At 44.8% G+C, this 144,179-nt stretch overlaps 1 protein-coding gene and 1 long non-coding RNA gene across 2 annotated transcripts; one reads left to right on the top strand and one right to left on the bottom strand.

Annotated features, from left to right (window-relative positions):
* The first annotated feature begins 45,927 nt into the window (after positions 1-45,927).
* Positions 45,928-91,702, top strand: LOC143776810 (uncharacterized). The gene is made up of 3 exons (XR_013215913.1): positions 45,928-45,946; positions 89,638-89,749; positions 90,938-91,702. It is a non-coding gene; the product is annotated as an uncharacterized LOC143776810 (long non-coding RNA).
* A 1,460-nt stretch (positions 91,703-93,162) lies between these two features.
* On the bottom strand, positions 93,163-117,461 carry TMEM179 (transmembrane protein 179). The gene is made up of 4 exons (XM_077266557.1): positions 116,785-117,461; positions 101,603-101,740; positions 100,170-100,248; positions 93,163-99,221 (listed from the first exon to the last, which is right to left on the bottom strand). Exons 1-4 carry the CDS (start codon positions 117,171-117,173, stop codon positions 99,042-99,044), a joined length of 786 nt encoding a protein of 261 aa, XP_077122672.1. The 5' UTR covers positions 117,174-117,461; the 3' UTR covers positions 93,163-99,041.
* Positions 117,462-144,179: the final 26,718 nt, after the last annotated feature.

Genomic DNA, 144,179 nt, shown 5'->3' with positions numbered 1-144,179 from the left:
CTTGCTGAGTTGTCTGTGTCTTCATTGACAGCTTGGCTGTCCAATCCTGTGATGGGCTTGCTGGACTGTCAGTGCTTTAATTGACAGCTCAGCTGTCCAATCTGTGACTGGGAGGTGCGGGACTTTCCCCAGGTGTTCAGTGTTCTCAGTTTGGATGGTAGCATCTTGACACCGTCCAGGTTGAAAACTGTTCATCCCCAGACATGGATTATGGCGTGGGACAGAACGATAGACAGGTGAGGGATATGGTTGTTTTTTTATTTTTTGATTTATTACAGTAGACGATGGGTTCAATGGAATGGTCAATGATGGAAGTATGGTTTAATTTAGAATCATCAAAGGAGTCTGTGTCATTCTTTCAATTAAAGGACTTTATTCTGGCTGTGTGTTTATTTTTCTTATAGATGACTCTCCATTGCTGAGACGTGGTGACATTAACCCCACATATATGAACCCCACTTTCCACCACTACGGCGGCTGAGGTTTGCTCTTTTCAGGCTAGGGGCAATAAAAATGCCCCTTTACACCACCCAAAGAATATCATCCCCCTGCTGTCTGCTTTAGTACGACTGGTTGTCAAAAATGGGGGGGACCGCACGATGTTGTTTTTTTATTATTTACTTAAAAAAAATTTTAAAATGGTGTGGGGACCCCTCTATTTTGTTACCTAACCTTGCTAATGCTGAGAGCAGAGGGTTGATGCCCCACCTGCCAGTTTTGCCTGACTGTTTCTCAAAAGAACAGGGAACCCACACTTTTTTTTGTTTTATTATTTATTTAGAGCACAGGCACTGGCTGATGAATACTCCTATCAGCTGCTCCCACTCTCGCTGATATTAGCGGCAGCAGGATTAGGCTGATTGGAGCAGTAGTCTCATCAGCCCACGCCAGTGACAGGAGGTAAACTTGATACCTCCGATCACAGCTGCGGGCTCACACTGTAATCTGACAGTGTGGGAACCGCGGCTGTCTGACTGGCGGTAATTATTTTGCCGCCTATCAGAAGCAGTGTTTTCTGCACTGTCACACACATGACAGAGTGACAAATACCTGGTGTTTGGGGGGCTGAACCTGAACAGTAATATGGACTTCCCGGTGAAGTGTGTGTTCGTTGTCCATGTTCGGTACTGACGCCGAACTTTACTGCTTGGGTTCGCCCATCTTTAGTGGTAATATGTAGTCTGGTGATGGTGTGGTGGTACTTGTTCCTTGTATGTGGTATTATTTGGTCACTGTGTGGTGGTAATATGTGGTCTGGTCATGGTGTGAAGGTATTTGTTCCTTGTTTGTGGTATTATTCGGTCACTCTGTGGTGGTAATATGTGGTCTGGTCATGGTGTGAAGGTATTTGTTCCTTGTTTGTGGTATTATTTGGTCACTATATGGTGGTAATATGTGGTCTGGTCATGGTGTGAAGGTATTTGTGCCTTGTATGTGGTATTATTGTTCATTTTAAAAAATTTATGTGACACATTCCCTTAAGAGACAAAAATAAAAATATACCTAAAAAGAGTACAGGATATTTTAACAATAGGCTAGAGTAGAGTAGGGCCCGACCAAAAGAGTCTACCTTGTCATGGTGATGGCTTAAAAAAATCATTTTGCCAAAACAAAAGCTGATGGCAATTTACGTGATCTGGTGACTTATCCATTACTGTCAGTGGGATGGAAGGGAAAATGTGCTATTGTTAAATATCTGATACCATTCCAGGCTGTTACTCCGAATGCTGACAAGCTCTATGAATAACCAACAAAAAATTAGAGACACAAGCGTGACATCAGCATTCCTACATCTTTCGATCCTCGTGTACATTGAGGCTGTTGGAGTCTCAAGAGGAGTACCAGACGAGTTCAAAGCCAGAGATCAAGTAGCAGCAGGATTAGAATCACTATTCCCCATCGTTACAGTGAATAAATATGTAGACTGGATAAATTATATCTACTATGGCCAACTGGTGGATGCTAACTCTGATCAGTACAAAAATGTGGCACCCGTATAGCTTGGTTGCTTGCTGTCGCTTGTGTGTGTGTTGGTGTCCATCCAATGGTGTGACAGGCAGACCGATCCAGAGAATCCAGTGAAGCTGTGTAGGAAGACTGTCTTCTTCTATTAGGGGAGAAGATGTATCTGAGGAGTCTGTAGAGGGGCACTTTGGCTGGAACAGCCTCCCACTGCCACAAGAGAATGGAATTGTGAGAGCAGGAGTTATTTATATATCCTGACTCAGTTTTTGTTATATTAAGTGCATCTCCTTGCTTGTAAGATAAGGGGGTCTCAGGAATTTCTTTGTGTTAGTGACTTAGAGCTAACGGTGAATTGAAAGTAAAGAAGTGGAGCCACAACTAGACCCTAAAGCTGGGAGTCGATACTGTTAACTTTAGCTAATTAGATGTATGTATGTGTAAGGAGGTTGACCAGACCACGGGTACCTGCATGCCGAGTCCAGAACTAAAAGGGCCGCATCCTCTGTTCCCGCTGGAAAGCTTTGAGGAGGCGGACCTTCCCCTGCAGCCTTGGGTAAGCTCTAGTGAGACGGGGTTTCCTGCTGTCTCAGGAGGGTGGGGAGAACCTGAAAGGGACACGAAGCGGCGGAAAGCAGTGCAGAGAGCAGCGCGCAGAACAGTGAGCGGTGCGCCCTGCTTCCCCCACCAGAGGGTACCGGTGTTTCGACGGGCCATCTAGGAGCCCCCGTCGCCTGTGGAGCAGAGCCATGCAGAACAGAGTCATGTGGAGCCGAGCCGTACCAACAGCAGAGCCAAGCCGGGTGCTGCAGCAGCCAAAGAGAGGAGTGCTCCGTCCAGGGAGCAAAAGCTCACTGACACAAAAAGAGGACTTAGAAATTCTCCAAAAAATTGAAAAAAGTCACAGAGAAAAATGCAGAGATGTTTACCTGCTGAAGCCTCCAACCCAATGCACTAGCAGGGTGCGGCGGACACGATTAATGATGGCAAAAACACAGGTGCAAAAAATACCGATGAAACAACCAATTTCAATCCAGTGTTGGCTGTTTGGCATTAGTGCACAAAAAGATAAGCGATAATAGTCTGTATGTGGCATTGTTCACACAGGCAATGCAAAGCATCTGGTTTACAGCTTATTACTGACGCACATATATGCGGGCCACCCAGTGCTACAAAATGCATGCTGTGTGAATAGAGGCCTACAGTTTACAGAGCCATCTTGGTCCGACCGCACCCTGCAAGATAAAGTGCGCGGCCCGCATATATGTGCGTCAGTAGGGGGAACGTGTCCACTTTCAGGATGGCCGGCAGTTTGGACGGAGCGGCAAACCCGCTCCGCCCTAAGCTCCGCCCCTTCTGTGACGCGATGATGCCGAATGTGTTCATTGCACACATCCGGCATCATCGCACCCTACACATAGGGCCCTGTGATTTACCTTTGCGGCGGCGCAGCGTCGCAGCAAGGTACACGGACATGCTGCGATCTTAAAAGACGCGCCGCATGTCCGTAATTGCAGGGCCGCCGTGTGCGTGTTACCACGCATAGTGGAGACGGGATTTCATAAAATCCCCTCCACTATGCTGTAACATCTGGACGCTTGGTGTTTGACGCTGCGGCTCTGCACAGCGTCAAACACGCAGCATTTCCTGAACGTGGAAAGATACCCTAATAGGCTGTAAACCAGATGCTTTGCATTGCCTGTGTGAACAATGCCACATACAGACTATTATCACATCTTTTTGTGCACTAATGCCAAACAGCCAACACTGGATTGAAAGTGGTTGTTTCATCGGTATTTTTTGCACCTGTGTTTTTGCCATCATTAATCGTGTCCGCCGCACCCTGCTAGTGCATTTGGTTGGAGGCTTCAGCAGGTAAACATCTCTGCATTTTTCTCTGTGACTTTCCGTCCAGGGAGCACCAGCGCCACACAGATTAGCGACCGCTGTCGCACGTCGTCAACAGTCGCTTCAGGATTGTGAGTATCGCGCGCGTGCCGCCTGAAAGAGACCGAGAGAGTGACCGTTATTTACATCCTGACGGATCTAGTGAATATCGGCCCAGACACTTGTGACCTAACCTTGCCAGCGATGTTAGCAGAGCCACACTGGGTTTGTATAGGACTGTGGCCCTCACCATTAATTAGCCACCACAGAATATGGACTAGGGGCAGTGGAAAGTACCGGAGACTGACCACTATCACCAGAAGATGAGGTATTGTTGTGTGCTGAACCCCATTAGTAAGGACACCGCGCCCGCCAGAGCTGCAGTGTTTGGACTTCCTGTAACCCTTGGTACCGTATTGTTGTTATTTGTACCGTTGTACTTCAGTTTTGCCACTTACACTGTTTAACACTTTACCTCCCTGTGTGGAGTGTTTCCCCTGCAAATAAACCTGTTAACCTTGCTCTGCATCCCACGTCCCTGCTAGAACCTTACATATGCTAATCCCGGCACATATGTAGAGATAAGCTACTACCAGGGCCAGACTGGCCATCGGGCAGTTCTGGCAAATGCCAGAACGGCCGGTGCTAGTAGTGGGCCGCTGCACACTGACTCACCCTTCCCTCCCCCAGCGCCGCCGCTGCCGCATTCAACTATACTGGCATCTATGACTCCAGTACAGTTGAATGCAATGATGGAGGAGAGAGCATCACCTGATGCTCCCTCTCCCATCATTCCCCGCTCTGCCTCTGACACTGCGGGTGCGCGCGCACTCACTGTGTCCAAGGCAGTGTAGCGGCAGCCGCCAAGACAGGAGCAGGGAGCACCGCAGGCACGAGGTGAGGTGAGGAGTGTTTTTTTTTACTGGACTGTGGGGCCATTCTAGGGGAGGAGAGATGTGGGCTCTGCGGTATACTACTATGTGGGCTGTGCTGTATACTACTGTGTGGACTATGCTATATGCTACTATGTGGGCTGTGCTATACACACTACTATGTGGGCTCTGCTGTATACTACTATGTGGGCTGTGCTATACACTACTATGTGGGCTCTGCTGTATACTACTATGTGGGCAGTGCTGTATACTACTATGTGGGCAGTGCTGTATGCTACTGTGTGGGCTGTGCTTTATACTACTGTGTGGGCTGTGCTGTATACTACTGTGTGGGCTGTGCTATATACTACTATGTGGGCTGTGCTATATACTACTGTGTGGGCTCTGCTGTATACTACTATGTGGGCAGTGCTATACACTACTATGTGGGCTCTGCTGTATACTACTATGTGGGCAGTGCTATACACTACTATGTGGGCTGTGCTATACACTACCATGTGGGCTCTGCTGTATACTATGTGGGCAGTTCTGTATACTACTATGTGGGCTGTGCTGTATACTACTATGTGGGCTGTTATATACTACTGTGTGGGCTCTGCTATGTACTACTCTGTGGGCTGTGCGATATACTACTATGTGGGCTCTGCTGTATACTACTACGTGGGCTCTGCTGTATACTACTATGTGGGCTGTGCTGTATACTACTGTGGGCTCTGCTGTATACTACTATGTGGCTGTGCTGTATACTACTACGTGGGCTGTGCTATATACTACTGTGTGGGCTCTGCTGTATACTACTATGTGGGCTGTGCTATACACTACTATGTGGGCTCTGCTGTATACTACTATGTGGGCAGTGCTGTATACTAATATGTGGGCAGTGCGGTATACTACTATGTGGGCTGTGCTGTATACTACTATGTGGGCTGTGCTATATACTACTATATACTAGTACTAGTAGTATGTGCTATATACTACTCACTGTGTCCAAGGCAGTGTAGCGGCAGCCGCCAAGACAGAAGCAGGGAGCACCGCAGGCACGAGGTGAGGTGAGGAGTGTTTTTTTTTTTACTGGACTGTGGGGCCATTCTAGGGGAGGAGAGATGTGGGCTCTGCGGTATACTACTATGTGGGCTGTGCTGTATACTACTGTGTGGACTATGCTATATGCTACTATGTGGGCTGTGCTATACACACTACTATGTGGGCTCTGCTGTATACTACTATGTGGGCTGTGCTATACACTACTATGTGGGCTCTGCGGTATACTACTATGTGGGCTGTGCTGTATACTACTATGTGGGCTATGCTATATACTACTTTGTGGGCTCTGCTGTATACTACTATGTGGGCTGTGCTATATACTACTGTGTGGGCAGTGCTGTATACTACTATGTGGGCTGTGCTGTATACTACTATGTGGGCTCTGCTGTATACTACTATGTGGGCAGTGCTGTATGCTACTGTGTGGGCTGTGCTGTATACTACTATGTGGGCTGTGCTGTATACTACTATGTGGGCTGTGTTATATACTACTGTGTGGGCTCTGCTATGTACTACTGTGTGGGCTGTGCTATATACTACTATGTGGGCTGTGCTATATACTACTGTGTGGGCTCTGCTGTATACTACTATGTGGGCAGTGCTATACACTACTATGTGGGCTCTGCTGTATACTACTATGTGGGCAGTGCTATACACTACTATGTGGGCTGTGCTATACACTACCATGTGGGCTCTGCTGTATACTATGTGGGCAGTGCTGTATACTACTATGTGGGCTGTGCTGTATACTACTATGTGGGCTGTGTTATATACTACTGTGTGGGCTCTGCTATGTACTTTTGTGTGGGCTGTGCGATATACTACTATGTGGGCTCTGCTGTATACTACTACGTGGGCTCTGCTGTATACTACTATGTGGGCTGTGCTGTATACTACTGTGGGCTCTGCTGTATACTACTATGTGGCTGTGCTGTATACTACTACGTGGGCTGTGCTATATACTACTGTGTGGGCTCTGCTGTATACTACTATGTGGGCTGTGCTATACACTACTATGTGGGCTCTGCTGTATACTACTATGTGGGCAGTGCTGTATACTAATATGTGGGCAGTGCGGTATACTACTATGTGGGCTGTGCTGTATACTACTATGTGGGCTGTGCTATATACTACTTTGTGGGCTCTGCTGTATACTACTATGTGGGCTGTGCTATATACTACTGTGTGGGCAGTGCTGTATACTACTATGTGGGCTGTGCTGTATACTACTATGTGGGCTCTGCTGTATACTACTATGTGGGCAGTGCTGTATACTACTATGTGGGCAGTGCTGTATACTACTATGTGGGCTGTGCTGTATACTGCTACATGGGCTGTGCTGTATACTGCTACAAGGGCTGTGTTATCTGCTATGCGGGTTGTGCTATATACTATGGGGGGTATATTATATTCTATGGGGGAGGCCGTGTTATATACTATGTGGCTGTTATATACTATTGTGGGGGTATATTATATTCTATGGGGGAGGCTGTGTTATACTATAGGGGGCTGCATTATATTCTATGGGGGCTACATTATATATTATGGGGAGGTGGGCTGTATTATATTCTATGGGGTGGCTGCATTATATTCTGGGGTGGCTGCATTATACTCTGGGGTGGCTGCATTATATTCTGTAGGGTGGTGGCTGCATTATACTATATGTGGGCTGCATTATACTGTATCGAGGATTATGGGGAATACGTTATACTATATGAAGAACCATGGGGTGCATTATACTATCGTAAGTGAATTGTACTACATGGATGACTATGGCGGTGCATTATACTATATGGAGCACTATGAGGAGTGTATTATGCTATATGGAGGACTGAGCAGTGTATTTTAATATATGGAGGACTATAGGGAGTGTATTATATTATATGGAGGACTGTGGTGTACATTATAATATATGGAGGACTATGGGGTGTATTTTACTAAACAAGTAAAATGCTGCATGTTCAGATTGTTTTTGCTGGAACAAAAATCCTTGTTCTCAGTAGCACATCGCCGGTATAAACTGTAGATGTGCTGCTGATAACATGATACTGTATGGGGATCTGTTAGTGATCTATTAGTGATCATTCTGTCCCATCATTATTCCTCAGCTGATGGAAAGAGGCCGGGAAACAAGTGTTGAACAACTTCAGTATTGTCGATCAAACTCATTTAGCGGCCTGAACTCAGCGCTTGTAAATACAACCGAAATGCTTTTGTGTGATGTGCAATATGTCAGCATTTGGGGCCCCATTTTAAACTTTGCCTAGGTGTAGGGCCCCACTTTGCCTAAAACCGGCCCTGCCTACAAGTGTACAAAGATATTATACAGTCACCATGTGACAAGTGGGCCTGTGTAACTTCAAATACCAGGGCTGAATTTTAGTCCAAGTTCGGCCCTGGCTACTATTACCAATACTACTCTATTTTTTCCTACCTCCTGTAGTCCCCCCACCTAGTAAGAAACTAGTAATTTTCCCCTCCATCCTCCCCAGCCATCTCACCTCCTCCTCACAACTGTTCCTCCACATACAATCCTTTTTCTCCAGACACACACGGCCACATCATGTCCTATCCTGCTCCTACCTTCTAACCCTCTCTCTGCTACTCCTAATTGCTGGCTACGTATCCCCAAATCCTGGCCCTCCTCAACACATCCCCACACTCATTTCGAACATCCTACCACGATCCTCTACACTTTTTCACAATGATGATAACCTCATACCCATTCATCCAGCCCCCACTCTCCCGGTCCCTTTACCTGGAGCACTATGGAACGCATGCTCTGTGTGCAATAAACTGTCATTTATCCATGACCACTTTATCACCAACAAGCTCTCCTTCCTTGCCATCACTGAAACCTGGCTCACCCCCTCTGACTTAGCCTCTCCAGCTGCACTTTCCTACGGTGGATTTCATCTCTCTCACACCCCTAGCTCCACCAACAAACGTGGTGGAGGAGTTGGCTTGCTCCTGTCCGATACCTGCTCCTTTACCCCAATTCCGCTACCACCCTCCGCTACTCTTCCCTCGTTTGAGGTGCACTCCGTCCACATCTACTCCCCTTTCAACCTCCAGCTGGCTGTCATCTACCGCCCCCCAGAACTAGTAATCTCCACCTTTCTCAACCACTTCACCATCTGGCTACTTTACTTCCTTTCTGTTAAAATCCCCACTATCATCATTGATGCTTCCACCCCCAGCTGCCTCTAAACTTCTATCACCCACTCCCTCCTTTGCCCTCACTCAATGGTCCTCCATGTCCACTCACACAGATGGACACACGCTGGACCTTATCTTCACCCGCCTCTGTTCCCTTGCTAATCTCACTAACTCACACCTCCCCCCGTATGACCACAACCTACTGACATTCTCTTCTCTCTCCTCTCCTAGCGCTCAACACCCACTCCACAAACTCACTCACCCTCACAGAAATCTCAAATACCTCAATATACAATCGCTCTCTGAGTCCCTTTACAGATATAGCTTCCCTTCATGACACAGATGCTGCTGCCACTTTTTATAACACTACAATAACAGCAACACTTGAGTCGGCCGCCCCCCTCACGCATAGCAAAACTCATGCAATCAACAGGCAGCCCTGGCTGACTAGCCTGACCAAAGAACTGAGACGGGCTTCCAGGGTCGCTGAGCTGAGATGGAAGCGATCCCACTCTTCATCGCATACAAGCAGTCCCTCGCCAGCTTCAAGTCCATGCTCACTGCCGCAAAACAAACTTACTTCTCATCTCTCATATCCTCCATGTCTCACGACCCTAAACAGCTTTTCAACACTTTCAATTCTCTACTCCATGCCCCAGCACCTCCCCCCTCTCCTCTCATTTCTGCTAAAGACTTTGCCTCTTTCTTTAAGCAGAAGATTGATGCGATCAGAGAAAGTTTGGCCCGCAGCCCCAATGCCCCTCTTAGCTGCTCAACTCTGTTCCGCCAAAACCAGCTTCTCCACCATGACAGAAGATGAGCTCTCCACCCTCCTGTCAAGATCACATCTCACCACCTGCACACTTGACCTGCTCCCGTCCCACCTCATCCCTAACCTCGCCACAGTCTTCATCCCAACCCTAACACACCTCTTCAACCTCTCACTCACAACTGCTGTCTTCCCATCATCCTTCAAGCATGCTTCGATCACACCCATCCTCAAAAAGCCCTTCCTCGATCCATCCTCTGTGTCTAGCTATCGCCCAATATCTCTTCTCCCTTATGCCTCAAAACTACTGGAACAGCATGTCCATCTTGAATTGTCTTCCTTACTCTCCTCCTGCTCCCTCTTTGACCGATTACAATCTGGCTTCCGACAGCATCACTCAACTGAAACTGCCCTACCTAAAGTCACCAACGACCTACTTACTGCCAAGAGCAAGCGACACTACTCTGTCCTCCTTCTCCTGGACCTGTCTACTGCTTTTGACACTGTTGGCCATTCCCTCCTGCTACAGATTCTCTCATCTCTTGGCATCACAGACTTGGCCCTATCCTGGATCTCATCATAGCTAACAGACCGAACATTCAGTGTCTCCATCTCCCTCACCACCTCCTCACCTCACCCCCGTCTGTCAGTGTTCCCCAAGGCTCAGTCCTAGGGCCCCTGCTCTTCTCCATCAACACCTTCGGCCTGGGACAGCTCATAGAATCCCACAGTTTGCAGTATCATCTCTATGCCGATGACCCGCAGATCTACCTATTTAGACCTTACCTCACGTTCTTACAGACCAAAATCCCACAATGTCTGTCTGCTATTTCAGCTTTCTTTTCTGCTCACTTTCTAAAACTGAACATGGACAAAACAGAATTCATCTTCCCCATTTCACTCTGCCCCTCCACAAGACCTATCCATCAATGTCATGGGTTGCTCACTTTCCCCAGTCCCGCATGCTCGGCTTCTCGGGGTGATCCTCGACTCTGCCTTCTCTTTCAAGTCTCATATCCAAGCTCTTGCCTCCGCATGCCGACTCATACTCAAAAATATTTCCCGGATCCGTGCATTCCTTGACCATGAAACCACAAAAACACTAGTGCACGCCCTTATCTCCTGCCTTGATTACTGCAACCTCCTACTCTCTTGGCTCCCCTCTAGGACTCTGGCACAACTCCAATCCATCCTACACTCTGCTGCCCGACTAACCCAACTGTCTCCCCGTTATTGCCCAGCCTCTCCTCTCTGCCAAGCCCTTCACTGGCTTCCCATTGTCTTGAGGCTCCTTTTCAAAACCCTAACTATGACATACAAAGCCATCCACAACCTGTCTCCTCCATACATCTGTGACATGGTCTCCCGATTGGATTTTATAATTTAATTTGGAGCAGACACAACATCTCAGAGCGTCCCACAATACGTGCCAATGACAGCACCCTCCAAATGAATGGAAACCGCAAAAAAAGTGTTACAAGCTCCTAAGTGGTATGTGGGCCATCAAGTGCACACATTATTTACCAACCAAACAAATTGGAACATTTAATTACTGGGAATGCCCATCACAATCCGCATAAAACACAGGCACATTTCACCCAAAAGTGGACATTCCTAAGCACTCTTCTTATATGCTCAAGTTCCCAAGACTGTCACGGCTGTTGCTGTGTGGCATATTGGGACCAATGATTACAGTAACTTGGTGGTCACTAGGACTCATGGATGTGGACAGTGTTTCCCTTCAAAGTGATTGGTGCAGGTTGGCGAGATGGCTATAAGGCATTGCAGGTTGTCGCAAAGGGTAGACCCCCAGAAACAGACAGCTGAATGGTAAGGCAAGCAGTGTAGCCTTAGGGGCAACATGACCGTATAATGTGTTCATAGGCTTGAATGATCCTCTGGACATGAGGCTTGACACCAAGACAATGGCAAGTATTTGGGAAATGCTGCTTTTTAGATGTTTTCAGGAGGCTTCTGTGATATTTTCCAGCTCTTCTAGAAGTTCAGGTGTCCCGAGACCAGGGGCTCCTTCTCTGTCCCTAATGCTATGGGGCGCCCTAGCTCGCCCTGTTCCCCAGGTTACTTCTGATGGGGAAGATGCCGTCGCCACGTACCTTGCCTTAGCTCTCAAATCTGCCCTCAGTCTGTACCCTTCCCTCACCAAGGGAAAAGGGGAGTAGTAGTGTACCGTAATACACCAACTAGACTAACAAAGTAATACGAATAGGGGTACTGAAAAATACCAAACATAGGGCAGTGGATAATGTGATAAAACCAAAGTAGGTGATGAAAGGGAATTGTCACGCACTCAAAACCTAGCAACAGTCACAGATACATTCACCAAACACCTTTCTCGAATAACCACCAACAACCTCCAGCCATGCAGCATAAGCCAGCTCTGACAACGAGTGCGAACTAGGACACAGATTATATAGGATATGGTATTGGCTAACAGTGAACAGCTGAGAGCCTTTGCTCCAGGAGCTCTTAACAGAGCAGATTAACCCCTCCACTGCCCAAAAAAATGTATACAGTTTAATAAGAAGGTGAAGTGCTTCTAATCCATGCAGGAGTAAGATAAATCAGATGCTGCAGTCTTCTGGCTCCTCTCGTCACAGTAAACCAGTGACATTGATTTTTTTACCCTAGAAGCCTTGAAGGAAGGGCCAGGAGGTGTTAAAGTGATCGTCATGGCCGACAGTAATCCTTGTATGGTTCCCTGGCCCCTTCCCTAAAAAAGTTCACATTTCTCCGCTGCGTTACCTCTGTGCTGGCTTTATGCATATCTGGACTTGCCCGGTATGGGGATGGTTTCCTTACAGATGGCTCTGGAATAAATGAGACACACTCTGGGTTAACTTCAATGACAACTTCTTTACTTAGCACTAGTGAGGAGCGAACGTGCTCGCCACTGCTCGTTACTCACCCAAGTATCACTATGCTCGGTGTACTGGGCGAGCATCGAGCATTTCCAGGATTATTTGGCGGTAACTGGTGTCTCCACCCAGCATTTTTGGCAGACTTTAGAGACTCACTCACGTTGCAGGGATTGTCTGCCAGGCCATGGAACGCCGCAGCCATTTTTGTTGTGGTCGTGCAGTGATTGGATTGGCCACACAGCATCATCCCGAGTATAAGAGACCTGGCGCCGCCCTGCTCGCCGCATTCTGCTCCGGATTCAGCGAGAGTAGGGAGAGCTGCTGCCGAGATAGGGTCAGAATCATGGTTTTTATCGTTAGTGTAGGTCTGCAACTCTTAAATCCACAACTCCTGAGGAACCAACAGTCTTTTTTAGGGCTAATTCGTGGGTCCCGATATTGCAGCGCTAGGTAGGCAGGGCACAGCATATCCACATCAGTGCAAGACCTGCAGTCACTGTATGTGTGTACACTGCTCCCACTGCATCCCTCCCAAAGCTCCATAACTGTCTGCTGCAGCTTCTTTACTATATACCTAGTTCCTTTTTTTTCCAAAAAATTCACTCCCCCCAAAAAAATATACAGTGTGTTCTGTCAGACTGAGGCCCTGTTTAAAATTCATAGTTTGTCAGGCATACGTAGCATAGTTGTGTGTGCTAGCCTTGTGCCACTTTTTTTTTTTTGCTGTTTTAAATTCACCAAAAAAGGCCTCATATATCTGCGTGCTCCAAGTTTTTGCATTTTAGATTTCCGTGATAGCCCTCATATATCTGCGTGGTCCAAGTTTGGGCATTGCAGGCCGTGTTTTGCCACTGTTTTTGCTGTCTGTTACTCTAATTATATACAGCACTATTTGGCATTTTAGAAAAAACAGGCCACATATTTCCCAGTGTGGTATTTCCGTGACAGCCCTCATATATCTGCATGCTCCAAGTTTGGGCATTGTAGGCCGGTGTACCACTTTTTTTGCTGTCTGTTACTCTAATTATATACAGCACTATTTAGCATAAAAAATATAAAAAGGCCACATATTTGCCAGTGTGGTATTTCTGTGAGAGCCTTCATATATCTGCGTGCTCCAAGTTTGGGCATTGTAGGCCGGTGTACCACTTTTTTTGCTGTCTGATACACTAATTATATACAGCACTATTTAGCAGAAAAAAATATAAAAAGGCCACATATTTGCCAGTGTGGTATTTCCGTGACAGCCCTCATATATTTGCGTGCTCCAAGTTTGGGCATCAAGTTGATGGGGTGATGATGGTGCATGCAGAGGACGAGGCCGTGGCCTAGGTGAAAGTGGACAACAACAAAGACCCACATCTTCTCGCTCGACCTTCCTGTCCCAGTTTCTAGGGGACCGCAGCACACCACTATTGAAGCTAGAGCAGTGTGAAATGGTTGTTGGTTGGATAGCGGATAATGCTTCCAGTCACTTAGCTACCACAACCACCACCATATCTTCCACACGGTCAAGTCTGAGTAGCCTTGAGTGTGGCCAGGATATTCCTCACCCTGATCCTCCTTCCTCCCACCATGACGAGTGTCCTGAGTCAACTAATCCCACACTTGGACATTCTGAGGAGCTGTTCAGTTTTCCATTTCAAGATTCAGAACTCTCGGCCGGTCAACTTGAAGTGGGGACAGATAAGATCATATGTAGAGATGCCCAAAGCTTTGACCAGCCCCAGTCACGCGAAGGCGATGGTGGGAAAGTGTCAGAAGAGGTGGACGATGATGAGACACAATTGCCACAAAGTCAAGAGGAGGAGCAGGGTGCGCATGTGGAAGACAAGGTGGTGGATGACTATGTGACTGACCCAACCTGGCAGGAGGACATGCAGAGCGAGGGCAGCAGCACATATGGGGAAGGAGGCATATCACCCCAACAGGCAGGAAGAAGCAGTGTGGTGGCCATAGACAGAAGGCGTGCATCCGTTCCCCATAACACCAACATGAGTGAAGTTTCCATTCCAACTGTTAGATATTCCAGAGTCTGGTTATTTTCTAAAGACTCTGCCGATAAACCAAAACAGGTCATTTGCAGCACCTGCCATGCCTGCATCAGCAGGGGTAGCAAAACAACCAGCCTGACCACCACCAGCATGATCAGGCACATGGCAGCAAAGCACCCGACTTTGTGGGCCAAACCCCAGGTTCCAGGACCACTGCCTGCAGGTCACACCACTGCTTCTTCCACTGTTTTGCGTAGGAGCCAATCCCCAGTACATCGTGCATGTGAAGATGCCTCTAGCCCTGCACCTGTTGTGGCCCACAGTCAAGCAGCACCATCATCAATCCCGTCCACTTCCTTGTCCCAGCACAACCTTCAGTTGTCTATAACCCCAGTCTTTAGAACGCAATACCCATCCAATGCCCCACAGGCCACAGTCCTAAATTCTAATATTTCTCTTCTGATTGCGCTAGAAATTCTGCCTTCTAGGCTCATTGAGACAGAACTTTTCGCAACCTGATAGCGGCGGCCGTCCCAAGGTACTCGGTCCCCAGTCGCCACTATTTCTCCCGGTGTGCCATACTGGCATTACACCAGCATGTGTCCCACAACATTACCTGTGCCCTCAACAATGCTGTTACAGGGAAAGTCCACCTAACCACGGACACATGGACAAGTGCTTGTGGGCAGGGACGGTACATCTCACTGATGGCACACTCGGTTAACATAGTGGAAGCCGGGACCCAGTCGGACTTTGGGATGGAACACATCCTCCCCATGCCGAGGATTGCTGGCCCTATATCAATCAGGGTTGCCCCCACAGTCTACAGCTCCTGCACCTCCTCCTCATCCTCCATCTCTGAAATCAACACATCAGTCAAAAGCTGGAAGCACTGCAGCACTGCCTCAGCCAAGCGGCAACAGGCTGTGCTGAAGCTAATCTGCATAGGTGACAAACCGCACAATGCAGAAGAGTTGTGGACAGCGCTGAAAGAGCAGTCAGATGTTTGGATGAGACTGCTGAACCTACAGCCAGGCATGGTCATGTGTGACAATGGCCATAACCTGGTGGCGGCTCTGAGGCAAGGTGAGCTCACACACGTACCTTGATTGGCCCATGTGCTTAACCTCATGATTCAAAGTTTTCTGAAAAGCTACCCGGAGCTGCCGGATCTGCTAGTGAAAGTACGCCGTCTGTCTGCCCATTTTAGAAAGTCAGCTACAGCTTCAGCCGCCCTTGCCATGCTTCAGCATCGTTTGCAGCTTCCAGCTCATCGGCTGGTGTGTGATGTCCCCACGTGCTGGAACTCTACGCTGCATATGTTGGAAAGGATTTGTGAGCAGAAGAGGGCAGTTGTTGAACTACCAACATCAACAAGGCCGTCGATATTCAGTTCAGACTCCACACATAAGACCTCAGGAGTGGACATGGATGTATGTACCATATGTACCATCCTCCAAAACTTTGAGGACTGCACCAAGATGGTGAGCGGCGATGACGCCATAATTATCATCACCATCCCGTTTCTCAGCATTCTGAAAACCTCTCTGCTCACAATTAAAGAGGATGCATTGCAGGCAGAGCACAAGGACATGGAGCAAGGAACCATACAGGGGGATTATACTCAGCCTAGCCTCATGTCTTCTCAACGTGGATTGGTAGGCAATGAGGAGGAAGAACAGGAGCCACTTTCGTGCGCTATAGACGGTATTACAAACAGCTGTCATACTGTCTGTTCAGCAGGAATGGCCTAAGGACAGGGAGGATGAGGAGGAAGAGGAGGAGGACAGCATGGTCAGTCGTCCTGTTGGTGAGGACACAGAAGTCTTGCCTGTTAGCAGTCTGGCACGCATGGCTGACTTTATGTTATGCTGCGTTTCACGTGACCCTCGCATTATAAAAATTTTGGGTGACACTCATTACTGGTTGGTGATACTTCTAGACCCACGCTACAACGCTACAAGGAGAACTTTCAATCTCTTCTACCAGAGGCAGAGAGGTGTACTAAAATGTTGCAGTACCAGAGGGCCCATGTAGCGGAATTACTTAGAAAATTCCCATGTGAGAGCGCTGGCAGCAGACGTCAGAGTTTGTTATACAACCAAGGAGTCCAAGCGAGAGAGACAGAAGTACAATCCAGCTCAGGCAGGGGAACAATGGCAAAGTTCTGGGACAGTTTTCTCAGACCCTCTCATCGTGACAGCACAGAGGCAAGGGGTGCTGTCACAAAAAGTGCAATGTTTGGGAAGATGGTGAGGGAGTACCTTGCAGATTGTACACACGTTCTCCGTGATTCCTCTGCCTTTTTATTATTTATTATTGGGTATCCAAGCTGGACACGTGGCATGAACTACGCCTTCAAGGTCCTGTCCTGACCTGCTGCTAGCGTTCTGTCAGCAGGGTTTTAGTGCCGCTGGTGGAATTATAACAGATAAGTGCATCCGCCTGTCAACTGAAAATGCTGACAGGCTGACTCTTATAAAAATGAACAAGGGCTGGATTGGGAAAGACTTCTGTACACCACCAAGTGAAAACAGCGAAACATAACCTCAAATACATTCTCTCTTTTGGGGAGGTGTATTCTCATGCACCTCTTCACAACCACACATGGGTATACGCTTCCAGATTTGGTCTGTTTGTTGTCATCCTCCTCCTTAATCTCATCCTCATCATCCAGGACCACTAGATGACCAGGGTGAACATGCTCTGTACTGTTATAGGCCGGTGCATTTTGGGGAAGGGGGCTGTGATGGCACTATTTTATTTAGTAAAAAAAGGACCCCACATTGGGGAATTGGCATTACATTACATTGGGCCTACTTCTTAACTCTGTCTCCTAAATGTGTCCTTTACCTGCCATTAGATCACCAGGGTGAACGTGCTCTGTACGGTGAATTTTGGGCAAGGGGGCTGTGATGGCACTATTTTATTTAGTAAAAAAAAGGACCCCACATTGGGGAATTGGACATTACATTACATTGGGCCTACTTGTTAATTCTGTCTCCTGCAATGTGTCCTTTAACTGACACTAGATCACCAGGGTGAACGTGCTCTGTACAGTGAATTTTGGGCAAAGGGGCTGTGATGGCACTATTTTATTCAGTAAAAACAGGACCCTCACATTGGGGAATTGGACACACCTTCTCATTTAAAGATTTTTCTGTATTTTCATGACCCCATAATAATCAATTGCCCTCTGCTTCTGTTTGCCTAAAGGTTCGTTCACATGTCCGATTTTCACATATGAGTGCTATCTGTGGCTTCTCAGATAGCAGTCGTAGCCATGATATTCTATGGGGCTGTGCACCTGTCTGATTTTTTTCCATGGAAATTATCGGAGACATGTCCAATTTTGATTCGAGGGTTGGCTCAAAATCGGCAATGCAATTCATTGGGTGGGTCCGGGAAAAAAATCAGACCGCACTCGAATGACATTTGTGTGCTGTCCGATGTTTACGGACTGTCAAAATGGAGAAAGTGGAGAGACTTTTACTATTTTACAGTTTTCCACATATGAGAAGAACGGATGACACTCGGAACACGCTCTGATCAAACTCTGATCTGAATAATAGGTTAGTTTTTATGGTACGTGGAAATATTGGACATCTGAATGAGGCCTAACTAATGCAACGGATTACTTAAATGGACCCAAAAATTGGACATGTGAACAGAGCCTTAGCTCAGCTGACACTTAGTCCCAGGATACTGTGGGAACATCAGCTCTGGAGTACACTCCACTGCTCTAATAAATGCAATCCAAAGCAGACTAGGTGGAGAGAAGCCGGAGCGGGCGGCTATTTCCAATAATGTTGTTTGCAGAACTGAATTGGAAAATGTCTTTTACAGCAGTAAAAAAGATAAAAGTCGCCTGGTGAAGCTGTAACAGAAAAAAAAACAAATGTAATTACGGTATTATATTTTTAATATGTAAGGTGATTGTTTGTTTACTCGTAGGTTATTATGGCAGCCATTAGTTTTCTTATTACTGAGACCAAGGTGTTATATGCATGTGTGCAGTAACTGCAGCGTGCAGCCCATTATACTGAGTAACGCGCTAGTGTCTATTTCCGGCACTTAATATTCTTAAGAGTCGCAATCATCTCCAGCTTGGAGCTGGCCGACCGACTACATCGGGAAAGAGCAAGGCTGCCCCCTCTAGTAACCAAGAGGATACTGGACCTTGTGCAGCGTTCACACGATCCTTATCCTCTAGTTTTTTCCCTATGAATACAATAGACATAATAGGCCTCATTTATCAATCCCGTCTAAAAGAAAATTGCCTTAGTTGCCCATATCAACTAATCACAACTTTAATTTTTTTAAACCACTCTGGTAAAATGAAAGCTGCACTGTGATTCGTCGCTATGAACAACCAGGACAAATTTTCTTCTAAACAGTTTTGAGAAATCTGCCCCATATAATTGGAGATAGGAAAAAAAATCATATTTCATTTTATGTATGTGTAGCGCCCCCACTGCCGCAGGGCCGAGGGGTACCCGGTACCGGGCCTCTGAGTCTCTGCTCTGGGGTTGTCACGGTGGATAGGCCCCGTCCGTGACCCTGCTGAGGGGCGTACAGTGAAAGATATGATGGATGATGATGGTGATGGTGACGCTGTAGTGGTGCGGTGCAGTAAATAACGAGGACACCAGGTTGCAGTCTCTTTACCTCTTTACTGAAGATCTCTGGGTCCTCAGTCCAGAATACGGTTCACCAGGCTGCGCAAGTCCGGCCGGTCCAATGGCACCTCCAGAGTTCTCTTAGCAGGTGGAAATCTGTGCCTTCCTTCTAGCGCTATGTGTTGCGGTCCTTCCCTGCTGTGCTTACGGAAAGTCCCCACAACTGTTGTGTCCGTTTCTTAAGTTCCCTCACAACTCAATTAGATGATGTTCTGCTAATTCTCCGTTCCTCCCTGATGTTGCGGTTAGAACGGCACCCGTTTGACATGTAGGCTCGGAGCTCTTCCGGGACCCTAGAGTCGCCCCTCTCCACAAGTTGCCCCCCAAGACTGCATAGGTGATTTAAGTGAGACAGCCCGCCTTAGACTGACTGTCCTGCCGCTGTTTAGAGTATTGCTTGAAGCTGAATATTGTAATACTCCCTCGGCGTTCCGGCCGCCGGTTGTGCGCCTCAGTAGAATGTTGCCTCGATCTTACAGCACGACCCCTACTGGTATTCTCCTTGTCGCTTTGATCTCGTTTCTCACTCAGCACAATCTATCTCGCTTCCAATCCCTTCTTGGGCACCGCCGCTATACTGAGCAGGCACGGACCCTTTACGTTCTCTCTAGTTGCCAAATCTCTGTCAGGATCCCACCCCTGACAGAGACCCTACCGAATCTTCTCCCGCAACACCCTTTGCCACAAGGTGTTGCTTGGCTCCAACCCAGTCAGCTTTCTGTCTAACTTCCTGCCTGACCCCCAGTTTTACCAGTGTGTGAGGAGTGGCCTAATGAATAGAACCCTTAGCTCCCCCTGGAGGCCCGGCGGTGAAATGTATTGGTGTCTGTGATACCTGATCAGATGAACTCCTTCAGTGCCATCAGACATACCATAGCTCCCCTTAGTGGCGGAGCCACAGTACTGCAACGACCAGGACTCTGGGGCGCTGCACTCCCCCCTGGTTAAATCCAGTACTCCGGGACTGGGAAGAAAACAACAATACAAGTTAGCAAAAAGACATACAATTTTGTTGAGTGCAATAACAATAAGTATATTTGAACAGAGCTTCCCTTTATGGGAGGTGAGGACACTTGAACGTTACAAACATAGTTAAATATCATAGCAACATGCTATAAATAACTTTTCTTACCCAACCGGGTATTCTACTTAGTACAAATTCTTGAACAATAATTTAACATTGCCTTTAAGGACGTACACTCTGAATCCGCTAAAGACCTTCCTATAATCACATTATAAGGCAATTTAACTTTTACATTCTTCTTCTTTAAATCTGCAGGACCACCTGTCCTAATGGCACCAGACCTACTGCCTCTCCTTTCTTACAGGACCGCTCCTTTCAGCCCGAGCCTTCTGTCTTTTCAACTACTATACATAGTATAGACCATAACATTACTTTCAGTTTAAGAGCACTGAGCCATCTCTATATGGCTCCTAGGAGGACTCAGGGTTCACCTTCTGTCCTCGTTGTCTATCAACATTATCAAACATTTTCTATAGAACATTAAACCTTCTCATTATTTTCTTACTGACATGTATGCTGGACACTACGTCTACCCCTACGGGCCCACTGCATCCTTCTTCTAGCTTTCACTTTCTTTCAGGGAACATTATCAGCATTTCTTTACAATTAACTAGTTGGATACATATAACTTTCTCATGCAAACATTATCATCACTTTCTCTTTATCAAGACATTATTGCTATCTCTCAGTCTTAAAGCAATACCATTCTTTAAGTGCAACAAATGAACATCCCCTTTAAGAGGGGACCAAGTCTTTATGAGGTAGCATATCTTCTCAAGCTACCAGTCCATACTCAGCAAAGGTTCCAGTGTGGTATCTTCACAAAGAGTCCTTTTTGAAGAAAAACCAGTAGGGAGCACCTTTAATAAGGTGCAAACTATTTACAGAGAGTTCGTATCATGCACTGTTCATGATTGCGGCAGTTCTGGAAACTTGTGCAAAACTTAGAAAAACAAACAAAACAATAGGGATCCCGGGTCAACAAAGGGATCCCTTTAAAAGTTAACCCTGAACGGGTTTAGCAGCAAAACAGAAGAACAGTAACTATATACATACTCATGGTATCAAGGTTTATCTTCATAGTAAATCACAAGACATCAGCCGAAAGTGGGCACCTTCCGACTGTGCAGACTTTGATCCTAGGTCAGCAGCTGATGCCGCACCAGTATCACTGGCGGATTTCCCTGGTGCAGTCAGACCACCCGATGTCTGGACCCGAAGGCGGACTCTAGCCGCCAACTCAGTTGCTGCAATGAGACGTACGGTGGCAATATTGGTAAGATCCGTCACGTCTGGTTCCATCATGGTTGAGGTAGCAAATGACGTTCCCCCAAGCTCACAGCGGCGCACGTCCCGGGCATACCACCCGTATGCATTCCGATGACGGGTGTAAGTCACCGGATCCCCCCTTTGCAATGGATCACCACTTCGGCCGCAGCAGGGAGTCTTCACGTTGCAACTGGCAACGAAGATGTCAGTTAGCAGCCCCGGTTCCTGTATGGAGCCCCATCCCCTCTTCGGGTGGAAGGCCAACACAGTGCCTCGCCTCACCATGTCCCTGTCATCACATGCAAGAGGTGGTTGTTGCACCCTCGGTGGGCCAGTCAGCTCTGCCTCTTTTTGCCGTTTCCAATGTAGGATCAAGCATTGTTTGTATTGTTCCCAGGTAAGTACAGCAAGGGTGAATCCTTCTTCCCGAACTCCATCTGGCCCAACCCAGGGGGTATCCCACTGGAGGGTCACCCCGTCTGGGCCCACGTCTACGGGTTCCCCCATCCTAGTCGGCAGCGGTGGTACTAACTTCCCCATTGCATCGGGGGGTAACACCACGAGCTCCGCCGAGAGGAGACGGCTTTTACTGGGGTGAGGGCCGGTCGCGGGAGCGGGATCGAGCAGGGGAGCAGGGGCGTCTTCCATACCTGCGCCCGACGTGATTCCACCGATGTCGATCCGGTCCGTTGACGGGGACACTGGAATCGGCTGCAGCCCGGACCGCGGCTCTTCCACGGTGGTCCCCGGATGCGGCTCCGCCCACCATGGTTCCTCCTCCTCTGGCTTCGATGACGGGATGGATAGGCTCAGTTCCGCGGCCGGCTCCAAGGAATTCAGATCCTTCCGCTGCAGCGGACGTAGGCCCACCTCTGGTGGAGGAGGGCAAGCCGGGATCGCTCCTTCCTCGTTCAGGCACTTGCTGTTCGTCATCGCTGTCCGATAGTCGGTGGCAGTGCATGCACCTGGCTCCGCCATTTCTCCAGGGTCGGGCTCCTTCTTCACCTCGTTCCCGCCGTTGCAAATCGGGGCGGTTCTCCTCTGCTGCTGGGTAGGTCGTCCTCTCGCAGCAGGAGTCGGAGGGGGCGGTCGCTACTACTGGCGCCGCTTTGGTAGTCTCCTCCCATGGCACGCCCTTCTTCTCCCTCTGCGCTCCCCGTGGCGCTGCAATGGCGGCGACTTTTTGGCGGGAGTTTTTGGCGGTAACTGGCGCAGCACAGTCTTCACAATAAAGTACAGTTCAAGCACAACAAATCACAGTTCCAAGGCACACATGACCCGATTCCTCAGGCTTAAGTAGATCCTGTTCGTGACGCCAAGTTGTAGTGCCCCCACTGCTGCAGGGCCGAGGGGTACCCAGTACCGGGCCTCTGAGTCTCTGCTCTGGGGTTGTCACGGTGGCTAGGCCCGGTCCGTGACCCTGCTGAGGGGCGTACAGTGAAAGATATGATGGATGATGATGGTGATGGTGACGCTGTAGTGGTGCGGTGCAGTAAATAACGAGGACACCAGGTTGCAGTCTCTTTACCTCTTTACTGAAGATCTCTGGGTCCTCAGTCCGGAGTCCAGATAGCCAGGCTGCGCAAGTCCGGCCGGTCCAATGGCACCTCCAGAGTTCTCTTAGCAGGTGGAAATCTGTGCCTTCCTTCTAGCGCTATGTGTTGCGGTCCTTCCCTGCTGTGCTTACGGAAAGTCCCCACAACTGTTGTGTCCGTTTCTTAAGTTCCCTCACAACTCAATTAGATGATGTTCTGCTAATTCTCCGTTCCTCCCTGATGTTGCGGTTAGAACGGCACCCGTTTGACGGGTAGGCTCGGAGCTCTTCCGGGACCCTAGAGTCGCCCCTCTCCACAAGTTGCCCCCCAAGACTGCATAGGTGATTTAAGTGAGACAGCCCGCCTTAGACTGACTGTCCTGCCGCTGTTTAGAGTATTGCTTGAAGCTGAATATTGTAATACTCCCTCAGCGTTCCGGCCGCCGGTTGTGCGCCTCAGTAGAATGTTGCCTCGATCTTACAGCACGACCCCTACTGGTATTCTCCTTGTCGCTTTGATCTCGTTTCTCACTCAGCACAATCTATCTCGCTTCCAATCCCTTCTTGGGCACCGCCGCTATACTGAGCAGGCACGGTCCCTTTACGTTCTCTCTAGTTGCCAAGTCTCTGTCAGGATCCCACCCCTGACAGAGACCCTACCGAATCTTCTCCCGCAACACCCTCTGCCACAAGGTGTTGCTTGGCTCCAACCCAGTCAGCTTTCTGTCTAACTTCCTGCCTGACCCCCAGTTTTACCAGTGTGTGAGGAGTGGCCTAATGAATAGAACCCTTAGCTCCCCCTGGAGGCCCGGCTGTGAAATGTATTGGTGTCTGTGATACCTGATCAGATGAACTCCTTCAGTGCCATCAGACGTACCATAGCTCCCCTTAGTGGCGGAGCCACAGTACTGCAACGACCAGGACTCTGGGGCGCTGCATATGCTTTTACAACTTTTTTTTTTAACATCCCAAAGCATTAAAAGATGTTGTCATCAGCGCTTGCCACTTGGCAGCTTGCTTGGGTATCATGCCCAGTGCTTCTCTGTTATTGTTATATCCTTAGTAAATGTAACTACAGAGAGGACCGAAGAAAAGAGTGATCCGAATGAAGCGGAGGACCCGGCAGGGAGGTGGCAGGACACATGAGGGATGAAGCAAAGGACCCAGTGGGGAAGTGACGGGACACGTGAGGGATGAAGCGAATGATCTGGCTGGGAGGGAGCAGGACAGGTGAGAAATGAAGCGAAGGACCTGGCTGGAAGTTGGCAAGACAGGTGAAGGCTGAAACGGGGGACCCGGAGGGGACGTGGCATAACAGGTGAGGTATGAAGCGGACCTGGCAGGGAGCTGGCAGGACAGGTGAGGGATGAAGTGGAGGACCCGTCGGGGATGTGGCAGGACAGGTGAGGGATGAAGTAAAGAACCCGGCGAGGAGGTGGCAGGACAAGGGAGTCATGGATTTAAGACAGATAAGTATAATTTTTGTTAATTTTTACCTTCTTTCCAGCTCTATAAAGAGTCCAGTAAAATGGCAGCCGGCATCACCATTTTGCTGGATTTGGGCAAATCTGAATTTTTGGAGAATGCAGTTACGATTTTCTAATCTCTAATCAGGACCCTTTGGAGATGGTGACGTGTGATAAAAAGGGCACAAAGAATCTTGTAGCATGGGAACTAAATGGAAAGCTAAAAGTCATTAGGCAACATGTTTAACAGTATTAGGGGCACTAGAACATTGCAGTAGGCACTGTACTAGAGGTCACCTATAAGGCACTAAGCAAAGCAAACACATTATTTGGGAGAGTATAGTAGGAAGAATACAAGAGGGCACAAAGCAGCATGGATCGCACAGCAATGGCAGACACTGAAGAATAAAGAAAGCACAGTAATATCAAATTCACATTTTTTTGTAGTCTGTTACCATAGGCAGGCATTATTTTTGAGCTGTATGCCTGAAATGGTCAATTAATTCACTTTGAAATATATATTACATAATCTAAATGTTGTTTTGTTTTGTTTGTTTTTTTCCTGATGCACCTAAGGACCCAGTGCATTAGCATTCACCCCCGATGCCACAAGCCCCACCATCCCTTTGTTCATCCTTTAAATAAAGTCTTACGCTGCGTTTTGGTAGCGACGGTGCTTTGTCCGTAACCAGTAAATGTTAACACCAGTTCACAGCTCTATTATAAAACCCCTTGAGGTTAGTTTGCACTTTCTTGTCATCTGTCGGGAAAATTGATGACTGAAAATGCTAGAATTCTTTCCGATATAAAACAAGAAAACAAGATTTATAAGGTAAACGTAAAAGCCAGGCAGAGCATTCAGGGGTGCAGAATTAATTTCACAAGAAGTGGAAGGTTTAATCCACAGCAGAATGGCTCTTGACTCTTTGGGCACATAAATGTCACAATGTGCGGGTAATCCATCATCGTCTCGTGTACACAGCCTTGTGCTTGATAAGGCCAAATGTTCTGGGAATGATTAGAAGAAAAAAAAACAACACAACGTGACATTATAAAAAAGTAGTGGTGGCACAATCCCCGCGGACGAGATGACTTACCCCCTCATCTCCGCAATTTAGGGCATGAATATTTATCACTTTAAAGCCCATGCAAATCAGATCAGCCATTATGACGGGATGACAATGGCACGCAGCGGCAATGATGTTTCTGATTCATTAACCTCTCGGCTGATGGTATTTGTGTACCGCTGGGTAGGACTTAATGTTTTGTAGATTGATGGTAATCAGGTGCTAGACTTATAGAAGGCTCAACTGAAGTAATGTCCTGTGACTGATATGATTAACAGAACGGTCGTGCGTTAGTCAGCTGTGATCGGATTAACGTAATGGGCGCTAAACTTTGCTCAACTTTGCAGTCCACTTCTCTTCAACCAGATTAATGCTACCAAAAGAGATGGAAACCCATCTCTGAGCAAGGCTTGAATACTCCGGTTTTGTTGTAGAGATCCCCGTCTTCTTGGGCACCAATAGAAAAGGTCACAATGTCCATGCTGATCTGTACAGAACAGGTGCAAATCTATTTATAATTCCATTATAACCTTTGTTACAAATCATAACTAAATCTATGTGTAAATCATCCAGTAAGAAAGAGACCCTAATGATAAATGGTGGCATTCAAAGTCACCTCCAAATGGAGTTTTCTGATGCTTGGCCTTTATGTTGGAACCAAGGAATATCCTGTGATCCCATAATACTTGCCAACTCTCAAAACTTCTCAAGGAGTTCCCGAATGTGCTCTGAACCAGGCCAAAATATGCCCCTAAGCCAACTGTTTTCGTAGGTTTCTCCCTTGAATGGGCATTTGAAGAAATATGGAAGAGCTGTAGAAGGGGCAAGGTCTGAACAGACATGGCCACTGTGAAAATAAATTCACAACTTCATTCAGAATATTCTCCCTGATCGCCATTCATCGAAGTTGGCAAGTGTACCTGAAACACTCTTGGGCCAAAATGACCCTTCCTCTGTGACACGGTGTAAATAAGGAGGTATCTGGTAATTTCCTTTCCTAATCTACCAGTATACAATATGCCTTTGTAGCATAAGGGTTACTTTTATCTATCTGCAACTAAAGATCCAGCACTGCGGAGGAGCTAGCATCAGAAAATGACCTGTGGTTTAAATCAGAAATTTTTGTTAAATGTAATTTTAAACATATCTAATTTTTATTTTATTTTATGTGTCACCTATATTAAAAATAAAGGAAAAAATCAGTATACACACTGTCATTATTCTCCGCCATCTGGAGCAACAGGAGCGTGACTGCAAGTATGTGATTTGCATCAATGCGGTCACGTGCCGACTAGACATGTTCGGGGTCACTCAAAACAAGTGAATTGAGTGAGGTTGAACACATCTAGTCGGAAAATGGCCGGGATTATGCAAATCGCATAAGTCACATGACCACACAGGGGAGAGTGCAGTGTGTGTAATGTGAGGATTCACAAGCCTGTAGACTTGTGCATTAAGGATAGACAATCCGTTTAACCCCTTCGTGACATGCGCTATACTAGTACTGCTCTACGGGAGGTATGTTCGCGCAAATAGCAGTACTAGTATGGCGCCGCGATTGCACAGCCTCATGCTGAGCGACATGGTGAACGCGTGTGAGTGTCAGCTACATGTGACAGCTGACACCCCGCAGCAATGCCCACGATCAGTGCTAACACTGATTGTGGGCATTTAACCTCTCTGATGAGGCATAAAGAAGCATCGCGCAGGGAGGAGGCTCCCTGCCGCTTCCATCAGAACAACGCAATGCGATCGCGTTGTATTGATGATCTCCATGGAGACCCCCAGCACTAAGATGGCCGTTGGGTCCTGTAGGGAAGGTGGCTTGTGATAATGCCTCATTTCCTGCCTGTCAGACTGCGGATCTGATACTCTGCAGTGTAGAGTGTCAGATCAGCGATCTGCTGTAAAATAATAATGTCCCAGGATGGGACAATGTAATAAAGTTTAAAAAATATATATATATATATATATATATATATATATATATATATATATATAGCGGCCCCCAAACGCAGGACGGCGGGGTACTCGGTACCGGGTCTATCGGTTCTGAGGATGTCACGGTGGCCTGACCCGGTCCGTGGTCCTGCTAAGGGGCGCCCAATAAAAGGTGTTAGGTGGTGGTGTAGATCGCAGTAAATAATGAAGACACAGGGTTGCAGTCTCTTTACCTCTTTACTGAAGGCTTCGGCATCCGCAATCCAGAGCACTGTTAACTGGGCTGGCTGAGACCGGCCGGTCCGAAGGTACATCCAGAGTTCCCTTTGCAGGTGGAAATCAGTGCCTACCTACTAGCACCTGGGTGTTGTAGTACTTCCCTGCTGAGCACCACGGGATAGTCCTCACAACTGTCGTGTATGTTTCTGTTCTTTCTCTCCGTCCCCCAGATGATATGGATAGGACGCACCCGTATGACGGAGTAGGCCTGGAGTTATTTTATAGGGACCCTAGAGACGCCGGTCTCCCACAATTGCCTCCGTTGTCTTCATTAGGTGATTTAGGTGAGGCAGCCAACCTATAATTAACTGCCCTGCCGTTGGTTTGAAGTAATGCGTGGAGCCCAATACTTCCTCAGCGTTCCGGCCACCGGCTACATGCCTCAGTAGGATGTTGCCGATCTCGGGGCACAACTCCTACTGGTTCTATCGCCTTTGTGCTGTGATCTCGTTTCTCACTTCTCCACAATATACCTCGCTTCGTGTCCTTTCTTAAGATGCCGCCGCAATGAAGTGCAGGCGCGGCTCCGTAACGATCTGTCCTTTTCGCTAGGCCTCTGCCAGGATCCCACCCCTGACAGGGACCCCCCTGAATCTTCCCAAGCAACGCTCTTCTCTCACTAGATGTTACCTGGGGGGCAAAACCCAGTCAGCTTCTTTCTAACTTCCTATCCAACCCCCAGTTTTACCAAAGTGTGAGGAGTGGCCTAATACATAGAACCCTTTGCTCCCCCTGGTGGCCGGAGTGTGAAGTGTAATGTGTGACTGTGATACCTGGTCAGGTGAACTCCTTTAGTGCCATCAGACGTACCATCACTCCCCTTAGTGGCAGAGCATCAGTACTGCAACGACCATCATTATACAATGACTAGATTGTGGCCCGATTCTAATGCATCGGGTATTCTAGAATATGCATGTCCCCGTAGTATATGGACAATGATGTGCCCGTCGCTGATTGGTCGAGGCAACCTGTTGTGAATTTGCTTTTTGCTCCCTCTAGTGGTTACTAGTTTTTTGACTCTGGTTTTTCTGTCATTCCTTTTATCCGCACCTGGGTCGTTAGTTAGGGGTGTTGCTATATAAGCTCCCTGGACCTTCAGTTCTATGCCTGGCAACGTAGTTATCAGAGCTAGTCTGCTGTGCTCTTGTCTACTGATCCTGGTTCCAGTTATATCAGCTAAGTCTGCCTTTTGCTTTTTGCTATTTGTTTTGGTTTTGTATTTTTGTCCAGCTTGTTCCTAATCTATATCCTGACCTTTGCTGGAAGCTCTAGGGGGGCTGGTGTTCTCCCCCCGGACCGTTAGACGGTTCGGGGGTTCTTGAATTTCCAGTGTGGATTTTGATAGGGTTTTTGTTGACCATATAAGTTACCTTTCTTTATTCTGCTATTAGTAAGCGGGCCTCTCTGTGCTAAACCTGGTTCATTTCTGTGTTTGTAATTTCCTCTTACCTCACCGTCATTATTTGTGGGGGGCTTCTATCCAGCTTTGGGGTCCCCATCTCTGGAGGCAAGAAAGGTCTTTGTTTTCCTCTACTAGGGGTAGCTAGATTCTCCGGCTGGCGCGTGTCATCTAGAATCAACGTAGGAATGATCCCCGGCTACTTCTAGTGTTGGCGTTAGGAGTAGATATATGGTCAACCCAGTTACCACTGCCCTATGAGCTGGATTTTTGTATTCTGCAGACTTCCACGTTCCTCTGAGACCCTCGCCATTGGGGTCATAACAGCAACCTTTTTGACATCATCGTCGCCATGGCAACCATTATGACATCTACATAGATACTGCCCGTCGCTGATTGGTCGAGGCCTGGCGGCCTCGACCAATCAGAGACGCGGGATTTCCATTATGACATCATCGTCGCCATGCTATGCCCGTCGCTGATTGGTCGAGGCCCAGGCGGCCTCGACCAATCAGCGAATGAATAAACGGGACAGACAGACAGACAGACGGAAAAACCCTTAGACAATTATATATATAGATGTGTAAAAATATATTTTTTTAAAAATCCCCAAATAAAAAAAATAAAATAAATATTTACCAATAAATACATTTATGTAAATAAAAAAAGCAATAAAAGTACACATATTTGGCATCGCCGCGTCCATAACGACCCACTCTATAAAACTGTCCCTCTAGTTAACCCCTTCAGTGAACACCGTAAAAAATAAAAAAAATAGGCAAAAAACATTGCTTTATCATCACACTGCTGAACAAAAAGTGCAATAAAACGCGATCAAAAAGACAGATGTAAGTAAAAATAGTAACGCTGAGTAAAGGTACCTTCACACTGACCAACTTTCCAACGATAACGATAGCGATCCGTGACGTTGCAGCGTCCTGGATAGCGATATCGTTATGTTTGACACGCAGCAGCGATCTGGATCCTGCTGTGATATCGCTGGTCGGAGCTAGAAGGCCAGAACTTTATTTGGTCGTCAGATCGGCGTGTATCGTCGTGTTTGACAGCAAAAGCAACGATGCCAGCAATGTTTTACAATGGTAACCAGGGTAAATATCGGGTTACTAAGCGCAGGGCCGTGCTTAGTAACCCAATATTTACCCTGGTTACCATTGTAAAAGTAAAAAAAAAAACAGTACATACTCACCTTCTGATGTCTGTCACGTCCCCCGGCGTCCGCGCTGCTGCTCAGAGCTTCCTGCACTGGATGTGTCAGTGCCGGCCGTAAAGCAAAGCACAGCGGTGACGTCACCGCTGTGCTTTAGGGCCGGCGCTTACACAGTGCAGGGAAGCGGACGCCGGGGGACGCGACAGGCACCGAACTGTAAGTATGTACTGTTTGGTTTTTTTTACATTTACACTGGTAACCAGGGTAAACATCGGGTTACTAAGCGCGGCCCTGCGCTTAGTAACCCGATGTTTACCCTGGTTACCTGGGGACTTCGGCATCGTTGGTCGCTGGAGAGCTGTCTGTGTGACAGCTCTCCAGCGACCACACAACAATGAAACAGCGACACTGCAGCGATCGGCATCGTTGTCTATATCGCTGCAACGTCGCTTAATGTGACGGTACCTTAAGTCATCTTGTTCCGCAAAAAACAAGCCACCATACAGCTCCATCAGCAGAAAAATAAAACAGTTATAACTCTCAGGATAAAGAGATGCAAAAATAATTATTTTTTCTATAAAATAGTTTTTATTGTGTAAAAAAATAAAAAATATATAAATGAGGTATCGCTGTAATTGTAATCACCCAAAGAATAAAGCTGCCTTACCAATTTTACTACATGCGGAATGGTGCCGTATATTTTGAAGTATAAGACGACTGGGTGTATAAGACGACCCCCAACTTTTCGGGGGTCATCTTATACACCGGGTGTCGTCTTATACGGCGTGTGCAGGGAGTGGTCCCGGATGATTCCCAGGATCTGGAGGAGAGGAGACTCTCCTTCAGGCCCTGGGATCCATACTCATGTCACAAATGCAATGCATCCCTGAGAACGGAAGCCGCCGCATGCACCGCTGAGAACCGGGAGAACTCTGGGGGCTGTCGGAAGGTAACTATATATCCATATTTTTTATTTTTATTCTTTTTTTTTTTACACGAATATGGATCCCAGGGCCTGAAGGAGAGTCTTCTTTCCTCCAGACACTGGGAACCATCCGGGATCACTCCCTGCACCATATGTGGCAACCTCAGAGCTCCGAACATGCCATACCCGGCGTATAAGATGACCCCCGACTTTTGAGAAGATTTTCAGGGGTTAAAAAGTTGCCTTATACGCCGGAAAATACGGTATATATACTGTATTATAAAAAACACAATTCCTGAATCGCTGGTTTTTGATCATTCTGTCTCCCAAAAATCGGAATAGAAAGCGATAAAAAAAGTCATGTGCCCAAAAATAGTACCAATAGAAACGTCAGCTTGTCTTGCAAAAAACAAGCCCTCACATGACTCTGTTGGCCGAAATATGAAAAAATTATAGCTCTCAAAATATGCTGATGCAAAAACTTGTTTTCACAATAAAAAGTGTCTTTTAGTGTGTGACAGCAGCCAAACATTAAAACCCACTATAAATCTGGTATCGCTGTAATCGCATCGACCCGAAGAATAAAGTCGACTAGTAATCACTTATACCGCACGAGGAACGGCATAAAAAATAAATAAAACCAATTCTTCACATGCTGTTGATTTTTGGTTCTGCCTCCCAAAGATCACAGTAAGGCTCGGCACACATTTATCCTGCGCTCTGCACTGAGCGCTTACACCGGGGTTTCCGTGTAAATCTCTGAAATACGTTATTCAGACAGAACCTCTGGCAGAACATTCCCTATAATGAGGCAGATGGAGGCACTGTGGATGCCATCTGACCTGTGATCCGGCGGTGTCCGTCCTTTTAGGATTCCATAAAAGTGCCGTCGGTCACAGTTTTGTGCACTTCTGAAAAGAAAGAAACCACAGAACAGAAGCAAGATGGAATCCAGAGTAACTCTGCTGCCTCACAATGGATCCATCGGGGCTTTATCTGAATCACGTCACTCAGAGATTTAGATAGAAACCCCAAAGTATGTGGTCAGCGCTGGATAAATGTGATCCCAAACGCTATGTAAAATGTTCCCAATAAAAGCTTCCACCCAATCCACAAAAAAAAAGCAAGTCCCCACTCAGATCTGTCATCTGTTAACAGAAATATAGGGGGCTTACACGTTACTGGTAGCACTACGGCTCTGGAAAAGCTAAATGACTCCTCGCTCCCCAAAAGAAATTCAGCAAATTCTCTGCTTCCAAATCCAAATGCCCCCCTTCCTTCTGAGCCCAAAGTGCCTAAACCAGAGGTGTCAAACTGCATTCCTCGAGGGCCGCCAACAGGTCATGTTTTCAGGATTTCCTTAGCATTCCACAAGGTGCTGGAATCATTCTGTGAAGGTGATTAAATTATCACCTGTGCAATACAAGGAAATCCTGAAAACATGAACTGTTGGCGGCCCTCCAGGAATGCAGTTTGACACCTCTGGCCTAAACCACATTAAGTGCCAACATGTTTGGCATTTCTGTAGTGATGAGAGCCCACCTAATTTATACAGCGCTGGCAAAAATTAAGAGACCACCACATCAAAACCCTGTCATAGGCAGCCCAATCTCCAGACCTGAACCCCATTGAAAACCTCTGGAATGTAATCAAGAGGATGATGGATAGTCACAAGCCATCACACAAAGAAGAACCGCTTAAATTTTTGCACCAGAAGCAGTATGAAAGAATGGTGGAAAGCATGCCAAGACACATGAAAGTTGTGATTAAAAATTATGGTTATTCCACAAAATATTGATTTCTGAACTCTTCCTGAGTTAAAACATTAGTATTGTTGTTTCTAAATGATTATAAACTTGTTTTCTTTGCATTATTTGACGTCTGAAAGCACTGGATTTTTTTTTTAATTTTGACCATTTTTCTTTTTCAGAATAAAAATACAAAATGTATTGCTTGGAAATTCAGAGACATGTTGTCACAAGCTTATAGAATAAACAAACAATTTACATTTTACTTAAAACTATACCTATAAAGGGAAAAATCAGACAAACTGAACATTTTGCAGTGGTCTCTTAATTTTTGACAGAGCTGTAGGTGAGTGTCTCCAGAAGCACGAGCTGGGCATAATGTACTGGTAACTGCAGCCTACTGGTCACTACAATGTACTGGTCACTACAACGGCAGTTTCCAATTTTCACTCAGCGACATCCACTGCTGCCTGTTTCTGGAAAACACCCATGGAGTCAAGATCATCACTACATCTGTAGATAAATTTCCAAAGGGCTATAATTTCCAAAATGGGGTCACTTGAGGGGGGATTCTGCTTTTCCAGCACTTAGGGGTTGTTTATATGGAATCCACAAACTAGTCTAAGAAAATCTGCGCTCTAGGAGGCAAATAGCACTCTGTCCCTCCCGAGTCACTCCGTATGGCAAAGCATATGGGATACTTCTACATTCAGCAGAAATTGTGGGACAAATTTTGGCACTATTTTTACCTATTTCCCAGTATGAAAATGTAAAACATGGGGCTAATACACAATCTTGATGGTAAAAATGTAAATTATTTTTTCTTCACTGTCCAATGGTATAAAAGTTTGTGACACACCTGTGGTGTCCATATAATCACTGCTCCCCTAGATGAATTCATTGAGAGGTTTTTAGAAAAATGGGGTCACTTATGGGGGATTCGGCTGTGCTGGCACCTCAGGGGCTCTGCCAATGTAACATGGCACCCTCAAACAAGTGCAGCAAAATCTGCACAGTAATATGGCGCTACTTCCCTTCTGAGCTTTGCACTGTGCCTCAAAAGTAGTTTTTGACCACATATGGGGTATCGGTGAACTCAGGAGAAATTGCACAACAAACTTTGTGCATTTTCTCCTTTTGCCCTTGTGAAAATACAAAATTTATAGCTAAAAAAATTTTGGTGGGCAAAATGTGATTTTTTTTATTTTCACGGCTTAACGTTATAAACTTCTGTGAAGCACCTGTGGATTCGAGGTGCTCAATACACATCTAGATAAGCTTCATAAGGGGTCTAGTTTAAAAAATGGTGTCACTTCTGGGGGGTTTACACACATCAGGGGATCTTCAACTGCGACATGGCATCCGCTAATTATTCCATCAAACTTTGCATTCAAAAAGTCAAATGGCGCGCCTTCCCTTCAAAGCCCTGCCATGCACCCAAACAGTAGATTTCCCCCACATATGGGGTATCGGCATGCTCAGGAGAATTTGCACAACAAAATGTATGGTCCAATTTCTCCTGTTACCCTTGCAAAAGTAAAAAAAAAATTAGGTCTAAAGGAAAATTTTTGTGAAAGAAAAGTAAATGTTTTTTTTCCCTTCCACATTCCAAAAATTATTGTGAAGCACCCGAAGGGTTCATAAACTTCTTGAATGTGGTTTTGAGTACCTTAAGGGGTGCAGTTTTTAGAATGGTGTCATTTTGGGGTATTTTCGGTCATATAGGCCCCTCAAAGTCACTTCAAGCGTGAGATGGTCACAAAAAAAATGGTTTTGCAAATTTTGTTGTAAAAATGAGAAATCGCTTGTCAACTTTTAACTTCCTAACAAAAAAAATTGTGCTTCCAAAATTGTGGTGATGTAAAGTAGACATGTGGGAAATGTTATTTTTTAACTGTTTATAGGCATAAAAATTTAAAGTTTGAAAATTGAAAAATTTTCAAAGTTATCGCCAAATTTCCATTTTTTTTCACAAATAAAAGCAAGTTGTATCAAAACAATTTTACCACGATCATAAAGTACCATATGTCATGAGAAAACAGTCTTAGAATCACTAGGATCTGTTCAGAGTTATGACCTCATAAATTGACACTGGTCAGAATTGACTGAATTAAACATTGGTGTGTGTATAGATATTTGGGCTATCATAAAACTACAGTGCCTTGCGAAAGTATTCGGCCCCCTGGAACGTTTCAACCTTTTTCCCACATATCATGCTTCAAACAAAGATAACAAATGTAAATTTTTGGTGAAGATGTTTAAAGTTTTGGAAATCATTTTGTATCCAAATCCGGCTTTAAACTTCTCCACAACAGTATCACGGACCTGCCTGTTGTGTTCCTTGGTCTTCATGATGCTCTCTGTGCTTCAAACCGAACCCTGAGACTATCACAGAGCAGGTGCATTGATACAGAGACTTGATTACACACAGGTGGATTATATTTATCACCATTAGGCATTTAGGACAACATTGGATCATTCAGAGATCCACAAAAAAACTTCTGGAGTGAGTTTGCTGCACTGAAAGTAAAGGGGCCGAATAATATTGCACTCCCCACTTTTCCATTTTTGAATTTCCACAAAAATTAAAAATAACCAATAAATTTCATTCAACTTAACAACTGTGTTCCACTTGTTGCTGATTCTTCACCAAAAATGTACATTTGTTATCTTTATGTTTGAAGCATGATATGTGGGAAAAGGTTGAAAAGTTCCAGGGAGCCGAATACTTTTGCAAGGCACTGTAAGAAAGCAGGTAAGGAGAACCCTCAAAATCTCCTTACTAGAAAGTCATTAGATTATGGAGCAGTTGTGTTTAGGAATTTTAGTTGGAAATTAATGGCGCTATAAAAACAAGTAAAATAAATGTATTATTCTATAAAAAAAAAAAGACAACCCAGATGAAGAGACAAGATTTTCTCCTCGTTGGACCCCATGTGCAAATTTTTGGAGAGGGTCAACCTAAACTTGAGCAAAAAAACAGATTTAATTTTAAATTATTATTTTTTTAACCAAAAATCTTGGGTTGCACAGGAGCCACCATTGTCTAAGGTGGGAGATGTAATACCACATAGGACCTATGGACAGGTGCAGCACTGTGTTTTTGCAATATGTTAAGCCTTGAACAGATTCTTATCCGGAGACTTTTTCAATATCCTTGAGAATGTCGGAGAGGATGTTAGAACATGAAGAAGTTAAAGATTGAGATGTGATGTTTGGCTGTTGTTTTAACAAGACAAGTGAAGCATTAATCTTAAATTGTATATTTCATGGACCATTTATAATGAAAAACAGGAATTGGCGGATGTTCTTCCAAACTGTATTATGTACAATGATGGAGCAGCCAAAGGTCAAGCTTGAAAATATAGACTTGAGTTTTACAAGCTTATATTCAATTACTACAGCTTACTATAGCCTTGAACAGTAAGTTAGTGCAGTGGAGAAGAGGGCTGTAAATCTCGCAGTGGCTATATACTAGTGTCACTGGTACAAATCCCCTTCAGCTACTGATTTATTGAGCAGAAGATTAGATTCTACAACTTTTTGGTGGAGGATGAGTATGAATATAATGCATAATGATTGGAGATAGAACGGTGCGGCTGATGTCATGTATTAAAACCAACATCCAGACCTATCTGTCAGGATACAAAAGGGGCAAGTGATTTGTAAAATATTATTTTTCCAGTGCCCATTATTTTTGCAATGTGCTTATCCCCATAACAAAACCTTGAAGGTGGACACTAGAAAAGTTACAATAGGCAGACACTTCTTTATTTTTTCTGTATCTCATTTGTCAGCTTTGCTGTGTAGGCTTGGACGGGGTAAGCAGAGTTACCATTATTGTGAAAAAATATTTTTAAAATATTTATAAGTTGGTCTGGAAGCGCATTGAGAGGACCAATGTGTGGCTATTGACATGTTGTGCGTACACTATTTATAACCTGCGAATGTGCATATGGAACATGTGAGCAGCACATGTGCGGTACATCAGCAATGCTTAAGCCCACAGAAAGAGAGGACGGCTCATGTGATGTTACTGCTGCTCAGGGCATTAAAAAAAACCACTAACCTGGAAAATTTTCTTGCACCAAAAGTGATGTAACATAGCAGAGAAAATCTAGTTTGAAACCATATGTAAATTAGGGGTCACAGATATGTCTGGCTGAGCTCACTGAAAGGTTAACCCCTTTCTTACATCTAACGTACTAACCTCCTCCTCCCTGCAGGCCTGGATCCAAAATGGCCATGGGGGGCCTTCTGAATCGTGCAGGGAGGTGACTTGCAAGCGCCTGCTCAGAGCAGGCACCGGCAAGCCTCCTGCAGTGCCCGTGTGATCGCTGATCTGACACAGTGCACTGCAAAGTGTCAGATAAGCGATCTGACACTATAGCACAATGCCCCCCCCCTGCGCAATGTAAAGAAGTTTAAAAAAAAAATATTTCCATGTGTAAAAAAAATTTCTTAATAAAGAAAAGTATATGTATTGTTCCAATAAATACATTTCATTATCTAAATAAAAAAAAAACATTAGGGCTAGGGTTGGGGCTACAGTTAGGGTTAGGCTTAGGGTTGGGGCTAAAGTTAGGGTTAGGGTTGGGGCTAAAGTTAGGGTTGGGGCTAAAGTCAGGGTTGGGGCTAAAGTTAGGGTTGGGATTACATTTACCCGTGGGATTTGGGTTGGGATTAGGGTTAGGGGTGTGGTTAGGGTTATGGTTGGGATTAGGGTTAGGGGTGTGTTTGGGTTAGGGTTTCAGTTAGAATTGGGGGGTTTTCACTATTTAGGCACATCAGGGGCTCTCCAAATGCGACATGGTGTTCGATCTCAATTCCAGCCAATTCTGTGTTGAAAAAGTAAAACAGTGCTTCTTCACTTCCAAGCTCTCCCGTTCGTCCAAACAGAGGTTTACCCCAACATATGGGATATCACCACGCTCAGGACAAATTGGACATCTTTTGGGGTCCAATTTCTCCTGTTACCCTTGAGAAAATAAAAACCAGGGGCTAAAAAATAATTTTTGTGGAAAGAAAAAAGATTTTTTATTTTCACGGCTCTGTGTTATAAACTGTAGTGAAACACTTGGGGGTTCAAAGCTCTCGCAACACATCTAGATAAGTTCCTTGGGGGGGTCTAGTTTCTAGTTCAATTTTTACCACTATCATGAAGTACAATATGTCACGAGAAAACAATGTCACAATCATCAGGATCCGTTGAAGCGTTCCAGAGTTATAAGCTCATAAAGGGACAGTGGTCAGAATTGCAAAAATTGGCCTGGTCATTAACGTGCAAACCACCCTTGGGGGTAAAGGGGTTAAAGGATGCATTAGTGGAGGGGCCCCCAAGCGCAGGGCAGCGGGGTACTCGGTACCGGGTCTCTCGGTTCTGGGGGATGTCACGGTGGCCTGACCCGGTCCGTGGCCCTGCTAAAGGGCGCCCAATTAAAAATGTAGGTGACGGTGTAGGTCGCCTTAAATGACGAGGACACAGGGTTGCAGTCTCTTTACCTCTTTACTGAAGGCTTCGGCATCCACAATCCAGAGCACTGCTAACAGGGCTGGCTGAGACCAGCCGGTCCGAAGGCACATCCAGAGTTCCCTTTGCAGTTGGAAATCAGTAGCCTACCTACTAGCGCCTGGATGTTGTAGTACTTCCCTGCAGAGCACCACGGGATAGTCCTCACAACTGTCGTGTATGTTTCTGTTCTTTCTCTCTCCGTCCCCCAGATGATATGGATAGGACGCACCATATGACGGGGTAGGCCTGAAGTTATTTTATAGGGACCCTAGAGATGCCCCTCTCCCACAATTGCCTCCGTTGTCTTCATTAGGTGTAAAAGGTGAGACAGCCAACCTAAAGTTAACTGCCCTGCCGTTGGTTCAAAGTAATGCGTAGAGTCTATTACTTCCTCGGCGTTCCGGCCGCCGGCTATGCGCCTCAGTAGGATGTTGCCGATCTCGGGCCACGACTCCTACTGGTTCTATCGCCTTCGTGCTGTGATCTCGTTTCTCACTTCTCCACAATATACTTAGCTTCGTGTCCTTTCTTAAGATGCCGCCGCAATGAGGTGCAGGCATGGCTCCGTAACGATTTGTCCTTTGCTAGGCCTCTGTCAGGATCCCACCCCTGACAGGGACCCCCCTGAATCTTCCCAAGTAACGCTCTCCTCTCACTAGATGTTACCTGGGCAAAACTCAGTCAGCTTCTCCCTAACTTCGTATCCAACCCCCAGTTTTACCAGAGTGTGAGGAGTGGCCTAATACATAGAACCTTTTGCTCCCCCTGGTGGCCAGAGTGTGAAGTGTAATGTGTGACTGTGATACCTGGTCAGGTGAACTCTTTTAGTGCTATCAGACGTACCATCACTCCCCTTAGCGGCAGAGCGACGTTACTGCAACGACCAGGTCTCTAGGGCGCTGCACTCCCCCCATTAAATCCAGTACTCCTGGACTGGGAAAAGAAGAACAACAATACGTGTTAGCAAAAGACATACAAAATTTTGAAATTCTGTAAACAAGTAAATTTTAACAGTGCTTCACTTTATGGGAGGTGAGGACACTTGAACATTACAAACAGAAACATATTTACATTGTGCTTAAGATTTTAAATAACACTTATTAAATAACTGACTATAAATAACTATCATTACCCAGCCGGGCATTCTATCTACTAAGTGCAAATTCAGAACAATAATTTAACTCTTCCTTTAAGGGCGTAAGGGCAGGTACCCACTAAAGGCATACTATAAAACACTATAGTACAAATTAACTTCTCTTTATCTTCCTAAGTACAGATTCACCAACCATCTTCTTATGGCTTTCCGGAGGACTCACTAACCCCTACAGGTTCACTTTATTGGAACTCCGTTTTCAGCTTTCCTTTGTCCTCAATCTCTAAAGTACGTCATTAAACATTTTCCTATTACTAACTAACTACATACTATTGCTATGTAAACATTATTACCATTTAACTTTCTTAAGGCAACATTATATTTTGGCTAAGTGCAACAATGAACATTCCCTTTAAGAGGGACATCTCAAATCTCTTTGAGGTAGTGCAAACTATCAATTTGCAAGTCTGCAGTAAACAAGAACTTCTGCGCTGTATCCAGGAACAGTCTCTTCAAAAAGCTCTTTTCTTTGTAAAATCAGTAGGGGGCACCTTTAAGAAGGTGCGAACTATATACAGCGACAGTTTGTGAATCATTCACCGTCCATGATTCAGCAGTCTTTTAGAACACTGATGAACTTGTGCAAAATCAAACATAAAACAATAGGGATCCCGGGTAAAGGGATCCCTTTAAGAACTAACCCTGGTTGGGTTTTAACAGCAAAAACAGGAAAAGCAGTTTTAAGGAACTATATACAGTTTCATGGCTCCGAGGTTTACTCTTGCTCTGGCGGCCGTAGCTCCACAGGTAGCAATGGGCGAGGCCATCCGCCCGGATACCTGCGGCTACCAGGTGTTGTACCAGGAGCTCCCTCACTCCAGACAGGGGTCTGGGTACCCACAGTTTTGGATCCTGAGGTGGCCTGGGCACTGGCCATCACTGCGGTCAACTCTTTAGCCACAACAGTGGTGGTGGTTGCAACGGTGCAGGTCGTAGTTTTGACGATGGTGCACGTCGGGGTAGCCACGGTGGTCTTGGTAGTAACCATAGCCTGACCACGAGAGGGCACCACGGCCACGGGAGACACTTTCCTTGGCGCTTCGGGTGAAGGTGCTACTAGGTCTTGCTTTTTGTGCACGTTCAGCGTGAACAAGCCCTTCTCCCCGAAATGCCTGGTATAGGTGACAATGTCTCCCGGGTAATGATCCCGGTCCGGGTGGCCTTCTCTGAGGTGGGACTCCACATCTCATCAGTTTACAAAGACCTCGGCACACAGGTCTGGTTCTTTAACGAAACCCCAACCCCCACAGAGTCTAAAGGCTATGACGGTGCCCTGCCTGCGTGGGGCCTGGTGGGTGGTGCGGTCCTTGCGGGCCCGGTCCTTCACCGCTAGGTCCCGCTGGTGATGGGCCTCCCACCGGGCCTGGTACTCCTTCTCCTTCTCCCACCGTTGATCTAGCTGGGCCTGGTATTCCTCCCAGCTAAGGGTCTCCACCATCTCCCCTTCATGCGTCTTCACCCCGGGGAACCCCATGAAGTCTGACCCTGGGATCACCCAGCGGCATACAGTCCGCTCCGCATAGACCTCACCCGACACGGTGATGGGTGAAATCAGGGCCTTGAGGAACTGCTCCATACCCGTGGCCTGATCCCAGGGTGCAAGGCGCTGGAGTCTATGGGTCCCAGGGGAAGGTGGTGCTGCGACGGGGCCTATCAGCAGGTCCTCGGCTGGCGGGGCAGTGTCAGCCTGCTTCCCGGCCGGCGCGGTGTCCTCCATCGCGGCTGGCTCCGCTGGCGGTGACGTCGGTGGAGACATCGGCAGCAGCTCTGGCAGCGGTACAGGAACCGATGTTGGGAAATCCTCCGCTGGCGTCTCCTGGTATGAGGCCTTAGTTTCCTCCCGTAGTTGGAGGAGCTGCTCAATCAATTCCTCTATCTCGATCTGCAGTAGGCCGGTTCCAATCGTGGAGATCTGGCTGCTGTGCTCTTCCGGGTAGCTGGAGGAGTCCTCTGCTTCAACCCCGCATTCTGGGTCTGAGCGACTGGCCATGGCGTCCTCCACATGGCTCGCTTCCTGGTCTTTTTCCCGCTCTCTCCTTCGTGGGTGGTTTTGCTTTCTTTGTCTCCGCCCTCCATTGAGAATCAGGAGGCGGATCTCGGCTGCTGACGGACACGTCCTCAAGGTACAGAAATACTTAGACTGGGCGGCCATTGTTCTTCGCGCTCTTCAGTCTGTCCACGCCCACAAATCCATGCCCTTCTTCTTCTCCTGCGCTCCTCGTGGCGCTGTAATGGCGGCGGTTTTGGCGGGAATTTCTGGCGGCAAATAGCAATACACAGTCTTTGCAATAAATCACGATTCAAGCACAATTCAGTCACAGTTCCAAGGCACACATGACCTGATTTTCAGGCTTAAGTAGATCCTGTTCGTGACGCCAAGTTTGGAGCGGCCCCCAAGCGCAGGGCAGCGGGGTACTCAGTACCGGGTCTCTCGGTTCTGGGGGATGTCATGGTGGCCTGACCCGGTCCGTGGCCCTGCTAAAGGACGCACCCATATGATGGGGTAGGCCTGGAGTTATTTTATAGGGACCCTAGAGAAACCCCTCTCCCATAATTGCCTCCGTTGTCTTCATTAGGTGAAAAAGGTGAGACAGCCAACCTAGAGTTAACTGTCCTGCCGTTGATTTAAAGTAATGCGTAGAGCCCAATACTTCCTTGGCGTTCCGGCCGCCGGCTACGCGCCTCAGTAGGATGTTGCCGATCTCGGGGCACGACTCCTACTGGTTCTATCGCCTTCGTGCTGTGATCTAGTTTCTCACTTCTCCACAATATACTTCACTTCGTGTCCCTTCTTAAAATGCCGCCGCAAGAGGTGCAGGCGCGGCTCCGTAACGATCTGTCCTTTGCTAGGCCTCTGTCAGGATCCCACCCCTGACAGGGACCCCCCTGAATCTTCCCAAGTAATGCTCTCCTCTCACTAGATGTTACCTGGGCAAAACCCAGTCAGCTTCTCCCTAACTTCCTATCCAACCCCCAGTTTTACCAGAGTGTGAGGAGTGGCCTAATACATAGAACCCCTTTGCTCCCCCTGGTGGCCAGAGTGTGAAGTGTAATGTGTGACTGTGATACCTGGTCAGGTGAACTCTTTTAGTGCAATCAGACGTACCATCACTCCCCTTAGCGGCTGTTGTGAATTCTGCTCTTGGGCTCCCTCCGGTGGTTGTTGGTGGTAGTGCAGTTGTCTTGGGGTTGTAATCCGGGCAGGTGTTTCTGCTGATTGCTGCTCTATTAGGTATTTAGGTGTGCGTGATCCATGAGTCCATGCCAGTTGTCCATTGTACTTGGAGGGATTGCATCTCTCTCTGGCTCCTCATGCCCTGCTGCCAATTCAGCTAAGATAAGTGTCTGTTTTTTTGTCTCTGTGCACACATGCAGTGTGCTTTGCAATTCAGTGCAATTCATTGTGTTTTTGTCCAGCTTAGACTTTGTTTGGATTTTTCAGTCATGCTGGATTCTCAGGAGATGCAGATATACTTTCTATGTCTTTAGTTAGATGTAGAATATTTGTATTATCTGCTGTGGATATTTTTAGGATTTTAATACTGACCGCTTAGAATTCTGTCGTATCCTTTTCTATTTAGCTAGAAGTGCCTCTTTTGCTAAATCCTGTTTTTCTGCCTGCGTGTGTTTTTCCTCTTATACTCACAGTCAATATTTGTGGGGGGCTGCCTATCCTTTGGGGTTCTGCTCTGAGGAAAGATAGAATTCCCATTTCCATCTATAGGGGTATTTAGTCCTCCGGCTGTGTCGAGGTGTCTAGGACGTGTTAGGTACATCCCACGGCTACTTCTAGTTGCGGTGTTAGTTTAGGGTTTGCGGTCAGTACAGGTACCACCTACTCCTGAGAAAGTCTCTCATGCGGCTCCAAGGTCACCGGATCATAACAGCGGCAGAGCGACGTTACTGCAACGACCAGGTCTCTGGGGCGCTGCACTAGCAGTGGATGAAACCCCAGTGTCTTTGGAGGCTGCCATGTCCTTGGCTATTTGGGTGGATAGACGCCTGTGGGACAGATGAGTAAGACCATCTGCTTCTTAGCCATCTTTCCGGGACAATACCCAGGTGCCAGGGGGAATGATCAGGGGTGAACCTATACTTGCGAAGTTTTAGAAACCCATGCAGTTGGGAGGTCCATTTATGTTGCATGTTTCTCCTGACATTTGCAAGAAAAAGGGTGTATGTTTTTTTTTTTGTGGGAGGAAGGGACATTTTATTGGGGCATGTCCTGCAATTCCAAAGCAAAAAGAGACTCGATTAACCCTTAGGAGCCTTAAGCTTGATAATCAAGGAATGTATTCGCCTTCAACCTGCAATTCTCATTTTGTCCTGACAGCAGAGGTGGTGCTAGAGAGCAGGTCTGAAAACATTTCTGTGTTTGTAGGCAGTGGAGCTGGAGTCAGTATGGTGGATACTGAGTTTGCTAGAACTCATGGTTTTGTCTGCTCTAACTTGGCCAAACCTATTTCTATTTGTGCCATCAACTCAGCTCCACTTGTCCAGAGAACAGTTATGCAAATTGTTCATAACATAAGACTGAAGGTGGGGTCTTCGCATTATGAAGTAATCCCTTGTTATGTCCTGAAGGGTCCCCACACTCCAATGGTTTTGGGTTTGCCCTAGTTGTGAAGCATAATCCAACTGCGGATTGGCAATCCAAAGAGTTTGTAAAGTGGGGAGATTACGGTCATGGTAACTGCATAAACATTTCCTCTTCTGCTGCATCTACAGGGTCATTACCGGCATCTTGGCCTCGTACACTGACCTGGAGGGTAAGGAGTTGGAGGCTCAGGGGGATGCCCTTGTGCCGTCGAAATTGCGCTGCAAGATAACTAGAGAATTTCTTAACTCTGTACTTGCTGGCCACCCAGGTGGTAAGGCAACCACGGACCTCCTTTCTCGGCTTTGCAAACAGCAAAATCAGATTTCATGCTTTGCACTGAGGAGTGTTACCCTGAAACACATGTCGGCAAATTGAGACCCTGGTTTGGCTTTTATTTTGAGTCATCTGCCAAGGCTCGTTAAATGGTCAATATTGACTTTTAGGATTGATACTTCCAGTAGGCGCTACTAGAGTTCAAGTCCTCTTCTTCTCTGAAAAGAAAATTTGTATATTTAATTTCCTAGAGGAGCATTGCAGGGCTTATAAGTCCCCTAACACTAGCCTGTCAGTCATGTTACCCTTCACAAGAAGAAACATTACCCCTTAGACCCCAGTCAGAGGCCTCTCTCACAGCAAAATCAGATCTGATGCTTTACACTAATGAGGGACAACACCCCAAAACACATGTCTGCAAGCTGAGATTCTTACTGGGATCTAAGGGGTAACGTTTCTCTTTATGAGAGTGACATGCTTTAGTTACCCCTTAGATCCCAGTCAAAAGCCTCTCACCTAGCCAAATCAGATCTTCTGCTTTGCGCTGACGAGGGGCCACAATCCGAAACACGTGTCTGCAAGCTGAGATTCCGGTTGGCCTTTTATCCGGAGTCATGTCGCAAGGCTCGTTAAAGGGTTGATACTAACTTGTTAAGATTACTACTTCCAATAAGAGGCACTAGATTTCACGCCCTTTTCCTCTCTGAAGAGATTATTTGCATATCCCTTGTTTCTAGCATTATACGTGCTGTTTGATATTGCTCTGGATAGTGTACGTCTGTTTCTTACCCTGTCTCACTGGTGCATTCCCTCCCATCCGCCGCCTAAAACTTTTTTTTATTATTTTAGAAACAGCTATCTAAACAAAACTGGAGCCATTATAAATATAACTTGCTTAGTCCCAGAAGTCAAACATGTCAGAGTTATCCACAAATTGGGGTAAATGTGCTGGGCAGCCCCGACGATCATTAAAATACATGGTCTATCAATGTCAAAAGCGAGTATAAACACACTTTACATTAGTAATAATCCACACTGTACGTCCTGGGCCACAAGCGGGAGTTCATGACATTTTTTACTACGTGATAAATATTTGGCGCACTGTTTAATATTTCACGAGCAGAAGAACAAGGAGCTCATTCCCATCTCGTGCCGGAATGCAGCGCACACTTCCAAAATCCAAAGTGACTTTTATTTCCCTATCTTGATAATTACCAACTTTTAAGACCTTTTGGGCCCCTTTTTTATTGGATCCATCCTTACTCTGGTGCCGGGAGGCTCGTAAGGACAAAGGAATGACGTCAGCAAAGTGTTCTTCAAAAGTAAGTTTCTTCTTCTGTTCCTGTAGAGATTAGTAAACTTTTTATCTCAGGACGATTCTTTAAAAAAAGTGTTCCCACGTAGCAAAAATGCATATGCATAATGAATTGTGGAAGGTCCAGAGAGGAGATGCTAGGGAAGAACACATCCTTAGACACTCCACGGCTCTGATAGGGGTGCATATTATTTTAAGATCTTGAAAGGAAAAATATGTCTGCATAATTTTTGAGCCGCAACGTTGGAAAATGTTCCCAAAAATTCAGTCTATGGTGTCTAAAGACACAGAGGTGTATGATCATTCACTGTGCATGGACTCCACCAGCAGAATAGTGAGTGCAGCTCTTGAGTATAATACAGGTGGTAACGCAGGATCAGTACAGGATCAGTAATGTAATGTATGTTCACAGTGACTGCACCAGCAGAATAGTGAGTGCAGCTCTGGAGTATAATACAGGAGGTAACGCAGGATTAGTACAGGATCAGTAATGTAATGTATGTACACAGTGACTGCACCAGCAGAATAGTGAGTGCAGCTCTGGAGTATAATACAGGAGGTAACGCAGGATCAGTACAGGATCAGTAATGTAATGTATGTACACAGTGACTGCACCAGCAAAATAGTGAGCGCAGCTCTGGAGTATAATACAGGATGTAACTCAGGATCAGTAATGTAATGTATGTACACAGTGACTGCACCAGCAGAATAGCGAGTGCAGCTCTGGAGTATAATACAGGATGTAACTCAGGATCAGTAATGTAATGTATGTACCCAATGACTGCACCAACAGAAATGTGGGTGCAGCTCTGGAGTATAATACAGGAGGTAATGCAGGATCAGTACAGGATCAGTAATGTAATGTATGTACACAGTGACTGCACCAGCAGAATAGTGAGTGCAGCTCTGGAGTATAATACAGGAGGTAACGCAGGATCAGTACAGGATCAGTTATGTAATGTATGTACACAGTGACTGCACCAGCAGAATAGTGAGTGCAGCTCTGAAGTATAATACAGAAGGTAACGCAGGATCAGTACAGGATCAGTAATGTAATGTATGTACACAGTGACTGCACCAGCAGAGCAGTGAGTGCAGCTCTGGAGTATAATACAGGATGTAACTCAGGATCAGTAATGTAATGTATGTACACAGTGACTGCACCAGCAGAACTGTGAGTGCAGCTCTGGGGTATAATACAGGATGTAACTCAGGATCATTACAGGATCAGTAATGTATGTACACAGTGACTGCACCAGCAGAACAGTGAGTGCAGCTGTGGAGTATAATACAGGTTTCAACTCGGGATCAGTACAAAATACAGTAGGTGTACTATATCTACACTAAGGCTGGATTCAAACATCTGTATATCATGGTCAAGGGATGGACTGTGACTTCAAAACTGGCTGCCAGAAGTGTGGGGGTGCTGAAGGCGGGACATGAAAAGCAATATTCTCAATGCTGAATCCTGGTTACCTTACAGTATTATGATTCTATGTTTAGCTAAATTCCAGTTAGTTAAAGAATATGTTTTGCTTTTTTATATTCTTTTTTTTTATTATGAACAGTTCTTTTCTGTAGTTAATTGTCTGTAGTCTCGTACTGTAATTAGGGTTTACTATTGTTTCTGGCCATTTCTGGAGTCTATTTTCTATGCCCTCCCTAATATAATCATTACTACACAATTTCAATATTTTATCACCCTCCACACATTAAGGTGACCATAACACAAGCCTAATTCTAAGATGCGTATAAAAAATTCATTTGGCAGTGAACCCCTGTGGCTGCTCGCCATTCATTTTTCTTAAGTGGCCCGACATAGCAGTTGAGGTCCAGTCACATTTTACACACAGGTGCTGGCATATATGTATACACAGTAGATTAAAGGACTCCTATACGTGGCTTCTCTGCTCCTTGCTTTCATATAAGTAGACATAGACCGGGCTTTTTTTATGTTATGTCCATTTATATTGCCGCTTTATGATGACAAAAAACAGCCTTGACGTCCAGAGGACATTATATTTCTGGCAGCAGCAATGTAGTCCATTAAATATTCATGGTTCTATTAGAATATGTGGTTATTAAACTTGTCATTTTTAACAGCAAGTTACGTTCTCAGTTCAGTAGTAGAATAGAGACCGGCATGTGTCCAACAATTGACATGTTCTTAAAGGGGTACTGTGGTCTCAGGAAAATAAAGTTTATTTCATATGTGACGAAAAAGTATACAATTTTCTAATATTCTTTGTATTTCAATTTCTTACGGTTTTCAAGCTCTCTCCTTGTTATCATTGAATAGAGGCATTTATTTGTTTACATCCAGATATTACAAATCTGTCCTAATCATGCGATGATCACAGAATCTTAGAATATTAGAGTTGGAAGGGACCGTCATCGTGTCCAATCCCCTGCTCAATGCAGGATTCACTAAACCATCTCTGACAGATGTCTGTCCAGCCTCTGTTTGAAGACTTCCATTGAAGGAGAACTCACCACCTCTAGTGGCAGACACTCATTGATCATCCTCACTGTCAAAAAGTGTTTTCTAATGTCTAATCTGTATCTTCACCCTTTCAATTTTATTCCATTGCTTCTCGTGTTTCCTTGTGCAAATGAGAATAATGATGATCCCTCTACATTGTGATATCCCTTTAGATATTTGTAGACAGCTATTACAGTGCCTTGCGAAAGTATTCGGCCCCCTGGAACTTTTCAACCTTTTCCCACATATCATGCTTCAAACATAAAGATACCAAATGTAAATTTTGGGTGAAGAATCAACAACAAGTGGAACACAATTGTGAAGTTGAACAAAATTTTTATTTTAAATTTTTGTGGAAATTCAAAAACTGAAAAGTGGGGCGTGCAATATTATTCGGCCCCTTTACTTTCAGTGCAGCAAACTCACTCCAGAAGTTCATTGTGGATCTCTGAATGATCTAATCTTGTCCTAAATGCCTAATGATGATAAATGTAATCCACCTGTATGTAATCAAGTCTCCGTATAAATGCACCTGCTCTGTGATTGTCTCAGGGTTCGGTTTGAAGCACAGAGAGCATCATGAAGACCAAGGAACACAACAGGCAGGTCCGTGATACTGTTGTGGAGAAGTTTAAAGCCAGATTTGGATACAAAATGATTTCCAAAACTTTAAACATCCCAAGGAGCACTGTGCAAGTGATCATATTGAAATGGAAGGAATATCATACCACTGCAAATCTACCAAGACCCGGCCATCCCTCTAAACTTTCATCTCAAACAAGGAGAAGACTGATCAGAGATGCAGCCAAGAGGCCCATGATCACTCTGGATGAACTGCAGAGATTTACAGCTGAGGTGGGACAGTCTGTCCATAGGACAGCAGTCAGTTGTACACTGCACAAATCTGGCCTTTATGGAAGAGTGGCAAGAAGAAAGCCATTTCTCAAAGTTATCCATAAAAAATATTGTTTAAAGTTTGCAACAAGTTACCTGGGAGACACACCAAACATGTGAAAGAAGGTGCTCTGGTCAGATGAAACCAAAATTGAACTTTTTGGCAACAATGGCAAGTGATATGTTTGACGTAAAGGCAACGCAGCTCATCACCCTGAACACACCATCCCCACTGTCAAACATGGTGGTGGCAGCATCATGGTTTGGGCCTGCTTTTCTTCAGCAGGGACAGGGAAGTTGGTTAAAATTGATGGGATGATGGATGGAGCCAAATACAGGACCATTCTTGAAGAAAATCTGTTGGAGTCTGCAAAATACCTGAGACTGGGACGGAGATTTGTCTTCCAACAAGACAATGATCCCAAACATAATGCAAATTCTACAATGGAATGGTTCACAAATAAACGTATCCAGGTGTTATAATGGCCAAGTCAAAGTTCAGACCTCAATCCAATCAAGAATCTGTAGAAAGAGCTGAAAACTGCTGTTCACAAACAATCTCCATCAAACCTCACTGAGCTCGAGCTGTTTGCCAGGGAAGAATGGGCAAGAATTTCAGTCTCTCGATGTACAAAACTGATAGAAACATACCCCAAGCGACTTGTAGCTGTAATCGCAGCAAAAGGTGGCGCGACAAAGTATTAAGTTAAAGGGGCTGAATAATATTGCACGCCCCACTTTTCAGTTTTTGACTTTCCCAAAAAATTTAAAATAACCAAAAAATGGCGTTTAACTTCACAATTGTGTTCCACTTGTTTTTGATTCTTCACCAAAAATTTACATTGGGTATCTTTATGTTTGAAGCATGATATGTGGGAAAAGTTTGAAAAGTTCCAGGGGGCTGAATATTTTCACAAGGCACTGTAAGTCTCCTCTTAAACTTCTTTCTTGCAAGCTAAACATTCCCAGTGTGACGCTAGTCACTTTTCACCGCCAAACTGTCAGAATAGTCAAGAAGTCCAAGGTCAGAAGCCAGGAGGGTATGTTATAAACAGAAGGAAGATACAAAAAGTGTAGTCAGGTAATGTTCTGAGGTCCAGGATACCAGGATAGTGGATCAAAGCAGAAGGTGTTAAACAGATGGATGGTAAGAACGAGGTCCAAGGTAAGGCAATGAAAGATAAACATACAAAACTCAAGGTACAGAGGAAACCAACCACACTTAGCAGAATGTACTTTTGGCCGAGGTCTGGAAGAAACAGCTCAGTTAAGTAGCATGGCAATCACCTGGGATAATAAACATCTTGGATAATCGAGCTGTCAATCAACACACTAACAGCTCAGCATTCTACTGTACCAGATTGGGTGGCTGAGTTGTCAAAGTACTGACAGCTTCAGCAAGCCCCCATACCAGATTGGACGGCTGAGTTGTCCATAACTGCATCGCAGACACACTGAGGGGTTGTACAGTGACAGCAACTCCTCTTCTAGGGGGGGTCATTGGATCCCCAGGCATCCCAGGAAATTTTATATGGAAGGCCCTGACTAACCGATCAGGCCTTCACATCTCGACCCTGGATCTCTCCTCTGGTCCGTATCCCAACCAGAGGATGAGGTACCATCTGAACCTCATACTCCAGGCCACCATATACTAAAAGTGGAGTAGGCGGGGATGAAGGAGACAATGCAGAAGGGACAAACTCCTTTAATAGGGATCTATGGAACACATTAGGAATGCGAATGGATGGAGGAAGCTTCAATCTAAATGTCGCAGGATTGACCACCTCTAGGATCTCATATGGGCCAATAAACTTTGGACCCAACTTTGCCTATGGCACTTTAAGTTTAATGTTCCTAGATGACAAACAAACATTATACCCAATCTTAAAAACAGGACCAAGCGAATGTATTCATTTTTGGCGAATCTGAGAAGTCCTAATATCCTTTTGAACCTCCCTTCGGACATCCCCCAAGTCTCGGTACGGCGACCTCCACTCCAGGGCATTCAGAACTAAACCTAGAAAGTTCACCAAAATGGGGATGAAAACCATAATTACAGAAGAACGGTGAGGTTCCAGTAGATTGAGGTACTCGACTGTTAAAAGCAAACTCAGCAAGAGGTAAAAACAAAGACCAGTCCTCCTGTCGAGCTGCCACAAAGCACCTTAAAATTTGTTCAAATATTGGTTTGCTCTCTCAGTCTGACCATTAGTTTCATGGTGATAAGCAGATGAAAATGACAAGTCAATCCCAAGTTTTTGACAAAAAACTCTCCAGAATTTAGAGACAAATTGTACTCCCATATCAGACACAATGTTCAGAGGGATCCTGTTTTGAACTGGTGGTTTAGGAGCAACATGGGACGTGCTCTGGAGGAGGTGGTACCTGTACTGACCGCAGTTCCTGAGCTCAACACAACACTAGAAGTAGCCGTGGGATGTTCCTGTCACTCCCTAGACACCTCATCACAGCCGGAGAACTAACTACCCCTAAAGATAGAAACAGGAAAGCTATCTTGCCTCAGAGAAAATTCCCAAAGGACAGACAGCCCCCCACAAATATTGACTGTGAGTAGAGAGGGAAATGACATACACAGAATGAAACTAGGATGTAGCAAAGGAGGCCAATCTAGCTAGATACATAGAACAGGACAGAATACTGTGCGGTCAGTATTAAAAACTAGAAAAATCCACCACAGAGTTTACAAAAATCTCCACACCTGACTAAAGGTGCGGAGGGTAAATCTGCTTCCCAGAGCTTCCAGCTTAACTGAATAAATCCATACTGACAAGCTGGACAAGAAAAAACATAGAATGTGCTGAACATTTAAGTCCACAACAAGTGGAAAGCAAAAGAACAAAGCAAGGACTTATCTTTGCTGAACTGGTCAGAATATCAGGGAAATCCAAGAGAGATGTGAATCCAAGCAGGAACCATTGACAACTGGCACTAGCTGAAGGATAGAGCCAGGATAAATAGCCGAGCCAGAATAGACGATCAGTGGAAGCAGCTGCTGACTGCTAAATCCAAGGAGCAGCAGTTCCACTTAAATCCACCGGAGGGAGCCCAAGAGCAGAACTCACAAAAGTGCCACTTACATCCACCAGAGGGAGCCCAAGAGCGGAATTCACAACAGGATCCTATGCAACCTTACAATATGAGAAATGAACAACCTGGAGAGTGTCTCGGCATTAGATAATACTGACAAAGGAACAAAATGAGTTTGTTTGCTGAATCAATCAGCTACCACCCAGATAGCAGTTTTCCCATCAGACAAACAAATTCGTAATTAAATTGAAGGACAAATGAGTCCATGGTCTTTCTGGAATTGGCAATGGAGCCAGATGACCAGCCGGACGACTATGACTGACTTTAGAGCATGTGCAGATTTTAATCTTAATTAAAATCTTTAATATTATTATGCATGGATAGCCACCAAAAAAGTTTAGCAAGGGCATTCCATGTAGCAGTAACCCCAGGATGACCACTTAAGACAGAATCATGAAATTCCTGTGACACTCGCAATTTTAGGTACACAGACACAAATAATTTGGACCCTGGGGAAGCGGAAGGAGCCAACGACTAAACTTTACGAATCTGCTCTTCCAATTCCGAGGTTAACATAGAAACCACAATACCCTGAGGAGTAATGGAGGATGGAGGTTCTGGAGGAGAAATTGAGTCTAGACTACGAGATAATGCATCAGCTTTCACATCCCTAGACCCTGGCCTGAATGAAATAGAAAAATTAAACTGAAAGAAAAACAAGGACCTCCTGGCCTGTCTAGGAGTTAACCTTTTAGCTGATTCAATGTAAGCTAAACTCTTGTGATCAGTGATCACCGTGATTGGATGAACCGCTCCTCCAAAAATTGCCTCCATTCTTCAAAGGCCAGTTTGACAGCACGTAACTCCAGTTTCCCAACATCAATTTCTCTCCGCAGACTAACGTTTTTTTTTTTTTAAATAAAAGCATATTGACACAGGTTAGTCAGAGTTTTCGGTCCCTATGATAAAACTGCCACCACTCCGATCTCCGCAGCATCCACTTCCACAATGAACGGTTCTTGGAGATCAGGTTGGATCAGAATGGGTGCAGACATAAAACAATGTTTTAATCTTTTGAAAGCCCTGATAGCACCTGGTGACCAAAACGTCAAATTCTCCCTTTTGTAAGGTCTCCCACTTGTAATGTCAGTAAGTGGTTTACCAATCTGAGAAAACCCCTTAATAAATTTCCTATAATAGTTGGCAAATCTCAGAAAACTCTGCAAAGCCTTAAGATCACGAGGGTGAACCCAATCAATTATGGCCTGCACATTCCCAGGGTCGATCTTAAACCCTTCTGCTGACAAAATAAATCAATAAATCAATCAGCAATAGTGTAGTTGTACTCACTAGTAAACATACTCTCAGTGATTGCAGTAAGGCAGCAAGGAGAGATTCCTAATATATATAAAAAGTAACTTTCATTCCAAATAACTAAAAAACACTCTGGACATCCAGAAAAGTGACACAAAAAGTAAACAAGGTGATAAAGTGCTAGTGCTTGAATCAGTGCTCAATAGTAAATGGTTTGGTCTCACCAATTAATTCAGTTTTCGTCATTAGCAGGTTTAAGACACGCAGGAACAGATGAGATTACATGTAGGGGGAAGATGAGAGACTGGGAACGATAAAAGCACAATAGGGTCTTATCCGATAACAGTAGGGTGCAGGGCCGGACTGGCCATTTGGCAATTCTGGTTGTGGGCTGCCTTGTCTGCAATGTTGTTAACAGAATCAGTGTTCTCAAGATACCCATAATGTTAAGAATTGTGATGGAGCACAAAGTCACTAACTCCATCACTTACACCAGCAGGCCACAGGTATCATTAGTATATTGGTCTTTTAGTAAATCTTACTTTCCTCTATCCAGGGAAAGATTAGTAATATATTCCATCCGGTGCTTGGGGACGGGAACAGCATGGGCCTGTGTGATTTCAAATGCCAGGACGGAATTTCAGCCCCAGTCCGTACCTGGTAGGGTGTCAAAGAAAATGAATCCACTCACCTGGTTTAGTTGCTCACAAGTAACGTGTAATGGGCTGTAGTGTGGCTAATGGTCGTATAGTCAATGGAAGTATGAGTCACAGAGATGGCTTGTCTCTGTGATGTGACCCAGAGTATTTCCTCTAGTGCTTGAAGGCATTAAGAGGTTAATTTTTTGCACCTGGGACCGGGTTGTGGGTAGTTATGAGAGATGAGTGGATCTGGCTACCCACATACCTCACCTCTGGGTGTGGTTACAGCCTATATAATGGAGGCTGGTGTTTGGAACATGGTCTGTGTATCGGGAGGCCTCAAGGCCTCCTGTGTGTTTGGCTCCAGACGGAGCCTGAGGACTGAACACTACCCCAGCCTGTGTGCCCACAGGCCTGACAGAGCAGAGTCCTGCTATGGACATTTTGTGTTTTGTTTACCTGATCTAAAGGCTGTTTATTTTCTGTTTGTGCTTCTGGGGTTTATGAAGCAATAAACCCATATGAACTTTTAAAGGAACGAGCCTGCTGTTTTCCTCCCATCGCACCCAAGTGAGTAAAACCCCTACAAGTGGTGTTAGACGTGCGGGCAGTGTTCCAGCAGAGACGTGTGACTGCTACAGGAAGGACTGTATGTACAGAGTTAAAGGGAACCTGTCACCTGAATTTGGCGGGACCAGTTTTGGGTCATATGGGCGGGGGTTTCGGGTGTTTGATTCACCCTTTCCTTACCCGCTGGCTTCATGCTGGCTGCAATATTGGATTGAAGTTTATTCTCTGTCCTCCGTAGTACATGCATGCACAAGGCAATCTTGCCTTGCGCAGGCGTGTACTATGGAGGACAGAGAATGAACTTCAATCCAATATTGCAGCCAGCATGCAGCCAGCGGGTAAGGAAAGGGTGAATCAAACACCCAAAAACCCCGCCCATATGACTGAAAACTGGTCCCGCCAAATTCAGGTGACAGGTTCCCTTTAAGTCTGTCGCAAGCCAGCAAGCATCGCCAGACAAAATGGAGGACCTGCTGACACACCTGGTCCAGTCGCAGCAGCAACAGCAAGAGACCAACAGGCTATTGTTACAGCAGAACCAGCAGCACCAGCAGGACTAACGGCAGCAGATGCAGGTTCTGGCAACCGCCATCCAGGGCAGGACAAGTGCCCCAACCCCTTGTCCGGCTGATGACACCCACGTCCAGAAGGCGGTAAGATGGGCTTTGCAGAAAATGACTCCCAGGGATGATTTTGAGGCCTTCCTGATAGTGTTTGAAAGGGTTGCCGAGAGGGAGAAACTCCCGCCAGAGAAGCGGGCAGAGGTACTGGCCATACGTGATGGGAGAACTCCAGAAAGCGTACTATGATTTTGCTTTGTAGGACGTCAAAGAGTATGGCAAGCTATAAACTGAGATTCTTGCACGCTTGGGGGTGACAATGACTCTCAGGGCGCAGCTGGTTCACTGTTATGACCCCAATGGCGAGGGTCTCAGAGGAACGTGGAAGTCTGCAGAATACAAAAATCCAGCTCATAGGGCAGTGGTAACTGGGTTGACCATATATCTACTCCTAACGCCAACACTAGAAGTAGCCGGGGATCATTCCTACGTTGATTCTAGATGACACGCGCCAGCCGGAGAATCTAGCTACCCCTAGTAGAGGAAAACAAAGACCTTTCTTGCCTCCAGAGAAGGGGACCCCAAAGCTGGATAGAAGCCCCCCACAAATAATGACGGTGAGGTAAGAGGAAATGACAAACACAGAAATGAACCAGGTTTAGCACAGAGAGGCCCGCTTACTGATAGCAGAATAAAGAAAGGTAACTTATATGGTCAACAAAAACCCTATCAAAATCCACACTGGAAATTCAAGAACCCCCGAACCGTCTAACGGTCCGGGGGGAGAACACCAGCCCCCCTAGAGCTTCCAGCAAAGGTCAGGATATAGATTTGGAACAAGCTGGACAAAAATACAAAACCAAAACAAATAGCAAAAAGCAAAAGGCAGACTTAGCTGATATAACTGGAACCAGGATCAGTAGACAAGAGCACAGCAGACTAGCTCTGATAACTACGTTGCCAGGCATTGAACTGAAGGTCCAGGGAGCTTATATAGCAACACCCCTAACTAACGACCCAGGTGCGGATAAAAGGAATGACAGAAAAACCAGAGTCAAAAAACTAGTAACCACTAGAGGGAGCAAAAAGCAAATTCACAACAGTACCCCCCCCTTAGTGAGGGGTCACCGAACCCTCACCACGACCACCAGGGCGATCAGGATGAGCGGCATGAAAGGCACGAACTAAATCGGCCGCATGAACATCAGAGGCGACCACCCAGGAATTATCCTCTTGACCACAGCCCTTCCACTTGACCAGGTACTGAAGCCTCCGCCTGGAGAGGCGAGAATCCAAGATCTTCTCCACCACGTACTCCAACTCGCCCTCAACCAACACCGGAGCAGGAGGCTCAGCAGAAGGAACTACAGGCACAATGTACCCCCGCAACAAGGACCTATGAAATACATTGTGAATAGCAAATGACACAGGAAGATCCAGACGAAAAGATACAGGATTAAGGATTTCCAATATCTTGTAAGGCCCAATAAAACGAGGTTTAAATTTGGGAGAGGAGACCTTCATAGGAACAAAGCGGGAAGAAAGCCACACCAAATCCCCAACGCGTAGTCGGGGACCCACACCGCGGCGGCGGTTGGCAAAGCGCTGAGCCTTCTCCTGTGACAACTTCAAGTTGTCCACCACATGATTCCAGATCTGCTGCAACCTATCCACCACAGAATCCACCCCAGGACAGTCAGAAGGCTCCACATGACCCGAAGAAAAGCGAGGATGGAAACCAGAGTTGCAGAAAAAAGGCGAAACCAAGGTGGCGGAACTAGCCCGATTATTAAGGGCAAACTCAGCCAACGGCAAGAATGTCACCCAATCGTCCTGATCAGCAGAGACAAAACACCTCAAATAAGCCTCCAAAGTCTGATTGGTTCGCTCCGTCTGTCCATTAGTCTGAGGATGGAAAGCAGACGAAAACGACAAATCAATGCCCATCCTACTACAAAAGGATCACCAGAACCTGGAAACGAACTGGGATCCTCTGTCTGACACAATATTCTCAGGGATGCCGTGCAAACGAACCACGTTCTGGAAAAACACAGGAACCAGATCGGAAGAGGAAGGCAGCTTAGGCAAAGGAACCAAATGGACCATCTTGGAGAAGCGATCACATATCACCCAGATAACGGACATGCCCTGAGATAGCGGAAGATCAGAAATGAAATCCATGGAGATATGTGTCCAAGGTCTCTTCGGGACAGGCAAGGGCAAGAGCAAACCGCTGGCACGAGAACAGCAAGGCTTAGCTCGAGCACAAGTCCCACAGGACTGCACAAATGACCGCACATCCCTTGACAAGGAAGGCCACCAAAAGGACCTGGCCACCAGATCTCTGGTGCCAAAAATTCCCGGGTGACCTGCCAACACCGAGGAATGAACCTCGGAAATGACTCTGCTGGTCCACTTATCCGGGACAAACAGTCTGTCAGGTGGACAAGACTCAGGCCTATCAGCCTGAAATCTCTGCAACACACGTCGCAGATCCGGAGAAATAGCTGACAAGATAACTCCATCTTTAAGAATACCAACAGGATCAGCGACTCCAGGAGCATCAGGCACAAAGCTCCTAGAAAGAGCATCGGCCTTCACATTCTTTGAACCAGGTAAATACGAGACAACAAAATCAAAGCGGGAGAAAAACAATGACCAGCGGGCCTGTCTCGGATTAAGGCGTTTAGCAGACTCGAGATACATCAGATTTTTGTGATCAGTCAAGACCACCACACGATGCTTAGCACCCTCGAGCCAATGACGCCACTCCTCAAATGCCCATTTCATGGCCAACAACTCCCGATTGCCCACATCATAATTTCGCTCGGCAGGCGAAAACTTCCTAGAGAAAAAGGCACAAGGTTTCATAACAGAGCAACCAGGGCCTCTCTGCGACAAAACGGCCCCTGCCCCAATCTCCGAAGCATCCACCTCAACCTGAAAGGGAAGTGAGACGTCAGGCTGGCACAAAACAGGCGCCGAAGTAAACCGGCGTTTCAACTCCTGGAAAGCCTCCACGGCAGCAGGAGCCCAGTTAGCTACATCGGAGCCCTTCTTGGTCATATCCGTCAAAGGTTTCACAATGCTAGAAAAATTAGCGATAAAACGACGGTAGAAGTTAGCGAAGCCCAAGAACTTCTGAAGACTCTTAACTGACGAGGGCTGAGTCCAATCAAGAATAGCTCGGACCTTGACTGGGTCCATCTCCACAGCAGAAGGGGAAAAAATGAACCCCAAAAAGGGAACCTTCTGTACACCAAAGAGACACTTTGAGCCCTTGACAAACAAAGAATTTTCACGCAAAATTTTAAAGACCAACCTGACCTGCTCCACATGCGAATCCCAATAATCAGAAAAAAACCAAAATATCATCCAGATAAACAATCAAAAATTTATCCAGATACTTCCGGAAAATGTCATGCATAAAGGACTGAAAAACTGAAGGCGCATTGGAGAGCCCAAAAGGCATCACCAAGTACTCAAAATGACCTTCGGGCGTATTGAATGCGGTTTTCCATTCATCACCTTGCTTAATGCGCACAAGGTTGTACGCACCACGAAGGTCTATCTTGGTGAACCACTTGGCACCCTTAATCCGGGCAAACAAGTCAGACAACAGCGGTAAAGGATACTGAAATTTGACAGTGATCTTATTTAAAAGCCGATAATCAATACAAGGTCTCAAAGATCCGTCCTTTTTTGCCACAAAAAAGAATCCCGCACCAAGAGGGGAAGAAGACGGACGAATATGTCCTTTTTCCAGAGACTCCTTGATATATGAACGCATAGCGGTATGTTCAGGTACCGACAGATTAAACAGTCTTCCCTTAGGAAATTTACTGCCTGGGATCAAATCTATAGCACAGTCACAGTCCCTATGAGGAGGCAGTGCACTGGACTCAGACTCACTGAAGACATCCTGATAATCAGACAAATACTCCGGAACTTCCGAAGGCGTAGAAGAAGCAATAGACACAGGCAGGGAATCCTCATGAATACCACGACAGCCCCAACTTGAGACTGACATAGCCTTCCAGTCCAGGACTGGATTATGGGTCTGTAACCATGGCAGCCCTAAAACGACCAAATCATGCATTTTATGTAAAACCAGGAAACGTATCACCTCGCGGTGTTCAGGAGTCATGCACATGGTAACCTGAGTCCAATACTGCGGTTTATTTGCTGCCAATGGTGTAGCATCAATACCCCTAAGAGGAATAGGATTTTCTAATGGTTCAAGAGTAAATCCACAGCGCTTAGCAAATGAGAGATCCATGAGACTCAGGGCAGCACCTGAATCTACAAACGCCATGACAGGATAAGATGACAGTGAGCAAATCAAAGTTACAGACAGAATAAATTTAGGTTGCAAATTACCAACGGTGACAGGACTAACAACCTTAGCTATACGTTTAGAGCATGCTGAGATAACATGTGTAGAATCACCACAGTAGTAGCACAAGCCATTCCGGCGTCTATGAATTTTCCGCTCATTTCTAGTCAGGATTCTATCACATTGCATTAAATCAGGTGTCTGTTCAGACAACACCATGAGGGAATTTGCGGTTTTCCTATCACATTGCACCGAATTAGGTGTCTGTTCAGACAACACCATGAGGGAATTTGCGGTTTTGCGCTCCCGCAACCGCCGGTCAATTTGAATAGCCAGTGCCATAGTATCATTCAGACCTGTGGGAATGGGAAAACCCACCATAACATTTTTAATGGCTTCAGAAAGGCCATTTCTAAAATTAGCGGCCAGTGCACACTCGTTCCAATGTGTCAGCACGGACCATTTCCGAAATTTTTGGCAATACACTTCAGCCTCGTCCTGCCCCTGAGACATAGACAGCAAGGCCTTTTCTGCCTGAATCTCAAGATTGGGTTCCTCATAAAGTAAACCGAGCGCCAGAAAAAACGCATCAAGATCAGCCAATGCCGGATCTCCTGGCGCCAGCGAAAAAGCCCAATCCTGAGGGTCGCCCCGTAAGAACGAAATAACAATTTTTACTTGCTGAGCAGAATCTCCTGATGAACAGGGTCTCAGGGACAAAAACAATTTACAATTATTCACGAAATTCCTAAACTTAAACCTGTCTCCGGAAAACAGTTCAGGAATCGGTATTTTAGGTTCTGACCTAGGATTTCTGATAACATAGTCTTGTATGCCCTGCACACGAGTAGCCAGCTGGTCCACACTTGTAATCAAGGTCTGGACATTCATGTCTGCAGCAAGCATAGCCACTCTGAGGTAAAGGGGAAGGAGAAAAAAAAAAAAAAAAAAAACTCAGAATCTTCTTTCTTATAATCCCGCTTCTGCAATGCATTAAACATTTAATACGGGCCTGGCAAACTGTTATGACCCCAATGGCGAGGGTCTCAGAGGAACGTGGAAGTCTGCAGAATACAAAAATCCAGCTCATAGGGCAGTGGTAACTGGGTTGACCATATATCTACTCCTAACGCCAACACTAGAAGTAGCCGGGGATCATTCCTACGTTGATTCTAGATGACACGCGCCAGCCGGAGAATCTAGCTACCCCTAGTAGAGGAAAACAAAGACCTTTCTTGCCTCCAGAGAAGGGGACCCCAAAGCTGGATAGAAGCCCCCCACAAATAATGACGGTGAGGTAAGAGGAAATGACAAACACAGAAATGAACCAGGTTTAGCACAGAGAGGCCCGCTTACTGATAGCAGAATAAAGAAAGGTAACTTATATGGTCAACAAAAACCCTATCAAAATCCACACTGGAAATTCAAGAACCCCCGAACCGTCTAACGGTCCGGGGGGAGAACACCAGCCCCCCTAGAGCTTCCAGCAAAGGTCAGGATATAGATTTGGAACAAGCTGGACAAAAATACAAAACCAAAACAAATAGCAAAAAGCAAAAGGCAGACTTAGCTGATATAACTGGAACCAGGATCAGTAGACAAGAGCACAGCAGACTAGCTCTGATAACTACGTTGCCAGGCATTGAACTGAAGGTCCAGGGAGCTTATATAGCAACACCCCTAACTAACGACCCAGGTGCGGATAAAAGGAATGACAGAAAAACCAGAGTCAAAAAACTAGTAACCACTAGAGGGAGCAAAAAGCAAATTCACAACAGTTCACTGTTGGGCGTATCACCGGGACAAACCACTGTCCTCCCAAATGTTTGAACTGTTGCATCTGGTCTAGAAGTGGCTGCAGCCAGAGTCCTGTATGCCTGCGCAGATGGTAGAACGGGTGGTGATGGACCGGTTTGTGCACTCCCTGCCGAGGCCAGTATAGACTTGGGTTGCCCAGGGTGATCCCCAGCATGTCGATGAACTGGTCGGACTAATTGAGAGATACCAGCGGGTTGAAGGTTCCGTGGCAAGGCAGCCCACTCCATACTGGGAGTCACAACAGGGGCGGAAGCCCAAAAGGGGGTGGGGCATCCAAGGTCCTAAGGGGCAGGGGAGGTGGTGCCCAAGGTCCCTACAGGTGATATTGTTTGCTGGAGGTGCCACGGCCCAGGCCATATAGCCGCCCATTGTCCCCTGACCCCTAAGCAGATAGACTGCAGCATAGGACGCCGATGTTCATATTATGTGTATCCGGCCTGTAGTGTGAACTGTCCACCCAGCGAGGGTCCTCAAGCGTGTCCCGTGAAGGTGAACGGGTGAGAGGTAACGGCACTACTAGACTTTGGAAGTCTAGTGACTATTGTGAGGGCCACCCTTCCGCTCCAACTGATCCCGGCATGTGGCATGCGGTGCATTCATGGTGATGCTAAGGACTACCCTGTGGCCAGAGTGGACATTGAAATAGCCCATGGTACCGAGTCATATGAGGTCGACATCATTCGGGACTTGTTACACCCTATAATTATAGCTCGGGACTTTTGTTTATTTTGGGATCTGTGGGAGAAGGGTTCCGGGTTTGCTGGCGCAAATAGGGAACCAGTGAACCCTCATAAGGTATCACCACACCCAGAGGCAGACGGGTTTCCCTTTTGTGTCCTTGTGGGGGATGAGGAGGAAATGTCCCCTGAGTCTGACATTCCGGAGTTAGGTGTGACCAGTGAGAATTTTGGGACTTCCCAACATAGGGTTACAACTCTGAAAGAAGCCTTCAATAATGCCAGTTATTAATGGGGTTGCACAGGAGCCGAGGGTTGACACAATGTTTCCCTATTTTATGATGAGTGGGGAGTTGTTGTATCAGGTCACGAAAGTGAGAGAGGAGCTGGTGGAACAGCTAATTATTATTATTATTTATGTATATAGCACCATTAATTCCATGGTGCTGTACATGAGAAAGGGGTTACGTACAGAGTTATACATATCGTTTACAGTAAACAAATTTACAATAACAGACTGGTACAGAGAGGAGAGGACCCTGTCCTTGCGAACTTACATTCTACATCCATGAAAGCTAATAGTGCCGGGGCCCTATAGACGGAAGGTGTTGGAAATGGCCCATTCACATATCTTGGGGGGACATCTGGGAGTGGAAAAAATGAGAGAACGGATCGTGCAGAGGTTCTATTGACTTGGGCATCACCAGGAAATTGTAAATTATTGCAGGTTCTGCCCTACGTGTCAGTTAATGGCCCCATACCTCTCACTTTCGAAGTCCTCTTGTGCCATTGCCCATTATTGAAGTACCATTTGAGAGAAGTGCTATGGACTTGGTGAAATCTGCTCGTGGGTATCAATACATATTGGTCATCCTGGACTATGCCACACGCTATCCTGAGGCAATTCCCCTGAGAAACTCCTCAGCAAAGAGTATAGCCCGCAAGTTGGTCCATGTTTTTTCCCGGACAGGTTTGCCAAAGGAGATCCTGACCAATCAGGCAACACCTTTTATGAGTAAGGTGATGAGGGAGTTATGCAAGGTCCTGCAAATCTCCAAGCTGAGAACTTCAGTGTATCATCCTCAGACAGATGGCCTTGTCGAAAGGTTTAATAAAACACTGAAGAGCATGTGGAGGAAAGCCATATAAAAGGACGGTAGAGACTGGTACTGTCTCTTACGTAACTGTTGTTCTCCATCTGTGAGGTTTTACAGACCTCTACGTGGTTCTCGGCATTCCAACTTCTATATGGACGACATCCGTGAGGTCTCCTGGGTATAGCCAAGGAAACCTAGGAAGCCAAAGTCACACCCCACCGGAGACGCTGTCAAAGGTCCAAAAACAGCAGTGCTTGGAGTTGCTCCAGAAGAACAGGGACCTGTTCTCGGAATTGCCGGGGTGCACAAAGGTCGTAGAACACAAAGTTCTGACTGAGCCACATGTGTGTGTAAATGTGAAGCCTGATCAGATTCCCAAGGCCCGTCAAGAAGTGATCTCCAAGGAGGTGTACATATGTTGAAACTTGGGGTCATTGAGGAATCTAAGAGTGGTTGGTCAAGCCTGAGTATCCTGGTCCCAAAGACAGATGGAGAATGGAGGTTCTGCAATGACTATCGGAAGTTGAATGAGGTCTCCATGCCATGCGTCGAGCTGATCGAGAGACTTGGGCCCGCAAGGTATATAACCACCTTGGATTTGATGAAGGGCTATTGGCAGATCCCCATGGCACAGGGAGCCAAGGAGAAGACTGCATTTTCTATGCCGGACAGGTGTTTCCAGTATGTCCAGATGCCATTTGGACCACAGGGGGCCCCAGCGACCTTCGCGAGAGCTATGGATAGAATTATTTTACCCCATAAGCAATACGCCACGGCATACCTGAACAATTATCTTTAGCCCAGACTGGGAGAGTCATCTGGAAAAGGTCTAGGCGGTGTTTGATGCTCTAAGTAAGGCGGTGTTTTCAATCAACCCAAAAAAGTGGGCCTTGGGGAAAGAACAAGCAAAATACCTGGGATATGTAGTGGGGAGAGGCGAGATAAAACCCCAAATTAATAAAGTGGAGGCAATCCAAACATGGCCGAGGCCACTGTCAAAGAAACAAGGTAGAGCCTTCTTTGGGATCGTGGGATACTACAGGAGGTTCATCCCGAACTTCGATAGGATGGACGCACCGCTGACTGACCTCCTTAAGGGGATGAAATCGGTAATGATCAAATTGTCTAAAGAGGCAGAGTGAAAAAATGAATCTGGTAGGACGAAAGTATAGCTTGGTATCTGACCACGCCCCAATCAGATGGATGAGAGAAACACAGGGGAAAACTGCTAGGGTCACCCATTGGTTCTTAGCCCTACAAGATTTCAACTTCCATGGAGAACATAGAGCAGGGAAGCTACATGGTAATAATAATATAATAATAATAATTTTTATTTATATAGCGCCAACATATTCCGCAGCGCTTTACAACTTATAGAGGGGACTTGTACAGACAATAGATATTACAGCATAACAGAAATCACAGTTCAAAATAGATACCAGGAGGAATGAGGGCCCTGCTCGCAAACTTACAAACTATGAGGAAAAGGGGAGACACGAGAGGTGGATGGTAACAATTGCTTTAGTTATTTGGACCAGCCATAGTGTAAGGCTCGGGTGTTCATGTAAAGCTGCATGAACCAGTTAACAGCCTAAGTATGTAGCAGTACAGACACAGAGTGCTATTAACTGCATAAAGTGTATGAGAACACGATGCAAGGAACCTGATTATGTGTTTTGTTTTTTTTTTCTATTTTTAATAGGCCACACAGGGATAGTTAGGTTAATGCGTTGAGGCGGTAGGCCAGTCTGAACAAATGCGTTTTTAGGGCACGCTTAAAACTGTGGGGATTGGGGATTAATCGTATTAACCTAGGTAGTGCATTCCAAAGAATCGGCGCAGCACGTGTAAAGTCTTGGAGACGGGAGTGGGAGGTTCTGATTATTGAGGATGCTAACCTGAGGTCATTAGCGGAGCGGAGGGCACGGGAAGGGTGGTAGACTGAGACCAGAGAGGAGATGTAGGGTGGTGCTGAGCCATGGAGTGCTTTGTGGATGAGGGTAGTATTTTTGTACTGGATTCTGGAGTGGATGGGTAGCCAGTGTAATGACTGGCACAAGGTAGAGGCATCGGTGTAACGGTTGGTGAGGAATATGATCCTGGCAGCAGCATTCAGGACAGATTGGAGCGGGGAGAGTTTGGTAAGAGGGAGGCCGATTAGTAGAGAGTTACAATAGTCCAGACGGGAATGAATAAGAGAAACAGTAAGAGTTTTTGCAGAGTCGAAAGTAAGAAAAGGGCGAATTCTAGAAATGTTTTTGAGATGCAGATAAGAAGAGCGAGCCAGTGATCGGATGTGGGGGGTGAATGAAAGCTCAGAATCAAGGATGACCCCAAGGCAGCGGGCATGTTGCTTTGGAGTAATGATTGAACCGCACACGGAGATGGCAATGTCAGGCAAAGGTAGGTTAGTAGAGGGAGAGAACACGAGGAGTTCAGTTTTTGACAGGTTCAGTTTCAGATAGAGGGAGGACATGATGTTAGAGACAGCGGTAAGACAATCACTGGTGTTTTCTAAGAAGGTCGGAGTGAAAGCAGGAGAAGAGGTGTATAATTGGGTGTCATCAGCATAGAGATGGTACTGGAACCCAAATCTACTGATTGTTTGTCCAATAGGGTCAGTATACAAAGAGAAGAGGAGGAGGCCTAGGACTGATCCTTGAGGAACCCCAACAGTAAGGGGAAGGTGAGAGGAGGAAGAACCAGCAAAACATACAGTGAAGGATCGGTCAGAGAGATAGGAGGAGAACCAAGAGAGAACGGTGTCCTTGATGCCGATGGAGCGGAGCATAGTGAGGAGGAGCTGATGATACACAGTGTCGAATGCTGCGGAAAGATCCAATAGAATTAGCATGGAGTAGTGACCATTAGATTTAGCTGTTAGTAGGTCATTAGAGACTTTAGTGAGGGCAGTTTCAGTAGAGTGTAAAGAGCGGAAGCCAGTAATGCTGATGTCCTCTCGAGAATCCCTTTTCTGATAGGAGAAAGTGCCAAGCCCCTCAGCTTTAGGCAGTGGGGGGAGGTATGTAGTGTGGCTAATGGTCGCATAGTCGATGGGAGGTATGTGTCACAGAGATAGCTTGTCTCTGTGATGTAACCCAGATTATTTTCTCTAGTGCATGAAAGCACTAAGCGGTTCATTTGTTGCACCTGGGACCAGGTTGCGGGTAGCTATGAGAGATGGGCGGGTCTGGCTCTGGGTGTAGTTACAGCCTATATAATGGAGGCTATTGTTTGGCACATGGTCTGTGTGTTTGGCTCCAGACCGAGCCTGAGGACTGGACACTACCCCAGCCTGTGTGCCCACAGGCCTGACAGAGCAGAGCCCTGCTGAGGACATTTTGTGTTCTGTTTGCCTGATCTAAAAGCTGTTTATTTTCTGTTTGTGCTTCTAGGGTTTATGAAGCAATAAACCCATATGAACTTTTAAAGGAATGAGCCTGCTGTTTTCCTCCTGTCACACCCAAGTGAGTAAAATCCCTACAGGGCATATATATCAGCTGATGCAAGCACACCGGTTGCAAAACGAATAGGGGAACCAAGATGAAGGTGTCACTCATGCACTGCTGAGGATGGACAGACAATGTAATATATTAAATAAATAAAAACATTTATTGTACAGGAGTCAATGCATTTCGAGGTCACACAGGACCTGTTCATCAGAACAAAAACCTAGTGTGACTGTCAGAAATGATTGTCTTTTATGCTGTATTTTTGAAAAAACCTGCCAAACCGGGCACATGACGATGTCAAAGTTCAACAGTCTCACGAGACTATTATCAATTACAGATCTAATCTAAAACACTTGACAAATTAAAAAACTTCACTATACATTACACTCATAAGTAATTTAAAATCAATAATAAAAAATAAGAAATAAAAATGTTATAAAAACATTGGAATCTTAAAATGTATCGGTAGAATAAAATTAGGTCCCTCTGTGTGAGAAGGAATAATAGAGAATGGGATACGAACTGCCAGAGGACAGCGCTTTTGGGCTATGAAAACGTGAGATAATGCTGTGAGCCACCGCAAAGATGCTTGCATGCAGTGCTACTAGAAGAAAGCAGGGAAAAACTATCATTGTGTGCATGTGGAATTGCATATTTAATAGTGTTAGTTATAAAGCTTGTTTTGAATTAATATTTTAGGAAATGTATCTATGTATGTAATAATGCTGCAGATGATAACGCATGCATAAGTAAGTAACAAAAAAGGAAAAGGAAAAAAGACGATCACCAACAAAGCTCTTGCCGTGGATGACGGAATGAAGAATTCTAAGTAGTGAGCTGAAATAAAAAAGTGCTGGTAAAGAGGTCCTACGTGATCTCGAAATGCATTGACTCTTTAAACCTGTGCAATAATTGTTGTAATATATTTAATATATTACATTTTCTGTCCATCATCAGCAGCCCATGAGTGTCACCTTCATCGCGGTTCCTCTACATGTGGCGGGGGGGGGGCGGGGAGTTTTCTTTTGTGCCCCTGTACTGCTCCTGCCCTTACAAGGACAGTTCCCAAGTATATGCTGCTACGATGTACCCACCATGGTATATATTGTTGGAAGAAAGCAATATACCACAGCCTATACTTGGGAATTGTCCTTGTGAGGGCAGGAGCAACACAGGGGCACGACAAGGGATGACAGGAAACCCACCTCCCTACATGTCATCATCTCATCTGTTTCTGCGTGTCTTCAATCTGCTAATGACTAAACTGAATGAATTGGTGAGATCAAACCATTTACTACTGAACACTGATTCAAGCACTAGCACTTTATTACCTTGTTTACTTTTTTTGTCACTTTTGTGTATGTCTGGAGTGTTTTTTAGTTATTTGGAATAAAAGGGAATCTCTCCTTGCTGCCTTCCTGACAAGTTAAACCCCAAGAAAGAGACTTCCTGAACAGAAAAAAAGACATTTCTCTAATTTAGCAAAGAATACTCCCTCAATCGCTATAACGTAACACGGACATGTTTCTGGCAAGAATATTAGAATATCATCCTTGTAAATCACAACATATCTTCCAATGCAAAAAGAGAAAATATAATTCATAAAATTTTGAAACACAGCAGATGCATTGGATAATCCAAAAGCCATGACAAGGTTTTCAAAAAGACCCACAGATATTAGAAACACTGTTTTCCACTCATCACTCTTCCGCATGCGGATCAAATTGTAAGCCCCTCTAAGATCAAGTTTAGAAAACACCCTAGCCCCAGGAGCTGATTTTGTAGGTTGGAGATGAGTGGAAGTGGGTATTTTTAACCGTGATCTTGTTTAGTTCTTGTAAATCAAGTATGGAGACCCCCCATCTTTCTTTTTAACAAAGGGGAAGTACAATGAGCAGCCTGCTGTTCACCATGTCTCTCACGGACTCTACAGTCCATTAGTATGATCTGAGTCATGGACTCCACCAGAGAACAAGAAGTGTCATGGAGTACCAAAGCATCCTTGAAGGTTTTGGAAAGGCCATTTTGGAACTGGCGCCTGAGAGCAGCATCATTCCATAGAACTCAGTACAGTAGTCCTCAGCTGTGTGACTTCCCTATGCCAGGTTCATGATGTTAGCCTCATTTACCCGGATTCTATCAGGTGCATCATATTGCAGACCTAAACTGTCAAAAAGGATTCAACGGAGAACCGTTCTGGGGCTTGTGGGGACAAAGAATATGCCCATGTCTGAGAACCCCCTCGCAATAGGGACTTGATTATTCCCACTAGCTGAAACTCCTCCCCTGACGGCTAGGGGTGCAAGGTAAAAAATAACCTACAACTCTCTCTGAATACACTAAACTGGTCTTCCTGTCCAAAACAATTATCAAGGAGGGACATCACAGGTTGGGGAAGACCAACTGTACATCAGAGGGTATTGACATCACAGCCACTGCTGGCTGTAGAGGGATATAGGGGGTCTTCAAATTATGTATCTGACCCTGCAACTGAAATTTTTATGGTTCCAGACTCTGGAATTCCTTAGCTAGATCCTGAGGAAAAATAGCCACCTGGTTGCAAAGCATGTGAACAGGCTCCATACTAATGGAAAAGAAAAATGTATCTGCCAGACGTAATGTGACTCTAGTCACTTTTCAAGACCAAGCCATGAGGATAGTCAAAAAGTCCAAGGTCAGAAGCCAGGAGGGTACGTCATAAATAGAAGGAAGAGACAAAGGGGTCATCAGGTAACGTTCCAAGGTCAGAATAACAGGATAGTGGATCTGAAGAGAAGAGGTTAAACAGACGGATGTTCAGAACGAGGTCCAAGGTCAGGCAATGAAAGATCAGAATACAGAACTCAAGGCACAGAGGAAACAAACCACACTTGGCTGAATGTATGTCTGGCAGAGGTCTGGAAAAAAAAGCTTAGATAAGTAGCATGGCAATTATTATTATTATTTATTTATATAGCACCATTAATTCCATGGTGCTGTACATGTGAAAAGGGGTTACATACAGTGTTATAGATATCATTAACAGTAAACAATTTTACAATGACAGACTGGTACAGAGGGGAGAGGACCCTGTCCTTGCAGACTTACATTTTTCGGGATAATGACAGGAAGTCGGGGTGCTGCATCACTGGTGGTGGTGAGGCAACAGCTCTGGTGGTGTTGAGGTGGCAGCTCGGGTGGTTGATGAGGCGGCAGCTCGAGTGGTTAGTGAGGCAGCAGCTCTGGCGGTGGCGACGCGGCTGCTCGGGTGGTTGGTGACATGGCAGCAGTTCGGGTGGTTGGTGGGGCGGCAGCTCGGGTGGTTGGTGAGGCGGCAGCTCAGGTGGTTGGTGAGGCAGCAGCTTGGGTGGTTGGTGAGGCGGCAGCTCGGTTATTGCAGGCTGTAGGCTTTCCTGAAGAGATGGGTTTTCAGGTTCTGTCGAAGGATCAGAGGGTGGAGGATAATCGGATGTGTTGAGGTGTGGAATTCCAGAGGATGGGGGATATTCGGGAGAAATCTTGGAGGCGGTTGTGTGAGGAAAGAATAAGTGCGAATGAATCACCTGGGACAATGAACACTTGGAGACAGCTGACGCCTCCCAGTCTCAGATTGGATAGCCAAGCTGTCAATCAACACACTGACAGCTCCAGCATGTCCATGTAAAAGATTGGACAGCTGAGCTGTCAGTAATTGCATCCCAGACACACCGAGTTGTGGAACCGTGATACCCAGATCCTTTAACCGTACCTCATAGGACATAATTTACACTCCACTCACCTTCCAGGATCACAGAGGTGTTCAGCATGGTACAGAGCAGATATCGTATCTCCTCTTGTAGAGGGCCATGCTTGCTGAACAAGGAACATTTTCACACTCAAAAGATATTTACATTCACTGACGGGGAACAGAGCTACATAAATTTTAAAGGAGTTATCCAGGACTAAGTTTTTACCCCCATATTTTCAAAAAAAGCAGGTAGTTGCTAACAGAGGCAGTGACCTGCAAAATCTACTCATTGTCAGCTCAGAGCAGTCACCGAACACTCCTGCTGGCAATTTGGCTGTTCCACATCAACAGAACAGCTCTTATTCCTGGCTGTTTTATCGACGGGCTGTGGCTGCCGACGTCATGCTGATCGATAGCCAGCTCCCCGCACTTAGGCAGTGGGGAGCCAACTGTCAATCAGCATGACGTCGGCAGTAGCGCTCCATTGACAGAGGAGGGCGGAAGAGTAGGCGCTGCTCTGTCGACATGATGTCAACGATAGCTGCAGAGGTCTGAGCAGGGCACAACAGACAGGTAGGTAGCAACTATGTGCCTGCTAGTTCTTAGGCCCATACTAAAAAAAAAATATTCCTTTATAAATCCTTTAAGGTTTTGATACACAAGATAATAATTCTACAGGGACATCAGGAATTAATCAGTAGAAGAAAAAAAGCATACTTAGCTTTAGAAGACAAAACTGTGATGAGGATAGTGCCATTTCATACAGCTCATGTAAGTAGAAGGAGTCCCCATAGATATTATGCGATATGCAAGGTAACTTTTCCAATAATAAATGAACATATTTAATTTCCTAATAATAATAATAATAATAATAATAATAAAATTCTACAGTTTACACTTAATTGAATTTAAAGGAGCTTTTATTTTTTTAGATATTATTATATGACTCCCTCTGCCAACACTCTCCTTGTTCAGGCAGCGCAGGAATTAACCCAACACTGACATTCAGAAAGTCTCCACTAGACTAATAATGATGACATCATGACCACCAGTTGCCTGTGTCAACTGATTCGATGAAGGGTTAGGAAACTGGTGGTCATGAGCACTGGTTTGGGAGAGGATGCCGAGGTCAGTATTGCCTCCCCCTGTCAATTTATTTTTAAGAAATTAAAAACTCTTTGAAGGTTTTTAAGGACATTAACATTACCCATGAATGCTTTCTGGATGTTTTCGACATTGATCCATCATTACCATCTCTATGATCCATCCCACTACCTGACCCTTTATAGGGCACTATTCAGGGGAGGTCAAGATCTGTATATTCAACCAGTAAGGTCCACTATCCCTTGGGATTAAGGGTGAAGAACAGTTTAAATTAAGTTGACTATACACATGCAATCGCTGATGGATGACTTCTCCATACAAGTTTATAAAGGGGAGAGTGAAGAAAGTCCCTGCCAGATGGTTATAGTATCAACTTGTCTCCTGAATAGCCAAAAGACTGGGCATTAAAATTCAAGCTACCAGATATGTATCCCCCAACATCATCTGTTAGGGGTAAGTAGAGAAACCCCCATGAAAAAAGTGAAAGTGTATTCAGCTCACCCTAGGTCGGTTCCTTATGAACTCAGGAGAGAAGCACGGGATCGCCTCTCTGCCAGACGCTGAGGCAAATGCTTGTAGTTAAGGAGAGATCCAGCTTCAGCAGATAAAATCACAGTGTTCGAAAGAAGTTCAGTTCTCCCTTTTTCTGACACCCTTTCTCCGGTAATCCTGGCAGAGTCACAGCAGCTATGCTATATTTTAATGGATACAAATAAAGCATTTTGATTTTATCTGCTGAAGCTGGATCTCTCCTTACCTACAAGCAAAGAAACCCCCATACGTAGTAGATTATCATTCGATCCTGCCAATATGAGGGATTGACCGACAGCTTTTTGGTAATGGTGATCGTCAATTCAAAGTAGGATACTGGAACTGCTTGGTGGGAGGATTAAGGAGTAAAGTGTCTACTTCAGGAAAGCAACACACAGCATAGGGAGACATATTAGGTAAAAGTATACAATTAGCCTCTCCCAAGAAAAAGAACGCTGGTTCCTAAATGGCAACTGTTGGACATAGGATGGCCCGTTGTGGTGCCAATAAGTGTCCCGCAATTACAAAGAGAGGTGTCATGATAACTGTGCCACATTGTCGATGGCACTCTACACCCATCATGTTGATGGCACTTTACAGCCATCATGTCGATGGCACTCTTTATCATCATGTTGATGGCACGCTACATCCATCATGCCGATGGCACGCTATATCTATCATGTCGATGGCACGCTACATCCATCATGTCGATGGCACTCTAAATCCATCACGTCGATGACACTCTACATTCATCATGTCGATGGCACGCTACATCCATCATGTCGATGGCACGCTACATCCATCAGGTTGATGGAACGCTACATCCATCATGTCGATGGCACGCTACACTCATCATGTCGATGGTACTCTGCATCCATCATGTTGATGGCACAAGTCAATGGCACTCCACATCCATCATGTTGATGGCACTCTAAATCCATCATGTCGATGACACTCTACATCCATCATGTCGATGGTACGCTACGTCCATCAGGTTGATGGAACGCTACATCCATCATGTCGATGGCACGCTACACTCATCATGTCGATGGCACTCTGCATCCATCATGTTGATGGCACGTGTCGATGGCACGCTACATCCATCATGTCGATGGCACTCTAAATCCATCATGTCGATAGCACGCTACATCCATCAGGTTGATGGAACGCTACATCCATCATGTCGATGGCACGCTACACTCATTATGTCAATGGTACTCTGCATCCATCACGTTGATGGCACGTGTCAATGGCACTCCGCATCCATCATGTTGATGGCACTCTACATCAATCATGTTGATGGCACTCTACATCCATCATGTCGATGGCACACTAAAGCCATCACCAAGGTGGCACTCTACATCCATCATGTCTATGACACTCTGCAACCATCATGTCGATGGCACTCTATATCCATCATGTCGATGGCATGCTACATTCATCAGGTCGATGGCACACTACATCCAACAGGTCGATGGCACACTACATCCATCAGGTCGATGGCTCGCTACATTCATCATGTCGATGGAACTCTGTATCCATCATGTCGATGGCATGCTACATCCATCATGTTGATGGCACGCTACATCCATCATGTCGATGTTTGATACATCTGTATCACCAGAATTCAGTCTATCCAGCATCCAGTTTTGGGGTGCACTCTTGGCTTAAGGCGTTTCATCCAGGCCTTGCCCCGCTTTTGCACTTCACCTGCTGCATCATCTTTCTATTGCTTGACCGCGAACATGAAAAGCACAAACCCATCCTATATAATCCATAATGTTCTCTAAACAAAACATCGATACAAGGCTTCTCCTCTTTCTTTTTTTTCACAAATTGGAAATATCCACCATAAAATTTATGACCCCTCCAGCTCCTCTATGGAAACCAAATCTGGTGACAGAGCGGGTTCCCCTGGGTAATGATTTGCTACATAAATATGTATGTGTCGCCTTGAAGTGCTGAAAATGCTGATAATAAAGATAAACTAAGTATATATAATCACAATAGCTGCTCTCTTTTTATACGACTCTATTTGCAATAAAACGAGATTCACTGATATGAGGAAATTGCTAGGTTGGGAAATAATTGGACAGGGCTTTAGCGGGAACATGAGGAAGGAAAGCTCTCGAGGAACATCACTTAGTAAGTGCTTCTCATGTCACATATTTATACGCCTGGAGATTGGGAACTGGATCCTATAGTTTCACTATTATTTAGTGGATTTTTTTTCTTTAGAATGCTTTATGGCTTTTTAGACATCTCTGTCTGTAATACTGCCGAAAGGATGTCCATCGTCGCCCGTAATATATTGTGGTTTTTATATAGTCGGGTGTCAGGCAACATGCGCTTATTTACGGCAACGGCGAGAGTAATTTAAGTCAGCAATGTCATACAAGGACTCATGGACACTGAATCACCAAGTGTTATTTCTACTTTTTTAATGGCTTTCACTTACAAGGTGAAAAAATACCCATTAACCCCTTCACAGCAGGAAACGTGGCAAATCTCCACTTACTAGTAAGATTTCACAGTCTTTAATCCATGACTCCATTAGGATATTGAATTATGGAGACTTCTGGAGGTTTCCTCCAAGTTTTATAATTAAATTATTATGATAAGGGTCTTAAATTTTTTTTTTTACATTTTTTAGAAACAGCGTCACTGTTATTCATAGACTGTGTCTGGTATTGCTGATAAATTGAATGCGGCTGAAATGCAATTAAAAAAATTCCATTGAACAAAAATGGAGCTTTTTCTGGAAAAAAAAGTAGGATTAATCTTATAAAATCTCTTTATTGGGCTTCGCAGACCTAGTCTGTCAGTGTATTATGAGATGTGCTATAACTTTTCCTTTCAATGACACCTTTTACAAGTCAGAGACATGGGCTGAATGACAAGTTGGTTGTAGAAACATCCCAAATAAACTATTCATCATAATTAGTACCAGTCATAACACTATGAAACAACCAAATAATATCACCACTACCCAGTAAATAGTCATTCATGTGTAAAGTGTTTTCCATCTGGCCCAGGCCACCATGATGACTTCTCCCCATCCTACTGCTATCCTCAATTCTCATGCCTGTTACTACTGTGAGGCAATGAGGGGGATCATATTTGAGAGTCGATATATATCCCCCAGGAATGTGGACGGAGTCTTATAAGACCCACTGGAGTGCCTTGTATTCACAGCAGGACGACTGCGAGTCACAAGGCAAAGTAAAAGTAAGTGTGGACCTGGTCAAGCTATTTGGCCAAGTAATTGTTCAGGAAAACCCGTTATGGGCTTTTATTTTTGAAACAGACTACAAGAAGGTAGTGAGGTTGGTCCGTTTCCTCCAGCCAGATTTTCCATGTGGCCTATGGCAACAGGTTGATTGTTAAAAACCCTACTAGGGGTTGGGTGTGTCAGTGTGGAGTTTGGAGCAAGCAGAGCAGTTGGCTCTGCAAAAGCTCAGCCTGTGTGAAGGAAACACAGAGCCAAGCAGAGCGAACTCCTGGCACCCCGCTGCATGATACAGTGGTGCAGTCACCCTCGGCAACAAGACGCACTTATGTACTGTCTTGTTTCCCGGCTGCGATCCAGAGGATACCGTGTGTTGTGCATTGTGTGAGTTAGGGACATTAAACACATTTTGCTGTGAACTTTTCCTGTGGTCACTGTCTGTCACACTAAACCAACCCCGCTCCATTACAATTTCCTGTTTGACCCATCACTGCACCCAATACTTCAAAAATTGTATCATTACTATAATTATTGCCCAAAAGGCACAGACACAGAATGGTTAGTGACAAACAGAAGGTAATAGTAGCCTGTACTTCCTGGAAAGTTATTTTCCCTAATGAAGCCCCTTCAGTCTGTTTGGGACATGTAGAAGAATGATTGTCCAGAGAAGAAAAGGTGAGGGCTACCATGAGTTCTGTGTCTGCAAACAGTAAACCATTCTAAGACTATCCATGGGTGGGGGCTTTTCATCCATGGATGGGGTTCACCACAATTTTGCCTAAAAACACGGCCATGAATAGAGAATCTAAACAACCTCCAAAAGCAACTTCTCCCATCATCCAGGAGCAACTTAGCGACTAACAATGCTTTTTCCAGAATGATGGAGACCATGTCACAAGTCAAAAATTATAATACAGACGCTCAATGAGAAAACATTGACATTTTCGATCCATAGCCTGGAAACAGATTTAAATTTAAAGGACTTTAATGAACGAGAAGAAGCCAATGGCCCCGATTTATCAAGATTTGCATTTTGCACTCAATTCTTGATGAACCGTGCGCTGGAATACGGTCTGTGAAATTCATTAAGTGGTGTGCACCTCTTATTGAATTTGGTGAATCTTTTCAGTTGCAGTGTCCCACCACTAGAACTGTTCTTCAGTCAGAGTCTGGACTTTTCTGTAATAATTTAGGCCCTATTGTGCCATAAATTATAATTAATTTGTTGGCTGCACGCTGCCATGTCCCTTCCCGAAAGGGCTTTGCCCACTTTTCAAAAAGTTGGCCAAGTTGGCCATAACTGGTGTGAAAACCTCAGCACTGTCACATGTTAGATTTTGCCATGAGGCTCCGCGACTTGATTCCCGTAGTCCTCACCTTCACCTCCTCCATCCTGTCTTGTAGTCAGCATCAGTTCAGAAGACTATCCAAAGATCTGATATTTGCTCCTTCTGTGACTTTTTTCAGGTGGGATCTTGTTTTTTTTTCTTTATGTCCTCTTCTTATTTTCTTCAGCTTCCAGATTTTATCCATAAGGCATGGCTTGTCGCATATACTGCCAATGATCAAACTCTTATTGATTCAGAAATCTATCTTTGAAAACATTAGTGCTGCATTCATTTTAAGAGCTTTTCGCCCCTTAAGTAGGGGGGAGCCTAGTAAGTCTTACAGTGGTGGCCCAAAGTTTTGAGACAGACATAAAGTTTTCTCCTTCAGTGTTTTATAATTTTTTAGTAGGATGTTTCAATGATTACTGAAGGGCAAATATCAGCATTGCATACATTTTTAAACTTTGACAAATGCATCAAGTTTACACAAAGACTCAATATTTCCAGCGCTGACCCTTATTTCTCCAGACTTCTGCCCTTCACCCTAAGATGTTAGCTCCTAGGCTAGATCTTGACTGATGACCCATTCTTGTCTCATCATAGCTTGGAGTTTATCATAATTTCTTTGCTTCTTTTTTGTCCACCCTTTTTTGAGGTTGATCACAACAAGTTCTCAATGGAATTGACATTTTGGTTCCATGACAAGGAAACTCTCTAGATCTGAAGGTTGTGTTCACCGAGCCACATAGTTATCACTTTTGTCTTTTGACCTGGTCTACATTATGCTGGAAAAAGCATCACCACCACATTGCTCCTGGATCATTGGAAGGAATTAATCTCTTCTTTATTGATGGCAGGTTTCTTTATAATTGAGCCCCCTACCTTGGATGAAAAGCTCCCCACACATGAATGGTCTGTGGAGGCTTTACTGCTGGCAGACAGAGGACTCATCGCAACGCTCACCTTTTCTTCTCTGGACAATCATTCTTCCAGATGGCCTAACAGTTTGAAGGGGCTTCATCAGAGAAAACAACTCATCTACTGCAGTCCAATCCCTGTATTTCCTTCGAAGTTATTATTTTTATGAACACCCCTTCAGACTATAAGGATATCTAGAAGAATATCCAGAGAAGAAAAGGTGAGCGCTGCTATGAGTCCTCTGTCTGGCAATAATAAAGCTTCCTGAGACCATTCATGTGTAGGGGCTTTTCATTTTGGAGAATTTTCAGAATTTTGTCGTCCAAGAACATGGCCATGAATAAAAAATGAAACCTAATCATCCTCAAAAAAAAACCTTCATCCATCATCCAGGAGCAATATAGTGATGGACAATACTTTTTCCAGCATGATAGAGACCATGTCACAATGAAAATGTGATAACTGGGTGGTTCAATGTACAATACATTAATATTTTAGGTCCATGGGCAAGAAACTCCCCAGATCTCAATCCCATTGAGAACTTGTGGCCAATCCTCAAAGTGGGAGGACAAACAAAAACACAAAAATGGTGATTAATCCCTAGCATGGATTAGATAAGAATGGGCAATAAGCAGTCAGGATTTGGCCCAGAAACTGATATCCAGCCGCCAAGGAGGCAAAGATCAGAGGTCTAGAGAAATAAGGGTCAGTGTTATAAATATTTAGGCTTTGCATAAAGTTGATATATTTGTCAACAAAAGTTTAATAAACTTATAAAAAGCTGATAATTGTATTTAAGTAACCATTTAGAAACATGAAAGATCTAAAAACAATGAAACATCAAACTGTGATAACCAAAATATATGTTAGTCTCAAAACATTTGGCCTCAACTGTACACCCCCAATATCTCACCCCAGAGCTGGATTAACAGCTACACTGTTCAGTACCGATGTACAGTATAATGTTATGTGCTTCATAGAGACAGGAGATCAGAAATCACATATATCTCAGTATACAAGAGACATGACAGAAGATAGTCAATAGTGTTATTCTTCATATTCTGAACAAATACGGTACTTAAAAGTACAGGCATACTTTTAGAGATGTATGGCTCTAAAATGTTCCCCTACAGCTGCACATAGATAAGTCCGTCCCTGTTGTCTCGGGTAGTGCCCCAAATAATTGCCTGTCCGATGTCTAACAATGTCTTTGCAGACTATTAATGATTTCAGAACAGGTGAAAAAGAAACATCCGCTAAAACCCAATGGCATTAACTTTACCGTTAATGACTTAAAAGATAAGAAGGTAAATGATCCTTGAAGGGTAACTACACTCAGGAAGATACTTTAAGTTTAGAGCTTGAAAAATAATGAATTTTTCCCGGACTGCTAAGTGTAATGGATGCTCCCTGCGGTCTGATTGCAGTCCATAGATACACGACAGTGAATGGTCCCTGCAGAAAATGCCACTGAAGATAATTAGGAAGGATTTCATTAAATCGATTTTATCACCTTAGCTTTATATTGCCTTTGTATGTCTTAGGCTTTCTTTACATCATGCTATGGTTATACTTTGGAGGTATATTTAAGGAGTGTACGCCAACATGCACCGCCAACATATGCCAATATACTGTATAGCCATATAGTGTCATAGGTTGGTCCAGTGTCTGACTGGGATGCCAAGACTCCACCAGTAACTGACTCTGGTGGTCCACTATTGAGCTACATGCAAATATTACATTCACAAATTTACCCGTGCTTCTATATAATAATAAACTGGATAGTTTATTAAATGAGTAATATAGTGAATCATTTACCGGCTCCCCTATGAGCCAGTCCAATCCTTGGTAAACACATAGATTGAACATGTAGCATATCACATATAATCACCAGATGCAACATACTCATATAGCAAAACACATGTAATAAAAGAAAGGACTAAGAACTATAGGAATAATTGCAGTGCAGACACATTTGCATACATCTTATTATACTACATAACTGCGCTTCATGCTGTACAAGTTACAGCCCAATTTCTGTTGAGTATTGTACAATAGTGGCCATTAGACTATAAAGCGAGTCTCGGGATACTAAAGTCAAAATGTAAAGAAAAGAAGAAGACCACAAGAGATAAATATGCCCACTAAAATTGATTTCGAAAGGGATTATAAAAGGCATTATGTATTTTTATTCCTTCTTCCGATGAAAGAGATGAGCTGCACTGCCAGATACATTGTTTTGGACAAGGTGTGGGTTTGTTTTTTTTGGGGGGGGGTGGAGAGCAGGATTTTCAATATTTGTGCAAATTGTCATAACAAAAACATTCCTTCCAAAATTGCATCTATAAAGTTAGGTGGAATTATATTAATACCACGTGTTGTACTGGGCTGACTAGTGGGAATTATGGCGGGTCCGCTTTTTATCTATACAATTTTTTATATCATGGAACACACAATAAGGTCTAAAAGGACATTTGGGATCGACCCATAAGGCTGCCGGTAGACAAAGTAGCTGATCGTCATCATGCATCCAAAAATCTGTCCCTGTGCTTAACCTGTCCAAGTCGAAAACAGCAGTGCATTGTGTAATTTGTGGTTAAATCGCTTATGGTTTTACCGTGCGTAAAAAATACTACATATATTGGCATTTTTAAGGCCCCCTTGCACTTTACATAAAAGTAGGCCAAGTCCCCCAACTTCAGCTGACCATCAAACATGCATTGGGGCCTCCTGACACACCTGATGAGATGATATTTAGGCAGAGGGATCAGTCTATTTGCATTTTATATAGCAAATCCTTATGTTTTCAGGTGAGATACCCAGATGTCAGAGGGGTCTGGAGGGGGGGTTGGTTGGAAGGAAATGGGTGGGTCAGTAGGGGGACAGAGAAGTCTGGAGGAGGACGGGTGTTTGGAAATGGACTGAGGAGTCTGGAGAGGACGGGTCTGGAAGGTCATGGGGTCTGGGAGGACAGGAGTCTGGGGGTAGGATGGGGTGTCTGGAGACGGATTGGACTCTGGAAGGGGACAGGGGGAGTCTAGAGGGGGACAGAGGAGTCTGGGGTGTCTAGAGAGGGATAGGGGACTTTGGAAGGGGATGGGGTAGTCTGTAAAGAGACGGAGGCATCTGGAGGGTGACGGAGAGGTCTGTGGAGGGACAGAGGAGTCTGTAAGGAGACAGGAGTCTAGAGGAGGATAGGGTGTTTGGAATGGACTGGGGAGTCTGAAGAGGGACTGGGGGTCTGGAGGGGGACAGAAGAGTCTGGAGGAGGATGGGATGTCTGGAAATGGGCTGAAGAGGGAATTGGGAGTCTGTAGGGAGATGGGGGAGTCTGTAGGGGTTCAGAGGAGTCTGACAGTTCTTCACTCTCCTTTTTGAAAGAATATGATCTGCTAGCTAAGCACTCATATGTACAGGAGATTTGGGAGATAGAACAGCCTGCCGAATGTACGATCAGTTGACGGCCATCTTATGTATGGTCAATGGTCATCTTTAGAAATAGACTTGGCGAATGATCGGCTCAGAAGTCAGCAATAGGGTTGTCTTTTGCTGAACCTTTAGGGTCTATTATTGTGCCAGTTGATGGATCCGCTTGTGGGCCAGTTCAATCCGGAAATTAAAAGTGTACCCATAGGTGATGCCCCTATACACTCCTGGTCTATTTTCCGCTTCCATTTTGAGATCATATTGTAACAGCCATCCTCATAGAAAATTACCAAAGAAAGAAAAATAGACAGAATATGATAATATAGCCACAAGGGGAAAACTAAGATACATAATAAAAAAGCCAGAAAATGAAAAGAAAGAATTACAAATCTGTCTTGAAATTAAAAATCCCTTATTAAAAAAAGGCATTTCTCAAACCCAAGCAGAATAGTAGAAATCAAAATATAAGAAAAAGCAATAGACACGTAGAACACCTCGGGGGCACAGGAGAATATTAGAAAGGAGAAATTACAATGCGAAAAAGGGTGAATATATGCAGAAAATGCACTGAACCGGACCGAATGTCCTCCAGCAAAGGTAATTTTCTTAAAGTGAACCCTTTCTTGGGATGAATTCTTTTTATGCACGTTTTTCATCTCGCCAAATGAGAGCTGAAATTGCACTGACAGAAGATTATTAGCGCGGTGATGGCTCCAAGTCCCAGGCAGACGGTTTTAAGTCATTTGAAAACAAACATTGTATTTATTGCATCTTTAGAGAACAATAAAAGGCGAAGAAAAACTTCTGTCTGGCGGTAATGAAAGGTTTGTGTTAACACGGCAGTAAAACGACGCGGCTTGTAAAGGAGACGTATCTATATTGACTTATTAAGAACACTTTAGTGCGTATTAAAGTATAATACGGGTATTAGAGGGAGAAGTTATGTCTTCGGTGCAAAAAGACACTTTTTGTGTTTTCCTATGACAACACTTCTTGCACAGGTGTTTTGTCATTTTTAGGCTTTGAGAGAGACACTTGGTTTTCCTTAGTTTTGATTTGGATTTGCTGCTTTGAGACTTAGAGTAACCATTTTTGTATTATTATTTATAAAACTGATTTTTTTATATTCATATATAATTTTATTTTTTATTCTTCTTTTCAGAAATCAATAGTACAAAATAATCAAAAATAATAAACTGTGTAATATATTTTATCAGAGAATTCAGCTTCATTTTCCTCCTGGACTGATCATCGTTCTCAAAATTCTCAATTCATGGGTAAAATCTGTCTTTACTGATACAAATGTTCCTATTACTGAGATCGGAGATAACAGTTAGTGCTCATAAAGTTCTATGGAGAACTGTGTCATTTCAGGACTTGCAGTGGAATGTCTGTCAGCCTCTAGCTCCTCCTACCCTCTCCATAGAACTTTACGAGCACCAATTGTCATCTCCTATCTCAGTACTGGGCAAATCTGTACTCACTGAAGACACGTTATCCCTAAATTGAGAGTGAAAGATCAATAAAGGAGGAGAATGCAGCAGATTTCTCTGATAATGATATATTATGAAGCTTCTTATTTTCATGTGTACTCTTGATTTATGACACAAAAATTGAAACGGTGGTTAATATGGCCACACACGGGAAACTGACAGTTGACCGCTCTATCCTGACTCCCCCATACACATACTTTCATCGAAGATGGATGGAGTACTTTTTATCTCCCTAGGACAACAGTAAAAACAGGAACTGATTTCATGGGTACCAAAAAGGAAAACAAGTTTTCCAGGTACTTGTATTACCCATAAAATTACAGTTCTTTCATACTTTTTTGTTATGCTGATTTTCTGTTACTCTTTCTGGAATTGTCTGAATTAGTTGTAAATGGGGTCTGTCCACATTCCCTAAAAGAGGCATGCCCATACAAGTTTTGACAGAATTCAATTAGTACTGAAAGTACCGAGTTGCACAGTTACAATCTACTTTGCCTGAACTGTCCTAATTTTTCAGATGCAATGCTGGAAAATTCAGGAATATCCCAGGCTGAAAAAGGGAGTGATGTTTAGGGGAACTTCACCTGAGAGTGCATGGCTCCTGTTAATTGGGGGTGTCCCTTGTGGGGTCGGTGATTTTCCAGGCAGGTCTCGGGATACTGCCAACAGCAAGGTTGGAAAAGTATGGATGTGCAGAGGTATACATTAGAATAAAACAACAATTTGGTATCACAGCTTGAATAATTCCAGGAGGAATAAAAGAGGAACAGTTCAAAGCAGAGTTCTAAGAAAGGCGGCTTCCCCATGGTTAGAGAAAGGGAATGCAAGTACAAAAAGAGTCCACAAGATATTTAGCACAAAAAAGGCCAAGTTGGTGGTTGACAGAGTCATGCTGTGTTTGTAGAAGCAAACTGTGGGCCATCATACTGGCTGTATGGGCCATCGTACTAGCTGTGCCGGCCATCATACTGGCTGTGCTGGCCATCATACTGGCTGTGCTGAACTGTGTGGGCCATCATACTGGCTGTGCTGAACTGTGCGGGCTATATTTGCTGTGTGGGCCACCATACTGTGTGTAGAACTGCGTGGGCCATAATATTGGCTGAGCAGGCTGCCATACTGTGTGTAGAACTGTGCGGGACATAATACTGTCTAGAACTGTGCGGGCCACCATACTGTGTGTCGAACTGTGTGGGACATCAAACTGGCTGTGCGGGCCGCCATACTGTGTGTAGAACTTTGTGGGACATCATACTGGCTGTCTGGGACGCCATACTGTGTGTACACTCCCTAACAGAAGTTATGTCGCTTATCCATGTTATGTAAATAAAAGCTTATAACCTGATGTTAAATTCATCCATTGGTTGTATAAATTATTCTTTTGAAAGCTGAAACCCTCCGAAATGTGGTTTAGGTTCAGAAAATAAGTTGGCATCAATGCAGAAATATTGATCAGTTAATGGACATAGAATGGTCAGATTTTGGCAAGACAAAAGTTTTGTCGCCTGGTCATATAATGCACCCAATCCTAGTTTACATCCTCACCTGTGCTCAGTAAATGATCGGTTAATTAGTGTGTGTGTGTATAAAAAGAAACCCAGCACCCCAGACCTTCACTTGAACTGCAACTTGAGTTCTGACATGCCAAAAATCCACCCTGCGACCAAAGCCTGGATTATCAAGGGGCTGAAGACAAGATCCACTGCAAAGGTGGCTGGCACCTTTAATGTGTCTCAGCATCAAGTACAAAGAATTAAAAAAAGATTTGAAGAGACTGGAGAGGTGTTTGACAAGCCTCGGTCCAGCAGACCCCGCAAGACAACTGCTCAGGAGGAACGTTTGTTGGTTATAAAATCCAAAGCAAGCCCCTCTTCCACTGCAGCAGAGCTCCAACAGGCCTGGTCACCTCAAGTGCATGTGTCAACTAGAACAGTTTGTAGGAATCTGTCTCAAAATGGCCTCCATGGTCGAATCAGTGCCCTGAGGCCAGCACTAAACAAAAGGCAAATAAAAAACCGTGCGGGGTTTGCAAAGTCCCACAGTCTGCTAAACAGATGGACGCTGCAAAAGTGGCAGAAGGTGGATTTCTCTGATGAATCTTCAGTAGAATTACACCACAGCCGCCGCAAATACTGCAGGAGACCTACTGGAGCCCGTAGGGATCCAAAATGCACCCAGAAAACAGTTAAATTTGGTGGTGGAACGATCATGGTCTGGGATTACATTCAGTATGGGGGTGTGCGAAACATTTGCAAGGTGGAAGGCAATATCAATAGATTAAAATATCAATACGTATTAGCTACCTCTTATATTCCAAATCATAAAAGGGGTCAAGTTCTGCAGCAGGATGGTGCTCCATCTCATACATCCATCTCTACAACAAAGTTCCTCCAGGCAAAAAAGATCAAGGTGCTCAAGGATTGGCCAGCCCAGTCACCAGACATGAACATCATTGAGCATGTTTGGGGTAGGATGAAAGAGGAATCTTGGAAGACAAAACCAAAGAATCTGGGTGAACTCTGGGAGGCATGTAAGACTGCATTCTTTGCTATTCCTGATGACCTCATTAATAAATTGTATGAATCATTGTTGACCCGCATGGATGCAGTCCTTCAAGCTCATGGAAGTCACACAAAATATTAAATATGACTCTAATAGCACCACAACTTCATTCACCAATGTTATGCAACATATATTTGTATTTTAAGTTACTTATTTGTTTGAATATCACATTACTTTCTGTGGGCGACAAAACTTTTGTCTTGCCAAAATCTGACTATTCTGTGTCCATTAACTGATCAATATTTTTGCATTGATGTCAATTTATTTTCTTAACCTAAACCACATTTCGGAGGGTTTCAGCTTTCAAAAGAATAATTTATACAACCAATGGATGAATTTAACATCAGGTTATAAGCTTTTATTTACATAACATGGATAAGCGACATAACTTCTGTCAGGAAGTATAGAACTGTGTTGGTCATCATACTGGCTGTGCGGGCCGCCATACTGTGTGCAGAACTGTGTGAGTTATAATACTGGCTGTGCTGGCTGCCATACTGTGTGCAGAACTGTGAGGACATCATACTGGCTGTTTGAGGAACGTCACAGTGGTGGCATCATACTGGCTGTGTGGGCCACCATACTGTGTGTAGAACTGTGCCGACATCATACTGGCTGTTTGAGGAAAGTCAAAGTGGTGGCATCATACTGTGTGGGGGGATTATATTGTACTTCTCAAAATATTTTTTGGAGAGGGTTGGTCAGGGGGTTCCACTTAGAAACCATGAGGATCCCATACTAATTTCTACACCTTGCGGGTAAAATTTAATAAGTATTTCATTACACAAACTAGTTATATCATAGCTATAGCCTTGACTTTTAAATGCTGGGCCAGGGGTCTTCATTTGCACAAAGGCAGAGTGTGTGCAGTATTCTAATACAGGAAATATATATATACTAGATGGTGGCCCGATTCTAACGCATCGGGTATTCTAGAATATGTATGTCCACGTAGTATATTGCCCAGCCACGTAGTATATTGCCCAGTTACATTGTATATTGCCCAGTGACGTAGTATATTGCCCAGTGACGTAGTATATTGCCCAGTGACGTAGTATACAACACAGAGCCACGTAGTATATTGCCCAGTGACGTAGTATATTGCACAGCCCACGTAGTATTTTGCCCAGTGACGTAGTATATTGCCTAGCCCACGTAGTATATTGCCCAGTCACGTAGTATATTGCCCAGCCACGTAGTATATTGCCCAGCCACGTATGTCACAGGTTAAAAAAACAAAAAATAAACATATACTCACCTTCCGGCTTCGCGTTGTAGCTCTGTCGCCTGTGTGGGGTGCAGGCGGCAGCTTCCGGTCCCAGGGTGTGATGACGTCGCGGTCACGTGACCGTGACGTCACGACAGGTCCTTCTCCCAGACCATCCTTGCCACCGGAACGTGCCGCTTGCATGGACCGGCTGGAGCATCGTGAGGAGCGGGAAAGGCGGCGTAGGTGAGTATATAATGATTTTTTTTTTTTAATTATTTTTAACATTAGATGTTTTTACTATTGACGCTGCATAGGCTGCGTCAATAGTAAAAAGCTTGGTCACACAGGGTTAATAGCGGCGGTAACGGAGTGCATTACCCGCAGCATAACACTGTCCGTTACCGCCGGCATTAACCCTGTGTGAGCGGTGACCGGAGGAGTGTATGCGGGCGCCGGGCAGTGAGTGTGGGGAGTAAGGATCGGCCATTTTCTTCTGGACTGTGCGCGTCGCTGATTGGTCGTGACAATGGTCGTGGGCGTTTTGCCACGACCAATCAGCGACTTGGATTCCATGACAGAGGCCACGACCAATGAATATCCGTGACAGACAGACAGAAGGACAGAAAGACGGAAGTGACCCTTAGACAATTATATAGTAGATTGGTACCGTGTTAGCCAGTAGATAGAAAAATATTTAGAATTGAGAGTCCTCAGTGGTTGATACCTTTTAATGGCTAACTGAAAAGATGGGAACAAATTGCAAGCTTTCGAGACTACTCAGGTCTCTTCATCAGGCACAGACTAAAAGAAATTCTGAAGAATCACATATTTATGCACAACACATCACAGAAAAAAAAACATGGATAAGACAGGTGACATGAAGCAGAATTACCATCTACTATATAATTGTCTAAGGGTCACTTCTGTCTTTCTGTCCTTCTGTCTGTCTGTCACAGATATTCATTAGTCGCGGCCTCTGTCTGTCATGGAATCCAAGTCACTGATTGGTCGTGGCAAAACGCCCACGACCATTGCCACGACCAATCAGCGACGCGCACAGTCCGGAAGAAAATGGCCGCTCCTTACTCCCCGCACTCACTGCCCGGCGCCCGCATACACCCCTCCGGTCACCCCTCACACAGGGTTAATGCCGGTGGTAACGGACCGCGTTATGCCGCGGGTAATGCACTCCATTACCGCCGCTATTAACCCTGTGTGACCAAGCTTTTTACTATTGACGCAGCCTATGCAGCGTCAATAGTAAAAACATCTAATGTTAAAAATAATAAAAAAAAAAAAAAATCATTATATACTCACCTACGCCACCTTTCCCGCTCCTCACGATGCTCCGGCCGGTCCATGCAAGCGGCACGTTCCGGTGGCAAGGATGGTCTGGGAGAAGGACCTGCCATGACGTCACGGTCATGTGACCGCGACGTCATCACAAGGCCTGCGCGGGAAGGACCTGCCGTGACGTTACGGTCATGTGACAGCGACACGGTCATGTGACCGCGACGTCATCACAGGTCCTGCGCGCCCGCTCGAGAAGGACCTGTCGTGACGTCACGTGACCGCGACACGGTCACGTGACCGCGATGTCATCACACCCTGGGACCGGAAGCTGCCGCCTGCACCCCACACAGGCGACAGAGCTACAACGCGCCTGCGGAAGGTGAGTATATGTTTATTTTTTATTTTTTTAACCTGTGACATACGTGGCTGGGCAATATACTACATAGCTGGGCAATATACTACATGGGCTGTGCAATATACTACGTGGCTGGGCATTATACTACGTAACTGGGCAATATACTACGTGGCTGGGCAATATACTACGTCACTGGGCAATATACTACGTGGGCTGGGCAATATACTACGTCACTGGGCAATATACTACGTCATTTGGCAATATACTACGTGACTGGGCAATATACTACGTCGCTGGGCAACATACTACGTGGGCTGGGCAATATACTACGTCACTGGGCAATATACTACGTCACTGGGCAATATACTACGTGGCTCTGTGCTGTATACTACGTCACTGGGCAATATACTACGTGGCTGGGCAATATACTACGTGGCTGGGCAATATACTACGTCGCTGGGCAATATACTACGTCACTGGGCAATATACTACGTAACTGGGCAATATACTACGTCACTGGGCAATATACTACGTCACTGGGCAATATACTACGTAACTGGGCAATATACTACGTGGCTGGGCAATATACTACGTAACTGGGCAATATACTACGTAACTGGGCAATATACTACGTCCCTGGGCAATATACTACGTGGCTGGGCAATATACTAAGTCACTGGGCAATATACTACGTCACTGGGCAATATACTACGTGGCTGGGCAATATACTACGTCACTGGGCAATATACTACGTAACTGGGCAATATACTACGTAACTGGGCAATATACTACGTCACTGGGCATTATACTACGTCCCTGGGCAATATACTACGTGGCTGGGCAATATACTAAGTCGCTGGGCAATATACTACGTCACTGGGCAATATACTACGTGGCTGGGCAATATACTACGTGGCTGGGCAATATACTACGTCACTGGGCAATATACTACGTAACTGGGCAATATACTACGTAACTGGGCAATATACTACGTAACTGGGCAATATACTACGTCACTGGGCATTATACTACGTCACTGGGCATTATACTACGTCCCTGGGCAATATACTACGTCGCTGGGCAATATACTACGTCACTGGGCAATATACTATGTAACTGGCCAATATACTACGTGGCTGGGCAATATACTACGTCACTGGGCAATATAGTACGTCACTGGGCAATATACTACGTGGACATATTCTAGAATACCCGATGCGTTAGAATGGGGCCACCATCTAGTGAGTGATAAACAGTTATGTCCATAAATATTGGTCCAATATTTATGGACATAACTGTTTATCACTCTTGGTAATTCTGCTTCATGTCACCTGTCTTATCCATGTTTTTTTTTTCTGTGATGTGTTGTGCATAAATATGTGATTCTCCAGAATTTCTTTTAGTCTATGCCTGATGAAGAGACCTGAGTAGTCTCGAAAGCTTGGAATTTGTTCCCATCTTTTCAGCTAGCCATTAGAAGGTATCAACCACTGAGGACTCTCAATTCTAAATATTTTGTAATATTCTAGGGGTTTGGAGGCGATATTGAAAACGACAACTCCTAGCAATTCAGTGTGAGGTTTTATTCAGGGCATGCTGGGAGTGATAGTGCGAGAGCCACTGCTCAAGAATGTACAAAATCCTTTATGTGCAGATTCCTCCATCAATACTAAGAAGACGGATGTTGGATAGAGGGGGCGATGGTGCAGAGCACAAATCTGAGCGAAGGGTACGCTTCAGCAACCCCGAGGCCATCTACATCCATGGTAGGTAAAAACAATCCTTTAATAGAAAGATTTTCTTAATTACCGTACTTCAAATAATGGGACTCTTGCAGATGCGAATTTTAGCCATAAAAATACTCCCACACTGAGTGAGATCAAACCAACACATTCTCTTCAAATGACTCCAAATGTAATACAAAATTCACCTGGTGGGCTGGAGTAAACTTGGGTTTATCGGAAAAAAAAGATTTTTTTTAGCGTATAAATAAAAGTAATTATGGTCCCACATATCAGATCTTCTAGGGTCATTGCGTTATGACCCAACTTACAGTTTGGGGATCAATGTCCCCAAATCTGCCAGAACATTAAAATTTCATGCAACATGGAATAAACCCTGACCCCATTATATTGTGGTTCCTTTATCCCTCATACATAAAAGACTTACATCGTCCGATAACTTGCCAATGTCAACAGGTTTCGTTTAACAGTATAATCTGTATGGGTATCCCTTGACAGACGATTGTTGAAGGTCATAAGGCTTTGGATGGCTGATTCTTTGGGCTCTAACAGAAAAGCCTCTGATTTCCGGCAGGGGCTCTGTCATGGAGAACATAGGAGAGCTGCTGTGTATGAGTGAATTTGGCAAAATGGCTGTCAGCCGAAAAATGGTTCGGCGGTAGCTATTGGAAAATTTATGGGTAGAGACTTAGAAATTGCAAATGAAAAATAGGACGTTGACAAGGGTGCGTTGTATTCTATTGTCTGGAAAATAGCTAGATCTGGCAAAGTTCATAAATCGATAGATCCAAGCTATAGGATCTGTAACACAACAATCCAGAACATATACAGTCAAGAAGGGTTTTTGGTCTCCACCAAAGGCACCAGATCCCAGAAATATCTGCATCCCCTATAGCTATGGCTCAGGATGTAAAAGGCTGATGGTGTAGTTCCCGATGCCTGAAAAAGCTCAGTGGTCCCTCTGCCACATAAAATGAAATTATTGGAGGAATTTGTTGGAGAACCCAACTAAAAGGAGTTTTAGGATTTTGTTTGATTGACTTCAAACTGCGGTAGACTGATATCGCAAACAGTGGAGAGTTCCAAAACTCCAGGTTTCCAAGCAAAATACTGCCAAGAAGTCGCTCACCAGTAGGTTTCCATTTTTAATGGATCAAATTTAATGTATGATTTTATGGTCAAATGATAATCGATTCCTTCTTGTTTCTGCAGCCAACGAACATTGTTCCGGCAGCTTTCAGAGACCCCTCATCATCGGTGTTTGCATCTTGACAATCATGGGACTGATTCTCTATTGTCATCATTCACAGCTGGGTTCCAACACATTCAATTCGAGTTTTATAGTCTTCATTCTTCGCCTGAAGCACAATGCAGCAATCTTCTGGAATTTCTTAAAAAAGCAACAATAAAATAATGGCCAAACAATCTCCGAAGACTACACAAAGTTCTCCTTACACAGCTGGAGGAGCATTGCTAGAATACGTCAACTGCAAAAATATTCTTTCCAAATTTTCAGCGGTCTTCTTTTTCGTACGATCACATTTGAAGTGTTAGAACAAAATGTTTCTTGCCTTCAACAAGGACCCAGTAAGATTCCACGGTTTTATTGGCCGATCCATTATTGAAGGGGCTGAATACTAATTCGTTTGGACCGAAGTCCAAAGTTAATATGAACTGTGAAGTTTTGGTGAAGACTTTTGAGAATCCTGTGGATGAAGATTAAAATGTGACCCAAGAGTGACCAAACTGAAGCTGTACCGTCTTTCGGCTTCATTTTTTAGAGATCTAGCTCATTGGGAAGTACAAGAGTTGTAGGAAAGAAAGGAAGACCTAGTAACTCATTGATATTCTGTTATGGACTTCACCTTTTTCACTAAAGTCCCAAATACAAGACAGGACGTTCTCTTGAGATCGCTATTGTTACGGTGGTCAAGAAAGGAAACCGAGAGACATTCAGTGATAGTACGGTGTTTTATTATATTAGAATATTCATCACCTAGCCATAGGGTAGATCCATAAATAACTACTACTATGGCCCCAAGTCACACCTTTTATTAGAACAGGAGCAGAGAGCGAAAAGGCTTTAGAATTGCAAACAGGCAGAACAAGAGCAAGGCTCTAAGTAGAGGGCAGGCCAATTATTAGGCAAGAGTACGGTAATTCATATTTGGAAGTGAACAAAAGTAAACTCCTGCACCTATTATGCTGGCAGCTTACTAATGAAGGACTGCCCACTCAAAAAGAGGGATAGTTCTTGGCTATATTACACAGGAAAGTGCTCACAAACTGGTCACTTGCCATAAATATATAATTATTCTGTTTTTTCAATAAGTGGGCTTGATCTTCAACTCTTGTCTGTAGGCATCTTCTTGGGGACCATGCCCAGTTGGTTAATAAGGGTAGGCTTATATACAAGGAAAATAAGGCCATATCTCAGGAGGCGAGAGTAACAGGAACAATGATAAAAGCATGCCAGATTCAGCTTTTACGCTAGGGACAAAAAAATTACATACCATATTTATGGCAAGAGGCAGGTCCTCTTTGAAAAAGGTATTATCTGGTGAAAAAAAAATGATCACCTGCCCGCAGGATAAGTGATTTGATATTGGTGAGGGGGTCCAAATAGCAGGAGCTGCACTGATAGGCAGAATGGGGCAATTTTATCCCTGTTGGGGGTAGCGGCAGTGCATGAGCTTGACCACCGCTACATTCATTCCGTCTTGGGCTTTTTTTTCAGTAGCCCCATAATGAATGAATTAATTAATTAATATACCGGCAGTCGAGCATGCTCACTGCTTCATTATAACCAAAATTAAACTTCTCGTTCTCTTGATCGGTGCGGGTCCCCACAGATCTGTAAGTTGTGACCTATGCTGTGAATAGATCAGGGTCGGGCTGGGACTAAAATTCAGCCCTGACATTTGAGGGTACAAAAACCCACTAAAGGGACCAGCCCTCCTGGAATTTTCCAGAAATGCTGATGGCCAGTCCAGCCCTGTGATAGATGATAACCTCTTTTCACCAGACAATCCCTTTAAGCATATCTCCCATGGAGTAGAGGAGTATGAAGTAGAATCATAGCTAATCAACCACTGATTATACAATTCCTTCAGCAGGTGAGAAAATGATGAACGTTGCATAATAGATATTGAGTGGAGATTTAACATTTTTCTCTAGGGTCGGTGATCACATAATCAGAAGGAATTTTATGGTCTGTGGTTACTTAAGTGAACGTCTGCATTACCGTAATAGTGGCCTCACACTGACTTCACTTGTGACAGATTTTTTTTACCTGCAGATTTGCAAATGAAGATCTGCATCGGACGACAGTAACAGGCAAGTGGGGGAGATATTGCACATGAAAAAGGATAAAATCTACAGACAATTTATAAGTGGAGAAATCTACATGTGAGATACTAAAATTATAACTCCAAAAAGGTTGTCAATGTATCATAGTTTATTTCAAGTATAAATGGCAATATTCTCTTACTTTACATACAGGTTTGATACAAGCATAATCGGCTCTGAAAGTGCAAATAAATAATATTATCATATGGCTATTTGCAGTACATGTAATGCAGCACATTATAAGCTGAACGGTGGGTTTAGCAGCTTTACAATCATCAGAACTAGTTTGTACACTGCATGCTAAAGAATAAAGTCACAATCTGGCAGATCATATACATATACAAGTACCTGTAGGCAAAGTATGCGTCAAACACTACAGCATTGGTACTTTTTAAAGAGACACACACTCGCCTTAGACAACTTTAAAGGAAATCTGTCTATAATTTTTTTTTACCGATGGAGTTAGTGATACGATTTGTCTCGCAATAAAAATTATACCTTTTTTGTACAGATCCGATGCCCCAATTGGGAGGAATCTAGTAAAGGCATATGCACATCAGGCTGGAAGTGCACAGAAGGCGTGTCACTGCACTGGGAAGAAGCAGCTCCCAGTGCACTCCTAGTCTGATTTACGTACAACTTATACACTGGCTTTTTCATGATTGGCACAGCAGGTCTCTAAAGTTTTTTTCGTCGGGGTGGAGGAGAGTTACTCTTCCATATGTAATAGGTGCAGACAGTCCTGCAACTTTAGCTACGGGTACTTTATGACATTTTGCTCTAAGGGTGGTAAAAAGGTTATAACTCATGGACTAAATATATTGGATATCACGTACAAACGTAATTCTGTACATCTGGGCTACAAAACATAGAAACGGGGGAAATAGTTTGTGAAAGTTGCAGGAAACTATTTCCTGACTGAAGACATAGCAGCCTCTGTGACAGTCACACTTGCAGATATGCTCAGATCACAAAAAATATTTAGTAGCGCAAGCACAGCAAGAACTATATACACATTTCTTGGTTGTGTGAGGCAGCGACCGCTGTTATTTGCGAGGGTCGCTATGTGTCCCCCATGATGTGTACAGAAGCATATTGAGGCCATGGAAGTGCATTGCAGTCACAGGCATAGCTGTAATTGCAATGCAGAATAAAAGTTAGTGTTGGTCTTGGACAAGCTATTCGTCCAGGGCAGATTTAAAGAAACCTGCTGGGCTTTTATTTTTGAAACGGACTACAGGATGGCATTGGGGCAGTCTATTTCCTTCCAAGCCGGGTTATCCAGGTGGCCTGTGGCCACAGGTTGTTTGACACACCCAAACACGCTTCTTCAGGGGTTTTTACAATGAGAGTGGAGCTTGCAGCAAGCAGAGCAGTCGGCTCTGAAAAAGCTCAGTCTGTGTAAAAGTAACACAGAGCCCAGCATAGCAAACTCCTGGCACCCCGCAGCGTGATACAGTGATGCAGTCTCCCTCTGCAACCGGACGCACTTATGGACTGTCTCGTTTTCCGGATGCGCTCTGGAGGATACCGTGTGATGTACACTGTGTGCGTTTTTGACATTAAACACGTTTTGCTGTGAACTTTCCCTGTAGTCACTGCCTGTCACACTGCACCAACCACGCTAGTACTAACCCTAACTGTGATTATACTGCATAGGCGCTATACACCCCATCATGCAAGGTAGAAGAAAGGAGACAAAAAAAACTACCCATCACTTATTTATTTAAGGCAGTCTGCACTGTCCGCCGTATTTGTGGTCACGGCCTCATCCATGATCAACATCCTTCTCTGCTGCTGTCGTCATCATCTGTGAACTTAGTGGGGTTTATTCATCATCAAAAATTGCAAAAAGTGCTTGTAAAAACAAGGAAGTTTGAAGTTTACTTTTTATTAAATATCTTCTCAGTTCTCAAGAATGAAGGGACTGTAGAGGGGGCCTGTAATCGAGGCGGTAAGCTATCAGCAGTTGCCAGTCTCCTACGCAAATAGAGCGTGCTTGCAAGCACTACTTGGAATTTGAGCATATCGTCCGTCCCCCCCTGTGCTTCTCCCATGCTACAGAAGCAAAGCATGCTCAACAGTATCAATCATTCAGGAGTGCACCGCCACTCCAACAAGCAGAAGGCTGGGGAGCGGTGCGCTCCTGAAAAGCATGAGAACAACCTTTTTAATGGTTAGATGATCTTTTATTTTTGACTAGTTCATAACATTCCTCATATAAACAGTCACATGAACCGAAAAGTTATTTTCTCCTACAAAATCAGCATACTCCTCCCACTATCATATGTGTGTGGCTACAGGGTTTTTTCCCTTTTTTTTTTAATTTAATTTACTTCTAAAAAAAAAGAACCCCTGTAATCCCTATTGCAGTCCTCCAAATAAATACCTTAGGATGCTTTAGCTTTGATATGATGTACGGCATTTCTTACACATTACATATCCCTACGCATTACCATCAATGTGTTCTATACATAGCAAATCATGCATAAGAACAAAAAAGTACATATAAATAAGAGATAAATAATAAAGCAATAGATTTCTGTTCATAGCAACTAAAGGCTCACAGGTTCAATCACATATATACCAGTATGTGTAATAAATACTTTAACTTATTCACATACAATAAAGTAGAATCAATGAGAAGATGCTTATTTACATGAGAAGTTACATCCACTAAGACATGTGTACTCAGCCCTGATCATAATAACACCAGTGCGTATGGCTGTATATAACCTGCAGGCACAACAGAATACGGCCTACAATGTACCGATGAGTCTGCAACAAAATCAGAGATTCTGAATTTACAGCAGCCCGATACAGTTGAGTATTAGTAATTGGAATAATTTCCTAATAGTATAGACCTTGCTTATGGCTGTATATTACCTGTGAATCACATTAAGATAGAACACAGCCTATAACGTACTGATGAGACTGAAACAAAATCAAGTCTGAATTTGAAGTAGCCCTATACAGTAGGGTATTAGTAAATTATTTCAGTTACTAATAGGATAGACCTTGTTTATGGCTGTATATTGTTTGTGAATGAGACTAACATAGAACACAGCCTATAACATAATAATGACCCTGGAATAAAATTACAGGAAACCTGAATTTCCAGCAGCCCTATACAGTAGGGTATTAGTAACTAGAATAATTTACTAATCGGAAAGTTCTGGTTTATGGCTGTGTTTTACGTCTGAATAACATTAACATAGAATACAGCCTATAAAGTACTGATGATTCTGGAAGAAAATCGCAGGGAACCTGAATTTCTAGCAGCACTATATACTAGGTTATTAGGAGATTATTATGATTTATATGAAATCACTTATTTCTTCCAGAATCAACATTACATTATAGACTGTTTATGGCTGTATATAACCTGGAGGCACTACAGAATACAGCCTATAACATACTGACAATTCTGGAAGGAAATCAATGCCTTTCCACATGAATAACAAGAATATTCTCATAATATCCTTGAATATAGAGCTGGAGCTGCTAGAAATTCAGGTTCCCTGGGTTTTTCTTCCAGAATTATCAGTACGTTATATGCTGTATTTTTTGTGAATATAATTTACACATTATATACAGCCATCAACATAGCCTAGCGTAATAGCAACTGTAATACTGTAATACCCTACTTTATAAGGGCTGCTTGAAATTTAGATTCTCTTTATAATTTGTAAATTATTCCAGTAACTAATAGAATAGATATTGTTGATCGTTTCATATAACCTGTGAATAGTATTTATACAAAATACAGCCTATAACGTACTGATTATTCTGGAAGAAAAACCCAGGGAACCTGAATTTCTAGAGGCACTATATACTGGTTCATTATGAGAATATTCTTGTTATTAAACGGAAAGGAAACCTATGTTTTTCCAAGTAAATACCAAGAACATTCTCATAATAACCTAGTATATAGGGCTGCTAAAAACTAAGGTTCCCTGTGATTTCCTTGCAGACTCCTTGGTACATTACAAAGAATACAGCCTATAAACATATTGATAATTTTGGAAGGAAATCAAAGTGTCTGAATTTCCAGAAGCCATATATTAGGGGTAATACATTACTGTAATTCAGTTACTATTAGGATAGACCTTGCTTATGTCTATAGTTAACCTGTCAATGGCATTTACACAAAATACAGCCTATAATGTATTTCCATTCACATATTATACACAGCCATAAACAAGGTCTATCGAAATAGTAACTGGCATACAGTAATTTAATACCCTACTGTATAGGGCTGCAGGAAATTCAGACTCTTTGACATATTACAAAGAATACAGCCTATAAACATACTGATGATTTTTGAAGGAGCGCAAAGAGTCAGCATGGAAATCACAGAGAACCTGGGTTATTATGAGAATATTCTTAGTATTTAATAGGCAAGACATTGATTTTCTTCCAGAATTGTCAGTATGTTATAGGCTGTATTCTGCGTAAATGAGTCTGCAAGAAAATCACAGGGAATCTAAATTTTTAGCAGTCCTATAAACAAGGCTATTATGAGAATATTCCTGTTTTAAATAAAATAAACATTGTTCGTGGCAGTATACTGTATAACCTACAGAACACAGCCTGAAAGGATATCACAGGGAAGCTGAATTTCCAGCAGCTGTATACAGTAGGTTATTGGGAAATTATTTCTTTATTATTACGAAAGGCGTTAATTAAGGCTGTATATAACCAATAAATGGCAGTTATACAGAATACAGCCTATGACTTATTAATGATTCTGCTCGGATGTCACAAGGAATTTCCAGCATCCGAATATACTATGATGGTATGAGTTTATTCTTGACATTACTAGCAAAGACATTATTCATGGTTGTATATAAGCACAACAAAATACAGCCTATAACGTAATAATGATTGAACATGAAAATTTTGGGGAACCTGAATTTCCATCAGCCCTATACAGTAGTATTTTATTAAATTATTCCAGTGACTATTAAAAAGGACGTTTATTATGGCTATATATAATCCGTGAATGGCCGGCACTACAGAATACAGCCTATAATGTATAGATACGTCTGTGGGGAAATCACAAGGAATCTGAATTCCCGGCAGCCCCGCAGATTTTTATGACATTCCTCCTGTTAGGAATAGGAAACAAATTTTGCATATAACACAGTTTAGGCAATTCCTAAATTACATTCTAAAGTGTTGTATTAAGGAATCACAATATTCATTGTTACATATTTACATTTCGTCATTAAAGGGATAGGTATACTTTTGCAACTTTTTCAGGATTAAAATTCTCCTGACATTTTAGGTCTACAGCTCCAATGAAAGCCTATGCGTTTCCCACGGCTACAGACTACAAAGTAACCAAGTGTAGTCTGATCTGGCAATCATGATTTCATCCATCTATTCCATAACAAATGTATTTTAGTTGGAAATAAGGGACAGATTTAAGGCCAGTATGAGCAGAATCAGGGCTTGTTTGTAATCTGTAACCATAGTAGCACATAAGTCTGCATACGACTTGTATACCCAAGACTTGATAAAAAAAGATTGTAAGATTGCTATAAGGTTAATCTCTTTTTGGCATAATTCAAGGTTCTGGACACCAATGTGCATTTGTAGAAATAACCCAATGTACAATTTTAGGATATGTGAACCTTTGCTTAACCCTTACCTAACACGCCTCCTCCAATGAGGTCATTTAGGCTTTCCCATACAAATGAATTTCGATCAGAAGACAGGAATGATCTCAGTTAGTTTAGCAGGTACCATAAATTTTTGCAATTGATATTTTACATCATGTTCCTTTTTTGGGGGGATGGGAGGGAATAGTAAATATTTTTAATAACACATTAATTTGTACTCCAGTACAATCTTTTAACACTGATTGGCCATATGGTACTGTGGTCATTATTAAAGTAGTGAACACATCAGCTGAAATAAATATCTGGCCATGGTTGGGAGAGGAGGGGGTCACATACATATTTTATATCATGCCGCTTTTCTCCTCCTGTACAGAACTTCTTGAGGATGACTTCCCGATCAGAAGCTCCTTCTCTTGAATCAGACTGTCCAGCAAATCTTCCTGTCGATAGTTATGGTAGACCTTCAGGAAGGCAAGGACTGTAACACCGAGCCAGGACAGCCATGCGGCCCAAAGCCCAAACTAGGAAACGGAGACAAGACAGATGCAGGATATTTTATTATGACACAAATGTAATTAAAGCAACACGTGAGTAACTGTTTACTGTGGCGGCATCAAGCTGAAAAGGATATATGAGGGAGGAGCACTGGGTAACTCTTCTCAACCAATCATCATCTTTGGGTGTGTCCATCAGCTGGTACTCCTCCATTATGTCCTTTTTAGATTAAGGCCGACAGGTGTTATAGAATTACGGGAAGGATTATTTACAGACTAGAGATGAGTAAGTAATTCGAATAAAGGAAGAGTCAGATGCATGTATACGTCAGAAGAGGATCCCAACGCTCGGACTGGCTGGTGGTTCTCCCGACCAGAGCGTGACAGCATGTATTTTTATGAAGCTGTTACTATCGAGTCGGGAAAGCTGACCCCCAGTCGGTATTGCGATCCTCGTCCGAGTTATACGGCTGTCTGACTCACGATTGCCATGAGGTGACAAAGATTTTTTTTTATTCCTTTCTTGGCTTTAATTACAATCCAGCAGAATTGCCATGCTGGCAAACATTTTTGGACGATTTGTGGGAGAAAATGAATTCCTTAACGATCAATAAAAAAAAAAATCAATAAATATAAAAGGTTTACAGCCTTTTCTGTTAACACTTCCCCCTTGTTGAGTCGTTTAATTTCCAATACTCATCCCTCTCTCGTTCTCCCTGCCAACTGTAAACTCTAAAAGTTCTGGTTAAATTTCCCGCATTCACAAAGTTGGAAAATTAGGGCTTAAGACAACTTATTAGACACTGTGTGTAATGTAAAGTCTGGTCCACCAGTGCAGAAGACTATTTGTACATGTTCTGAACTCTGGCCAAAAAAAATACGGATCGTGAACGGAGGCCCCTCGAAACTCAAAATTCACTAATAGGGTTTTTGAACTGGACAACTCCTGTAAGATAACAAATAGTTAACCCTTACCTGTGCAATGGCAAATTGGTCATAGAAGGCTGAATTTTCCAAGTTGAGCTCGAGGTCTCTATCCTGGAGTTCTTCACAACTTCACAGAAAGAAAATATATTCAGGATCAGTTACAGAAAATAAAACCCCAAAGCAAGAGTAAAAATAGCACCCCCTCTTGGTATATACTACCATGTCAACCTCGTAACAGGACAGTCAGAACCTAATTTTGCTGGTAAAAAAAGACTTGTGGTCCTTATGAACCTGCCAAAGTCTTCCTCCATATTTCAAAATGGCAACATAAATGCCCCCCCCCCCATTTCATTGGAGCCTCTTCTAGGCTCACAAATAGGCTTAACTAAAGGGCGTAATATACAAGTCCTGCACAAGAACATTTTTTTTGCTTTTTTGCTTTTTTTTTTTTTTTTTTTTTGGGGGGGGGGGGTTAATTTACTAAACTCAAAATATCAAACCAGATTCTCTCTAGGTTCTTGACCTGTAACAGACTTCACTCCTGCTTGCAGTTTGCAAGACTACAGATCCTTGAAAGAATTCTCCTGTAGCGCTCTCTTCGGCATCGGGAGTGAACGGTGCCGGAGACACTCTAACCACACACCTGCCGATTGTGCGTGGGTCTCGACAGGTTTGTGTGGTCATAATGCCATCGGCACTGTTCACTTTCGATATGGAAGAGGGCGCCATCGGAGAACCCATTTTAAGCCATATCACAGTTAGGGTTGTGCCAAGAGCCACAAACACGGATGGCTAGACCTCTGGATCCAATCTCATCATAGAAGCCGTGGGAAAAGAATGACACTCCATTCTTTTACAAGTGTTGGAAAGAGAAGATGGATGAACAGATCCAGATTCCATATTTTCCTCCTCCTTTGACTTGACACTAAACTGCACCAAAAGGGGGCCTATTTCCATTTCTATATGGGACTTTTTACCATTAACACATTAACGGTAACTCATTCAGGCTTATGGGGTTTTTTTCTGTACCGTTTTTTTGATCAGCATGCTGGATCCATTTTCCATCCATTTTTGGTCCGTGTGTCTATTTTTACCTTCAATCTGACAAACATTTTTCTCACATGTAAAGAAAAAAAATATTAAAAGCTTCTCCTGCCCATTAAACTGTAAAAAATGGAAACCATCTATATGCTATCCACGTGCGATCTACATTTTTCATGGACAGATAGCCTTAAATTGATCCACGGATCAATGGACATCTTAATGAGCCCTTCGGCACATTCTCCAAGAAGCTGCACCACTTGTCTTCGTATTGTGCCTCATTTTACGGAATAGGTCTAAGATGCAATACTGGACACGGGCCACTCACAAGAGAGGCGCTGTAGCTATTAAAAAATGTAAAAAAATATATATATAGCCCCTTCCCTCTAATCTCATGCGACTTTAAAGGTTCGCGGGAGACATAAATCTTTTCCACCAACCTGTAAGGTCGGCTTCCTTTCTCGGTAATGGCATCACACCACATGTTAAATCCGACGCTGACAATAGTGCTGGCAATAAATGTAACGAAAACCACAAAGGAGCTGATCAGCAGATTCAGGAAGGCGTAAAAGAAGGAGCTGCAATAAAAAGAAACACAATATAACTCAAGAGAAGACAAGAAACAGCAGAAGCAGCAAACAGAGTGCGGCACGCGGACAATGGGAATAAGTGGTCTCCCCAGATGGCGGCGGTAATTAATAACCCCAAGGAGATGGCCCAAGTCTCCAGATTACTCTTTTCTTGTCTCATTAGCCCCGTCACCTAAATCCCTTTATTTTTCTACTTAATGAGATTTTAAATCATATACCCTAAAGTGGCGCCTCATTATAAATCACGATGTTCACAGACAGGTAAGTAGCAGCTGTTGCCCCCGATGCATCTACATGCAGCCACACACAGCCAACAACCGGCAACTCAATCTGCAAACATTTTCCATGGAGCGAGCAGTATATCTCATCCCAAAAGTGAAATGCATGTCAGTAGAGTGTGCCGAGATGGCAGCTGGTCACTATGTATCAGTGCTGTGCCCCCCTACTGCTCATTATCAGTGGGGGCCTGAGTGGTCAAAATAAAAGTGGCTTTTCCCCCAAATCTAATGTTATCTCCTGTCAACAGGACACTGGATGATTTGTTGATCGCTGGGGATCCAACTTTATGATGCCTCAGATTCCTGAGAAGGGAGATCAGCAACATCCCCACCCAAAGCTGCTGCTTGGTAGAATGTGTTTTATATCACCCCAGAGTTGGATTCACATCTACACCAATTAATACTACAGTAAACTCCCCTCCAAGATGCTGCTTTATGGTAAATATTTTATTTCATTCTGGGGATGGATTCACATCTACACTACTCAGCGTTGCTGTATAATATCCTTCATGATGCTGTTTCTAGTGAATTTTTATCTCAAAGAGCTAGATTCACGGCAACACTGCTCAGTATTGCTGTATAATGTCCTTCAGGTTGCTGCTTCTATTAAGTATTTATCTCACTACAAAGCTGGATTCACAGCTACACTGCTTAATACTTCTGTTTAATGTTCTCCATGGTGCTGCTTCTGAACATGTGCTACATAGAGACAAGAGACAAAATGTACACACTTCACAAGCAAAAAAGTAATAAATATCCCATATAGATGTATAGTATTATATACTACGGTGCTTGCTATGGAAAGAATGGCAGACTATTCGGAAAATTCGAAAGACAAGGAAGAAGGAAACACCGAACTAGAGGGTCAAGAAGATATAAAAAACAATGGAAAAAAATAAAGTACAACATTTTTTTTATTGATAAGAACAAAGGAAAAAAGAAATTGGCAAAGTGGTACTGGTCACACACAGTGTGTATCCGCCCATAAAACACACAAACAAGGGTATAAATAATGGACAACTGAACACAATGATTTCTAAGCAAATCATAAACAAAAGCGATGAAAATATCACAAATGTGCACTATATGGCAGGTATCCAAATAGCTATACACTATATGGAAGGTATTCAAGTGACTGTGCACTATATGATAAATGGACGTGCACCAATAAGAGCTATAACATCCAATGGTGACCTTAGTATGAGTATACATCAAAATAACAGTGCAAAGTGCACTATATGGCAGGTATATTAATAACTTTACAGGTGCACGGTCAAGCAAGTTACATAGATGTTATAAGTGGCTAATGCCTAGAATCAAGAAATATATATATGTGCATATGTCAGTTTATCCAATAAAAAAGCATGTGCGTAAAAGATCAGAAACAGGCAACCATTGTGGTCATAATAACATCTGAGAAAAGGTGGTATAGCAGGGTATATATGGCATAGGAGGACAGGAATGTTCCAAATAATAGAGACCTAAGAGGACGGTATGCAGCGCTGCAATGTATCTCAGGTATGTGAACCATAAACTGTCCCAAACACTGCCTGAAGCAGCCTAGATGTCAAGTGAAAATGGCTATACCATCATGCTGTTAGGGCCGCTATATGCCAAATTCGGATAGGTACCAGAAAACAATGTGAATGCCGACCTAGGACATGGTTGCCTGTGCGGTTGGGTGGATATGGGCAAACACGCGCCCTGACGCGCGTTTAGGATCAAAGTCCTTCGTCAGGGGGAGAGTGGCGTTCATGTTCTAAGGAAAGGTTTAAAAAGGAAGATGTGGCCAATGAGGGCAGACTGCTCGTTGGATGACGCATGCGCCGCCAGGAGGAATACGGAGCCATGAGCACCAGTGTCACATAAGACGAGATGACCGAGCACAGTTAGTGACCCGTCACCGCGGCAACGTAGAGACGCCGGCACCCAGAACACAGGCGGCGCATGCGTACCGAACAGGTCAGCCGTCATGCATGTGTATAACTGAATCGAAACCATGTATTGAACAGGGAAATACGAGTTGCAAAAGAAATCAGAGAATGAATCAAAAGAAATGTGCATAAGTGAGTTAAATGAAGAAAGGGGGAAGAATGGATGTGGAGTATGATTGTGAAGTGGGAAGTGATGATAATGTGTGTGAATAAATGAAAATGAAGAAAAGGAAAAAATAAGGAAAAAATAATGAATAAAAGATGAAAAAGAAAAATAGATATAAAAATAAAAAGGTGAAACAGTAATAAATAATCATAATAATGATGAAAAAGGAAAAACATGTAAATAGACAAAAAGAAAAAAAAGTGAACATGGAAATAATAACATGATTAACATGTAAGATTACATTACATGTACAGTAATAAATATAAAGTGACAAGTGCATTCAGAATATGGACATACAAAATTAACCATATCAAAAGAGAACCCATACTTACTGGGGAGTAAACAAAAAGAGATTTTTTATATATAGAATATGTATAAATCAATATATATATATACCATAAAGGTATACAAGAAAATAGATCACATGTAAAGTGACCAGTGCATAAAATATGTTCACATGTCAAAGTGTGTACATGTTTAGTTATATCACAATAGACATATAATTAGTGAACCAAATAATGATAAAATAGACAAAGAATATATACCGTATTTTCCGCTTTGTAAGACGCACTTTATTTCCCCCAAATTTGGGGGGGGAAATGGGGGTGCGTCTTACAAAGCGGATATACCGCTTACCGTTACAGGCTGGGATGAGGGGGTGTCCGCCACCGCTGCCGCCCGCTGCTGCCCCGGGTGATACTGGAGGCTCCGGTGCTGCGGGGGGCTCTGGCGACATTTTGTGAAAGACCAGAGCCCCCCGGCAGTTCGTCTATGCTTTCCAGTATGACTGACTCCGGGAAAATGGCCGCCGGAATCTCGGGAGATGAGATTTCAGGGCTGAGATCTCATCTCTCGAGATCTTGGTCCCAAGATCTCCATCTGCGCATGCGCCGCCTCTCGGTGGCCATTTTCCTGAAGTCCACCGCACAGGAAAGCATGAACGAACTGCCGGGGGCTCTGGCCTTTCACAAAATGTCGGCAGAGCCCCCGCAGCATCGGAGACAGCCCTGCAGCACCGGAGCCCCCTTGCAGACCCCCTCATCCCAGCCTGCAGCACAGGAGCCCCCTGCAGCACAGGAGCCCCCCTGCAGCACAGAAGCCCCCCTGCAGACCCCCTCATCCCAGCCTGCAGCACAGAAGCCCCCCCTACAGACCCCCTCATCCCAGCCTGCAACACAGGAGCCCCGCTGCAGCACAGGAGCCCCCCTGCAGCACATGAGCCCCCCTGCAGACCCCCTCATCCCAGCCTGCAGCAATGCTCCACTCCTGCCTCCAGCAACGACCCTGATCTACCGCAGCCACAACCCCTGGTAAGCAATAAGATGCATGGATTAGAAGAAGCCCCACCAATTTATTAAAAAAAGTTTTTTCCTATTTTTCTCCTCAAAATTTGGGGTGCGTCTTCTAATCCAGAGCGTCTTACAAAGCGAAAAATACTGTATACACATGCATACACGCATGTCTCCACACACGAACAACTACATATATGCATGAGCACATATACCCATGCATAACCACGTGAATACATGCACATACATAATATAAAAAATATATGAAAATATATAAAAATACTGATAAACAATTGCAACGGATAAGCCCCCAATCAATCAAAGTATTGCCGTCATGTAACCAGGATGGATTTGTAATCATCAGGACCAGGTGAAGAATGAAGAGACCACATCAATGGCATGAACTAAAAACAAAAATAGTAAAACTATCATAGTAATATACAAAATTAGATGGACACAATGGTCTGCAGAAAAGGAACGAAGCTAAGGTGATCATTTATACCAAGGGGATGTCCTGTCTTTAATATCCAAATCCACCTTGCCTCAAGTCTTGCCAGGGGGTTAGTGATGGGACCACCTCTAATATTGGATTGGATCATGTCTATACCCCTAACTTGTAATACAGAAGCATCACAATTGTGGTAGGCCCTAAAATGACGTGGTAGCATTTGAGGAGGGAGCAGTCCTCAACCTCTTTGGCAGCCAGGATGCCTAATACATGCTCCCGCACCCGAACTTTGAGAGGGCGAGTAGTCATACCAACGTAAATTAGTGAACAAGGGCAGGTAGCATAGTATATAACCACCCTTGTATTACATGTAATGGTATGTTTGATGTTGTAAAGTGTCTGTCCATCTGAGCTGGAAAAAGTTTGAGCCCGAATGATGTTAGGACAGGCCACACAATTACCACATGGTCTGCAGCCATGGATCGGTTTAGAATTTGAAAGTAGATAATTCATTAACATAATGGCTCCTAACTAAAACATCACCCAAGTTTCTAGACCTGCTAAATGTAATCAGCGGTCTGGGTCCCAAACATTTGGAGAGGATTAGATCAGAAAGCAGGATTGGCCATGATTTCTCCAAAAAATGTCGCATCAACCCAGTATTTCCATGATGTTGCGTAATTAACCTAATCTCATTGTTGGACTTCTTTTTTGTGGAAGAATATAAGCTACACTTCTAGGAGTATGCCTTGCTCTATTAAAAGGCCCTTTTAATACAATGGCAGGAATCTCTCATGTCTGTGCTCAGTGCATGGGAGACATACAGACATCATAGAAGCTCGTCTCCATCCTCTAGCTTTCAGACTAAAAAAAAAAAGTTTACAAAAAAGAAAATAAATCTGAGCCCCCCTTCTACTTTTATTTTCTACAAAAATGAACATTCACTGTGTTCGTAAAGAAAATTCAAATCTATGAAAATATAAAATTTACCCTTATGGAAAAAAAATACCAGAATTGCATTTCCCAGGTCGCGGTGCCTCACCCCAAAAAGGCAATAAAGAGAAATCAAAATGTCATTTGTCCCCACATACGGGATATCAACCAGAAATGTAAGCGTTACATTGCATTCGTCTAAATAAATACACATTTTTAAAAAAAATCAAATCTGCTAAATCTGTAGACTAAAACCCTGGGGCAGGCGGTGGTGGCGACATGTGGATTAGTCCCGGCTCAGATCCACAGCTGCTCTACCAGCAAATCTCTGTTTTCCGAAGTTTAACAGCTTAGATGCCACTATAGGTCTAGACTGTGGCATTTAAGAGGTTTGAAAGGGTGGGAGGAGGTGCCCATTCTGATGCCCCCCAGCATCCATGTATAATGATTTTGGGGTGCAGCAGCAGGTGGCATGGTCATGGCGGCCAGAGGGGGGCACTGATTACCGGGCTTCGTAGGAGAGCGATAATTTTAAAATACAGGTAAATATTAGCGTTTTGTACAGGTGATCAAGTGATCACATGTTCTAATCCCAGAGGAGGACATATAAAATGTGGAAAAATCTAAATTAAAAAGATTTAAATAAAAAAAAAAAAAATCTCCCTCTCTTTTACTGACAAAAATAAAAATATGCATTCAAAAAATAAACAAAAAAAAACTCGGTAACTGAACAATTAAAAGATGATAATATTTATCCCACAGTGCGAACACTAAAAATCAGCCAAAGGATCAGATTTTAATCTAATCCACAAGAACCTAACCAAAACTACAGGCATCATATACAAGGCTACATGTGTTTGCGGAAAATCGTACGTGGGAAAAACGATCAGGGAATTCAGAAGGTGGGAGAACACCTGGGGGACATACGTAATGGAAGAGACACACCCCTGGCAAAACATGTGAGTAGCTACCATGGGGGAAATTGTGGGGCCATTACATTTATGGACATTGACAAAGTGGAACCACCAGTGAGAGGTGGAGATTTTGATAAGAGGGTGTTACAAAGAGAATGCCGATACATATTTTGGCTTGATACACAACAACCCTTGGGGTTAAATGAACAATTAAAGTACCGTTGTTTTTTATAAACAAGAAGGATAAACAATATAGTGAGAGGATGTGTTCTAAATCTTCCTCTCTTTCCATTTTGATATGTGGCCCCTCTAACCCTGCTCCTGTTAACCCCCTCTTCCTTTATCCTATCACATTGAGTACCTATATTAAGCAGGCTGGTGCTGAAGTGTTGGCTGGAGATATGGGAAATTGGGCCTAAGAAAACAGATTTGGGGTTACCCGTATATACCCCGTTTCCAAACTGGGTGTGTATTTGCAGGAAAATCCAGTATAAGGGCTTCACGGTCTCAGTAAAACATAGTGATGGTGAAAACCTAAAGGCACCTACACTACAGAGCAATGAAGATAGTCTGCCAGGTATATCAACTGAGGGGGGTCCCACAAGTATCATACAGTGCCTTGCGAAAGTATTCGGCTCCCTGGAACTTTTCAACCTTTTCCCACATATCATGCTTCAAACATAAAGATACCAAATGTAAATTTTTGGTGAAGAATCAACAAAAAGTGGAACACAATTGTGAAGTTGAACGAAATTTATTGGTTATTTAAAATTTTTGTGGAAATTCAAAAACTGAAAAGTGGGGCGTGCGATATTATTCGGCCCCTTACTTTCAGTGCAGTAAACTCACTCCGGAAGTTCATTGTGGATCTCGTAATGATCCAATGTTGTCCTAAATGCCTAATGATGATAAATATAATCCACCTGTGTGTAATCAAGTCTCCGTATAAATGCACCTGCTCTGTGATAGCCTCAGGATTCTGTTTGAAGCACAGAGAGCATCATGAAGACCAAGGAACACAACAGGCAGGTCCGTGATACTGTTGTGGAGAAGTTTAAAGCCGGATTTGGATACAAAATGATTTCCAAAACTTAAAACATCCCAAGGAGCACTTTGCAAGTGATCATATTGAAATGGAAGGAGTATCGTACCACTGCAAATCTACCAAGACCTGGCCGTCCCTCTAAACTTTCATCTCAAACAAGGAGAAGACTGATCAGAGATGCAGCCAAGAGGCCCATGAACACTCTGGATGAACTGCAGAGATCTACAGCTGAGGTGGGACAGTCTGTCCATAGGACAACAATCAGTCGTACACTGCACAAATCTGGCCTTTATGGCAGAGTGGCAAGAAGAAAGCCATTTCTCAAAGATATCCATAAAAAGTGTTGTTTAAAGTTTGCAACAAGCCACCTGGGAGACACACCAAACATGTGGAAGAAGGTGTTCTGCTCAGATGAATCCAAAATCAAACTTTTTGGCAACAATGCCACATGATATGTTTGGCATAAAGGCAACACAGCTCATCACCCTGAACACACCATCCCCACTGTCAAACATGGTGGGGGCAGTATCATGGTTTGGGCCTGCTTTTCTTCAGCAGGGATAGGAAAGATGGTTAAAATTGATGGGAAGATGGATGGAGCCAAATACAGGACAATTCTTAAAGAAAACCTGTTGGAGTCTGCAAAAGACCCGAGACTGGGACGGAGATTTGTCTTCCAACAAGACAATGATCCCAAACATAAAGCAAAATCTACAATGGAATGGTTCACAAATAAACGTATCCAGGTGTTAGAATGGCCAAGTCAAAGTCCAGACTTCAATCCAATCGAGAATCTGTGGAAAGAGCTGAAAACTGCTGTTCACAAACGATCTCCATCAAACCTCACTGAGCTTGAGCTGTTTGCCAAGGAAGAATGGGCAAGAATTTCAGTCTCTCGATGTACAAAACTGATAGAGACATACCCCAAGCGATTTGCAGCTGTAATCACAGCAAAAGGTGGCACAACAAAGTATTAAGTTAAAGGGGCCGAATAATATTGCACGCCCCACTTTTCAGTTTTTTAATTTCCACAAAAATTTGAAATAACCAATAAATTTCGGTCAACTTCACAATTGTGTTCCACTTGTTGATTTTTCACCAAAAATTTACATTTGGTATCTTTATGTTTGAAGCATGATATGTGAGAAAAGGTTGAAAAGTTCCAGGGAGCCGAATACTTTCGCAAGGCACTGTACTGTATCATCTAGCTCAAAATCCTAGATACAGGTATCTTATAATCTTAATTTACATCCCTGACCTGGAATATACCTTTCGCGGGGAGATTGGTGATAAGACCATTAATATGCGCGGCGATTGTTAACATCAGTGGTAGTTTAGCCGGAATCCAATTGTAGGACCTGCGATCAGGTGACCGGGAGTGATGTCACCAGATAAGCAAGTGTAGTATAGCCCGAATTTGATTGAAGGACCTTTGGTTAATTGCTCCAGCCGAAGCAAAGTCACACGATACGCATGCGTTCCACAGAGAACGCGGTGTGGTTCAAGGAGCAGAGATGATACAGAAGAAGTAACATACCTCTTACTGGTAAGAGACTGGAGGTTTGAAAAAGCCATAAGCATTCCATGGGCACAAGCCATGGAGCACTAACCGGAAATGGGAACATAGAAGTCTATACTGAGGGGCACAGGTGGAGTACTAAACAGAGAATGTGCACTATAATTAAATGCACCAAACATCCCTGGATAGGATATGATGTCACACACCGCACCAACAGAGAACCTCCCACTGACCCTATATAAGGGTAGTATGCATTGTGGAGTGATGAAACCATTGATCCTTAGACAGGAGCACTGCAAGTACCCACATTTCTTTTTACTCTCCCCTGATGAACCCTCTGAACAGGGGAAGAAACGTGTTGGGAGGCTACACGGTTGATATGTGCAACCAATAAATAGGTCTACACTTGGGTACTGCCCTTGTTAGGGCGGGAGTAAAGCAGGGGCACGACAAGGAGAAATATAGGGATTATCCTATTATTATATCCCCCCTTCCTCCCGCCATCCATTCTCCTCAGTGTTGGACAGACCTAGGAGGGAATGAATAAGAACGTGTATTGGTGAGATCCAACCATTTTTTAAATTGAGCACTATTAATCTGAAGCACTTGCACTTTGTGAAAATGTATGTGTGTGTCGGAGGTATACATTGGATGCTATTTTTAACATACCTATTAAAGGTTAAGGTTTATTTGTATACTAGCTGTACTACCCGGCTTCGCCCGGGTTAATGACTGCTGTTAGCAAAATAGAATGTGTTAACAAAAATTTATTCTGCACGCAAAACAAATAGATAGAAATGTAATTATTAAAAGGCAAAAACTAAGCTAATAGAAGCATTTCACAACATATATTAGCTTTGTTATACTGAGAATGTCTTTGTTGCCTATATTAACCAATCAGAGCTCAGATTAATTAACTGTAGCAAAATAGAAGCTGAGCTGTGATTGGTTGCTATTGGCAGCCTGATAAATCCCCAGCCAACAGGAAGCCCACCCCCTGGCAGTATATATTAGCTCACACATACACATAATAGACAGGTCAAGTGACTGACAGCTGCCGTATTTCCTATATGGTACATTTGTTGCTCTTGTAGTTTGTCAGCTTATTAAATCAGATTTTTATTTTTGAAGGATAATACCAGACTTGTGTGTGTTTTAGGGCGAGTTTCATGTGTCAAGTTGTGTGTGTTGAGTTGCGTGTGGCGACATGCATGTAGCGACTTTTGTGAGATGAGTTTTGTGTGGTGACATGCGTGTAGCAACATTTTGTGTGTCGAGTTGCATGTGACAGGTTAGTGTAGCAAGTTGTGTGCAGCAAGATTTGTGCATGGCGAGTTTTGCGCGTGGCAAGTTTTATGTGTGGTGCGTTTTGAGTATGTGCAAGTTTTGTGTGAGGCAACTTTAGCATGTGTTGCAACTTTTGTACATGTGGCAATTTTTCTGTGTGTGCAAGTTTTGCATGAGGTGAGTTTTCCATGAGGTGAGTTTTGCACGTGTGGCGAGTTTTGCGTGAGCCTAGTTTTGCATATGGCGAGTTTTGCATGTAGCGAGTTTTGCGCGTGGCGAGTTTTGAGTGGTGACTTTTGTGTTTCGACTTTTATGTGGCGAGGTTGGTGTGTGTGTGGTGAAATGTGTGCTGAGGGTCGTATATGTGTTCAAGCACGTGGTAGTGTGTGGCGAATTTTGTGTTTGTGTTCATATCCCCGTGTGTGGTGAGTATCCCATGTCAGGGCCCCACCTTAGCAACTGTACGGTATATACTCTTTGGCGCCATCGCTCTCATTCTTTAAGTCCCCATTGTTCACATCTGGCAGCTGTCAATTTTCCTCCAACACTTTTCCCTTCACTTTTTCCCCATTATGTAGATAGGGGCAAAATTGTTTGGTGAATTGGAACGTGCGGGGTTAAAATTTCACCTCACAACATAGCCTATGACGCTCTCGGGGTCCAGACGTGTGACTGTACAAAATTTTGTGGCTGTAGCTGCGACGGTGCAGATGCCAATCCCGGACATACACACATACATACATACACACATTCAGCTTTATATATTAGATATACCTGTATGTAATCTCCTGTATATAGTATATACCTGTGTGTCATCTCACCTATATATAGTATATATCTGTGTCATCTCCTCCTGTATATAGTATATACCTGTATGTCATCTCTTCCTATACATAGCATATACCTGTATGTCATCTCCTCCTGTATATACTATATACCTGTAGGTAATCTGCTCCTGTATATAGTATATACCTGTGTGTCATCTCCTCCTGTATATAGTATATACCTGTATGTCATCTCCTCCTGTATGTAGTATGTACCTGTATGTCATCTCCTCCTCTATATAGTATATACCTGTGTGTCATCTCCTCCTGTATATAGTATATACCTGTGTGTCATCTCCCCTGTAAATAGTATATACCTGTGTGTCATCTCCTCCTGTATATAGTATATATCTGTATGTCATCTCCTCCTGTATTAGCCCTCGTTCACACGTTATTTGGTCAGTATTTTTACCACAGTATTTGTAAGCTAAATTGGCAGCCTGATAAATCCCCAGCCAACAGTAAGCCCACCCCCTGGCAGTATATATTAGCTCACACATACACATAATAGACTGGTCATGTGACTGACACCTGCCGGATTCCTATATGGTACATTTGTTGCTCTTGTAGTTTGTCTGCTTATTAATCAGATTTTTATTTTTGAAGGATAATACCAGACTTGTGTTTTAGGGCGAGTTTCGTGTGTCAAGTTGTGTGTGTTGAGTTGCGTGTGGCGACATGCATGTAGAGACTTTTGTGAGATGAGTTTTGTGTGGCGACATGCGTGTAGCAACTTTTTGTGTGTCGAGTTGCATGTGACAGGTTAGTGTAGCAAGTTGTGTGCAGCAAGTTTTGCGCATGGCGAGGTTTGCGTGTGGCGAGTTTTATGTGTGGTGCCTTTTGAGTATGTGCAAGTTTTGTGTGAGGCAACTTTTGCATGTGTTGCAACTTTTGTGCATGTGGCAATTTTTCTGCGTGTGCAAGTTTTGCGTGTGGCGAGTTTTCCATGAGGTGAGTTTTGCACGTGTGGCGAGTTTTGCATGTGGAGAGTTTTGCGCGTGGCGAGTTTTGAGCGGCGACTTTTGTGTTTCGACTTTTATGTGGCGAGGTTGGTGTATGTGTGGTGAAATGTGTGCTGAGGGTGATATGTGTTCGAGCACGTGGTAGTGTGTGGAGCATTTTGTGTGTGTGTTCATATCCCCGTGGTGGTGTGGTGATTATCCCATGCCGGGGCCCCACCTTAGCAACTGTACAGTATATACTCTTTGGCGCCATCGCTCTCATTCTTTAAGTCCCCCTTGTTCACATCTGGCAGCTGTTAATTTGCCTCCAACACTTTTCCTTTCATTTTTTCCCCATTATGTAGATAGGGGCAAAATTGTTTGGTGAATTGGAACGCGCAGGGTTAAAATTTCGCCTCACAACATAGCCTATGACGCTCTCGGGGTCCAGACATGTAACTGTGCAAAATTTTGTGGCTGTAGCTGCGACGGTTCAGATGCCAATCCCGGACATACACACACACATACATACATACATACACACATACACACATTCAGCTTTGTATATTAGATTCCTAGCCATGCTATGATCCCACAGTGTGAACACACAAAAAAATAATAAATAAAACACAATACATAAAAATGGCAAAATACTGAGGGGCCTCTGGGACTGTGTTACCCTAGGGCCCTAATACATCTGGAGCCAGCCCTGCTGCAGAGACAGTTGAGTGCAGTGCAAGCAGTGAGGTCAGGCAGTGAGGTGCAGATAGTGAGGCAGTAAGGTGTACGCAGACAGTGAGACAGTAAAGTGTATGCAGACAGTGAGGCAGTAAGGTGAAGGCAGGCAGTGGGGTGCAGACAGTGAGGCAGTAAGGTGTAGGCAGGCAGCGGGGTGCAGACAGTGAGACAGTAAGGTGTAGGCGGGCAGCGAGGTGCTGACAGTGAGGCAGTAAGGTGTAGGCATGCAGTGAGGTGCAGACAGTGAGGCAGTAAGGTGTAGGCAGACAGTGAGGCAGGAAGGTGTAAGCAGGCAGTGGGGTGCAGACAGTGAGGCAGTAAGGTGTAGGTGGACAGCGAGGTGCTGACAGTGAGGCAGTAAGGTGCAGGCATGCAGTGAGGTGCAGACAGTGAGGCAGTAAGGTGTAGGCAGACAGTGAGGCAGGAAGGTGTAAGCAGGCAGTGGGGTGCAGACAGTGAGGCAGTAAGGTGTAGGTGGACAGCGAGGTGCTGACAGTGAGGCAGTAAGGTGCAGGCATGCAGTGAGGTGCAGACAGTGAGGCAGTAAGGTGTAGGCAGGAAGGTGTAAGCAGGCAGTGGGGTGCAGACAGTGAGGCAGTAAGGTGTAGGCAGGCAGTGGGGTGCAGTGAGGCAGTAAGGTGTAGGCGGGCAGTAAGGTGCAGGCAGTGTGGTGAAGACAGTGAGGCAGTAAGGTGTAGACAGGCAGTGTGGTGCAGACAGTGAGGCAGTAAGGTGCAGGCAGGCAGTGAGCTGCTGACAGTGAGGCTGTAAGGTGCAAGCAGTGAGGCAGTAAGGTGTAGGCTGGCAGTGGGGTGCAGACAGTGAGGCAGTAAGGTGTAGGCAGGCAGTGGAGTGCAGACAGTGAGGCAGTAAGGTGTAGGCAGGCAGTAAGGTGCAGGCAGTGTGGTGAAGACAGTGAGGCAGTAAGGTGTAGACAGGCAGTGTGGTGCAGACAGTGAGGCAGTAAGGTGCAGGCAGGCAGTGAGCTGCTGACAGTGAGGCTGTAAGGTGCATGCAGTGAGGCAGTAAGGTGTAGGCTGGCAGCGGGGTGCAGACAGTGAGGCAGTAAGGTGTAGGCAGGCAGTGGAGTGCAGACAGTGAGGCAGTAAGGTGTAGGCAGGCAGTAAGGTGCAGGCAGTGTGGTGCAGACAGTGAGGCAGTAAGGTGCAGGCAGGCAGTGGGCTGCTGACAGTGAGGCTATAAGGTGCATGCTGGCAGCGGGGTGCAGACAGTGAGGCAGTAAGGTGTAGACAGGCAGTGAGGTGCTGACAGTGAGGCAGTAAGGTGCAGGCAGGCAGTGTGGTGCAGAGAGTGAGGCAGTAAGGTGTAGGAATGTAGTGGGGGGTAAGCAGTGAGGCAGTAAGGTGCAGGCAGGCAGTGTGGTGCGGACAGTGAGGCAGTAAGGTGCAGGCAGCGGAGTGCAGACAGTGAGGCAGTAAGGTGTAGGCCGGCAGTGAGGCAGTTGGGTGTAGGCAGGCAGTGAGGTGCAGACAGTGAGGCAGTAAGGTGTAGGCAGGCAGTGGAGTGCAGACAGTGAGGCAGTAAGGTGTAGGCAGGCAGCGGGGGGCAGACAGTGAGGCAGTAAGGTGCAAGCAGGCAGTGGAGTGCAGACAGTGAGGCAGTAAGGTGCAGGCAGGCAGCGTAGTGCAGACAATGAGGCAGTACAGTATGGTGTAGGCAGGCAGTGAGGTGCTGACAGTGAGGCAGTAAGGTGCAGGCAGGCAGTGGGGTGCAGACAATGAGGCAGTATGGTGTAGGCAGGCAGTGAGGGGCTGACAGTGAGGCAGTAAGGTGCAGGCAGGCAGTGAGGCAGGGGGGCAGGCAGTGAGGCAGTACGGTGTAGGCAGGCAGTGAGGTGCTGACAGTAAGGCAGTAAGGTGCAGGCAGGTAGTGGAGTGCAGACAGTGAGGCAGTAAGGTGTAGGCAGGCAGTGAGGGGCTGACAGTGAGGCAGTAAGGTGCAGGCAGGCAGTGTGGTGCAGACAGTGAGGCAGTAAGGTGCAGGCAGGCAGTGTGGTGCAGACAGTGAGGCAGTAAGGTGCAGGCAGGCAGTGGAGTGCAGACAGTGAGGCAGTAAGGTGTAGGCAGGCAGCGGGGGGCAGACAGTGAGGCAGTAAGGTGCAAGCAGGCAGTGGAGTGCAGACAGTGAGGCAGTAAGGTGCAGGCAGGCAGCGTAGTGCAGACAATGAGGCAGTACAGTATGGTGTAGGCAGGCAGTGAGGTGCTGACAGTGAAGCAGTAAGGTGCAGGCAGGCAGTGGGGTGCAGACAATGAGGCAGTATGGTGTAGGCAGGCAGTAAGGTGCAGGCAGGCAGTGAGGCAGGGGGGCAGGCATTGAGGCAGTACGGTGTAGGCAGGCAGTGAGGTGCTGACAGTAAGGCAGTAAGGTGCAGGCAGGTAGTGGAGTGCAGACAGTGAGGCAGTAAGGTGTAGGCAGGCAGTGAGGGGCTGACAGTGAGGCAGTAAGGTGCAGGCAGGCAGTGTGGTGCAGACAGTGAGGCAGTAAGGTGCAGGCAGGCAGTGAGGTGCTGACAGTGAGGCAGTAAGGTGCGGGCAGGCAGTGAGGTGCTGACAGTGAGGCAGTAAGGTGCAGGCAGGCAGCCGGGTGCAAGCAGTATGATGCAAGCAGGCAATGAAATGCGGGTGAAGGCGGTAAGGTAAAGGCAGGCGGTAGGGCCGCACCACAAGTACCAGCATGGCTCTCCTCTCGTACTCACTCCTCGTGGCCCTTGCACAGGAAGAAGAGGCTCCTCCACGCCTGCACCGCCGCGGCCAGCAGCGCCAGTACCCCGGAGAAGACGCTGAACCTGCAGGCGGACTCCGGCCCCCACTCATCCACCGTGAAGTGCTCCCGCTCCAGGGTCACGTTCCCGCTCAGCCACAAGCCCTCCGTGAACAGCAGACATTTCCCGTGGAAGTCCGCGCTGTTCTCAGACAGGGGCACCACTGCGATGAAGCTGAAGAGGAAGGCCAGGAAATACAGGACGCACTGGGCGAAGAGGAAATTATTCAGCGCCATTTTCCAGCGAGGGTGGTCGAGCTCTTTATAGAGGATGCGCAAAAGGCGCAGGTGCCAGGAGAGAGGATGAGGGGGAGGCTGCGTCATGCATTCTCCATCACTGGTCCTCCATGTCAGCTCCGTCCCTGGTCTTCATCATCGTGAGACGCATCTCTAGGCCTCATCATCATCAGCTCCATCCCTGGTCCTCCTCATCTTCATCAGCTCCATCACTGGCCCTCATCATCAGCTCCATCCCTAGCCCTCATCATCAGCTCCATCCCTGGTCCTCCTCATCTTCATCAGTTCCATTCCTGGTCCTCATCATCTCCATCTCTGGTCCTCATCATCATCTTCCTCCCTGGTCCTCATCATAGCTCCATTAAAGTTTCTCCTCCGCTCTATTCCTGATCTTCCTCATTCCTCAATTGCTATATCTCTGGGGTCCTCAACATCATCAGCTTTATCCCTGGTCCTCTTCATCCATCATCAGCTCTATCTCTGGTTCTACTCATCATCAATGCCATCCCTGGTCCCAGGGGTTTCAATCGCACCCGGGCCATGGAGCCTGGGGGACCCTAAAAATCACTTTGGCCTATAGAAAAAGACTATTGCTATTAAAGATTTAAAATATTTGGGGGCCAGTTGGAGCTTTCGCATGAAATTCGAAAATGAATTTCAAGTTACGCCACTGCCTGGTCCACATCATCATTTCCATCCCTGGTTCTCCTCATCCGTTATCATCAGCTCCATCCCCGATCGTCCTCTTCATCACCATTCCTGGTTCTTCTCATCATCTCTATTTCTGCTCCTTGTTACACCTCATTATCGGCTCCATCTCAATGCTCCTATGTCCTCCTTATCCCTTATAATCCATGCTCTTCTTCATTTCCAGACCTGCTCATCCCTTGTCCTTTTCATCATAACCATCACACTTTTTCGTTATTCTCATTATCTCCATTCCTGGTTCCCTGCTGATCATCATATTACTTGTCCTCCTCATTCATTTCCTTATCTACCTCATCACCCCTGATCTTCTGCATTATCTCTATTCTGGACGTCATATTCATCTTCATACCTACCTCTAGTAAATCTTCATTCTCAATCCTCCCAATCACTGGTTGTCTTCACCTCTTATCTCCCCACAACTACTCATCGCCATCCCTGCTTCGCCTCCGTATCATCGACATTCTTGGCCCGCCTCTCCGTCATCTCAATCCTGGGCCTCCCCGTCATCTCCATCCTTGGCCCCCTCCCCGTCATTTTCATCCTTGGCCCCCTCCCCGTCATCTCCATCCTTGGCCCCCTCCCCGTCATCTGCACCCTTGGCCCCCTCCCCGTCATCTGCACCCTTGGCCTTCTCCCCGCCATCTCCATCCTTGGCCCGCCTCCTCGTCATTGCCGTCCTTGGCTGTCCTACCCATCATCACCATCCTTGGCCCGCCTCCCCGTCATCTCCATCCCTGGTCTTATTTTTTAAAGAATGTTATTATATCTCCATCCCTGGTATTTTTTTAAAGAATGTTATTATATTTTTTAATAGACTGAACTTTGTTTTTTTACAAGATTTTTTTGGGACCAGAATTGTTCAGACAGAAGAATTTATGGGTAAAAATCCAGAGCTCACAGAAAAATACAGAAGAAAAAAACACAACCTACTAGATGCATTTTGCATGTATTTATCCTGCCTTAATTGATTCAGAAATACTGGGTTGTTTTTTTTTATATAAAGCACTAAAAGAGCAAAATCTCTAAGAAATGACCAAAGGAGATCCATTTACACAAATGGTCTGGCAGTGTTAACTAACCACCGACCCGTGGATACTAATCGATCAACGTTTGTTTAACCCCTTAGGATTCTTTCACATTTCCTTCGGTACTCGGCCGTCTCCAAGCGTCGGCGCGACGTACCGACAGATGTTTGTGAGTGACGTGAGCAGCGGACGCAGTGTTTCAACGCGTCCGCTGCCCATTGTAAAGTCCCAGAGAGGAGGGGGCGGAGATCCAGCCGGGCATTCGCAGTAAAAAATGCAGGACACAACGTACGAAAAAAACGTTCCCTTGAACGTTTTTTCGATACGACGGCCCGCCAAAATACCGGCGCATCCAGTGCACGACGTATGGAATGTGTGTCCTTACGTCACGAAGCTTCGGTAATACAAGTTATGTGAAAAAAAGGCTTCCTGCAACTTTGCAGGATGCGTTTTTTCCACAGAACGACGCATTGTGACTGTCTACAAAAGACGGAAATGTGAAAAAAGCGTTAGTGGTCAGCATTGAAAAAATTAGCTGTCACTATCACTTTATGAGGTTATGGCTCTGGAACACTTCAATATATCCCATTGATTCTGAAATTGTTTTTTCGTGAAATATTGTACTGCATGTTAGTGGTAAAATTTCTTCAATAAGAAATAAATTTGGCAATTTTCAAAATTTTAATTTAACTCACAGAGTGGTGTCACACAAAATAGTTAATAAACAACATTTCCCACATGTCTACTTTACATCAGCACAATTTTGGAAACAATTTTTTTTATAGTTAGGACGTTACAAGGGTTAAAAGTTGACCAGCGATTTCTCTTTTTTCCAATAAAATTTACAAAACCATATTTTTTTTAGCAACCATCTCACGTTTGAAGTGACATTGGGGGGGTCAATATGACAGAAAATACCCAAAAGTGACACCATTCTAAAAACTGCACCCCTCAAGGCACGTAAAACAACATTCAAGACATTTATTAACCCTTCAGGTGCTTCGCAAGAACTAAACAAACAATTTACTTCAACACCTTAATGACCACTGATGCGCGTTTTTACGGTGGCAGTTAAGGGTACTTAAACCACAGCAGCCCTTTTTCACGGCGCTGAGGAATAAGTGTATAGCGCCCCACAGCGTCAGAACTTCTCCCGAGTCTCAGCTACTGGAGGTAGCTGAGACCCCAGAGAACATGATTCAGGTCGCTTTTTTACCGACCCGGTGTTGCGCCGTTATTAACAATATAAAAGTGACTGCCAAAAAAAGTCAGATTTTCCATTTAATTTCTCTTTTCTCTGATGTGATCGCACTTCAGAGGAGAGAGAAATAGGGTCCCCAGAGCCCCCCACGGTGCCTTATGTACCGGACAAGTTGTCCCCGGCCCCCCTCCTTCGGCAAAAAGAAAATTGCGGGCGCATGCGCAGTGTGCCTGCCAAGATCTGCCTTCTTATTGGCTGCTAGGTTTTGATTACTGTGATAGACCCTATCACGGTGATCAAAACCCCCAATATTAAGTAAATATGGCAGCACTTGGGCTGTGCCTCTTCTCTCCTTGTAGTTGTTCTGGGAGAGAAGAATCAATAAAAAATGTCATAAAATGTCCAATTACCCACTCCCGTTCTCCGTAATCCCCACATCCCCATTGTTAGGGGATTTTAAAATAATATACACTGCTCAAAAAAATAAAGGGAACACTTAAACAACAGAATCTAACTCCAAGTAAAAAACATCTGTGAAATTAAACTGTCCACTTAGGAAGCAACACTGTTTGACAATCAATTTCACATGCTCTTGTGCAAGTGGAATACACAGCAGATGGAAATTATTGGCAATTATCAAGACACACTCAATAAAGGAGTGGTTCTGCAGGTGGGGACCACAGGCCACATCTCAGTACCAATGCTTTCTGGCTGATGTTTTGGTCACTTTTGAATGTTGGTTGTGCTTTCACACTTGTGGTAGCATGAGACAGACTCTACAACCCACACAAGTGGCTCAGGTAGTGCAGCTCATCCAGGATGGCACATCATTGCGAGCTGTAGCAAGAAGGTTTGCTGTCAGGCCAGGAGACGTGGATGGGGCCGTAGGAGGGCAACAACCCAGCAGCAGGACCGCTATCCCAACCTTTGTGCAAGGACGAACAGGAGGAGCACTGCCAGAGCTCTGCAAAATGACCTCTAGCAGGCCACAAATGTGCTTGTGTCTACACAAACCGTTAGAAACCGACTCCATGAGGACGGTCTGAGTGCCTGATGTCCACAGATGGGGGTTGTGCTCACAGCCCAACACCGTGCAGGATGCTTGGCATTTGCCACAGAACACCAGGATTGGCAAATTTGACACTGGCGCCCTGTGCTCTTAACAGATGAAAGCAGGTTCACACTGAGCACGTGTGACAGGGTCTGGAGACGCCGTGGAGAGTGATCTGCCTGCAACATCCTTCAGCATGACCGGTTTGGCAGTGGGTCAGTAATGATGTGGAGTGGCATTTCTTTGGAGGGCCGCACAGTGGTAGCCTGACTGCCATTAGGTTCCGAGATGAGATCCTCAGACCCCTTGTGAGACCATATGCTGGTGTGGTTGTCCCTGGTTCCTCCTAATGCAGGACAATGCCAGACCTCATGTGGCTGGAGTGTGTCAGCAGTTCCTGCAAGATGAAGGCATTGAAGCTATGGACTGGCCCGCCCGTTCCCCAGACCTGAATCTGATTGAACACATCTGGGACATCATGTCTCACACCATCCACCAATGTCACGTTACACCACAGACTGTCCAGGAGTTGGCGGATGCTTTAGTCCAGGTCTGGGAGGAGATCCCTCAGGTGACCATCCGCCGCCTCATCAGGAGCATGCCCAGGCGTTGTACGGAGGTCATACAGGCACATGGAGGCAACACACACCCAACTGAACATCATTTCCTTGTCTTGAGGCATTTCCACTGAAGTTGGATTAGCTTGTAATTTGTTTTTCCTCTTTGATTTTGAGTATCATTCCAAATCCAGACCTCCATGGGATATTCATTTTTATTTACATTGATCATTTTTAGGTTTTATTGTTCTCAACACATTGCACTATGTAATGAATAAAGATTTGCAACTGAAAATATTTCATTCAGTGATATGTAGGATGTGGTATTTTAGTGTTCCCTTTATTTTTTTAAGCAGTGTATATATTTTTTTTATAAAAAAAATTTTAAATTTTTTTTAATAATTTTTTGCAGTTAGGGTTATTTGGGTTAGGGTTACACATAGTAGGGTTAGGGTTACACAGTAAAAAAACAATACTAGTGTTAGATTAGGGTTAGTTTTCCGTTAGGCAGGCAAATAAATAAATGACCCGCAGAACATTCAGCACAGAGCAAGTGTACAGCCTGCTTTGCTCCAGCTGAATCTGCCTCTGAAGTAGAGCAGTTTTCAGTTTTAGGGCAGTGACGACTCTAACTCCACGGGATCCCCCAGCCCGATGGTAGCAGAGTCGGTCGTCACTGCTGAAGTTTCAAAGGCAGCACCAAGTACTGCAGTCCCCCCATTGCTGTGGTATAATGACACTTCATTTTCCCCTCAAATTCCCCCTTTTTCTGCAGCCCCTGGAATAAGAGTAGATGTCACCAATTTTACCCCCCTATTTTCCAAATTTTCCTTAGCCCAGAAGTCCTACAATTAATCGGCCACCAGACAAACTTATATGCCAGACAATACATCTCCCAAAAACCCACTGCCTTTCATTCCCGTTCCTGGATCCCCACAAATGTCCACGAAATAAAAAAATTTTGGGCCTTACCCTGAATATGGGGTAAAAAAAAAAAATCCACACTGGGTTCTTACTAGGCAACAATAGCTGTCCACAGCACCCCTGTATTTGCAGCTGTCATGTCCTGAGTCCATTACGAAGCCCTGATGAGATTCCTCCACTCCACTTCAGTGACAATTCCCAAGACCCCCCCAAGAACTGACCCCCCCCCCCAAGAACTGACCCCCCCCCAAGAACTGACCCAAACTATGAACGGATAAATAAATTGAGACCACTAATTTCCCTCCTACAAAATTCATTTCTAAATTCCTATGCCCCAGAGGAAAATGTGGCAGTCAACGAGTCATTGATGAGCTACAAGGGCTGTCTGTCGTTCCTCCAATTTATCCCCTCCAAGCGAGCCAAATACGGCATAAAATTGTACAAAACATGTGAGAGCGCATTAGGATACACTATATAAATCCCTCCACGCTGCAAATACAGGGGTCTGTGGGACAGTCAGGATAAACCAAGTGGGGTTTCCGCCACAGATGGTATCCAGACATTTGGAGAAGGTGGCGTCATTCTCACAAGTGACCAACTTCTTGCAGTGAAGTGGAATGACAGGAAGAACGTCTACATGGTGACCACACTGCATGCGGACAACACTGTGATGGTCAGAGACGGGCACCACCAGGGACAAACAAAAACCTATCTGTCACAGATTATAATAAATTTATGGTTGACATTGACCTGTCAGACCACGTTCTGCAACCATACCTGGTGAAGCAGAAGACGAGGGCCTAGTACAAAAAGGTTGCAATGTACCTTATCCAAACTGCCACATACAACAGTTTTGTCCTCTACAAAAAGTCCCAAGGACCGCTTACATTTCTCCAGTTTCAGGAAAAAAATGTTGAGGGCCTCATGTTTGTGTCAATGGCACAGGGAGAAGCCTTCGAGTCTGAGTATTCCTGGAGACTTGCAGAGCGCCATTTTCCTCGCCTAGTCCCTGTCAATCCCACCCAAAAGTATCCCCAAAAAAGATGTCGGGTTTGTAGAAAGTATGGTAGACAGAGTGATTCCTGATTCTATTGCCCCACGTGCTCATCCAAACCAGACATTTGTATCTCCCCGTTTTGAGACCTACCACACCTCTTACAATTATTAGTTTTGTTTGGTTTTTTCAATAATTTTTATCTTCTGCTTAGTGACCCCAGTAATTTAAAACAAGTAAGAGAGAATATTTTCATCAGTAGATCCCATTTTACCCCATTTCACAATTAATTCCAGTACCTGATCAATCACATACCAAACTACTATTCCAACAAATTCTTGTCCACATACCAGTGTCTGAAAGTGTCTGCAATTCTAGCCCTGTTGGTGTTCTTTCATCTTTGGAACAAACTCAGCTTTGCCACATAGTTGGCTGCATTTTTCTCCACATTTTGCCCTTCATTCCAGTACTGTTTATTCTTCCTGCTACAATATACGCAAATGCAGGACAAATGTTTTGTTAGCAAGACCAAATTTTATAATCAGCCAATGTATTTTTAGGAGCATGCCTCCCTCTGTGAGTAATAATTCCTGGAAGGATTTTCTTGTTTGCTCAATGTCTCTAGAAGCTTTGGATGGGTCCTGGACCTTCAATTTTACCCTAAAGACCAAATGGTGTGCCATCTATTATTATAGGCAAAGCCGTGTGTCCAGTACTCACATTGGTGCCATAATGGATATATTTCTGAACACAAAAACTACTGCAATAAAATTTGAGGTGTGTTCTTCAGAATGTACAAAAAAGAATCATAAAAGACTGTGAAAAAATGCAAATTGTACATTTTCAAACTTGTGTTGCATCAACTGCATAAAAAATGGTGGTGTCAAACTCCTTTCTACCTCCCTAGATAAATAGATTAGAGGATATTGTGGTGAAATATGTGTATGCAGCGCCCCAGAGTCCTGGTCGTTGCAGTACTGATGCTCCGCGGCTAAGGGGGGCTATGGTATGTCTGATGGCACCAAAGGAGTTCACTTGACCAGGTATCACAGACACCAATGCACTTCACAGTTTGGCCTCCAGGGGGAGCTAAGGGCGCTATGTATTAGGCCACTCCTCACAGTCTGGTAAAACTAGGGGTTAGACAGGAAGTTAGTGAGAAGCTGACTGGGTTGGAGCCAGGCAACATCCTGTGGCAGAGGGTGTTGCAGGGGAAGATTCAGGGGGGTCCCTGTCAGGGGTGGGATCCTGACAGAGGCCTAGCGAACAGAGAGAACGTTACGGGACCGCGCCTGCACGAGATAGCGGCGGTGCCCTAAGAAAGGATAAGAAGCGAGGTTTATTGTGCTGAGTGAGAAACGAGATGAACGCAACAAGGAGAAACACCAGTAGGAGTCGTGCTGTAAGACGAGGCAACATCCTACTGAGGCGCGCAGCCGGTGGCCGGAACGCCGAGGAAGTATAGAGCTCCAGGCCTAACTTCAAACCTATGGCAGGACAGTCAGTTATAGGCGGGCTGTCTCACCCAAATCACCTAAGAAGACATAGGGGGCAACAACTGGAGAGGGGCGACACTAGGGTCCCGGAAGAGCTCCGAGCCTACCCGTCATACGGGTGCGTCCTAGCCATATGATCTGGGGGACGAAGCAGAACATCATAATCGAGTTGTGAGGGAACTTCAGAAACAGACAACAGTTGTGGGGACTATCCCGTAAGCACAGCAGGGGAGGACCACAACACATAAGCGCTAGAAGGTAGGCACAGATTTCCACCTGCAAAGGGAACTCTGGAGGTGCCATCGGACCGGCCGGACTTGCGCAGCCTGGTTAACCGTATTCCGGACTGAGGATCCTGAAGCCTTCAGTAAAGAGGTAAAGAGACTGCAACCTGGTGTCCTTGTTATTTACTGTGACCTGCACCGCACCACTACAACATCATCACCACCCACACCTTTCCTTGGGCGCCCCTCAGCAGGGTCACGGACCGGGTCTAGCCACCGTGACAACCCCAGAGCAGAGACTCAGAGGCCCGGTATCGGGTACCCCTCGGCCCTGTGGCAGTGGGGGCGCTACAACTTGGCGTCACGAACAGGATCTACTTAAGCCTGAAGAATCAGGTCATGTGTGCCTTGGGACTGTGATTTATTGTACTTGGACTGTGGCTTATTGCAAAGACTGTGCACTGCCACTTGCCGCCAAAAACCGCCGCCATTGTACCATGTGGCGTGTAGGAAGAGTGGGGCGTGTCATCGTGGGTGTAGCCTGGAAGAGTGGCGCGAAGGTGGAACCAGCCCCTCACCGATACTACTATGTCCGGGAGATATGTCCATCAACGAGAAAGGTCCGCCTCCTAGTGTGGGATGGTGGGGGAGAGAGAGGCCGCCCTCCGGATGGGGAGGAGCAAGAACCACTGGATGCCACGAGGCAGAATCTGGTTGGCAGCATGGCAAGCGGAAGTCACCCAGGAAAGGGGGAGAAGACCCGTACCAGTCCCCGCCGATGGGAGCCGAGGGAGCTCCTACCAGGCTGCGCAGACCAGGAAATCCTCGGAGCGGAGGTGGAGGAGCTGTGCCGGCAGTTCCGGAGTCTGTGTCAGCGAGCGGCCATCGCTGGTGAGGGACCGCGTCGTCACCAGGCGCTGGTGCCGCAACCGACAGCAGAGGAGGCCGGTGCCGAAGATGCTCCGGAAGCAGGTAACAGCGCCGACCCTGCCGCGGTCACCGAAGAGTCCTTGCTGGTGGATGTGGACTCACCTCCCCCACGACCACCCGGACGGGTGTGTAGTCGCATTGAATGCGAGAGGCCCTGGGAAACCCTGCAGACGGCCGACAACCCCCTGCAACCCACCAAGCAGCCCGTAAATTTCCAGGGAGAATGGGTGACCCTCAAGTGGACCCGTGCGGCCACCACCGATCTGATTGGGTTCCCAGGGGACATCCAGGAGAAGGGGGAGAGTATCGAGGTCATCCGCCAGAGGGAATATCGCCAGCAGCTGCGCCAGCAGGAGGAGGAGTGGGCCCGCAAGAAAGAGCTACGGCGTCAGGCAGAGCGGGAAAAGGACCTTCAGGCTAAAGCCCGGGTTAGGCAAGCTGCTGAGGAGGACTGGGGCCCGCAGCGCTGTGGAGTCATCAACACCTTCCGGCTGCAGGGAGGTTGGGGCTTTATCAAGGAGCCCGGTCTTGCGTTGGAGGTATTCGTGAACCGGCGGGATGTGGAGGCGCACCTCATCGAGGGACACCCAGGCCGGGATCTTTACCCGGGGGACCGAGTCCGGTACACCCGCCACTGGGGAGACAAAGGGTGGTATGCCTTGCATGTGCACAAATACGAGCCGGAAGTGACTGTGCCACCATCCGGCGACCCCCCGGGACCAGCGGTCATCGCTCCAATCTCCCTGTGTGCCAAATGCCTGCGGACCATCACCCCAAGGAGAACTGTGAGTACACAAACCCCTATCCAGGGTGCGGACGCACTCTATGTGGTAGTAGGTGGAGGGCAGTCCTCACGGGAGCCACCCCCAGACTTAGAGGAATAAACCCCGATACCACGAAAATGTAAATAGTTAACTGTTTGTTTCCCTGCTTTTTGCTGCTTTATACCCGTCTAGGGTTAACTCTTAAAGGGATCCCTTTGTTTACCCGGGATCCCTTCCTCTACTTTTGTTTTTGTTTTCTGTTTTATCATTGTTGAAAGAACTGCTGGATCATGAACACTGCATGATTACAAACTCCCTGTAAATAGTTTGCACCTTCTTAAAGGTGCCCTCTACTGGTTTTACAAAAGAAAGGACTCTTTGCGAAGAAACTGTTCCTGGAAACAGCACCGGAGTCCTTACTGCATACGGACTTGCAGCGTGAGAAGTTGCACTACCTCATAGAGACTTGGTCCCTTCTTAAAGGGGACGTTCATCGATAGCACTTAGAGAATGATGATACTTTGACAGAAGAAGCAATAATGCTGACATGTAGCAGTTATATGTAGTTAGCTAGTTAATTGTAAGGAATGTTTAATAATGTGTTAGAGAATGAGGACAGGAAGTGAACCCGTACGGGGTTAGTCGGTGAGTCCTCCTAGGAGCCATACAGAGATGGCTCGGTGATCCTGAACTGAGAGATGGATGATACGTTCTATACTGTGTATAGTAGCAGAAAGGCAGTAGGCCCAGGCGGAAAGGGGCGGTCCTGCAACAGAACGAGAGGCAGTAGGCCTGGGGCAGATAGGCGGTCCTGCAGATGTAAGGATGGAAAATGAAGGAAAAGTTGGTTAGCCTTATAGTGTTTTATAAGAAGGTCTTTAGTGGATTCAGTGTGTACGTCCTTAAAGGCAATGTTAAATTATTGTTCAAAAATTTGTACTTAGTAGAATACCCGGTTGGGTAAGAAAAAGTTATTTATAGTCTGTTATTTAAAGTATTTAACTATGTTTGTAACATTCAAGTGTCCTCACCTCCCATAAAGGGAAGCCCTGTTCAAACTTACTTATTGTTATTGCATTTCAAAATTGTATGTCTTTTTGCTGACATGTATTGTTGTTTTCTTCCCAGTCCAGGAGTACTGGATTTAACCGGGGGGGAGTGCAGCGCCCCAGAGTCCTGGTCGTTGCAGTACTGATGCTCCGCGGCTAAGGGGGGCTATGGTACATCTGATGGCACCAAAGGAGTTCACCTGACCAGGTATCACAGACACCAATGCACTTCACAGTTTGGCCTCCAGGGGGAGCTAAGGGCGCTATGTATTAGGCCACTCCTCACAGTCTGGTAAAACTGGGGGTTAGACAGGAAGTTAGTGAGAAGCTGACTGGGTTGGAGCCAGGCAACATCCTGTGGCAGAGGGTGTTGCAGGGGAAGATTCAGGGGGGTCCCTGTCAGGGGTGGGATCCTGACAGAGGCCTAGCGAACAGAGAGAACGTTACGGGACCGTGCCTGCACGAGATAGCGGCGGTGCCCTAAGAAAGGACAAGAAGCGAGGTTTATTGTGCTGAGTGAGAAACGAGATCAACGCAACAAGGAGAAACACCAGTAGGAGTCGTGCTGTAAGACGAGGCAACATCCTACTGAGGCGCGCAGCCGGAGGCCGGAACGCCGAGGAAGTATAGAGCTCCAGGCCTAACTTCAAACCTACGGCAGGACAGTCAGTTATAGGCGGGCTGTCTCACCCAAATCACCTAAGAAGACATAGGGGGCAACAACTGGAGAGGGGCGACACTAGGGTCCCGGAAGAGCTCCGAGCCTACCCGTCATACGGGTGCGTCCTAGCCATATGATCTGGGGGACGAAGCAGAACATCATAATCGAGTTGTGAGGGAACTTCAGAAACAGACACAACAGTTGTGGGGACTATCCCCTAAGCACAGCAGGGAAGGACCACAACACACAAGCGCTAGAAGGTAGGCACAGATTTCCACCTGCAAAGGGAACTCTGGAGGTGCCATCGGACCGGCCGGACTTGCGCAGCCTGGTTAACCGTATTCCGGACTGAGGATCCTGAAGCCTTCAGTAAAGAGGTAAAGAGACTGCAACCTGGTGTCCTTGTTATTTACTGTGACCTGCACCGCACCACTACAACATCATCACCACCCACACCTTTCCTTGGGCGCCCCTCAGCAGGGTCACGGACCGGGTCTAGCCACCGTGACAACCCCAGAGCAGAGACTAAGAGGCCCGGTACCGGGTACCCCTCGGCCCTGCGGCAGTGGGGGCGCTACATGTATATATACAGTACAGACCAAAAGTTTGGACACACCTTCTCATTTAAAGATTTTTCTGTATTTTCATGACTATGAAAATTGTAAATTCACACTGAAGGCATCAAAGCTATGAATTAACACATGTGGAATTATATACTTAAAACAGTGTGAAACAACTGAGCCCTTACACAGCCTGGAGGTGTGATTAGGGTCATTGTCCTGTTGAAAAATAAATGATGGTCCAACTCAACGCAAACCCGATGGAATAGCATGCCACTGCAAGATGCTGTGATAGCCATGCTGGTTCAGTATACTTTCAATTTTGAATAAATCCCCAACAGTGTCACCAGCAAAGCACCCCCACACCACCTCCTCCATGCTTCACGGTGGGAACCAGGCATGTAGAGTCCATCCGTTCACCTTTTCTGTGTCGCACAAAGACAAGGTGGTTGGAACCAAAGATCTCAAACTTGGACTCATCAGACCAAAGCACAGATTTTCACTGGTCTAATGTCCATTCCTTGTGTTCTTTAGCCCAAACAAGTCTCTTCTGCTTGTTACCTGTCCTTAGCAGTGGTTTCCTAGCAGCTATTTTACCATGAAGGCCTGCTGCACAAAGTCTCCTCTTAAAAGTTGTTGTAGAGATGTGTCTGATGCTAGAACTCTGTGTGGCATTGACCTGGTCTCTGAGCTGCTGTTAACCTGCGATGTCTGAGGCTGGTGAATCGGATAAACTTATCCTCAGAAGCAGAGGTGACTCTTGGTCTTCCTTTCCCGGGACGGTCCTCATGTGTGCCAGTTTCTTTGTAGCGCTTTTCTCTCTTTTCATTTCTTCACATTTAAAGATTTTTCTGTATTTTCATGACTATGAAAATTATAAATTCACACTGAAGGCATCAAAACTATGAATTAACACATGTGGAATTATATACTTAACAAAAAAGTGTGAAACAACTCAAAATATGTCTTATATTCTAGGTTCTTCAAAGTAGCCACCTTTTGCTTTGATGACTGCTTTGCACACTCTTGTGATTTTCTTGATGAGCTTCAAGAGGTAGTCACTGGAAATGGTTTTCACTTCACAGGTGTGCCCTGTCAGGTTTAATAAGTGGGATTTCTTGCATTATAAATGGGTTAGGACCATCAGTTGTGTTGTGCAGAAGTCTGGTGGATACACAGCTGATAGTCCTACTGAATAGACTGTTAGAATTTGTATTATAGCAAAAAAAAAGCAGCTAAGTAAAGAAAAACGAGTGGCCATCATTAGCTTAAGAAATGAAGGTCAGTCAGTCCGAACAACTGGGAAAAAACTTTGAACGTGTCCCCAAGTGCAGTTGCAAAAACCATCAAGCGCTACAAAGAAACTGGCTTACATGAGGGCCGCCCCAGGAAAGGAAAACCAAGAGTCACCTCTGCTTCTGAGGATAAGTTTATCCGAGTCACCAGCCTCAGACACACATCTCTACAACAACTGTTAAGAGGAGACTTTGTGCAGCAGGCCTTCACGGTAAAATAGCTGCTAGGAAACCACTGCTAAAGACAGGCAACAAGCAGAAGAGACTTGTTTGGGCTAAAGAACACAAGGAATGGACATTAGACCAGTGGAAATCTGCTTTGGTCTGAGGAGTCCAAATTTGAGATCTTTGGTTCCAACCACAGTGTCTTTGTGCGACGCAGAAAAGGTGAATGGATGGACTCTACATGCCTGGTTCCCACCTTAAAGGGAACCTGTCACCCCGTTTTTTCAATATGAGCTAAAAATAGCTTTAAATTGGGCCTGAGCTGTGCTTTATAACTGTGTCTTTATTGTCCCGATTCCCCACCTTTGCTGCCAAAATACCTGAGTAAAGTCGCCGTTTTCGCCTGTCAATCTTGGCGGTCTGGTCAAATGGGCGTTGTGTTTTGTAAGAAAACCGCTTATCTACAAAACTTACGCAAGAAGTTCTGGATGGGGAAATTTTACCTGCATCCAGGACAACACCATTTGCATAGCCAGACTTCCGGGGCACACAGGTTACAGAGAAGAGCCGCGCATGTGCAGAGATGAGCTGTATGCTATGCCCACAGTTGGGCAAAGCATAATGCGCAGGCGCGAAACACTACGCAAACGCCGGGAAGAAATTACTTAGGGAAAAGCAAGAGGTGGGGGAGAAACAGTGAATTCACAACGCCCATTTGACCAGACCGCCGTGATTGACAGGTGAAAACGGCGACTTTACTAAAGTATTTTGGCAGCAAAGGTGGGGAATCAGGGGACAATAAAGACACAGTTATAAAGCACAGCTCAGGCCCTATTTAAAGCTATTTTTAGCTCATATTGAAAAAACGGGGTAACAGGTTCCCTTTAAAGCATGGAGGTGTGATGGTGTGGGGGTGTTTTGCTGGTGACACTGTTGGGGATTTATTCAAAATTGAAGGCATACTGAACCAGCATGGCTACCACAGCATTTTGCAGCGGCATGCTATCCCATCCGGTTTGCGTTTAGTTGGACCATCATTTATTTTACAACAGGACAATGACCCCAAACACACCTCCAGGCTGTGTAAGGGCTATTTGACCAAGAAGGAGAGTGATGGGGTGCTGCACCAGATGACCTGGCCTCCACAGACCTGAACCCAATCGAGATGGTTTGGGGTGAGCTGGACCACAGAGTGAAGGCAAAAGGGCCAACAAGTGCTAAGCATCTCTGGGAACTCCTTCAAGATTGTTGGAAGACCATTCCCGGTGACTACCTCTTGAAGCTCATCAAGAGAATGCCAAGAGTGTGCAAAGCAGTCATCAAAGCAAAAGGTGGCTACTTTGAAGAACCTAGAATAGAAGACATATTTTCAATTGTTTCACACTTTTTTGTTAAGTATATAATTCCACATGTTAATTCATAGTTTTGATGCCTTCAGTGTTGAATTTACAATTTTCATAGTAAATCTTTAAATGAGAAGGTGTGTCCAAACTTTTGGTCTGCACTGTATATATGTATATATATATATATATATATATATATATATATATATATATATATATATATATATATATATATATATATATATATATATATATTACACTCACCGGCCACTTTATTAGGTACACCTGTCCAACTTCTTGTTAACACTTAATTTCTAATCAGCCAATCACATGGCGGCAACTCAGTGCATTTAGGCATGTAGACATGGTCAAGACAATCTCCTGCAGTTCAAACCGAGCATCAGTATGGGGAAGAAAGGTGATTTGAGTGCCTTTGAACGTGGCATGGTTGTTGGTGCCAGAAGGGCTGGTCTGAGTATTTCAGAAACTGCTGATCTACTGGGATTTTCACGCACAACCATCTCTAGGGTTTACAGAGAATGGTCCGAAAAAGAAAAAAAATCCAGTGAGCGGCAGTTCTGTGGGCGGAAATGCCTTGTTGATGCCAGAGGTCAGAGGAGAATGGGCAGACTGGTTCGAGCTGATAGAAAGGCAACAGTGACTCAAATCGCCACCCGTTACAACCAAGGTAGGCCTAAGAGCATCTCTGAACGCACAGTGCGTCGAACTTTGAGGCAGATGGGCTACAGCAGCAGAAGACCACACCGGGTACCACTCCTTTCAGCTAAGAACAGGAAACTGAGGCTACAATTTGTACAAGCTCATCGAAATTGGACAGTAGAAGATTGGAAAAACGTTGCTTGGTCTGATGAGTCTCGATTTCTGCTGCGACATTCGGATGGTAGGGTCAGAATTTGGCGTAAACAACATGAAAGCATGGATCCATCCTGCCTTGTATGGAGCATCTTTGGGATGTGCAGCCGACAAATCTGCGGCAACTGTGTGATGCCATCATGTCAATATGGACCAAAATCTCTGAGGAATGCTTCCAGCACCTTATTGAATCTATGCCACGAAGAATTGAGGCAGTTCTGAAGGCAAAAGGGGGTTCAACCCGTTACTAGCATGGTGTACCTAATAAAGTGGCCGGTGAGTGTATATATATATATATATATATATATATATATATATATATATATATACACATATATACATACTGTGACCTTATGTATAGGTATTGTGTGACTAGGAAAATCTGTCCTGAAGGCTGCAGGTTCGCACCCAGGTGTAAATATATATTTTCCTGGGACAAGTAGAATTCTGTCTCCAATCTCACCAGGGGGTCCTGCTGGAAGCCAAGAAGAAAGGTAACATTTGGCACCTCCTAGCTCTTGGAAGAGAGGCCTGATATCTCTGGGAGAGCTTTTACACAAAGGATCTCAAGAGGAAATAATATATTCATTGGGGGGCGTGGCCGTGGTCCAATCAAAAACCAAGCAATTATGATATTAACCAGAGGGACTGGTCTAGAAACCTGACCTCCAGACCAAAGATATAAATTAGACCTGTATACAGAGACACATGTTCACATTTGAGGGCAGCCGACGCTGATGTGTTCCACCAACTCCATTCACCCCCCTCAGGGAGCAGAAAGCAAACTACCAGTTACAGAAATCATCTAAGTTTCCTCCTGTTATTTTATACTGTTTTGCATTAGTTTTATGTCTTTTTATTATTATGTTTTTATAACTTTTTCTTACTGTAAGCACTGAACCTTTTTTTGTATTAGAACATTCAAGGTTCAACTTGTTAAAGTTTTATGCTTTAACAGAATCCATAGCCTGAGGTGTGTGAGCCTTATGAGTGGTAGACATTATTAGTACTAATATTTCCGGGACTCATCGCCTGTGTTTTCGGTGAGTGGTGGCAGCGTGTATGAGCGGGTGTGTGGCCTGGGTCAGTGTGTGATTTATGCTCCCATTACAGCATAGGACAGAGGTTGAATGCTGGACTGAGAGAGGGGAGATAGATTAACCCTTGCAGGCACAACCCAAGTCACGTGCTGAGAGGGGACACATAAATTAGTGACACCACGGAGAAGGGATCCGTGACAGGTATAATTTATTAAAAAAGACATGGGGTATTTCTGTTGCTCTTGAACCACACAGGCTCTGCAAATATGACAATCTATTTAAAATAAAGCCAAATTTGTCACATTGTGCCCCTTCCTGTCCGAGCCCTGCCCTTTGTCCAAACAGAACTTTTTGACTACATATGGGATATCGCCGCGCTCATAAGAAAGTGGGTAACAAATTGTGGGGTCCACTTTTTGGTGTAATCTCTGACAAAAGTGAGAAATTCAGATCTAAAACAAGTTTTTTGTAAAAAGAAATGAACTTTTTCAATACGACGACCTAATGTTATCAAATTCTGTGTCGTACCTGTGGGTTCAAATTGCTCAATATACCCTTAGATAAAATCTTTAAGGGGTGTAGTTTCCACAATGGGGTCAGTTGGGGGATTTCTGCTGTTTAGGCACATCTCTAAACCCGACTTGGCATCCGCTCTCACAATTTCGAGAAAAAAAAAAGTCAAACGGTGCTCCTTTCCTTCAGAGCTCTGCCGTGTGCCCAAACAGTGGTTTACCCCCACATATGGGGTATCCGCATACTCAGGACAAATTGCACAACAACTTTGGGGTCTAATTTCTCCTGTTACCATTGGGAAAATAATTTTGGGGCGAAAAGATAATTTGCTTTCCGTCTCTGTTACTACATTTCCCCGTCTGGCTTTGACTCTTTGGCTCGTACCCCGACTACGTCTTCTGTCTGACATTTTGTATCCTGCGCTCTCATCTGGTTCCGATTTTTGGCTGGTCTCTGTCTTCCTGTTTGTTGCTGACTGGCTTGTCTGACTACTCTGCCGCCTCCTAGTGGCGCACCGCACTTTGCACTGTGGTGCTACACGGTGAGTGCTACCTCTTTCCCTTTACCTGCACCCCCTGGTGGAGGTTGCGTGCAACTGCCTTGCAGTTACATTACACCCCCCAATTATATCTCCAACCCTAACATACCCCTAAACTCAACCCGAACTCCAACACACCCCTAACCACAACACGTACCCCAACACAACCACTAACCCAAGCTCTAACCCCAACCCTATCCCCAGCTCTAACCCTAATTTTTTTATTTTCTTATTTTTATCTAACTAAGAGGGTGACAATGGGGGGTTATTTTACTTTTTTTTTATTTTGTTCACTGTGATAGGGTCTATCATAGTGATCAAAATGAACCAATAGGAATAAACCTATTGTTGCCATGTACTAGCCGGCAAATCTCGGGGGGCACACTGCGCATGCACCCGCCATGTTCTTCCAGGGAGAAGACGCGGAGGACCAGGGACAGATTAGGAGGACCCAGGAATTGTGAAGGTACCGGTGGGTCCCATTTCCCTCTCTGGTACGCTAGATCATATCAGGGGAGAGAGAAATGAATGGAAAATCTGACTTTTTTTTTTTTCAGTGAACAACAACTATCACGCGACTGGGAACGGTAAAGACGGACCTGAATCATGTTCTCAGGGATCTCAGCTACTCCCGGTGGCTGAGACCTTGGAGATTTTCCAATGCTGGGGGGCGCAATACTGAGGGGTTAATAGACTGTTCTGACAGGCATAACATTATTAATGACACTGACCGATCTGTAATCGCTTTGTGCGCCTAGCCTGCCATTGTTCTCGGCAGTGCGGGTCCTGTTTACACTGGACGATGTGCTGCCGAGAATGATATTTTTGTTTTCCCACATGTCAAATGAGCACGTTGATCGACGTCCTGTTTAAACAGCAGGATAATCATGAAACAAACTCATTCACAAGCAGCTTCTTTTCCTACATAGAAAAAACTATTGTTCTTTTATTGATAAAAAAGGGTAGATCATTCATGGAATAATCTGAAGTGGTTTTTAGTGTACTCTCTTAGAAGAAGTCTGCAGCTGCATCAGCCTCCTCTCCTCCCTTCTGTAACATTACGGAGAAAACTAATTACTTCTTTCTTTTTTCTAACCCTAAGGAAACTTGCAGCTGCATTTTGGTCCTCTCCCCCCTTCTCTATCCTTTGGGAGAAAATTGCAGCTTTGTCTCCCCCCTTCCTTTTGAAGGAAAACTGCAGCTGTATCTCCCTTCCCCCCCCTTTCCTACCCTTAGGAATAAAACTACAGCTGCATCTCCCTCCTCTTCCCCCTTCCCGACCCTTAGTGAAAGAACTTCAGCTGCATCTCCCTCCTATCCTCCCTTCTCTATCCTTACGGATAGAGCTTCAGCAGCATTTTCCACATCTCCCTGCCCTTCCAGACACTTAGGGAAATAACTTCAGCTGCATCACCTTCCCCCACCCCCTTTCCTACCCTTAGGAATAGAACTTCAGCTGCAACTCCCTCTTCTCCCCGCTTTCCTACCCTTATGGTTAGAACTTCAGCTGCATCTCCCAACTGTGCCCCCTTTTTTTTACCCTTCGGGATAGAGCTTCAGCTCCATCTCCCTCTTCTCCCCCCTTCATTACCCTTAGGGAAAGAACTTCAGCTGCATCTCCCTCCTTTCCTACCCTTAAGGATAGAGCTTCAGCTGCATCTCCCTTCTCTCCCCCCTTCCCTACCCTTAGGAATAAAACTTCAGCTGCATCTCTTTCCTCTGCCCTCTTTCCTACTTTTAGGGCTAGACCCTCAGCTGCATCTCCCTCCTCTCCCCACTTCCCTACATTTCGTGATAGAACTTCAGCTGCATCTCCGAACTGTGCCCCCTTTTTTACCCTTAGGAATAGAGCTTCAGCTGCATCTACCTCCTCTCCCCCCTTCCCTACTCTTAGGGAAAATACTGCATCTTTCTCTTTCTTATATTTCTACTAAACTTATTTTTTGGTGACTTAGGACATTTTTATACATTTGCAGGCTGGAAATAGGAACTACAGGCAGCTAAAAGTTGCAAATGACTTGATTTATGCAGAAATGACTAAAGATTTCTTAATTTGTTAATTACAATGTAGACCACGTGTGACTGCAAAATAGCAGGAAAAAATTTAGAAACACAAGCTGTAGAAGCACTGGATCCATTGTCTGGCGTGGCACATATGGACTTAGTCGTTGAACGGCTGTAATTACCCCTAGTTTTGTGTCAATTTCCAGCTAATCGCTCTTTACAAACAATATTTATGCAAATTCCGCTCTTTAGTCTGGGGATAATAATGATGATGTGACTTCTTCTCTTGCTCTCGGTATTCCATCGCTCTCCAGAACACAGGGCCGGGTTACATTACGTGACACTCCTAGCTTGTGAAGCTTTTCCATGCAGATACATACGTAGCCGCCGACTTCTTTACCTTTACGCTATTATTACTCCTCCTATCCATCTCCTCTGTATTGTTTCCTGTAATTGCTTCATTTCAATAATTATAGCCAGGCCCAGCACAAAGAATTACTATATTCTTCCCTTTGTGTGGGAGGTAAAATGGTAATCTCTAGGATTTGCATCTATTTATGCACAGAGGCAAAGTTAGAATCCACGGAAGTTGTGCAACGAGTCCTCTAAATAAAGGAACCGTTACAGATCTGTGCCGAAATCTGCTCTCAAAGTGGTGTAGCGCTACCCCCGTGTCACCCATCATACTGTGGACTTTAATCCCTTCCCTCCGCATCCAATTTAATATTTTTGTATTTTGAGCCGTAGCTTTTTTTTTCGTTAACTTTGTCTTATGGAGTGCCTGTTTTTTTGCGGGATCAGTTGTAATTTTGATTACCACCATTAATTTTAGCATATAAATGAATTGAAAAATGGGGGAGGGGGAATTACAAATCCATGTAATCATTTTTGCATGGTAAAAATGACCCAAGAAAATAATTTTTTAAGTCAGAGCAATTTTGATAATACCAAGCTTGTATAGTTTTTTTTATAAAACTTTTTTTTTTTTTTTTTTTAATTCTGAACTTTGTAAAAAAAAATCTTAAGTCATTTTCGGAAACTCTTTAATTTTTCCATAAAAAAAACTATTTGAAGATTTGTGTTTTTTTTGTTTGTTTTTTTGTGTGGTAAGCCAACATTTTTTTTTATCAGTACCATTTGGGGGAAAATATGATGCTTTGATCACTTTTTATTGCATTTTTGGACTAAGCGCGGTGACTAAAAACAGCAATTCTGGCATTTTGCTTCTTTAACCAGATGACAAGTAATTTTAAATTTCAATACATCAGATTTGGATAATGTTATATTTGGATATATCAGACGTTTTCTGAAGTGGTGACATAAAATGTGTTTTTTTTATTATTTCTTCATCTTTGTATTTGAAAAAGGGAGCAAGCCAGTTGATTCAAAAAGGTCTCATCTTCAAAAATGGTGGTGTTTCAGGCATGACTCTCCCAGCGATCAGCAACTATCATATTGTAATTATTTTTGGCGACCGTAAATATTACTCATAGAATTTGAACAGACCAAACAATCCCAATAAGTCTCACAGCTGAGAGTTTGCTACAATTTCCTATGCGTTCGCCTGTTTTTTTTCTTAATGTTCGTCATTTGTGCAAATTTTGGAACATGCAATTTTTTACACAAAAGAGGCTTAAGAGTTTTTACATTTATTTAATGAATTCCATACACATGAAAGGAAGCAACATTGTGAAATATCTTACCAGAGTAATCTTTCTCAATGTGTCATTGCAGCCTACAATCCAAGGCGCAGGTGCGCCGGACCTCCCAAGGACCCAGGTGTCCTTTGCAAGCAGGATATCCTTTAGGGTATGTGCATACGTTGCGGATTCCATTGCGGATTTTTCCTCGCTGATTCTGCAGAATCCGCAGGTAAAACGCCCTGCGTTTTACCTGTGGATTACCCGCGGATTTACTGCGGATTTTACCTGTGTTTTTACACCTGCGGATTCCTATTATGGAATAGGTGTAAAATGCTATGGAATCTGCACAAAGAATTGACATGCTGCGGAAAATAAACTGCAGCGTTTCCGCGTGGAATTTTCCGCAGCATAAGCACTGCAGATTTGATTTTCCATATGTTTACATGGTACTGTACAACGCATGGAAAACTCACAACGTGTGCACATACCCTTACACCATTCAGTGAACTTTGCCGACAGCGCCTATATGAATAAGACCCTATGAGGGTCGAAACTTTATGTTCTTGTCGCCTCACCATTTTCTCTATCCCTGCACCAATTCCTTATTCATGAATTGTGTTATCGCTGCATCTACATCTGTATAATAAAGTCTTCACAAGCATCTATCAAGAGTATGTGGTGATTGAACATTACTCTATTATGGGGATTGCAATCCCACTTCACCAGCACCTCGGATCTCCGCAAGAGTGCTCTCCACACTATCCGTCTAGGAATGGTGATCATTCATTCTCAATTCACGAGTAAAATCTGTATTCGGTGAAGACAGATTTTCCCATTATGTAGTTCAGGGATGACAGTTGGTGCTTATAACGTTCTATGGAGAGAAGAGCTGGAGGAGAAACAAAAGGGGCTGATTCATATAGACTAGGGTTGTTATGCCAGGTATTGATGAGGGGGTGTGCTAGAGTCAGGAAGAGGTGTGCTTCCATGCACTATGCCAGAAATTGTACTCCAGTTGTGGATTGGAGTGAGATTTCTAGTGTCAAACTCCAGAGCTGCCGCGCCCTGTCATACCTATTTGGGTGGAACTGGGATAAACGTGTCACGCTGGCCGATGGAGAAGCTAGGTGCATAACAATGGGAAAAGGGGAGGGCGAGCTCAAACACTAGGAAAGGGGGAGTGGACATCCCTAGGCAGATCTGACAACACCCTGTCTGCCCTAAAGGTCCCTAAATAGGTTCTGCACCCATCGCCGAGCAGGAGCCTACCCCTGACAGCCCCTAGCAATAGGCCCTGAATAAGGAGGTGATGGGGTAAGCACTAGTCAGCCCCCACTACCACTAAAAACAAAGCAGGAAGACAAACGAGGGAATACACATAGCTTGAGATGACACAAGAGAGCTCACGCCAGCAATCCTCCAAGAGGATCCAAGAAGAAACTAGTCGACTTCTAGCACTTTCAACAGACAGAGGTAAAAAGAGCTAACACCAGCACCTTGCTGAAGGAACTCTGGGTATTTAAACCTCCAGCAAGGATGTGTCAATAAGCAGCAGAAGTTGGAGATCACTGCTAGGTCCTAGAGGGAGAAGGATATCACTCCATACAGAGATGACAATCAAGAAGGTGCTTGCAAAGCCAAGCGCAATGACCTACAGACAGATCCAAAATGACTGTCATACACGGCACACCGTGACAAAACCATTCAAAACTCTAAAAGTTTCAAAATTTTGTTGCAACACCAACATTTTGTGACTTTTAAAGGCTTTAACACCAGAATTCTAGCTTGATGGCTTTGCTGAATCTGGCCCAAAATTGTATGCAGAACTGCAACTGTTGTTTCTGGAGAATCTGCAGCAGAATGTCTGTGTCGGACTCTAGCTCCGCCCTTCTTCATAGAACTTTATGAGCATCAACTGTCATCTCTTAACTCAGTACTGGGAAAATCTGTCTTCACTTTAGACATAAGTTAGCCGTGAGTTGAGAATTTTGAGAATAAAAGATCAGTCTAGGAGGAGAGCAAAGAAGCATGCAATGTTGATTTCTGAAAAAAAAAAATAAAACAACGGTTACTCTGACATAGATCTCCACCTCCAGAGCTTATTTTAAATTAAAGCAGAGTTACCAGTGTGAGACATGTACAGTACAGACCAAAAGTTTGGACACATCTTCTCATTTAAAGATTTTTCTGTATTTTCATGACTATGAAAATTGTAAAATGACAAAAAAGGAAGGCAGCCGACAGCACATTAATAGTGGGATGCACGCTCCCGTCCAATGACCCAATTGGAAATGAACAGTCTTCAAAGTAAAAGGAACAGCATCCAGTCCAGGTGATAAAAGAAATCCAATGTCTTTATTCTGCCATAATGCAACATTTCGACCTAAAAAGGTCTTTATCAGGTCTTTGGTTCCAACCACCGTGTCTTTGTGTGATGCAGAAAAGCTGAACAAATGGAGTGTACATGCCTGGTTCCCACCGTGAAGGCATACTGAACCAGCATGGCTACCACAGCATCTTGCAGTGGCATGCTATTCCATCTGGTTTGCGTTTACTTGGACCATCATTTATTTTTCAACAGGACAATAACCCCAAACACACCTTCAGGCTGTGTAAGGGCTATTTGACCAAGAAGGAGAGTGATGGGGTGCTACGCCAGATGACCTGGCCTCCACAGTCACCAGACCTGAACCCAATCGAGATGGTTTGGGGTGAGCTGGACCGCAGAGTGAAGGCAAAAGGGCCAACAACTGCTAAGCATCTCTGGGAACTCCTTCAAGATTGTTGGAAGACCATTCCCGGTGACTGCCTCTTGAAGCTCATCAAGAGAATGCCAAGAGTGTGCAAAGCAGTCATCAAAGCAAAAGGTGGCTACTTTGAAGAACCTAGAATATAAGACATATTTTCAGTTGTTTCACACTTTTTTGTTAAGTATATAATTCCACATGTGTTAATTCATAGTTTTGATGCCTTCAGTGTGAATGTATAATTGGCATAGTCATGAAAATACAGAAAAATCTTTAAATGAGAAGGTGTGTCCAAACTTTTGGTCTGTACTGTAGATCAGGAGAGCAGACTGTCAGTCACTACATGTCTCACACTGGTAACATCTCCTTACATTGTATATAAGCTCTGGAGGCAGATTTCCTGGAAGATCTATGTCCGGCCCATAAATCTTAACAGCTCATTTACATATTAAGAAAAAAGTGGATATCTCTGGAGTAAAACATCAGATCGCAGAGATCAAGGTGTCATTTTACTCAGCTTAGGAGTGTTGATCCTGCTGACAGATTCCCTTTAATCCAATTTCTCAATACTAGACGCATATATAGTAGGAAAAGTTTTTTAGAAAATCCATTAAGTTGTTAATAACTTTGCAGGGTGCTAGGAAATCTGAGTAGTAGATAGTGCCACAATCTAGTCATATGTTCTGCCTCCATGTTGGCAAGTCCTATACAAAAGGATATTAATGAAGCAAGACGCCATAATAAAAAAAAATATCTAAAACATATGGAGCAGACTGTATATATTTCTGCCTGATCTTCCTCAATTATAACAGTGCAGGCGGTGATGTACTGCACCCGTACCGCATGACATTAATTTGCTCTGTTTAATTCAAGACGCCACAACAGTGGAATTAAAATCCAGCGTCTTCTAATGCGCATCATCCTGGAAGCAGGGAAGCCGGGGGTAAATCACAATGTCAGACCCCCTTTCATCAATCCTTTTTGGCATTTATATTATTTGGTGTAAATAAGAACCAGGGTTTGTCATAAAAAAGCTAATAAAATTATATGACTATTAATGCCACCATCATAAAGAATTCCATGGCGGGTGCTTTATAACTTGTGGGATGCGAAAGAAAGAAATGCTCTGTGGGAGAAAAAAAAAAGTTCCCTGAGCTCACGCAATGTATAGCCTGGAAGTCATTATTTATATAGAGTGTCAAATGTATCATTTATTTACTGTATGTATTTACCATCGTTTGTGCAGCACCACATATGCAGCATCGTTGTACAGACAGGCTGCAAGGACAATGCTTCCCAATCCTGGCTCCCAGGAACGTAATGGTCCCTAAAGGTGTATCCACATTTTTATATTTGGTAGGTGTTGGAACACCCAGCAGATCAGTGGGAGTCTGAATCCTGAGACTCCAACCGATTGCTTAAAACACTATATCAGCATGCACACAGCAATGTATGGACTCCATAGACTTCAGATAGGAGAGAAATTACTGCATTCAGCAGCAGCTACTAAACACCACATGGGCCATGTTCCTGCTCCGTAAGTTGCATTACCAGGGCAGATAAGGCTGGTTTCACATTTGAGGTTGTGTCCGCAGCGTTTCTACCGCATATATCCGTATGCGTTGTGTATTCCTATATTTAACATTAGGGACGCATGCGTTTTTTTTTTTTGCGTTTTGCCGCGTTTGACGACGCATGCGTCGTTTCGTCGTTTGCGACTTGGTGCGGAAATGCAACATGTAGTAATTTTTAGAGGCGTCAATTTGCCGCCTGGAAACGCATGCGGTCGATTGAGCAAGGATTGCTCAATGCGTTTGCTTGCGTTCGTGAACGCATGCGTTTCAATAGAGAAAAACATGTCTAGACACTGATAAGCCACCCCCCACCATCAAGGTGATAAAGGGAGGAAGTGGACATTTGCAGGTCACTACTCAGCAGACACTGAAGCAGACGAGACGCAGGCTACATCTAGGAGTAAAACAAGACCCTGAACAATGTGAGTACCGTATTTTCCGGCGTATAAGACGACTTTTTAACCCCCGAAAATCTTCTTAAAAGTCGGGGGTCGTCTTATACGCCGGGAATCGACTTGTACGCCGGTGTATATGGTGGGTGGGGAGGGGGAGTGATCCTGATGACGAGGGGGCGTCTCACAGGAAAGTGAGTAATCCCCATTACCTTATCCTAGCGGTGCAGCGTGGGGGTGTCAGTGCTGGGAGCGGCGGCGGCTGCTGTGTTCTGGTGCGGCGGCTCCTCTTCTGTGTGGGGCCTCTGTGCTGTGAGGTGGCGGCGGCAGCGGCGTATCTTTATCCAGTTGGGGCTCCTCCGGCATCTCCTTAGCCCTGGAGGCCCCGCCGCAACTCCATCGGTGCAATGTGGTGGCCTCCGGGAAAATGGCCGCTGCTCAGATTCAGATCTCGTGTCCCGAGATTTCGGGACGAGATCTGAATCTGAGCAGCGGCCATTTTCCCGGAGGCCACCGCATCGCACCTATTGAGCTGCCTCCGGGAAAATGGCCGCTGCATTGCACTCGTGGAGTTGCGGCGGGGCCTCCAGGGCTAAGGAGATGCCGGAGGAGCCCCAACTGGATAAAGATATGCCGCCGCCACCGCCACCGCACAGCACAGAGGCCCCGCACAGAAGAGGAGCCGCCGCACCAGAGCACAGCAGCCGCCGCACCAGAGCACAGCAGCCGCCGCCGCCACTCCCAGCACTGAGACCCCCACGCTGCACCGCTACGATAAGGTAATGGGGGATACTCACTTTCCTGTGAGACGCCCCCTCGTCA

The sequence above is a fragment of the Ranitomeya variabilis genome, chromosome 1 (genome assembly GCF_051348905.1).
Source record: "Ranitomeya variabilis isolate aRanVar5 chromosome 1, aRanVar5.hap1, whole genome shotgun sequence".
Lineage (NCBI taxonomy): Eukaryota > Metazoa > Chordata > Amphibia > Anura > Dendrobatidae > Ranitomeya > Ranitomeya variabilis.
Note: the sequence above shows the minus strand (reverse complement) of the source record. Positions and strands in the feature narration are given on the sequence as shown.

Bases quoted from the DNA above. Each gene is read 5' to 3' on its own strand.
- TMEM179 (XM_077266557.1), bottom strand. From the start codon at position 117,173: ATGACGCAGCCTCCCCCTCATCCTCTCTCCTGGCACCTGCGCCTTTTG. The intron at 101,741-116,784 runs GTGAGTACGAGA...TTTTTATTGCAG, and splicing joins CTGTGCAAGGGCCACGAGGA to CTCCTTCTTTTACGCCTTCC. The intron at 100,249-101,602 runs GTTGGTGGAAAA...CTTTCTGTGAAG, and splicing joins AAAGGAAGCCGACCTTACAG to TTGTGAAGAACTCCAGGATA.